The sequence below is a fragment of the Oncorhynchus mykiss genome, chromosome 25 (assembly GCF_013265735.2).
Source record: "Oncorhynchus mykiss isolate Arlee chromosome 25, USDA_OmykA_1.1, whole genome shotgun sequence".
Taxonomy (NCBI): Eukaryota; Metazoa; Chordata; class Actinopteri; order Salmoniformes; family Salmonidae; genus Oncorhynchus; species Oncorhynchus mykiss.
This window is the reverse complement of record NC_048589.1, coordinates 73,685-212,279: the sequence shown is the minus strand read 5'-3', so window position 1 is coordinate 212,279 and position 138,595 is coordinate 73,685. Positions and strand designations below refer to the sequence as shown.

Here is a 138,595-nt window from a genome sequence, read left to right as displayed (position 1 = left end):
TAGATTTTGGGAAATTCACTTTTTTGCTCACAGCTCACACTTTTTTGCTCACAGAATAAAATCAAAAGTTGCAGATTTCCTAGTGACTTCCAAAGCAAGTGTCATGTGCATGACAATAATTACAAAAGAAACTCCTTAAACTCTCAGAATGTGCATTAGTACCACCCCTTTTACAAAAGATCTGTAGAATATACTACTGCATTGCCAAAGGAGTATAAAATGTAACTGTATTTTGTAACACGTTCTGTGAATGTTTTTCCCTTTTTTAATGATGTCATATTACATAAGATTTTCCAAAGCTGTGACAGCTTTTTGAGACAGAGGTACACTACATGACCAACATTTTGTGGACACCTGCTCGTTGAACGTCTCATTCCAAAATCAAGGGCATTAATATGGAGTTGGTCCCCCCTTTGCTGCTATGAACATCCTCCACTCTTCTGGGAAGGCTTTCCACTAGATGTTGGAACATTGCTGCAGGGACTTGCTTCCACAGCCACAAGATGTTGGGCAATTCATCGCAAATGTGTTCTATGGAGTTGAGTTCAGGGCTCTGTGCAGGCCCGTTTAAGTTCTTCGCCACTGATCTTGACAAACCATCTTGTAGCGGTATTTATTAGAGAGGGGTAAAGAAAGATTTTGTTCGGGCGCCAGGCAGGTATTAACCATGCCGAAAGGAAAAGAGTAGAATAGAGAGTACCACTACCAGACCCACACACATCAGCAGAAGAGACTGCCTAGAGGGTAGCCTGTTTACCAGATAGCCAGTGGAGAGAAAAAAGAATACACACCATATAAAACCCACATCACAGCACAGAGGTAACCCAAACAAGAATACCTCATACAATAATAGTAATACTAATAATGGCAGAACAATTCAACAGCAACTTCATACAAGAACGAACCCAGTCATCAACATAGGATTTGCAATAATCTATTATTTTCTAGTGGATGAGTGCAGAGGGTATGAATGTGGGGGGTGTTCATCGACACAACAAAGGCCTTAAAAATGTCCACAGTCTTCTCGGCCACATGTCATTAGTACACCTCAATACAGTTCACATAACAATACACAACTTGCAAGCAACCTCCCTTTTAACTAAAATGTCCAAATACTTCTGGCAGGGCAATAATAGTCCAGCTCTAATGAACTTCAATGAGAAGTGCATTGGAAAAATAGAGAGTCTGTTGCAGGGTAAAGCACTGGAACGATAGAGGGAAGAGAAAAAGAGAAAGAGAACAAGAGAGATCTTAGCTGTGGTCTTCAGGCGTGCAGGTGTACTGTCTGACTGTCCGATGGTTTGTTGGTTTGTATGTTAAAGCTTCGCAACAATGTTGCTACTAATCCATGCGATCCATAACGGGCGTGGTCCCAAACGAAAACAACCACGACCTAGAGCGATTACACCGATGATTGAGTTAAACACTCTATAAACTACACACGCTGAAAACAAACAAAACTTCTGCAGCACAGCACACACAATCAAACTGTCGCGCCACCAAAGAGCTCCTCCCCAAAGAGCTGAATGACCTCTCTTCATTTCCTCCTTCCTTACTGCTCATGCACTCTTAAAGTGGCAGTGCACGGTGAAGGCTCCGTGCAGATTTCGCCACACTCCTCCCCCCATGAAAAAACAATGCCTGTAGAAACAGAGAGGATGCAGGCTTTGACAGGTTCATGTTCCTGCTACACAAAACCAGGGAAGTCCTCATCAGAGTCCTCCACGAAGAGGTCCTGCAGGTGTTGCTTTTGCCTGCGATCCGGCTCTTCTGCCGTAGGGTAGCAGGGCTTTAGGTCAACAACATGCACTGTCCTGACATCTTCACCAGTGTCCTCCAAACAGACCAAGTAGTTCACTGGTCCCAACTGCTGCACTACACGGTATGGACCTTTCCATCTCGAAGCTAGCTTGGCAGTGAACTTCTTAGATGCCTTTGACAGATGATGTGAACGTACCCAGACACGAGACTGGGGTGGAAAACACACGTCTCGTCTATGTTTGTCATAATTTCTCAGCTGTCGTTGTTTGGCTTTGGTTTTGCTGGCCTCCACTCTGGCTAGCAAGGTGGTGTTGTACGGCATCAAACGCTAGGCAGTCAGGTGAAACATTAGAACTTTGCAAGACCCTGTCCATCGGACCTTTTAGTGGTCTTCCCAGGTGGAGTTCGGCGGGAGTGACCCCAGAAGTCTCCTGCACGGCAGAGTTCAGTGCAAAGCGAAATTCTGGAAGATGCTGATCCCACCTTGTGTGCTGATCCCCCACGAATGAAGCAATCATCCCCTTCAGGGTTCGGTTTACCCTCTCCGTCAGGTTGGTCTGAGGATGGTAGGCTGTGGTCAGCTTGGCAATTACACCCCAGTAGGTACAGAGCTCTTTGTATATTCCTGATATGAACTGCGGACCTCGGTCAGAGAGGATTTGGTCGGGAATTCCGAATCTGGTAAAAACCTCCCTTCGCAGAATTAGAGCAATGGCTGATGCAGTGGCTTTGCGGAGGGGAAACAACTCCACCCAATGTGTGTAGTAGTCCACTACCACCAATAAAAATTCATTCCATGTCCCCCGGCTGGGAGGAAAAGGTCCCATGAGGTGAATTCCCAACATTTCATTTGGATGGTTCACCACGGTCTGCTGCATTTTCCCGGCAGGTCTGCCAATGTCTGGTTTATATTTCTGGCAGACTTCACACTGCTGTACAAACTTCCGGGTATCAACCCACATGCCTGGCCAGTAAACCACCTCTTGTAGTCTTCGATAAGTTTTAAAAACTCCAAGATGGCCACTCATGGGATTGGCATGATAAACTTGGATTATCTGGTCACACAATGTAGAGGGAATGAAGACGCGATAATGGGTGCTGTGTATTCCATCTCCTCTTGGAGTTTTTCGATACACTTTATCCTGAATTATGCTATACTTATCATTGAAGCGACTCTTGGAGTCTTCTTCAGACAGACTCTTGTGGATCGCCATGATGGCAGCATCCTTCTGCTGTGCTCTCCATACACTCTCATCATCCAGAGGAAAGGAATCATCCAGACATTTAGCGGTAGTATAAGTACTGCACAAGGGAGGACAAACATTGGCAGTCTCTGTAATCCGAGAAAGGGCATCTGGTACAACGTTCAGTTTTCCTTTGCGATACTCAATGATGAAGTCAAACTTCTGCAGTCTGATAGACCAGCGATTAAGACGGCTGTTGGTCTTGCCTGATGCCAGAACCCACTGCAGAGCAGCATGGTCTGTGACAACGGTGAAGATCTTTGCCTCCAAGTAGTAGCTCCATTTCTCCTAAGCCCAGACCACAGCGAGGCACTCCCTTTCAGTCGTTGAATAATTCCTCTCGGCTGAATTAAGGGTGCGACTTGCATAGGCAAGAACTTCTTCTGTTCCAAGTCCTGTTTGTTGAGCCAAGACTGCTCCAAGTCCTGTTTGACTTGCATCCGTGTACACAATGAAATGAGCATTCAGGTTAGTATGTCCAAGCACTGGAGGAGTAATTAGACTGTTTTTGAGTATGGACATAGTTGGCGTTCCAACACTCCAGCCAACACATGGTGATCTTAGACTTGGGTGTGGCTGCTGGACCATGGAAACCAATTTCATGAAACTCCCGACGAACAGTTCTTGTGCTGACGTTTCTTCCATGGGCAGTTTGGAACTCTGTAGTGAGTGTTGCAACCGAGGACACAGAACGGTGGTCCCATTCTGTGAGCTTGTGTGGCTGAGCTGTTGTTGATCCTAGATGTTTCCACTTCACAATAACAGCACTTACAGTTGACTGGGGCAGGTCTAGCAGCGCAGATCTTTGACGAACTGACTTGCTGGAAAGGTGGCATCCTATGACGGTACGACGTTGAAAGTCACTGAACTCTTCAGTAAGGCCAATCTACTGCCAATATTTGTCTATGGAGATTGCATGACTGTGCTCGATTTTATACACCTGTCAGCAACAGGTGTGGCTGAAATAGCTGAAATCCACAAGTTAGAAGGGGTGTCCACATACTTTTGTATATAAAGTGTACATACATTGCCTTCAGAAAGTATTCACACCCCTTTACTTTTACCACATTGTATTGCGTTACAGCCCGAATACAAAAAAAAGAAATGTAGATTTGTCACTGGTACTCCATAATGTCAAAGTGGAATAATGTTTTTTGAAATTTTAACAAATTAATTTTTTAAATGAAGCTGAAACGTCTTGAGTCAATAAGTAGTCAACTCCTTTGTTGTGGCAAGCCTAAAGAAGTCCAGGACTAAACATTTGCTTAACTAGTCATATAAGTTGCATGGACTCACTGTGTGCAATAATAGTGTTTAAAAATAACATGTTATGTCTCATCTCTGTACCCCACATGTACAATTATCTGTAAGTTCCCTCAGTTGATCAGTGAATTTCATCCACAGATTCAACCACAAAGACCAGGGAGGTTTTCCAATGCCTCGCAAAGAAGGGCACCGGGTGGGTAAAAAAAAAAAAAAGCAGACATTTAATATTCCTTTGAGCATGGTGAAGTTATTAATTCCACTTTGAATGGTGCATCAATACACCCAGTCACTAAAGATACAGGCGTTATTCCTAACTCAGTTGCCTGAAAGGAAGATTTTTGTTTTTAAATGTGGCAAAACACACTTTTTGTCAAGAAAACAAAGTGTTATGTTTGGGGAAAATCCAATACAACACATACAGTTGAAGTTGGAAGTTTACATACACTTAGGCTGGAGTCATTAAAACTTGTTTTTCAACTACTCCACACATTTCTTGTAAACAAACTACAGTTTTGGCAAGTCGGTTAGGACATCTACTTTGTGCATGACACAAGTAAGCTTTCCAACAATTGTTTACAGACATATTATTTCACTGTATCACAATTATAGTGGGTCAGAAGTTTACATACACTAAGTTGACCGTGCCTTTTAAGAGCTTAGAAAATTCCAGAAAATCTCATGGCTTTAGAAGCTTCTGATAGGTTAATTGACATAATTTGAGTCAATTGGAGGTGTACATGTGGATGTATTTCAAGGCCTACCTTCAAACTCAGGGCCTCTTTGCTTGACATCAAAAGAAATCAGCCAAGACCTCAGAAAAAAGTTGTAGACCACAAGTCTGGTTCATTCTTGGGAGCAATGTCCAAAAGCCTGAAGGTACCACGTTCATCTGTACAAACAATAGTACGCAATTATAAACACCATGGGAACACACAGCCGCCCTACCTACGTGTTCTGTCTCCTAGAGATGAACGTACTTTGGTGCGAAAAGTACAAATCAATTCCGGAACAGCAGCAAATGACCTTGTGACGATGCTGGAGGAAACAGGTACAAAAGTATCTATATCCACATTAAAAACGAGTCCTATATCGACATAACCTGAAAGACCGGTCAGCAAGGAAGAAGCCACTGCTCCAAAACAGCCATAAAAAAGCCAGACTACGGTTTTGCAACTGCACATGGGGACAAAGAGAAAATTAGAAATGTCCTCTGGTCTGATGAAACAAAAATAGAACTGTTTGGCCATAATGACCATCATTATGTTTGGAGGAAAAAGGGGGACGCTTGCAAGCCGAAGAACACCATCCCAACCATGAAGCACAGGGGTAGCAGCATCATATTGTGGGGGTGCTTTGCTGCAGGAGGGACTGGTGCACTTTACTAAACAGATGGCATCACGAGGAAGGAAAATTGTGGATATATTGAAGCAACATCTCAAGACATAAGTCGGGAAGTTAAAGATTGGTCACAAATGGCTCTTCCAAATTAACAATGACCCCAAGCATACTTCCAAAGTTGTAGCAAAATGGCTTAAGGACAACAAAGTCAAGGTATTGGAGTGGCCATCCAAAAGCCCTGACCACAATTTGTGGGCAGCACTGAAAAAGCGTGTGCGAGCAAGGAGGCCTACAGACCTGACTCAGTTACACCAACTATGTCAGGAGGAATGGGCCAAAATTCACCCAACTTATTGTGGGAAGCTTGTGGAAGGCTACCCAAAATGTTTGACCAAAGTTAAACAATTTAAAGGCAATGCTACTGAATACTAATTGAGTGTATGTAAACTTCTGACCCACTGGGTATGTGATGAAATAAATAAAAGCTGAAATAAATCACTCTCTCTACTATTATTCTGACATTTCACATTCTTAAAATAAAGTGGTGATCCTAGCTGACCTAAGACAGGGACTTTTTACTAGGATTAAATGTCAGGAATTGTGAAAAACTGAGTTTAAATGTATTTGGCTTCAGTGTAACTTCTGACTTCAACTGTAACTGAGTACCACTCCATATTTTCAAGCATAGTGGTGGCTGCATCATGTTATGGATATGCTTGTAATCTCTAAGGACTGGGACATTTTTCAGGATAAAACAAAACAGAATGAAGCTAAGCACAGGCGAACACCTGGTTCAGTCTGCTTTTCACCAGACACTGGGAAATTAATTTACATTTCAGCAGGACAATAACCTAAAATACAAGGCCAAATATACACTGGAGCTGCTTATTACCAAGAAGACAGAGTTGCTTACCAATGAGTGTCCGAGTCACAGTTTTGACTTAAATCTACGGCAAGACCTTAAAATGGTTGTTTAGCAATGATCAACAACCAATTTGATAGCTTGATGAATTTTGAAAATAATAAAAGGGCAAATGTTGCACAGTTGCAGGTGTGGAAAGCTCACAGCTTAAATCGCTGCCAAACGTGCTTCTACAAAGTACTGACTCACAGGTGTGAGGACTTATGTAAATTATTTTTGTATTTAATTTGCAAACACTTCTAAAACACTTTCACTTTGTCATTATAGGGTATTGTGTGTTGATGAGTGAGAAACAAAAATCAGTTTAACCCATTTTGAGTTCAAGCTGTAACAAAATGTGGAATAAGTCAAGGGGAACCAATACTTTCTGAAGGCACTGTAGATGCAATGCATATTGTATATACATGTGTCCCAGCACTTACAATAATGTATGGGAACAAGAACAAGCATAGTGAAAGTGTGTTTCATGTTTATCTTACCTTTGACACAAATGTTAAATCTTTCACCAAGCACTTATAAAATATATCTGCACAAATATCAGTAACAATAGAAGTAATAGAATCATATACTTTTTTTTGAACAAAGAAAAGTGTTAAATGTAAAATGCTAACCACATTAATAAAAAAATACTTTCACCGACCATCCGTTCCTTTTCTGGTTAGCATGGCATTAACAATGATTGGTAGTCAAAACAAATAACATGAAAACTTTTAATAGGTGTCACACAGAAAAAGGTCCCATTGTTTTATCTTCAAACCTACTTGTGGCACATAGAATAGCGTTGCTGTTGATAAGAGCCTCATTATATTTGTAGTTGACAGCTCCTTTTCTGACTTCTGCACATTTTGTGATTCCTTTTGGTGTTTCCTTCCTGGAGATGAGTGCATTTAATATGTTACATTTCCTACATCAAAACACACTACATGACCAAAAGTATGTGGACACCTACTCAAACATCTCATTCCAATATCATAGGCATTAATATGGAGTTGGTCCACCCTTTGCTGCTATAACAGCCTCCACTTTTCTGGGAAGGATTTCCACTAGTTGTTGAAATATTGCTGTGGGGAGCGATTAGGCCTGGCTCGCAGTCGGTGTTCCAATTCATCCCAAAGTTGTTGGATGGGGTTGAGGTCAGGGCTCTGTGCAGACCAGTCAAGTTCTTCCACACCAATCTTGACAAATCATCTGAATGGACCTTGCTTTGCGCACGGGGCATTGTCTTGCTGAAACAGGAAAGGGCCTTCCCCAAACTGTTGCCACAAAGTTGGAAGCACAGAATCGTCTAGAATGTCATTGTATGCTTGGTGTGTTAAGATTTCCCTTCACTGGACTAAGGGGTCGAGCCCAAACTATGAAAAATAGCCCCAGACCATTATTCCTCAACCACAAAACTTTACAGTTGGCACTATGCATTCAGGATTCTGCTGGCATCCGCTAAAGCCAGATCTGTCCATCAGACTGCCAGATGGTGAAGCTTGATTCATCACTCCAGAGAATGTATTTCCTCTGCTCCAGAGTCCAATGGCGGCGAGCTTTACACCACTCCAGCCGATGCTTGGCATTGCAACATGGTGATCTTAGGCTTGTGTGTGGCTGCTGGGCCATGGAAAACCATTTCATGAAGCTCCCAAAACAGTCCTAGTGCTGACGTTGCTTCCAGAGGCAGTTTGTAACTTGGACAGACGATTTTTACACTCTACGCGCTTCAGAGGTCCCGTTCTGTGAGCTTGTGTGGCCTACCACTTCACAACAGCAGCACTTACAGTTGACCGAACAAATTTTTTCTACTTTAGAAATATCCCTTATTCCTTAAATTATCAAACTTCCACTAGTGTAATGATAATAAAGGCCACCCTCAAACCTCTCTGTATTTTGTTCCGTTCTAGTAGTTACAAAACTAATTAAAATCAGTGCAAAGTTCTCAAAGGGGAGTCTACACTGAACAAAAATATAGATATAACAAATATTTTAAATAAGACTTGACTGAATTACAGTTCATAAAGGAAATCAGTCAATTGAAATACATTTTATGCCCTAATCTATGGATTTCATAACTGGCAATACAGATGTGCATCTGATGGTCACAGATATATTTTATTTATTTTTTTAGTTTAGGGGCGTGGATCCGAAAACCAGTCAGTACTGGTGTGACCATTTGCTTCTCCTTCACAGAGTTGATCAAGCTGTTGAATGTTGTCCCACTCCTCATCAATGGCTGTGAGAAGTTGCTCGATATTGGCCTGAACACGCTGTCGTTCACAAAGATCAAGAGCATACGAAAATAGTCAATGCGTGACATGTCTGGTATGGAAGAACTTGGACATTTTCAGCTTCCAGGAATTGTTTGCAGATCCTTGCGGCATGGAGCCGTGCAATATCATGCTGAAAAATGAGGTGATGGCGGCCGAAAAATGGCATCATCACGGTATCTCTGTGGATTCAAATTGCCATCGATGAAATGCAATTGTGTTCGTTGACTGTAGCTTATGCCTGCCCATACCCCCACCACGGGGCAAGCTGTTCACAACATTGACATCAGCAAACCGCTTGCCCACACAACACCATACGTTTGCCATCTGCCCGGTACAGTTGAAACCAGGATTGATCAGTGAAGAGCACCGAGCTGTCTGTCTAAACTACTGGCACACAGCTCGGACACCCATGTATATACCACAAGAGGTCTCTTCACAGTCCCCAAGTCCAGAACAGACTATGGGAGGCACACAGTACTACATAGAGCCATAACTACATGGAACTCTATTCCACATCAACTGACGCAAGCAGTACAATTTCATTTAAATGTTTATTTTATTTTTTTAAATGACCTTATGGAACAGCGGGGACTGTGAAGCAACACAAACATTGGCACAGACAAATGCATACACACGATAACATAGTGTGTTGTGAAATATGTGAATGTATTGTAATGTTTTTAAAATTGTATAAACTGCCTTAATTTTGCTGGACCCAGGAAGAGTAGCTGCTGCTTTGGCAGCTAATGGGGATCCATAATAAATACTTCTCCAGTGGCCATCAAAAGTGAGCATTTTCCCACTGAAGTCGGTTACGACACCGAACTGCAATCAAGACCCCGGTGAGGACAAGCAGCACGCAAATGAGCTTCCCTGAGTCCGTTTCTGCAGAAATTATTTGGTTGTGCAAACCACAGTTTCATCAATCCGGGACGATCAGACGATCCTGCAGGTGAAGATGCTGGATGTGGTGCTGTGCTGGTGTGGTTACACATGGTCTGCGGTTCTGAGGCCGGTTGGATGCACTGCCAAATTCTCTAAAATGTCGTCGGAGGCAGCTTATGGTAGAAAAATTAACATTCAAATATTTTGCAACAGCTCTGGTGGACATTCCTGCAGTCAGCATGCCAATTGTACACTACCTCAAAACTTGAGATATCTGTGGCATTGTGTGACAAAACTGCACATTTAAAGTGGCCTTTTATTGTCCCCAGCACATGGTGCACCTGTGTAAAGATCATGCGGTTTAATCAGCTTCTTGATATTCCACACCTGTCAGGTGGATGGATTATCTTGGCAAAGAGAAATGCTCACCAACAGGGATGTAAAACAAATGTGAACACAACAGAGAAATAAGCCTTTTGTGCACAAGGAACATTTTCCGTTGATCTTTTATTTCAGTTCATGAAACCAACACTTTACATGTTGCGTTTACATTTTTGTTCAGTAAATTAAAAATACTTTGGATGAAAGCAAATCCTTAGATACCCACATTCTTGGACTTAAAGGGATAGTTTACACTAATTTCATTTTGGTTAATCTTTTTCTTACCTTGAATGCAGTCTGAGCCTGGACTGACTGCAAAAACCACACCTACGATGACCGAGACCACCTTCTGAACGGAAGACAAGCCACACCAAAATATGTGATAGTGTGTAGGTAGGTCAAGAACATAGTTTGACTTTAGCAACTGTAGTACCCTTTGACAATGCACATATTCCAAATCATAAAGGCTAATGTAGATGAAGGACATGATTTTGGTGTGCAATTTTTAGACAATGGATAGTGGGCACAATGGAACACCGCTGTTTTTGTGTAATTCAGTAAACTTTAGCCTGTGACAGCTTGTGGCAGTCACTCCTGGCCCATGGACAACTTGCAAGGTAAGAAACAGGAATGATAAAAGTTGTTGGGTGAACTATCCTTTTAAACACAAGCATAATATGAATGGTTTCATCAACTAAGCCAAGCTCGAAGTCCAGAAAAACAGCCTAACGTATATGAGCGAGAGAAGACAAATTATAAAAAAATATTTTACAAAATTCCAGAAAAGGACAGAGCCACTGTCCAAAACTGCACCACACCCTTTCCATTTCTGTATTTGAATAGTTCCACCATCTAGGCCATGTGTATGATAACCAAAAATAAAATAAACTTGCAGTGCTTTGCAGGGTGAAAAGCAGCTCCAGGCTCTGGTGACAATATAGCTCTGTGATGCAGGTTTCTTAGCAGCATAAATAATGTGGGCTATACTACAGTTCCACTGGGAGAGCTGGCTTGGTTTTGGGATGACAAACCCTGGAAAGAAAAAGGAGATTTGCATTGGGGAAAGGTCACAAAGCATCAAATTCAGCACACCCATCTTCCTGCCTTCAAAATGGCCAGTGCACAGCAGTTAGCTAGTGGATGACGCAGTGAATGTAATGCATTAATATATAACGCTGTTTGGCAAATAAACAGGTCCTCTCATAAAGAATCTGAGAGTGTTGTGGGTGAGCGTAAAGATGACTTGCTTATTTATGCTGCGGTGCCCTGTGGGATGGTAATGCTCCAATATGTTTGTTTTAATATGGAGCCGATGCATACAAATATACTCAATTGGGATCAATGTCTTCTTTCCACTGATAAGGAGGGCTACCTAAGGGCACTTACTTATCCACCAGGTGACTTGATTGTACTTGACATACGAGATTCTTACAATTATTGATTTCTTTGAAAATGTATTGGCTTTGCATGGGGTGGCAGATGAACACAAACCACTCCCCTACTGATTTATTTGGAAAGTGAAGCTAGAATGTTTCATTTGGCTCTATACTCCAGCATTTTGGATTTGAGATCAAATGTTTTATATGAGGCTACAGTACAGCATGTCACATTTTATTTGAGGGTATTTTCATATTTGTTTTTACCATTTAGAAATGAATGCACTTCATGTATCCAGCACACCCATTTTAAGGTGTAATAAGTATTAAGACAAATTCACTTAAATTTAGTCAAGTTTAGTATTTTGTGCCATATTCCTAGAACACAGTGACTACATCAAGCTTGAATTTTTTTTAAAGTATTGGATGCATTTGCAGTTAGGTTTTGGTTGTGTTTCAGATTATGTTGAATGGTAAAAAATGTAGTGTCATTTTGGAGTCACTTACAGTAAATAAGAATAGAATATGTTCTGAACACTTCTACATTTGGGGCTTCCGAGTGGAGCAGCTGTCTAAGGCACTTGCATCTCAGTGCTAGAGGCATAACTACTGCCCCTGGTTCGATTCCAGGCTGTATCACAACCGGCCGTGATTGGGAGTCCCATAGGGCGCACAATTGGCCCTGCATCGTCCGGGGTTAGGGTTTGGCCGGGGTAGGCCGCCATTGTAAATAAGAATTTGTTCTCAACCGACCTGCCTAGTTAAATAAAGGTCAAATAAAAAATAAAATACATAAAATGTGGATGCTAAAATGATTACAGACAATCATGAATGAATCATGAATAATGATGAGTGATTAAGTTAGATGCAAAGATCATGCCCCAAAAACATGCTCACCTGTCACCATTACCAATAACAGGAGAGGTTAGCATTTTTGGGGGGGAATGACATTTATGCCTCCAACTTTCTCACTCATCATTATTCACAATATATTCATGATTATCCACATTAATGTAGAAGTATTCTTATTTAAAATAAAACTGACAAAATGACTACACATTATTTACCATTCATTTCTATTAGGCAAGCAAAATCCAAAACAAACTACAAATGCATCCAACAGGTTTGTAGAGTCATAAGCTTGATGGAGTCATTGAGTGCTAGAAATATGTGACCAACTACTATACTTTTGACAAATTTTAATACACTAAGTGAATATGTCCAAATACTTGACACCTTAAAAGTTGGGTGACTAGATACATAAATGCTTTAATTTCTAAATGGTAAAATAGATATGCATGAAAACACCCTCAAATAAAAGGTGACATTCTGTACAAAAACATTTGATCTCAAATAAAAAATGCTGAGTATAGATCCAAATTAAACATTTTAGATTCACTGTCCAAATAAATATGTAGGGAAGTGTACATACAGACAGTTTGAGATGTAACATACTGCAAGTGCAAGAGATTCCCATACTCATCTACAGTAGGTAATGTTGTCACAATGCTGTCTAAAATGTCCACAATAATACTAACTTTTCTAAATGGATCCTTGCATTTTAGACTACAAAGAAATGCACAGGAATTTAGCAGAGCTTAATTTCTATTCAAAGAACTTACCACTTTGCCAGGCCTTGCCCATGTGCAAATAAATCCCTCCTGACAAGCTGTCACTATACAGTCTTCAAGAAATATTAAGACAGTCAGTCTCTCATGTGCTATTTTTTTACAGATGAGGGGCTCTAGTAAGGGTATGTCTTCCATGCGGGGACAGAGCAGCGTACCCAGTGTCTTTGCAGGGTCTGTTTTGGTTTTGGTGAGCATGTTGAGCTTGTCACTGCTCTTGCTGCTAATGTGGCCCATGCTGTGGTTCCATTTGTGGTCCTTCTCGTGGTGCCGCTCTTTGCGATCGTGAATGGAGTGTGTGGCAAACTTGCTTACGCCTGCGGCAATAGTGTTGTCCATGACGCTACTCTTGCTGTTGGCGGTCATAGCTGCAGAGTGCGGTAAGCTGTTGGAGCGTGGCAGGGGAGTAGGGAGGGGGTTACCAGGGGTGTTGGTGCCGTTAGTGCTAGGGTTAATACTCTCTATGCCACCACCTACCCCGCCTCCCACAGCCACGTCCCCTCCCGCCGGGGGGCTGGTAGCATTCATCACATTGGTGTGCGTTCTTGTCCGGGAAAGCGGGAGGTGGGGGAAAAGGATATCTTCTGTGAGGTCCCACAAGCAGAGTTGAGTGTCCTGGCCCACTGAACCAAACCTGTATGTGACCTGTACCGGCCGACTGTCCGTGGAGTTGCGCTTAGAGAGTCGGGACTGCGAGCTGTTGGCCCGGTCGCGACCGAAGTGGATCTGGTCCTGGAAGTCCTCGTCACTGCCGCTGAACTCCATAGGGTCCGCATCCTCCACACTAGTTGTGTAATGGTCAAACGCCACCACACTCACCCACGACTTGTGTCCGTGACCGCGTGCAATAACCCGGCAGTCCACAAACGACCACACGGTCACCAGATCATCCTCGCCCCCCGTGACAATGTACTTTCCGTCTGGACTCCAGCACACACACAGCAGACCCCCAAAGTAGCTTTTCATGGTCCCGTGCAGCTCCACCGCATCAAAGTTGAAGACCCGAAGGAAGCCGTCCTGGCTCACACACGCCAGGAACTTCCCGTCAGGTGAGAAAGAAAACTCGTTAAGGGCTCCCTCGCCCACCGTCCATTTGAGCAAGGGGTTGCGCGTGGACTTGCTCTTACAAGTGTGCACTGAGTAGTTCTCACCCTGTTTGAGCAACAGGTAGTGAGGTGCCGTGGTGCCACACGTGTGCTCCATGTTGTACAAGTACATGTTTCCACTGGAATGAGTGACTAGGAACAGACTCTCCGAGCCTGGCACCCATTTTACACAAGTTACTCTGGATTTGTCTATTAGTCTCTGGGGAAAGCAGTTTGGGATAGAAAGTGAGGAGGGAGAGAAGGCACAAATGTTACATTTCAATTGTAAGCAACAATCGCATTCATTGCGTTATATGTCAAAAACATAACATTTGAGGCTAGTTCCAATGTAATTTCCATCTCTTTTTTGCTTTTTTGCTTTTTCTTTCTTTTTTTTTTTTTTACTTTCAGTCCCGACTTACTTCCTCATTGAAGAGCTTGCTGGTCTCCTTCTTGATTGGGTCGATGAGCTGCACTTGGCCAGCCGAGAAGCCCACCAACAGGGAGACGCTCTCCGCCGTGGCCGTGAGGTGGTTGAAGTCGTGACATGTGGGCTGTGTTCCTTTGTATATCCTCTTGTCGATAGGTTTGCTCAGATCAGCAGCCTGAAAGATAAGCATACAAGATAAGTGAGTTAATTGAAAAAAAGGGGGCTATCCCTAAGTTTTCGCCTAAAATTACATACTAAATCTAAATGCCTGTAGCTCAGGCCCTGAAGCAAGGATATGCATATGCTTGGTACCATTTGAAAGGAAACACTTTGAAGTTTGTGGAAATTGGATGTAGGATAATATAACAATAGATCTGGTAGACAAATAAAGAAAAAAAACAACCAGCTTTTTTCTACAAAGAAAAAAACTACCACCATCTCTGAAATGCAAGAGAAAGGTCCCAGTGCTAGCCGTCACTCTGGTTGTAATTCCGATAGTGTCCACAAGATGGCAGAATATCGTCAAAACTGTATACTTGGACTTTGATTTAGCTTTTCCAGTATTAGTAGACATATTATAAGTTCAACATTTGCAAAACAATCCGTTTTCATAACTTCATAACTCTGAATATCCTGTCGCACAATGTTAGCAGAAACATTTTACGACAGATACAGGGTTCCCGGATACTCCCATAAAGCCCACCCTGATTGGTGCTTATTTGACAAAGTTAGTCGTTCAAGTGAAGACCACTCATCAGTGTGCCATGAAGGCATCGCCCTCTGACCAAATATGGTGTTGTTAGGATATACTACACCACTAATGATATAATGAAGTCTGGTTACGTTCTAGGATCTCTGAGGAATACTTACGAATGTGATTTGACTAGTTGAAACAACATTTAGAGTTAGATTTTCACAGATTCCTTTCTTTGCAAATTGAATGAGTGGAAATACAAAATCGATCGTGCATGCTATATGAACCTATTTAGGATATGAAAATTGATTTTATCTAAAAAAATGACACTTCATGTTATGTCTGGGACCCTTTGGATAATAAATCAGAGCAAGATTTCAGAATGTAAGTACACATTTCACCTTCAGAGGTGAATTTATCAAACCTATCGCGGTGAAAAAAGTGTTTTGTTAGGAGCTCTCCTCAAACAATAGTATGGCATTTTTTCGCAGTAATAGCTACTGTAAATTGGACAGTGCAGTTAAATTAACAAGAATTTAAGCTTTCAGCCGATATAAAAGACACATATGTACCGACATTTGTTGTTTCTCTAAAATCTGCGATTGTGACAAGGCACTACAAGGCACTGTAAACTGCATGATTTACAACTGTCCCGTTGCGCCGATCCCTAAGAAGTTTGCATATCCTCTTGTCAATTGGTTTGCTCAGGTCAGCAGCCTGAAAGATAAGCATACAATAAAAGTGAGTTAACTTCTTATGGATGAGGGGCAGTATTGAGTAGCTTGGATGAATAAGGTGCCCAGAGTAAACTGCCTGCTACTCAGGCCCAGAAGCTAAGATATGCATATTATTAGTAGATTTGGACAGAAAACACTCTGGAGTTTCTAAAACTGTTTGAATGATGTCTGGGTATAACATTACTCATATGGCAGGCAAAAACCTGAGAGAAAATCCAACCAGGAAGTGGGAAATCTAAGGTTTGTATGTTAAGTCTTTGCCTATCCAATATACAGTGGAAATTTGGTCTGATTGCACTTCCTAAGGCTTCCACTAATGTCAGTCTTTAGAACCTTGTTTCAGGCTTCTACTGTGAGAAAAATAACTGTTTCAATCAGGTGTCTAGCAGAATGCCATGAGCTCAGTCAGGCGTGCGCCCGTGAGAGCGAACTGTGTTCCATTGCATTTCGAAAGACAAAGGAATTGTCCGGTTGAAACATTATTGAATGTTAATTATGTTAAAAACATCCTAAAGATTGATTCTATACATCGTTTGACATGTTTCTACGAACTGTAATATAACTTTGACTGTCTGGACTAAGTGTGCCTGCGCCTCATGAATTTGGATTTGTGAACTAAACGCGCAAACAAAAAAGAGGTATTTGGACATAAATGGACTTTATCGAACAAAACAAACATTTATTGTAGGAACTGGGATTCCTGGGAGTGCATTCTGATGAAGATCATCAAAAGGTAGTGAATATTTATAATGCTATTTCTGACTTCTGTTGACTCCACAACATGGTGGGTATCTGTATGGCTTGTTTTGGTCTCTGAGAGCTGTACTCAGATTATTGCATGGTGTGCTTTTTCCGTAAAGCTTTTTTGAAATCTGACACAGCGGTTGATTTAATGAGAAGTATATCTTTAAATCCATGTATAACACTTGTATTTTCATCAACATTTGTGATGAGTATTTCTGTAAATTGATGTGGCTCTAGGCCTCCCGGGTGGCACAGTGGTTAAGGGCGCTGTACTGCAGTGAACTCAAAATAGGGTTACAGTAACAAGACTTACAATCAGATAACTTTGACGCATCCAAACCCCAATTTTTTTTGTCATATTGAGACAATCAGACCAGGGAATGCAACTCTAGCCTCTTAGGTTTGTGTTTTATTCTAAATGCCCCATGGGCACAGTTAACGAACAAGCACTACAACAGTCACACTAGTTAATGGTTCACTCCATCGACAGAGTGGAAAGATTTGAAGTGGTTAGAAGGCCATTTCTCATGTTTCCAGTCTGCTCAGCTGTTGTGGCATAGGCCTATTCCAACCATAGGCATATAGTATATCTTAGTGTGTTAATGTCAGAAAAGTACAACCTTTGGTAGTTATGCACCTTAAGGGTTTGAGTGAATAATGTAGATGTTTAGATCTGTTTACACACTTGAAAGAAATGACTACAGATTTTTTTTGCTAGGCCACACTGAGGAAATAAGGATCAAGCACCTGTAGCCCTGCATTATCAACCTGTCATGTCCACAACTACAGAGTGACACTAAGATGCCTCTCTCTGAAAGAACTCTAGGCAGAACTTCCTACTTGACCATCAGTGTAACCACACTGATACATCAAAGTCAATGCAAAACCTTGCCAAGTAGCTTAACTCCATGAGTCAAAGGTTTTTATGACCCACCGACTCGTTACTCAAATGCTTGAATGTAAAAATTGGTGGTTGTATTTGATTAACGTTTTATTAAAAAGTATGGATTTCAGCAAACAAATAAAGGCACGCAACAGAAGGAAAACATACAGTGGGGCAAAAAAGTATTTAGTCAGCCACCAATTGTGCAAGTTCTCCCACTTAAAAATATGAGAGGCCTGTAAATGTTCATCACTTCAACTATGAAAGACAAAATGAGAAAAAAATCCAGAAAATCACATTGTAGGATTTTTTATGAATTTATTTGGTGGAAATAAGTATTTGGTCACCTACAAACAAGCAAGATTTCTGGCTCTTACAGACCTGTAACTTATTTTAGGAGCTCCTCTGTCCTCCACCTGTTACCTGTATTAATGGCACCTGTTTGAACTTATTATCAGTATGAAAGACACCTGTCCACAACCTCAAACAGTCACACTCCAAACTTCACTATGGCCAAGACCAAAGAGCTGTCAAAGGACACCAGAAACAAAATTGTAGACTGCACCAGGCTGGGAAGACTGAATCTGCAATAGGTAAGCAGCTTGGTTTGAAGAAATCAACTGTGGGAGCAATTATTAGGAAATGGAAGACATACAAGACCACTGATAATCTCCCTCGATCTGGGGCTCCACGCAAGATCTCACCCCGTGGGGTCAAAATTATCACAAGAACAGTGAGCAAAATCCCAGAACCACACGACCTAGTGAATGACCTGCAGAGAGCTGGGACCAAAGTAACAAAGCCTACCATCAGTAACACACTACGCCGCCAGGGACTCAAATCCTGCAGTGCCAGACGTGTCCCCCTGCTTAAGCCAGTACATGTCCAGGCCCGTCTGAAGTTTGCTAGAGAGCATATGGATGATCCAGAAGAAGATTGGGAGAATGTCATATGGTCAGATTAAACCAAAATATAACTTTTTGGTAAAAACTCAACTCGTTGTGGTTGGAGGACAAAGAATGCTGAGTTGCATCCAAAGAACACCTTACCTACTGTGAAGCATGGGGGTGGAAACATCATGCTTTGGGGCTGTTTTTCTGCAAAGGGACCAGGACGACTGATCCGTGTAAAGGAAAGAATGAATGAGGCCATGTATCGTGAGATTTTGAGTGAAAACCTCCTTCCATCAGCAAGGGCATTGAAGATGAAACGTGGCTGGGTCTTTCAGCATGACAATGATCCCAAACACACTACCCGGGAAACGAAGGAGTGGTTTCGTAAGAAGCATTTCAAGGTCCTGGAGTGGCCTAGCCAGTCTCCAGATCTCTACCCCATAGAAAATCTTTGGAGGGAGTTGACAGCCCCAAAACATCACTGCTCTAGAGGAGATCTGCATGGAGGAATGGGCCAAAATACCAGCAACAGTGTGTGAAAACCTTGTGAAGACTTACAGAAAACATTTGACCTCTGTCATTGCCAACAAAGGGTATATAACAAAGTATTGGGATACACTTTTGTTTTTGACCAAATACTTAATTTTCCACCATAATTTGCAAATAAATTCATTAAAAATCCCACAATGTGATTTTCTGGATTTTTTTTTCCTCATTTTGTCTGTCAAGTGGGAGAACTTGCACAATTGGTGGCTGACTAAATACTTTTTTCCCCCACTGTAGGTACACACGTTTTTAAATTATAGCGACTCGAATGAGTTGGGGTTCATTTAAAAAAAACTCTTAATCAACGCTTAATTTCATGGAGAAATTGAGGTAACAATGCAAAACCATGCACTGGAAATTCAGAGGTAAAGTTGGTTTTATATTCACACATTTGGACTAGATGTCGACCGATTATGATTTTTCAATGCCTATACTGATTATTGGAGGACCAAAAAAGTTGATACCCATTAAATCGGCCAATTTTCTTATTTACTTATTTGTAATAATGACAATTACAACAATACTGAATGAACAATGAACAATTGTTTTAACTTAATATAACACATCACTAAAATAAATGTTGCCTCAAAATAAATAATGACATGTTCAATTTGGTTTAAATAATACAAAAACAAAGTGTTGGAGAAGAAAGTAAAAGTGCAATATGTGCCATGTAAAAAAGCTAACGTTTAAGTTCCTTGCTCAGAACATAAGAACATATGAAAGCTGGTGGTTCCTTTTAACATGAGTCTTCAATATTCCCATGTAAGTAGTTTTAGGTTGTAGTTATTATAGGACTATTTCTCTCTATACCATTTGTATTTCATATACCTTTGACTATTGGATGTTCTTATAGGCACTTTAGTACTGCCAGTATAACAGTATAGCTTCCGTCCCTCTCCTCGCCCCTACCTGGGCTCGACCCAGGAACACATCGACAACAGCCACCCTCGAAGCATTGTTACCCATCGCTCCACAAAAGCTGCGAAATATGGAACCGTTTCGTATTTTATTTAACGGGTGGCACCCATAAGTCTAAATATTCCTGTTACATTGCACAACCTTCAATGTAATGTCATAATTACATAAAATTCTGGAAAATTAGTTCGCAACAAGCCAGGCGGCCCAAACTGTTGCATATACCCTGACTCTGCGTGCAATGAACGCAAGAGAAGTGACAATTTCCCTAGTTTAATATTGCCTGCTAACCTGGTTCTCTTTTAACTAAATATGCAGGTTTAAAAATATGTACTTCTGTGTATTGATTTTAAGAAAAGCATTGATGTTTATGGTAAGGTACATTCATGCAACGATTGTGATTTTTTCGCAAACGCGCTTCTGTTAAATCATCCCCCGTTTGGCGAAGATGGCTTGTCTTTGTTAGGAAGAAATAGTCTTCACACAGTTCGCAACGAGCCAGGCGGCCCAAACTGCTGCATATACCCTGACTCTGTTGCACAGAACGCAAGAGAAGTGACACAATTTCCCTAGTTAAAAGAAATACATGTTAGCTGGCAATATTAACTAAATATGCAGGTTTAAAAATATATACTTGTGTATTGATTTTAAGAAAGGCGTTGATGTTTATGGTTAGATACACATTGGTGCAACGACGGTGCTTTTTTTGCGAATGCGCTTGTTAAATCATCACCCGTTTGGCAAAGTAGGCTATGATTCAATGAGGCACCGCATCGATTATATGCAACAAGCTAGATAAACTAGTAATATCATTAACCATGTGTACTTAACTAGTGATTATGTTAAGATCGATTGTTTTTTATAAGATAAATTTAATGCTAGCTAGCACCTTACCTTGGCTCCTTGCTGCACTCGCATAACAGGTAGTCAGCCTGCCACGCAGTCTCCTCGTGGAGTGCGATGTAATCGGCCATGATTGGTGTCCAAATTTCCGATTAATCGGTCGACCTCTAATTCGGACATTCAACAGACATTAGCCAAAAGCATTTTAAAATGATAAAATCACTAACAAATTAATTGATTGTCACAGAAACATAAAAATAGATATGGTTTATTCTTTAAATGTCTAGCATACTTTTAAAACCTTTGTTTTGAATTTTAAAAATCCAGTTTTGATTTGATGAAAATACATATCTTTAAAATGCAATTTAAAGCTGTAGAAATCAATAACTAATTCACTGTTTGTCACAGAAACATCAAACTAGGTATGATTTATTCGATAAATGGCTAGCATACTTTTACAACCTTTGTTTTGAGGAAACATTACAGTTTTCACTTGATAGAGGTAGAGTCCATCTAGAGGCATGTAGAGGTAGAGTCCATCATGATCGAGGCATGTAGTCCATCTAGAGGTTGTGTGGTCAAAGTTCTAACGAGTCTGTTATACCCTATTAGAAGGGGCCTGGCATAAAATTCTGCATCTTCAGTCATATTAAATTACCATTAAATTACCATTAACAACTACGGGATGAAGGCGTCAGGACTGACTAATAAAGAAGATAGGTGGATGGATCAAGAAGACCAAGTCAGCCGAGAGGATCAACAATGGGCATTGGGTGGAGATAAGGAAAACTAAGTGTGAACCATAACATACACTACCGTTCAAAAGTTTGGGGTCACTTAGAAATGTCTTTGTTTTTGAAAGAAAAGCACGGTTTTTGTCCATTAAAATAACATCAAATTGAACAGAAATACATTGTAGACATTGTTAATGTTGTAAATGACTATTGTAGCTGGAAACAGCTGATTTTCTTTTTAATAGAATATCTACAAAGGCGTGCAGAGGCCCATTTATCAGCAACCATCACTCCTGTGTTCCAATGGCAAGTTGTGTTAGCTAATCCAAGTTTATAATTTTAAAGGGCTAATTGATCATAAGAAAACCTTTTGTAATTATGTTAGCACAGCTGAGAACTGTTGTTCTGATTAAAGAAGCATTAAAACTGTCCTTCTTCTATAGTATCTGGAGCATCAGCATTTGTGGGTTCGATTACAGACGCAAAATGGCCAGAAACAAAGAACCTTCTTCTGAAACTCATCAGTCTATTCTTGTTCTGAGAAATGAAGGCTATTCCATGCGAGAAATTGTACGAGATTGTACGAGATCTTCAGTTTCTTGGCAATTTCTCACATGGAATTGCTTTCATTTCTCAGAACAAGAATAGACTGATGAGTGGTATGTGGTCAGTCATAGAACATCCTTATATACATGTGAATTTGCAAGTTATTGTGCAAATTAATTCTCAACAATACCTTGTTGACTCCATCATTGTTGTAAAAGGAGTTATTTAGTGTAGGTAACTTTACACCTCAATACTTTGCTTAGCCTAGCTAGCTCGCCTATGTCACAACAGAAGCTGAGCATCCGTGCACTGTAGCTACGTCATGACCCAAGCAATTAAATTTAAGTACAGTGGAGGTCACATTAATTGCCAATATTGGGATTCTTGTCAAATGTCCAGCATGGTCCGTAGATAGCTGTTACCGGTTAACTGACTGTCAGATTAGAGTGAGTTTGCTGGCTAGCTCGAGGTGCATAACGTTACCACAACACTTACTTAGATTGGTGGTGCTAGCTAGGACACAGTAACGTTACTGTGCATTTGTCATACACCAGGCAAACTGGACAACACTGACCTGTTGTCATCAATTAAGACATACAAATTATAAATAAAACTGATAGTATAATGTTTAGCTACCTTTCTAACGCCTTTGTAGATGTAGAAGTACAGCTCCCGGCCCACATTGAAACAAATTCGGTCGCCGTTGCCAGACTGGTCATTGACGTTGACAAATGAAACTTTGACAGGGTTCGAACCCTGGGAATTGAAAGGCACCCTATTGGGGCGGCTATATTCGGAATGAGTGAGGAGTTTATAGACGCCTTCCCGTGTAGTGAATTGAGTTTTAATTTCGTTAATCTCCTTCCCTCCTCCCTCCGCCGCCATCTTTGAATTACATTCATCCTTCCTCGAGTCCGGATTTTACACATGGAACGTGCGCATGCCCGTTCATAGGTAAAAGTAGTGTCGACTCGCGCATGTAGACCTATACGAATGTAGGACAGGAGAAGAAGAAACCACCTCAAACACGTGATACGTTCTAACACTGACAGCCCACATATTTCCCACCTTGGTAAAATACACGTTCTTCTTCGGTGGAGTTTAACGGCTGTTGGCATCCAATATGTTGTATTATCGCCCTAATTGAAATATAGTATACATCCATTACACTTTGTGATACAACATGTGAAAAGGGGAAACGGGAAAATAAAAAATGAAATATATTTTGACATACCCTACCAACTAACCCTACACTCATTAAAACCCACCACCTTATTCTACTACTTTAACCCTATCCAATCCTACCCCTGGTCAACAACCTGCGAGGACGGGACACTATACCACCCAACACACCCTGTAACTCTTCTGAAGTTAAATCTCGTACCCCCAAATACTTCTCTGCTGCCACCACATCTATTTTCTGTGACCTACGTTCCATCTCTGCAGTACAGTTGATAACCATTGCAATGAACACTAAGAAACCAACTTTTAAAAAACATATACACTACATGACTAAAAGTATGTGGACACCTGCTCGTTGAACATCTCATTCCAAATCATGGGTTTTAATATGGAGGTGGTCCCCCCTTTGCTACAATAAAAGCCTCAACTCTTCTAGGAAGGCTTCCAGTGATGACATCCCCAGGGGTCCGTGCTGATTGTACGGAGATTAAATGGCGCCCCTTGAGAAGGCAAGAATAAGATATATGTCAGGAGAAGTCCAGGGTGGAATATGGAGGAGGAATAGAGGGGAAAAAGAAAGGCTTAAGGTTTAAGAGAGAAAGAGGGTGAGCTTGAGTCGGTTAAAAATTGCAACCAAAAAGGGGATGGTCTGCTGAAGAATGGTAGAAAGTGTAAGCAGAATTAGCTGAAGAGGATAAATGGAAGTGAATGAGGTCGATGTATCAGAGGTGGTAGGTGTGGTGAAGTTCTGAGTCCAAGTCTTGCACCGAGGGTCAGGATAAAGATGAGTCTGTGACAGTAGCAGTGAAGCTTTTGGAAAAAGTGGACCTTTGCCTTTTGGCTGATCTATTTGTGGTTTCAGGGTTTGTGAAACAGAGTTGGGTGCTGTGGAATTGGTGAGGGTAACCAGAAGTGGTTTTGTGATAATTGTTTGTTTCTGCTGGTCAGAGGGAGAAGGCTCGTTAAACGAATGGGGGCAAGAAATGTGAATTGTTTTGCTCTCAAGAAAAGGGTGCCATTGAAAGGAGTGATTACTGGAGTAGCAGTAAATGTAAACGTTGAACAACTGAAGGGGAAGATCCCGGTGTTTGTGATGCTCGTTGTTTGGTGAGGGCGGCGTGAGTGGTGAAACAGAAATTATTGTCTGTTCTTTTGAGTTTTGATGTTGAGTCTTTGCCCAACAAAGTTATGTTAGGATATGTAAGTTATCCGGTACGAGCTTTTGTGCTAAATACATCATGTTGTTACAGGTGTCAAGCTTGTGGGCATGTGGCAGCAGTGTGTAGGAGGGAGATTCCTTAGGTGTGAGAAGTGTGCAGAACGGCATGAGACAAAGGAATGTGTAGCATTGGGGAAAGTAGTGGTATGGGTTAATTGTAGGGGTGCCCATGGAGCGAGAGAGACAGGTTGAGGTTTCCAGGGTTACAGTAGTGTAAATTTTGTCATATGCTGAGGCAGTCAAGAAAGTAGAGGAAGATGGGTCAAGGGGAGGGATCCTGAGAGGATTGGTGTGAGTATACCTGTACCAGTACAGAAGGATAAACCAACATGTGATATATGTTTCAGTAAGATTGGATTTTTAGCATTTATAATAATGGTTATCAACTGTACTGCGGGGATGGAACATAAGTCACAGAAAATGGAGGTTGTGGTGGCAGCTGCAGAAAGGTATTTGGGCGTGTGAGACTTGACATCAGAAGAGTTACAGGAGTAAGTGGTGGTGTCCCATCCTTCCAGGTTGTTTGCTTGAACAAATAAATACTCTACCATCTAACACTATACGAACAATTTTTTTTAAATAATACAAAAATAACACCACCCTACTCCACTATTTTAATCTATTTTGTCCTACCTCAGGCCAAGTATAAGGGAGTTGTACTTCAGTCTAGTAGGTGGCGGCAATGCCACATTTATTGGATGCCAACCACCATTAAACCTCATTGAAGAAGGAAGGCTTTTCACTAGATGTTGAAACAGTTTTTACTGTGGGGTATTGTGTGTAGATTGATGAGGAAAAAAACAATTTAATACATTTTAGAATAAGGCACTAACGTAACAAAATGTGGAAAAAGTCAAGGTGTCTGAATGCATCCCGAAAGCACTGTATGTCCTCTCAGACTATTGGTCTAGAGTAGGACTAGCTAGGGTTAAATAGTGGAAAGGGTGTTTTTTTAAAGGGCTAATAGGTGGTAGGGTCATTTCCATTTTCACTTTATTATTGTATCAAATAATATGTTGGTAGGCTGTGAATGGCCTCACACACCTAAAAGTTGGATGCGATCTGCCAACCAAATCCCAAAGAAGAGCTCTTCAGAGAAATCTCCTGACAGTCCCGTCTCTCTCAGGTGACTCTTCAAATGGAAGTTCGGTTCTCCACGAGCAGAGACAGCACAAGGGTGTGGCCACAGGAAGAGGCAGTGCGTCGTCACCCCCCCCCCCCCCCCCCCCCCCCCCCATACGGTATCACTGTCTTTCTTGTAGAACAAATTGATATAAATCAATCTATTGGAGAACATTGATGTAGAAGTTATTCACATTTACAAGGATAACATCTCTCTGAGTCCAGTATGAATGCAAGTATGCACTTTCACTCTTTTCAAAATAATTTGAAGAGCTTCATTCTCACACATGTGAGGAATAGCATTCCATATTAATTTGTATTGCTGGTTTATATTTTGGTGTAGTGATATTTTGGGGGATGAATAAATAATGCATTTGCAAGTTCTATTGAATGGTAGTTATGGAATAAATATGTGGTAGAAGGATGTGCTTTAGACTAATATTAAATAATAAAGTGACTCGATTTGAGTATTCTGTAAGTCCTTGAGAATAAAGCATCCACAATCTTTCTGAATTTCCTGTAAACACAGCACATTCTGCTATGTGGCTCTCCATCTGTTCTGACAATGACAGACAGCTCCCCTCATACACCCCTCCATGAATGTAGAGGATCATCTGTACATATGAAAGGATTCGACAATTGTATTAATTACACCAGGGTGAACATTCCACATTACATCAAGGGGCTAGGGTTCATTTGGAATTCAGCCCAAGAGCAGAGGAACGGTGAATCAAATATCACAGTTACAAAGTAAAGGGCTCAGGTTTAGCCATAGTTTGGTTAGACATTCTATCTGTATAAGTAAGCAGCAATATGGTTGCCTCACTTTTAAAAGGAGACTAGTAATATGGTAATTGTGCACAGGCTCTTCTGTGCCCAATTATGAGTCATGCATTTTGAAAAGGTCACACATTAAGACTAAAATCATGGAACAGTCTCATTTTAAAAATACATTTTGAAATGTATGCAGCAGTCTATGACCAATAGTAATTTAATAACTAGCAACCACATTTTAAATCATTGACACTGTCATTAACCAACATCTTTACACCATCGTAAAAATATACAGAATCCTTCTCCTAACTTGTTCCAACTTCCCTTTTCCATACACAAACCAGCTGACCCATTTTCCATGGGCCTCCTTTTTTTTCCATACACAAGACAACTGACCACATTACTCAGACTTCCTTGACCACTTCCCAATTACTATGGATGTTAAATGCAGATTTTGTTCCAACTACAGTTACTTGAATAAAGTGTTTCATATCGACATTACCCATACAAACTGTTTCATAAGAGTACTATACTACAAATAAATTATTAATAGGAATGATTTATTAATAGGAATTCTCTAGGCTTCTGGTGACACTACTCTGTGCAGAGCACTGCCACGCCACACTCGTAAAAGTTGTGAGGGTCTTCCTTGGTGGCGATGTCAAAGTCTACGGTGAAGATGAGATCGGCTCGGGTGAAGTTCAAATATACAGGCAGAGTGACCTGTGGGATTGAGAGATATACAAGTGTGATATGTCATTAAGACAGTACAATTTGTATGGTATTTGAACAATATAGACTAGGAATAGCTCCCAACTTAATTGTATGTATTTGACTGACTTCCTATGAGCCATCTATTTATTGGATACATTCTAAGGGAATGTGAGGTTGGTATTATATGTGGAGAAAGTTGATATTTGTAATCTGGCAATAGCCCGGAGGGGATAAATAAAGTTTTGTATTGAATTTAATCCAATGAAAGCATAGAGCTCAATCGCTTAACATTTGTACATTCGTGTACAGTGCAGTATTTATGTTGTTATGAGCCGTACCATGTGCCTCTTCTCAGCGCTCAACTGCGTCACCCAGCGCAGCTGAGTCAGTGGCAGCTCAGTGGAGATGTAGTTGGAGAGAGAGAGCTTGTTGTTGCCGTGGCTCCCTGCAGCTTCAGACCTGTCAGGAAGAAAGAGGGGTATGTTAAGATCACTTAGGTTGATCATAAACATTAGATAAACAATAGGGGTTGGTTTAAACACATATTTTTTCTTCCAGTCAGTAGACATTGACTCAGAAGTTATTTGAGTATTAAGGTGGTGTTCTCATTATCAAAGCACTCCTCAGTGAGGCTAAGTGTATCATCACAGCCAACCAAATAACACTCTTTCAATTGAGTTTCCATTATGAAATGTTTTTTTGATCCAGGACTAGCCTTAATATGGGTCCAAGACACCAAGGAAAATCTGCACCAAAGCACAACTATATCAAAAAGTAGCTTTAGTGTTCCGCTGGGGTTGTGGTAATTCTTCCTCTCTGGTGAGAATACCTAGTGCCCTGACTCGTACTGTAAATAGAGAGACTGATGAGTGGACCTTTGATGCCCAAGCTGCAGACGTCGAATGCGGCCTCCTGTGTGGTGGTGACGTTGACCTCCAGACACAGCTCCTCCAGGGACCAGCTGTTGTCCTGGGCCACATACTGACGGATGGCCGTGATGTAGGCCTCAGGGACACACAGGCTGCCCAGGCACACATGGATGTTCTGGACAGAAGAGGCATGAATTCAGAGTGGGTGGAGTCCAATACCTAGTCCAATGTCTCAAGTTCCTGGTCAACTATGGTATCAAGCCATGGCAAATCCACCATGTGGTATTAAAGGGATAACTTCTAGAGTGGCTTTGTTCTTAATCGTAAAACTGAACAACTGTTCATTGACTTCTTTAGAGTAGTTCAAGTCATTCAGAGTTGAATGAATTGTGAGGTTGTTGGTGAATGGAAAAATGCGGAGTCAGGCGCAGGATCAGATAGTAATAATAAGAGTAATAGAGTAATAATCCAAATTTACTCAAAATATAAGTACCGGTAATGTTCCAACAAGGAAAAACACAATCTTCCAGAGCACAAAAGAACGAACCCACATGACAAACAATAACGCACAAAACAGAGAGGGAAGTCAGAGGGTTAAGTAAGGAACATTAATTAATAGAATGGAAACCAGGTGTGTATGAATAAGACAAAACAAAATGAAACTGAAACATGGATCGGTGGTGACTAGAAGGCCGGTGACATTGACCACCGAACGCCGCCCGAACAAGGAGAGGGACCAACTTCGGCAGAAGTCGTGACATGAATAATATCCAAATGTGATGCGAACATTAGCAATATGCTAACCTGACGAATTAGGCAAACAGGGTGTCTATCAACTGTGAGAAATCATTAATGGAGTCATTTTAACATTTTAAGGTAACACCAAATCCACGAAGATCTTCCTTTGACAGGAATCTATCCCTTTAATATAGAAGTCAGATGAATGTACCTTGAGCTCCTTAGCGCCCTCGCTGGCAGCTCCCTGGGAGATGGCCTGCAGCTGCTTGACGTGCTCGCTGAAGTCGGCCACCCACTGGATGACAGTCATGGAGGCAGGCACGGTGTAGTGGCACCAACTATGAGGCAGGATACCCGGAGGAGACATGCTACATGTTAGCATTGGGAATCCTTCTTGACACTCTATATAACCATATTGACTTGAAATAGTCTATATGTTACCATATTAAATGTCACACATTGTGACTGTACAACCACATTGGGGTATAACTGGAAAAGGTACATTTCCAGAAGAAAATGTGCTCTTGCTTCACCTATAAAAGCGTTTCATAGTAGTGGAAGAAGTGTAGGAGTTTGATGAGGGTTGATGAGGGTCCGCAGGTCGTTGGTTTGCTTCTTGCCCTCGCACACCTGCACCACATCAGTCAGATCTTGGCGCACCTCCTGAAGCATGTGGGTGCCCATCTTCACCTCGCGCTCAAAGAAGCAGAACAGGGGATCTTGTGTGTGGCATTCTTTTCACCTGTACAGTCCTTGAAAAGAAACCCACACCCTGAGTGTTTGTGAATTGCATTATCAGAAGTCAGATCCGTATAAGAGTTTCATTCACATGAAATCAGGTTCAGGATAGACTCATCATTTAATGCAAAGATCCTTAAGAGAAGGCAGTTTGAGTCCGTGTGCGCAAGTGTACCCTAAAACTTAAATGAATAGCCCAGGCCTTTATTTGCTTAAATCACTGTACACAACAGGTGCTTATTAGAGACAGGCTTCTATTTGAGACTGGTGTCCATTTCCTTAACACAGATAGCTTTTGCTCATTTGCATAGTTAATTGTTCAATTTCCAGCATTTTAATAAATTTTTGTCACGACCATCGTATGAAAAATTGGACCAAGGTGCAGCGTGAGTAGAGTTCCACATTTTATTGATAGTGAAACTTCCAAAAACAACAAAGATATAACGATCATGAAATACATGCTTTTGCACACAATGTACAGTGCCTTGCGAAAGTATTCGGCCCCCTTGAACTTTGCGACCTTTTGCCACATTTCAGGCTTCAAACATAAAGATATAAAACTGTATTTTTTTGTGAAGAATCAACAACAAGTGGGACACAATCATGAAGTGGAACGACATTTATTGGATATTTCAAACTTTTTTAATAAATCAAAAACTGAAAAATTGGGCGTGCAAAATTATTCAGCCCCCTTAAGTTAATACTTTGTAGCGCCACCTTTTGCTGCGATTACAGCTGTAAGTCGCTTGGGGTATGTCTCTATCAGTTTTGCACATCGAGAGACTGACATTTTTCCCCATTCCTCCTTGCAAAACAGCTCGAGCTCAGCGAGGTTGGATGGAGAGCATTTGTGAACAGCAGTTTTCAGTTCTTTCCACAGATTCTCGATTGGATTCAGGTCTGGACTTTGACTTGGCCATTCTAACACCTGGATATGTTTATTTTTGAACCATTCCATTGTAGATTTTGCTTTATGTTTTGGATCATTGTCTTGTTGGAAGACAAATCTCCGTCCCAGTCTCAGGTCTTTTGCAGACTCCATCAGGTTTTCTTCCAGAATGGTCCTGTATTTGGCTCCATCCATCTTCCCATCAATTTGAACCATCTTCCCTGTCCCTGCTGAAGAAAAGCAGGCCCAAACCATGATGCTGCCACCACCATGTTTGACAGTGGGGATGGTGTGTTCAGGGTGATGGGCTGTGTTGCTTTTACGCCAAACATAACGTTTTGCATTGTTGCCAAAAAGTTAAATGTTGGTTTCATCTGACCAGAGCACCTTCTTCCACATGTTTGGTGTGTCTCCCAGGTGGCTTGTGGCAAACTTTAACCGACACTTTTTATGGATATCTTTAAGAAATGGCTTTCTTCTTGCCACTCTTCCATAAAGGCCAGATTTGTGCAATATACGACTGATTGTTGTCCTATGGACAGAGTCTCCCACCTCAGCTGTAGATCTCTGCAGTTCATCCAGAGTGATCATGGGCCTCTTGGCTGCATCTCTGATCAGTCTTCTCCTTGTATGAGCTGAAAGTTTAGAGGGACGGCCAGGTCTTGGTAGATTTGCAGTGGTCTGATACTCCTTCCATTTCAATATTATCGCTTGCACAGTGCTCCTTGGGATGTTTAAAGCTTGGGAAATCTTTTTGTATCCAAATCCGGCTTTAAACTTCTTCACAACAGTATCTCGGACCTGCCTGGTGTGTTCCTTGTTCTTCATGATGCTCTCTGCGCTTTTAACGGACCTCTGAGACTATCACAGTGCAGGTGCATTTATACGGAGACTTGATTACACACAGGTGGATTGTATTTATCATCATTAGTCATTTAGGTCAACATTGGATCATTCAGAGATCCTCACTTAACTTCTGGAGAGAGAATGCTGCACTGAAAGTACAGGGGCTGAATAATTCTGCACGCCCAATTTTTCAGTTTTTGATTTGTTAAAAAAGTTTGAAATATCCAATAAATGTCGTTCCACTTCATGATTGTGTCCCACTTGTTGTTGATTCTTCACAAAAAAATACAGTTTTATATCTTTATGTTTGAAGCCTGAAATGTGGCAAAAGGTCGCAAAGTTCAAGGGGGCCGAATACTTTCGCAAGGCACTGTATATAGACTATTTTTTTCAACTGTGTTATTGACTTGTTTATTGTTTACTCCATGTGTCATGTACTGTCATGTTGTGTCTTGTTTCTGTCCTTTCCCTTCACCCTGTCTCCCTCTGCTGGTCGTTGTTAGGTTACCTTTTCTCCCCCTCTTTTCCCCAGCTGTGCCTTGTCTCCTCCTAACTACCTCGTCACCCCTTTTCCCACCTGTTCCCTTTTTCCCTCTGATTAGTCCTCTATATCTCTCTCTGTTTCTGCTCCTGTCTTTGTCGGATTCTTGTTTGTGTTGTTCATGCCTGAACCAGACTATCGTCATGTTTGCTGCAACCTTGTCCTGTCCTGTCGGAACCTGCCGGTCCATCTGAGCCTACGTTTTGTTTTGTTATTAAAGAAGCTCTGTTTACGTTAATTCGCTTTTGGGTCCTCATTCACGCACCGTAACAGAAGAATCCGACCAAGAATGGACCCAGCGACTTCGGATCCTCTCCACTCAGCCGTCGAGATCCAGGGAGCGATGCTAGGCAGACACAAGCAGGAATTGTCTGCTGCTCGGCATGCCGTTGAGACCCTGGCCACCCAAGTCTCCAACCTCACAGAACAGGTTCACCATCTCCGCCTCGATCCACCGGCCACTTCCAGGGCTTTCGAATCTCCGGAGCCCAGAATCAATAACCCGCCGTGTTACTCTGGGGAGCCCACTGAATGCCGCTCGTTCCTCACCCAGTGTGATATTGTGTTTTCTCTCCAGCCCAACACTTACTCCAGGAGCACTGCTCGTGTCGCCTACGTCATATCTCTCCTTACTGGACGGGCTCGTGAGTGGGGCACGGCAATCTGGGAGGCAAGGGCTGAGTGTACTAACCAGTATCAGGACTTTAAGGAGGAGATGATACGGGTTTTTGATCGATCTGTTTTTGGGGAGGAGGCTTCCAGGGCCCTGTCTTCCCTATGTCAGGGTAATCGATCCATAACAGACTACTCTATTGAGTTTCGCACTCTTGCTGCCTCCAGTGGCTGGAACGAGCCGGCTTTGCTCGCTCGTTTTCTGGAGGGTCTCCGCGCAGAGGTAAAGGATGAGATTCTCTCCCGGGAGGTTCCTTCCAGCGTGGATTCCTTGATTGAACTCGCTATTCGCATTGAGCGACGGGTTGATCTTCGTCACCGAGCTCGTGGAAAGGAGCTCGCGTTCTCCGTTGCCCCCCTCTCCGCATCACTACCATCTTCCTCTGCCGGCTCGGGTGCTGAGCCTATGCAGCTGGGAGGTATCCGCATCTCGACTAAGGAGAGGGAACGGAGAATCACCAACCGCCTCTGTCTCTATTGCGGTTCTGCTGGTCATTTTGTCACTTCATGTCCAGTAAAAGCCAGAGCTCATCAGTAAGCGGAGGGCTACTGGTGAGCGCTACTACTCCTGTCTCTCCTTCAAGATCCTGCACTACCTTGTCGGTCCATCTACGCTGGACCGGTTCGTCAGCTTCCTGCAGTGCCTTAATAGACTCTGGGGCGGAGGGCTGTTTTATGGACGAGACCTGGGCTCGGGAACATGACATTCCTCTCAGACAGTTAAGGGAGTCCACGGCCTTGTTCGCCCTGGATGGTAGTCCTCTCCCCAGGATTCAGCGTGAGACGCTACCTTTAACCCTCACTGTTTCTGGTAATCATAGCGAAACCATTTCTTTTTTAATTTTTCGTTCACCTTTTACACCTGTTGTTTTGGGCCATCCCTGGCTAGTTTGTCATAATCCTTCCATTAATTGGTCTAGTAATTCTATCCTCTCCTGGAACGTCTCTTGTCATGTGAAATGTTTAATGTCTGCTATCCCTCCTGTTTCCTCTGTCTCTTCTTCACAGGAGGAGCCTGGTGATTTGACAGGGGTGCCGGAGGAATATCACGATCTGCGCACGGTGTTCAGTCGGTCCAGGGCCACCTCTCTTCCTCCACACCGGTCGTATGATTGTAGTATTGATCTCCTTCCGGGAACCACTCCCCCCCGGGGTAGACTATACTCTCTGTCGGCTCCCGAACGTAAGGCTCTCGAAGATTATTTGTCTGTAGCTCTTGCCGGCGGTACCATAGTCCCCTCCTCCTCTCCCGCCGGAGCGGGGTTTTTTTTTGTTAAGAAGAAGGACGGGTCCCTGCGCCCCTGCATAGATTATCGAGGGCTGAATGACATAACAGTGAAGAATCGTTATCCGCTTCCTCTTATGTCTTCAGCCTTCGAGATCCTGCAGGGAGCCAGGTTTTTCACTAAGTTGGACCTTCGTAACGCTTACCATCTCGTGCGCATCAGGGAGGGGGACGAGTGGAAGACGGCGTTTAACACTCCGTTAGGGCACTTTGAATACCGGGTTCTTCCTTTCGGCCTCGCTAACGCTCCAGCTGTCTTTCAGGCATTAGTCAATGATGTCCTGAGAGACATGCTGAACATCTTTGTTTTCGTTTACCTTGACGATATCCTGATTTTTTCACCGTCACTCCAGATTCATGTTCAGCACGTTCGACGTGTCCTCCAGCGCCTTTTAGAGAATTGTCTTTTTGTGAAGGCTGAGAAGTGCTCTTTTCATGCCTCCTTCGTCACATTTCTCGGTTCTGTTATTTCCGCTGAAGGCATTAAGATGGATCCCGCTAAGGTCCAAGCTGTCATTGATTGGCCCGTCCCTGAGTCACGCGTCGAGTTGCAGCGCTTTCTCGGCTTCGCGAACTTCTATCGTCGTTTCATCCGTAATTTCGGTCAGGTGGCAGCCCCTCTCACAGCCCTTACTTCTGTCAAGACGTGCTTTAAGTGGTCCGTTTCCGCCCAGGGAGCTTTTGATCTCCTCAAGAATCGTTTTACATCCGCACCTATCCTTGTTACACCTGACGTCTCTAGACAGTTCATTGTCGAGGTTGACGCGTCAGAGGTGGGCGTGGGAGCCATTCTTTCTCAGCGCTCCTTCTCTGACGACAAGGTCCACCCTTGCGCGTATTTTTCTCATCGCCTGTCGCCGTCGGAACGTGACTATGATGTGGGAAACCGCGAACTGCTCGCCATCCGCTTAGCCCTAGGCGAATGGCGACAGTGGTTGGAGGGGGCGACCGTTCCTTTTGTCGTTTGGACTGACCATAGGAACCTTGAGTACATCCGTTCTGCCAAACGACTTAATGCGCGTCAGGCGCGCTGGGCGCTGTTTTTCGCTCGTTTCGAGTTCGTGATTTCTTATCGTCCGGGCTCTAAGAACACCAAGCCTGATGCTTTATCTCGTCTCTTCAGTTCTTCAGTAGCCTCCACTGACCCCGAGGGGATTCTCCCTGAGGGGCGTGTTGTCGGGTTGACTGTCTGGGGAATTGAGAGGCAGGTAAAGCAAGCACTCACTCAAACTCCGTCGCCGCGCGCTTGTCCCAGGAACCTTCTTTTCGTTCCCGTTCCTACTCGTCTGGCCGTTCTTCAGTGGGCTCACTCTGCCAAGTTAGCCGGCCACCCTGGCGTTCGGGGTACGCTTGCTTCCATTCGCCAGCGCTTTTGGTGGCCCACCCGGGAGCATGACACGCGTCGCTTCGTGGCTGCTTGTTCGGTCTGCGCGCAGACTAAGTCCGGTAACTCTCCTCCTGCCGGCCGTCTCAGGCCGCTTCCCATTCCCTCTCGACCGTGGTCTCACATCGCCTTAGATTTTGTCACCGGACTGCCTTTGTCAGCGGGGAAGACTGTTATTCTTACGGTTGTCGACAGGTTCTCTAAGGCGGCTCATTTTATTCCCCTTGCTAAGCTTCCTTCTGCTAAAGAGACGGCACAAATCATCATCGAGAATGTTTTCAGAATTCATGGCCTTCCGTCAGACGTCGTTTCGGACAGAGGTCCGCAATTCACGTCTCAATTTTGGAGGGAGTTTTGCCGTTTGATTGGGGCTTCCGTCAGTCTCTCTTCCGGCTTTCACCCCCAGTCTAACGGTCAAGCAGAACGGGCCAATCAGACTATTGGTCGCATCTTACGCAGTCTTTCTTTTCGCAACCCTGCGTCTTGGTCAGAACAGCTCCCCTGGGCAGAATACGCCCACAACTCGCTTCCTTCGTCTGCGACCGGGCTATCTCCTTTTCAGAGTAGCCTCGGGTACCAGCCTCCGCTGTTCTCATCTCAGTTCGCCGAGTCCAGCGTCCCCTCCGCTCAGGCTTTTGTCCAACGTTGCGAGCGCACCTGGAAGAGGGTCAGGTCTGCACTTTGCCGTTATAGGGCGCAGACTGTGAGGGCTGCTAATAAGCGTAGAACTAAGAGTCCTAGATATTGTCGCGGTCAGAGAGTTTGGCTCTCCACTCAGAACCTTCCCCTTAAGACCACTTCTCGCAAGTTGACCCCGCGGTTCATTGGTCCGTTCCGTATTTCTCAGGTCATTAATCCTGTCGCAGTTCGACTTCTTCTTCCGCGATACCTTCGTCGCGTCCACCCGGTCTTCCATGTCTCCTGTATCAAGCCCGTTCTTCGCGCCCCCGCTCGTCTTCCCCCCCCCCCCCCATCCTTGTCGAGGGCGCACCCATCTACAGGGTCCGTAGGATTTTGGACATGCGTCCTCGGGGCCGTGGTCATCAGTACCTAGTAGATTGGGAGGGGTACGGTCCTGAGGAGAGGAGTTGGGTTCCCTCTCGGGACGTGCTGGACCGTGCGCTGATCGATGATTTCCTCCGTTGCCGCCAGGTTTCCTCCTCGAGTGCGCCAGGAGGCGCTCGGTGAGTGGGGGGGTACTGTCAAATACTGTCATGTTGTGTCTTGTTTCTGTCCTTTCCCTTCACCCTGTCTCCCTCTGCTGGTCGTTGTTAGGTTACCTTTTCTCCCCCTCTTTTCCCCAGCTGTGCCTTGTCTCCTCCTAACTACCTCGTCACCCCTTTTCCCACCTGTTCCCTTTTTCCCTCTGATTAGTCCTCTATATCTCTCTCTGTTTCTGCTCCTGTCTTTGTCGGATTCTTGTTTGTGTTGTTCATGCCTGAACCAGACTAACACCATGTGTAACTCTGTGTTGTCTGTTCACATTGCTATGCTTTATCTTGGCCAGGTCGCAGTTGTAAATGAGAACTTGTTCTCAACTAGCCTACCTGGTTAAATAAAGGTGAAATAAATAAAATAAAATAATTAAACGTAGCACACACATCGGCACTCAAACAAACGAATATCCCACATCGCAGGTGGAAAAAGGACACATTAAGTATGATCCCCAATTAGAGGTAATGAATATCACCTGCCTCCAATTGGGAACCATACCCACACAACAACATAGAAATATAATACCTAGAAATCCCTCTAGTGACAATTTCTTCATTTCCTGCGCTAATGTGTTATCTACATACCATGTCGCGTTTCTTTTTCCTTTAGTATGCCTCTATTTCGTAAAAATAAAAAGTTGTGATTAAATCATTCAGAAATTACTCACATTTTTTCAATGTAAAAAAAATAGAACAAACCTAAAACTATTCACGGTAATCAATTAATTTAGACCCAGCGTTTATTTGAAACAGGCATATATTTGCTGAAATGTGTGCTGTTGCCTGGCTAGTTAGAGGGACAGGCGGCTATTTGAGACTGCGTTTACCTGAAGTGTTACGGTATGTACATACGTACGTGTGAAATATAAGTAATATAAGGAAATAGAAGTGGCAAAATACCATAAGAACACTCTTCCAACCTCAACCCATCAGATCCCACAGATGCTGCTCAAACCAGATGAGACATTACTGGGACGTTACCTGGATATTCTCCACCATACGCTTGAGGTGGTTGACCACCTGTGGGATGAGCGTCAGCCAATTGGTGGCAGTGGTGCGCAGCGTGCGCATCCAGGTGGGCTGGGCCTCGGTTGAGGTGGACACCTTGCGGTTGCGCTTCGTCTCCTTCTCGTAGGTCAGGTCATCCTCATTCTCCAGCATTTGCATTTTCAGCATCTTACCCATCATGTCAGTGCCTGAGCAGCCCAACAAGGGGAACCGGAAAGGAGAAGGGAGGGGGGTTAGGGAGGAGACAAGCCCGTGGAAGGAAGAGGAGTAGGAGTGAGGGGAGAAGAAATTAACGATGGACTTGACCAATGCCTTGCATTGTAAAAAAGACAAAGCCTTGCATTCTCATACACATGTTAATAAGGGGTGGTTGTGCTTCAAAATTAGCGGTTACAATAAGTCAAGAAGACATGACAAAAACAAGGACACGGACACAAAGTCAAGAGTAAACAGGAGACCAATATAAAAAGTGAAGGGCTCTGGGAAAATCATAGTAACTCAAAGTGATGAAGTGATGGAGGCATGAAGTCGTACATGAAAAAGGTTTCCAAGGCTCTGTGAGAGAAATCAATGTATTCAAATGGGAAAAGAGGGATGGATGGAGGGATGGATGCATCAATGGCTGGGAGTTGGAACCGGAAGCTAAGCAAGACACGAATTTGAAATGTAGCTGCTGGAGGGTGAGAACACCCCCATTCACATGGCTACAGCTACCACCACACAGGGCTTGTGTTATAACACTGGAACTGATAGGAGGAAAAGGAAAGAGTGAGCCACCAATGCCATTGCATCCAAGTTAACGGGAGCAATGTGAGAATATGTTCTGCATCAATGGTAGTCTTCTATAGGATTTAAAATTAAAATAAGATGTGTTAGAACATATGTAGAGCTATTAGAGAAATGGAGAAACTGGGAGATGAGCTCCTGTAGCTATCCTCGCTGCTGACAAAGGATCCCACAGACAAACCCGGACACGCTCCTTGAGTTCAGCTGCAGACGGGGACAACCAGCAGAACCCAATAGCATACCCTGAGTGGTGAGCAGGACCTTCTCAACGTTGCTAGGCAGGCCCAGCCAGGACGGGTACTGGGTGTCCGGCAGCAGTCCGGAGTTCATGAACTCCTCACGTCTGGAAGAAAAGACACAGAACAGCAGAGTGTCAATGAGACAGTATGGAGGAAGTTAGAAAATCCCCTTCTGAAGGAGATTCCTAAATGTGTTTCCTAAATGTTTGCATTTCAGAAGTTGTACTTCTAAAAAATATAAAGGTGTCCTAATGAATTTCTTTGACATTTACATACGTTTTGCTGAGAAGGATTGGTCACAATATATTGGAAACCATGTTTCATGTTTTTTTTGCATGTACTGTATCAAAAAATGCAGCTTTCAGTTGCCAATGAAATCAAACTAAACTAAATGAACACCACTACCTCCCATCCACCTTGAACTCTGAGTCGAAGCTGCCCGTGGTGAAGATGCGGTCCAGGAAGGTGTTGAGCAGCCGCTGGTCAAACTCATTGTCGATGTGGCCGCTGTAGATGGATTGAGCCATTAGGGTCTTCAGGGTCACCCAGGGGATCTTCTCTGGGGAGATGTTCTGACGGCCCTAGGGTTGTGGAGGAAGAGGAGAATAGAAGGTTACCACCATAGAAATACATACAGTCTGGGCTTTAAAGTGTGATCAATTTGGTCGCATATGCAAAGTTTTATTCTAGGAGCACCATGCGACTAGAAATAAAATCTCCCAGATAATAATTGTTGTAATAAGGCTGTTGTTTCAGAGAGCCCTAGAAAGAAAAGCATCATGGTTGCACCATTCCTACAGCGAAAACAGCCTGCTTCTAGCCCAACCAGGTCATAGGATCTGACCCATATTACCGGCGCGAAATTTGTATCTTCAGGTAGCGGAACGCCGGGACCACATTTTACATTCATAACATAAACCTTGTTGTGGGCCGTTCTAATACTACTCACGCATCGTTACCCAGTTGTTTACTTTGTTCAGTCATGTTACCTAATTGGCTAACTTTCTAACAACCTGGAAACATTACCAGCATAATCAAAAGGGATGGCTTCTTCAGGAGATCAATGATCATAACAATGAATGAATGACAGATCCCTTGCATGTCTTCATCACAAACCTGACTTTTTTAAAGAGAATGTATAATAAACTAATGTCTCCACAACGTTACATATTACACTGAACATAAATATAAATGCAACATGTAAATTGTTGGTCCCATGTCTCATGAGTTGAAATAAAAGATCCCAGAAACTTTCCATATTTCTTACATTTTGTGCACAAATTGGTTTACATACATGTTAGTGAGCATTTCTCATTTGCCAAGATAATCCATCCACTTGACAGGTGTGGCATATCAAGGTGATTAAACAGCACAATCATTACACAGGTGCACCTTGTGCTGAGGACAAAAGGTCAATAAAATGTGCCGTTGTCACACAACAATGACAGATGTCTCAAGTTGAGGGAGCGTGCAATGCTGACTACAAGAATTTCCACCAGAGCTGTTGCCAGAGAATTGAATGTTAATTTCTCTACCATAAGCCGGCCTTACAACCGCAGATCATGTGTAACCATGCCAGCTCAGGACCTCCACATCCGGCTTCTTCCCCTGCGGGATCGTCTGAGACCAGCCACCCGGACAGCTGATGAAACTGTGGGTTTGCACAACCGAAGAATTTGTGCACAAACTGTCAGAAACCATCCCAGGGTCCTCACCAGGGTCACCAGTTTGGCATCGTAAAAGACTTCAATGGCAAATGCTCACCTTTGATGGCCACTAGTACGCTGGAGAAGTGTGCTCTTGAATCACGTTTTGTACCAGACTGATGGCAGACTGTGTGCATGGCATTGTGAGGGTGAGCGATTTGCTGATGTCAACATTGTGAACAGAATGCCCCATAATGGCAGTGGGGTTATGGTATGGGATAGAGGTCGACCGATTAGTCGGAATGGCCGATTAATTAGGTTCGATTTCAAGTTTTCATAACAATCGTAAATCTGTATTTTGGACAACGATTTGGCCGTTTTTTAAATGAATTTTTTATACACCTTTAGGCAAGTCTGTGAATTTATGTTAGATCACCACCAAATTCAAAAACACACACAGCCATTTTTCAAAGCCAAGGATAGAGTCACAAAAGCAGAAATATAGATAAAATGAATTACTAACCTTTGATTATCTCCATCAGATGACACTCATAGGACATCGTGTTATACATGTATTGTGTGTTTTGCTCGATAATATGCATGTATATATATATATATATATATATAGAAAATCTCAGTTTACATTGGCGCGTTAAGTGCAGTAATGTTTTGATTCAAAAACATCTGGTGATTTTGCAGAAATACTCACAATAAACATTGATAAAAGATGCAAGTGTTATTCACAGATTTAAAGATAAACGTATCCTCTGTGCAACCACTGTGTCAGATTTAAAAAAACTTTATTCTATTTCCGTAATCTGAGAATGGCGCTCAGAACCCAAATTAGCCAAAGAAATAGCGACCATTTTGGCATCATCAGAAGCTACAAAAAAACACTATATTCACTTACCTTTGAATATCTTCATCAGAAGGCAGTTCCAGGAATCCCAGTTCGACAATAAATGACTGATTTGTTCCATAAAGTTCCATAAAGCCCATCATTTAGCCACTTGTTGTGTAGTTAACAGCCCAGCATGCAATCCTCCAAAAGCACGAGCAATTTCTCCAGACAAAAACTAAAAAAGTTCCGTTACAGGTCGTAGAAACAAGTCAAATGATGTATGCAATCCATATTTAGGATGTTTTAAACATTAATCAGCAATAAGGTTCCAACCGGAGAATTTCATTGTCTGAAGAAAAGCATTGGAATCGGAGGACACTCTCTCGTGACCGAGGCTTTCTGTCAGACCACTCAGTAGAAGAGCTCTTATGAGCCCATCCTTTATAGTAGAATCATACAACCAGAATCTAAAGACGGTGACATCTTGTGGAAGCCCTGGGAAGTGCATGCACCCCTAAGCTGAACTTCAAATGGCACTGTTTGGAAAATCGAGTTCTCATTTCCTGTTTGGATTTCTTCTCAGGTTTTTGTCTGATTTATGAGTTCTGTTATACTGACATAATTCAAACAGTTTTAGAAACTTCAGAGTGTTTTCTATCCACCAGTAATAATAATATGCATATATTCCCATCTGGGACAGAGTAGGAGGAAGTTTACTCTGGTCACGCTTTTGATCCAAAAGTGAAAATGCTGCCCCCTAGCCCAAACAGGTTTAATCAATACACAGAAGTATATATTTTTAAACCTGCATATTTAGCTAAAGGAAATCCAGGTTAGCAGGCAATATTAACCAGGTGAAATTGTGTCACTTCTCTTGCGTTCATTGCACGCAGAGTCAGGGTATATGCAACAGTTTGGGCCGCCTGGCTCGTTGCGAACTAATTTGCCAGAATTGTATTTTATATTTTTGCTCAGTGTAGTTTATAGGGCACAACATGTGCTTCAAAAGTAGCTCAAATTCAAATAGGCTGTATCTCAATAATTTATTTCAATATCTCAATAATTATATCAATAATTATTATTTCCTGGCGCTCCTACAAAGATAATGCATCCAAGAGGAAATTTCCTGTATTACCAAATCATGAGAGAGCAAACCACACACAAGTCAGAGTTATCATAAAGTCCATCTTTAATTATATGAGCTTCACCATAGCCCTGTGACTCTCAGATCAATTCAGTGTCCATAAATGAATTCTCTGAGTGCTTAACATATTGGCAACTGAGATCCTTTATAGCAAAGACACACATAGCCAGACAGCAGTGGCTCTAAATTATCGTTCAGTTTGGTCTCCTAAACTAAGTTCTTATCTCGTTCTTGGTACCACTTAGAACCAAAAACATTACCTCATCCAATGGCATACATCAAATGCACCCCCTCCTGGACAAGATCACAGAGAGATGTGACTGGCACACAGACATTGTGGAGCCATCTAACTGGTTCCCCATTAACCTTTTGTGACTAGGGGGCAGTATTTTCATTTTTGGAAAAAAAAAACATTCCCGTGGTAAACTGGATATTTTGTCAGGATACGATGCTAGAATATGCATATAATTGACAGCTTAGGATAGAAAACACTCTAAAGTTTCCAAAACTGTAAAAATATTGTCTGTGAGTATAACAGAACTGATGTTGCAGGCGAAAGCCTGAGAAAAATCCAATCCGGAAGTGCCTCTTGTTTTGAAAGCGCTGTGTTCCAATGCATCCCTATTGACCAGTGAATGGGCTATCAACCAGATTACTCTTTCTCCGTATTCCCGAAGGTGTCTACAGCACTGTGACGTAGTTTTACGCATTTATGTTGAATTATACCCGTAAGTGGTCACCTGATGGCTCCCAGGGTGACTCTCACATAAAATACAGAGGTAGCCATTACTCCAATCGGTCCTACTGAAAAACGAATTGTCCCGATGGATATATTATCGAATAGATATTTGAAAAACACCTTGAGGATTGATTATAAACAACGTTTGCCATGTTTCTGTCGATATTATGGAGCTAATTTGGAATATTTTTCGCCGTTTTCGTGACTGCAATTTCCGGGCGATTTATCAGCCTACAAAAATAATATTTTTGGAAAAAAGGAACATTTGCTATCTAACTGGGAGTCAGTCTCGTGAGTGAAAACATCCGAAGCTCATCAAAGGTAAACGATTTAATTTGATTGCTTTTCTGATTTCCGTGACCAAGTTACCTGCTGCTAGGTGGACAAAATGCTATGCTAGGCTATCGATAAACTTACACAAATGCTTGTCTAGCTTTGGCTGTAAAGCATATTTTGTGTCTCAATGTATTTAATTTGTGATTTTCTTTTTTTTTTAAATTTTTTTTTTAATTTGTAACTTTTTCCACATAAGCATGCTTATGAAAATGAATAAAACATATTATTTATAAATGTTACCTAAAGATGTCTGATTCTGCCATGACATTCCCCTCTCAGGGACATGTAATTAATGTTCTGATTCTTTAGAAGGGACATACTCAATATTAAAAAATAAAATTAAAAAATAAAATCCCTTCAATGTCAAATACCTTAGCTTATATGTCAGCTTTCTACCTTCTGAAGCTAAGTTTACAACCTTTATTCTACAAGACAAACTTGCACATGTTTAACCTGTTGCGACGAGCAATCCCGTATGCGGGAGCGTAATTATAGCCTCAAGCTCATTACCATAACACAACGTTAACTATTCATGAAAATCGCAAATGAAATGAAATAAATATATTGGCTCACAAGCTTAGCCTTTTGTTAACAACACTGTCATCTCAGATTTTCAAAAAATGCTTTTCAACCATAGCTACACAAGCATTTGTGTAAGAGTATTGATAGCTAGCATAGCATTAAGCCTAGCATTCAGCAGGCAACATTTTCACAAAAACAAGAAAAGCATTCAAATAAAAATAATTTACCTTTGAAGAACTTCGGATGTTTTCAATGAGGAGACTCTCAGTTAGATAGCAAATGTTCAGTTTTTCCCAAAATATTATTTGTGTAGGAGAAATCGCTCCGTTTTGTTCATCACGTTTGGCTAAAATTCAATCATTACAACGGCAAACTTTTTTTCCAAATTAACTCCATAATATCGACAGAAACATGGCAAACGTTGTTTAGAATCAATCCTCAAGGTGTTTTTCACATATCTATTCGATGATAAATCACTCGTGGCAGTTTGGTTTCTCCTCTGTTCAAAATGGAAAAATGCACGCACCTGGAGATTACGCAATAGTTTCGACGGAGGACACCGAGCGGACACCTGGTAAATGTAGTCTCTTATGGTCAATTTTCCAATGATATGCCTACAAATACGTCACAATGCTGCAAACACCTTGGGGAAACGACAGAAAGTGTAGACTCATTCCTTGAGCATTCACAGCCATAGAAGGAGACATTGGAAGACAGCGCATTCAAAATCTGGCTCACTTCCTGTATGAAATTTCATCTTGGTTTCGCCTGTAGCATTAGTTCTGTGGCACTCACAGACAATATCTTTGCAGTTTTGGAAACGTCAGAGTGTTTTCTTTCCAATTATATGCATAGTCGAGCATCTTTTCGTGACAAAATATCTTGTTTAAAACGGGAACGTTTTTCATCCAAAAATGAAATACTGCCCCCAGAGGTTCAAGAGGTTAATAACACAGAATAATCCATTTGAGGAAAATAAAAACATAGAAATGCTCCCTAAGTTACATGAGAACCAGTATCTAAACATAGGCCTCCTCACAACATATAGCACAGGCATCCCTCTAAGTCTGTAACGGCAGATTTCCTCCTCTTCACTCCGACGGTTCTGGCAGCTCCGGAGTGAAGGGCGATTCTGGCATCGCCTGGCTGACTGACGGCTCTGGCAGATCCTGGCTGACTGACGGCTCTGGCAGATCCTGGTTGACTGGCAGCTCTGGCAGGTCCTGGCTGACTGACGGCTCTGGCAGCTCCTGGCTGACTGGCGGCTCTGGCAGCTCCTGGCTGACTGACCGCTCTGGCAGCTCCTGGCTGACTGACGGCTCAGGACAAACTGGCTGCTCTAGCAGCTCAGGACAGACTGGCGGCTCTAGCAGCTCAGGACAGACTGGCGGCTCTAATAGCTCTGGACAGACGGGAGACTCTAGCAGCTCTGGACAGACGGGAGACTCTAGCAGCTCTGGACAGACGGGAGACTCTAGCAGATCTGGACCGACGGGAGACTCTAGCAGCTCTGGACAGACGGGAGACTCTAGCAGCTCTGGACAGACGGGAGACTCTGGCAGCACTGGAGAGGAGGAAGGCTCTGGCAGCGCTGGACAGGCGGGAGACCCTGTAGGAAGAAGACGGAGAGACAGCCTGGTGCAGGGGGCTGCCACCGGAGGGCTGGTGCGTGGAGGTGGCACTGGATAGACCGTGCAGGCGCACTGGAGCTCTTGAGCACCGAGCCTGCCCAACCTTACCTGGTTGAATGCTCGCCCCTGTAGCCCGACCAGTGCGGCGAGGTTTGGAATAGGCCGCACTGGGCTGTGCTGGCGAACCGTGGACACCATGCGTAAGGCTGGTGCCATTTACGCCGGCCCAAGGAGACGCACTGGAGACCAGATGCGTAGAGCCGGCTTCATGGCACCTGGCTCGATGCCCACTTTAGCCCGGCCGATACGAGGAGCTGGAATGTACCGCACCGGGCTATGCACCCGCACTGTGGACACCATGCACTCCACAGAATAACACGGTGCCTGCCCGGTCCCTCTCGCTCTCCGGTAAGCACGGGAAGTTGGTGCAGGTCTCCTACCTGGGTTCGCCACACTCCCTGTGTACACTCCCCGTGTGCCACCCCCCAAGACATTTTTGGGGCTGCTTCTCGGGCTTCCATTCGCCGGGTCCCCTCTCACACTGCTCCAGAGAATCCCAGGTGGGCACTCTCCCTGGGTCGACCGCCCACCTGTCTATCTCCTCCCAAGTAGTGACACAGTCCAGATCTCGCTCCCATGTCCAGAAATCCTGACATCGCTGCTAATGCTGCCCATTACCACACCTCTTGGTCCTTTTGTGGTGGGTGTATCTGTAACGGCAGATTTGTGTAGCAGGGATCGGATCAAGATGCGGCGTGGTAAGTGTTCATGACAAATTTTAATAAGAAAAGCCTGAACACTATGAAATACAAAACAATAAACGATAACATGAAATAAACCAAACCGAAACAGTACCGTGTGGTGACAAACACAGACACGGAAACAAACACCCACAAACCAACAGTGAAACCCAGGCTACCTAAGTATGATTCTCAATCAGAGACAACTAACGACAACTGCCTCTGATTGAGAACCATACTAGGCCGAAACAAAAACCAAACATAGAAACACAAAACATAGACTGCCCACCCCAACTCATGCCCTGACCATACTAAATAAAGACAAAACAAAGGAAAATAAAGGTCAGAACGTCACAAATTCCTTATGCTCAGGAATAGAGAATAGGTCAGGGAAATCATTCATATTCCAAATCATAATTAACAACCTAACTATTTATCCAACCAAAATTTAGAATGACATTCCTCAGTGATTCAAATTGGTCTTATCACTCAAAGTAAAAACCTCAATGTAACACACATCAATATTAGCAGATTTTAAATTCATTCAGTACAATTATCCCATAATTCTACCATTAACTTTTTAAATCATGATTGTAATACAGATCAGTATCTCAATGCATTCTTAACCTAAATGACTCTAATTTACATGGTGTAGACCTCTGCAATCAACCTGATACCACAAAAGTCTAAAACAATTTTATTGGCACAGTTGACATTCACTGAGGAATGTCATTCTAAATTTTGGTTGGATAAATAGTTGGGTTGTTAATTATGATTTGGAATATGAATGATTTCCCTGACCTATTCTCTATTCCTGAGCATAAGGAATTTGTGACGTTCTGACCTTTATTTTCCTTTGTTTTGTCTTTATTTAGTATGGTCAGGGCATGAGTTGGGGTGGGCAGTCTATGTTTTGTGTTTCTATGTTTGGTTTTTGTTTCGGCCTAGTATGGTTCTCAATCAGAGGCAGTTGTCGTTAGTTGTCTCTGATTGAGAATCATACTTAGGTAGGCACTGATTCTTCTGGCGTCTTTTTCATTCTTCTTCAGATAGCTTTACAGTTCAAAGTGGATGGCCCATGATAATGTCCCAATTTCAATGTCTCATCTTTACCACTCATTATGTCTTGTTAATTCGTCAACCAATATACCAGCATCATAAGAAAAGGCTAGAACAGATCTCTCTCCATGATCACTCCATGTGGACTGTCCTCTCACACTCCAAAGTGAAACATGAAAGAAAAGCAGTTGATAGCTTAGATCTGATACTGTACACCAATTTCTGGCTTGGTTCCTTTCTCTCGGTAGAAGTGGTTCGGAAGGCCTTCTTCAATGCCTTTGTCAATCTTCTTCAGCCAGTTAGAGGGGGTTTTGAGGTACACACACTATTCGGTCCAATTATCTCTTCCATGCATTAAAGTCTGATGTCACTTTTCATGATAACCTCGGAAGAACAGATCAGAACAACAGTTTAGTTCAGTTCATTAACTACATGATAAATTATTACTTTTACTAATTTTTCTTAATACACATATCGAAACATATTTCAAAGAGAATAACACATTCTATTGAAACTATTCTTTAAAATTGGCTTATACTCTCCATCTCACTGTCAACTCCATCGTAGAGCCAAGGATCAAGAATTTAGACCTATACCCCTCTGGAATAGAACAAAACAAACAAACACAACATTACAATACACTCAACAATACAATATACACTCCTTCACATATCACTCAAGGTGTATAACTTTAATTCAAAACCTCAAAAACGGAATCCTCCCCCATTTTTTACACATACAGTGGGGCAAACGAGTATTTAGTCAGCCACCAATTGTGCAAGTTCTTCCACTTAAAAAGATGAGAGGCCTGTAATTTTCATCATAGGTACACTTCAACTATGACAGAAAAAATGAGAAAATCACATTGTAGGATTTTTAATGAATTTATTTGCAAATTATGGTGGAAAATAAGTATTTGGTCACCTACAAACAAGCAAGATTTCTGGCTCTCACAGACCTGTAACTTACTTCTTCTTTAAGCGGCTCCTCTGTCCTGCACCTGTATTAATGGCACCTGTTTGAACTTGTTATCAGTATAAATGACACCTGTCCACAACCTCAAACAGTCACACTCCAAACTCCACTATGGCCAAGACCAAAGAGCTGTCAAAGGACACCAGAAACAAAATTGTAGACCTGCACCAGGCTGGGAAGACTGAATCTGCAATAGGTAAACAGCTTGGTTTGAAGAAATCAACTGTGGGAGCAATTATTAGGAAATGGAAGACATACAAGACCACTGATAATCTCCCTCAATCTGGGGCTCCATGCAAGATCTCACCCCGTGGGGTCAAAATGATCACAAAAACGGTGAGCAAAAATCCCAGAACCACACGGGGGGACCTAGTGAATGACCTGCAGAGAGCTGGGACCAAAGTAAAAGCCTTACCATCAGCAAGGGCATTGAAGATGAAACGTGGCTGGGTCTTTCAGCATGACAATGATCCCAAACACACCGCCCGAGCAATGAAGGAGTGGCTTCGTAAGAAGCATTTCAAGGTCCTGGAGTGGCCTAGCCAGTCTCCAGATCTCAACCCCATAGAAAATCTTTGGAGGGAGTTGAAAGTCCGTGTTGCCCAGCAAAAGCCCCAAAACATCACTGCTCTAGAGGAGATCTGCATGGAGGAATGGGCCAAAATATCAGCAACAGTGTGTGAAAACCTTGTGAAGACTCACAGAAAACATTTGACCTCTGTCATTGCCTGTTGGCAATGACAGAGGTCAAAGGGTATATAACAAAGTATTGAGAAACTTTTGTTATTGACCAAATACTTATTTTCCACCATAATTTGCAAATAAATTCAATAAAAATCCTACAATGTGATTTTCTGGATTTTTTTTTCTCATTTTGTCTGTCATAGTTGAAGTGTACCTATGATGAAAATTACAGGCCTCTCTCATCTTTTTAAGTGGGAGAACTTGCACAATTGGTGGCTGACTAAATACTTTTTTGTCCCACTGTATCTCTCTATGAGAGTAATGTAAAAAACAAAACTAGTACTGAAAAAACAAAAACTAAAAACATTTCTTCTAACCTAATCAAATTAAAATCACTAAACTGAAAAAACTCCACAAAGAAAAATTATTCAACCCATGTGGTCATAGGAAAATAGACTTAAAGCAGCATACCCTTAGTTAAAAGCAATGCCCTCTCCTTCTTCACAGTGGTCCAAATTACAAATATGGCTAAGAACTATAAACTCAAACATATTTACAAATTACACAAATTGTCTTGAAAGCAGTATTACAAATGACCATAAATACATTATCCAAATGGCTTTCCAATGCGGGTGATCAAGCCACAACGGAAGGTCATCAGAGGTCACAGGTCATACAAAACCTTCAAAGAAGTGATTTTTACTATATTAGACAAATTATAAAAATAGACAATAATTTCCTACTTGCTTGTATCCCAGGTTCCCAGAACATTCCTTTATCAAAAGAATTAACGTGTGTAATTACAACTCAGAAAATAAAAACTCATTAAAATTCCATGTGCGTTTAAAAATACCAACAAATAGTCATAACAAATGTTTTGTGTGTGTGTATTTGCAAACCTTAAGGTAAAAACAAAAACTTCCAGGCCCTTATCAATTTGGTAATTTATGGCCTCAATCTCACTCACTCTCCCCAAGATTATAGTCCCAGGAAACATTTCAAAGAGAGACAATGAAACACCCCATTTTCCCAGAAAGACACAAAACACTTTGTTAGTATTCATTACAATACATCGATTCAGAGACTCAAAAGTTAACTATAAACCAAACCTAATGATAATTCCACTGTACCTCAAATCATTAATCATACATTTTAATCAACATCAAAGTATATGTATGCTTAATTGAACATGCTACCCTTAGATACAATTATCCTGATTTCATTACTATCTAAATGTAATACTTTTTCCTCTGTCGCAAATGTAGTACATTTCTCAGCATTAGAAATCAGTAATTTAATCCCAGGCATTTAAAAAAAAAATGTAAACGTGTTCTCCCATGGCTCCTTCAACTCCCCTCCGTCCTGGAAGAAAGAATCCTACACAAACACATCAGAATACAATATTTAATTAAGTTAAATCAACATCTCTCAATCAAAATTGTACTGCCAGAAGTACAGAAAAGAGTGTACCTGAACAACGGTCAAAACAATTTGAGTAATGTTATTGTATATCCAACGTAATGACGCAGTTTTACGTTATTCCACAACAATCTACCTGCCTCTAGCAACTTACCCAGAAAATTAGTAGCCAACACAGCAACTAACTCTCTTTCTATCCTATTCCTTTTTTCCCAGTGGGCAAAAATATATAACCCCTCTCATTTCAACATTTTTCCTTAACTCTTATCGTAAGATTAAAACCAAACTTTATAACTTCCTCTTCTCTTTGCTCTTCACACTTATGAAATGTCCAAGACTTTAAAAAATAACACACACAGCGCCAAAATTATAACATGTGTCAGTCAATCTATAAGAATGAAAAACATTTTGGAAATCACTTTCTATTGCCATTATCTCGCCGCCATGGTTTAGAATTTCTTTAATTTAAATAACTGGCTCCTCTATTGATACAGTAATTTAAATTAGACTCAATTCTCAATACATTATTCCAGCAGATAATTTAGTGAACAGACATCGTCTTGCATCAAAATTCGCTTCGTTATTATTTTAAGTTGAATGAATTAGTCTATCAATTTAACCTAAACAAGCTATTAAAACGTTCAGTTTATATCTTATACAAACACTAGCGACCATAACTTTCCAGGCAAAACATACAAATAGTTTAACTACAATCAAAATCCCAGATTTTAGTTAGCGCATTGGCTGGGAACCAAACTCGGGACTCCAGCTTGGAAGGCAGCTATGCTCACCGCTATACCACCAACACTATGTAAATGACTAAGATTCTCCGCAAAGAAACCCACTTTACAATTAAAATCAAGACACGTCACTATAGGCAATTCCCAGGAAAATAATGGCCCTGGTTTAGATTAGCAATCAAAGAATAAAATCGACATTTATTGACTAGGAAACAGATCTTGCGCCTTTTAATAAAAGTGGATTATGTTTACTTATGCAACGTATTTCAATTACTTTACTACATCACGCAATTATAATTAGTTTGATGGAAAACCTTAAGCTTTGTACGACATTATAAATTACATCGAGATTCCCTCAAATTCACTCTAACTTTATGGAAAACTGTTTATTCTATAAATCCCGCAACTTCTCTCATACTGGGAAGAAAAAATATAACATTATCAGACCTTAAGGGCAGTTTTATTTCAAATGTTGTACCCAGACGGAGATAATCCAATATGCGTTTTATAGTTACATCGTTAGGGTAAGATAACCAAAAGTGAACACACTCTAATCAGTTTCTAGAGCTCAATTTCCCAGATTTTGTAGACTAGTTTAATAGTGCTTAAACCCTCATCTTTATCAAATTCTTTAATTATAGATACCAACTCAAAACCTACCCACGTCTACGAATGGGTGGTTTAAATTGTATCTAATTATATTCTCAGCATTACTTTATCAAATCTCTAGTAATTGATTATACACACATACAATTTATCATAATTTCAAATATTCACAGAATCCATATAAAACGTAAGAAAACTTAGGTACTCACACAGAACTTTAAGGATCACCCACACAGGATTGGTCAGTTGTTCACAGAGAACATCAGAACATACTTGAAAGGTACACACAGAGTCAACCTACCCCGCTCACACAGAGCGACAAATATTACCTAGTGATCCCGTAACAAAATACTCACACAGAGTAACCCAGGGCATACCTGGCTAGCACATTTACAATAATTGGAATTCACCACTTCTGAGGGTCACTTAGATAATCACAGACACACAGAATGTGGTCCTTCTTCCAATAGGGCTTCACCAAGTACCATGTTTCACACAGAACACACAGTCCCCTTGGCCCCTCACCCCCACAGACCGCACCAATCCCCACTGTGATCAATTCAGTGTCAGGACAGCTCTAAGTCACCCGTAACCGGACAGTGGCAGAGTATATTTGAGTCCACAAACTCTCAGATTACTCTCCTCTGACTCGGCCCTGCTTACGCCGCCAAGGTGCCCTCCTTACACAGGAATTCACGCTCAGAGTATATGTAACAGAGGCATATTTTAAAAAACTCGACTTCAAATGTGTGTGGTTCGCTCACCTCCGTTTAAAAAATAAAATTATGTTCGAAATGTGGTATCCACTCGGCTCGCTTCCTCTCAGATCAAAGGTTGGTCCATCTGCTTCGTTCCTGAAGTGTGGTTTCCCTAAGATCCCAAGTTTGAGGGATCCCTCGTGCAGGATTTATTTACCTAGATTGTCAGGAATGGTCACCGAGTGAAGATTCACATCCCTTCCTCGTCGCCAAATGTCGTGGAAATTTCCTGTATTACCAAATCATGAGAGAGCAAACCACACACAAGTCAGAGTTATCATGAAGTCCATCTTTAATTATATGTGCTTCACCATAGCCCTGTGACATTACCTCATCCAATGGCATATATCAAATGTGATCCTGGACAAGATCACAGAGAGACGTGACTGGCACACAGACATTGTGGAGCCACCTAACTGGTTCCCCATTAATCACACCGTCCCCTCACATGGTTTAGGAATAGTTTACAGACACATTCACAGATAAGACTAACCAGACCTCTCCCCTCTCTGGGCCCAAGTAACTTTTTCCACATGAGCATGCTTATGAAAATGAATAAAACATCTTATTTATAAATCTTACCTAAAGAATTCTGATTCTGCCACGACACCTCTCACCATTAGCAATAACAGGGGAGTTTAGCATTTCTGAGGGGGGTATGCTAGACACACAACTTTCTCACTTATAAGTATTCACGATTAATTTAGGATTATCTGTAATCATGGTAGCATCCACATTAATGTTTAGAAACATTCTATTATTTACAATAAAATGTACTCAAATGACAATACATAATTTACCATTCATTTCTATTGGGCACAAAATAATCTGAAACACAACCAAAACAAACTGCAAATGCATCCAACAAGTTTGTGGAGTCATTTTTGTTGTTGTTGTTGTTACCATTTAAGGCCAGGTACCACAGCCTAATAGAGTATTATTATTTTCCCTAGATTGCAGGAAATGGCAGTTACAGGTGTTCAAAAAAAAACTTGAGTCCAAAGGCACTCCCTTGTTAGAAAGTCCTGGATCGAACCCTGAACACAAATTAATTTGGGCAAATACTTTTGGGTTCCCTAAAATGGGGGGACTATGAACAAAACAATGCTGTAATTTCTAAATGGTTCACCCGATATGGATAAAAATACCCTCAAATGAAAGCTTGACAGTCTGCACTTTTACCCCAGTCATTGTATCATTTCATTTTGGACAGCACTGCATATATGTTCTAATTCTATGGTCACTGCACTCTAGGTACACATTTTTTGTTTTTATTTTGTGACCAACAACTTCATTCCCATTTGCAAGAATGTATAAATTGTGTGTGAATTGCATCATCAAAAGTCAGATCCGTATAGGAGTTTCCAATCACATAGAATCATGTTCGTGATGGATTCATCATCTAATACAGAGAATTGCTGCAAACAGAAAGTCTCCTGAGTAGGGCAACTCTCTAAGGCAGTGCATTGCAGTGCTAGGGCTATCACTACAGACCCTGGTTCCATTTCCGTTCGGCCCAATGTCGTCCGAGCTAGGGTAGGGTTTGGCTGGCCTAAGCCGCCATTGTAAATATTAATGTATACTTAACCGACTTGCCTAGTTAAATAAAAGATTTCTGTATTTTTTTTTTTTTTATGTACGTAAGAGACAACAGTGTGGGCGTATTTTATGTGTGTCTATTTTGCGTGTGTGACTGACCTTAGCGGTGTCATCCAGCAGGTGTCCACGGTGTTGCAGGCCGAGCGCAGGTCCGACTCTACGAACTCGTACTTCTTGGACCAGTCCAGCGGTTCGTAACGCAGCCGCTCCTGGATGACGGCGTGGAACCAGGCCAGTAGGAAGTAGAGGCGGGCACGCTCATTGGGAGCCTGAAGAGGTGGTGAGGAAAAGGTTGGTTTAGTAATTCAAAAGGGTCAAAAGAAAACATTCAGTCAAGTTTAGAGGAAGGAGTGTGTGTAAGTGAGAGACCAACACGGAGGTAGAGTGACAGGAGAGATCAGAAAGCTAGAAGGAGAGAATGAGAGAGAGGCAGAGGAAGGCACAGTGAGAGAAAGCCAGAGAGAATCAGTATTCATATGGTTGTGTCACCTTGCACATGTGAGACACAGGGATGCTGTTGAAGGTCCTCAGAATATTGGCCTGACACTGGGAGGAGGCTCAAATACAAAGATACGTACAGCACGTAGCAGGTTCACTGGCACCTGAGATGAATGAGCGAGAGAAAACCCATTTAGATAGTCTAGATAAGTCAGCCACAGTGAGGTAAACAAGCTCAAGGTAAACAAACCAGAATGCTAAGTTATACCTCCTGTAGACATTTGTAATTTAAGTTTTCAATATCTTTAATCTACAACAGAATGAGCTTGAATGTTCAAAATCAGTCACTAGTTTATAGGGGCTCCTGAGTGCCACAGCGGTCTAAGGCACTGCATCTCAGTGCAAGAGGCATCACTACAGTCCCTGGTTCACATCTGGCGGTGATTGGGAGTCCAATAGGACAGCACACAATTGGTTTGGCAAGCATTGTAAATAAGAATTTGGTCTGAACTAACTTGCCTAGTTACATAAAGGACCAAATACACACACATTGAAAAGTTTGGGGTAGCTGGAAATGGCTGCTTTTTAATGGAGTATCTACAGTTGTGGCCAATTTTTTAGAGATTGACACAAATATTAATATCCACCAAGTTTGCTGCTTCAGTGTCTTTATATATTGTTGTCAGATGTTACTAAGGAATACTGAAGTATAATTACAAGCATTTCATAAGTGTCAAAGGCTTTTATTGACAATTACATGAAGTTGATGCAAAGAGTCAATATTTGCCCATATTTGGTATTTTTCAAGACCTCTGAAATCCGCCCTGGCATGCTGTCAATTAACTTCTGGGCCACACTGATGGCAGCCCATTCTTGCATAATCAATGCTTGGAGTTTGTCAGAATTTGTGGGCTTTTGTTTGTCCACCCACCTCTTGAGGTTTGACCACAAGTTCTCAATGGGATTAGGTCTGGGGAGTTTCCTGCCCATGGACCCAAAATATCAATGATTTGTCCCCTGGGCCACTTAGTTATCACTTTTACCTTATGTCAAGGTGCTCCATCATGCTGGAAAAGGTATTGTTTGTCACCAAACTGTTCCTGGATGGTTGGGAGAAGTTGCTCTCGGAGGATGTGTTGGAACTATTCTTTATTCAAGGCTGTGTTCTTAGGCAAAAAAAATCCCTTGGCTAAGAAGCAACCCCACACTTGAATGGTCTCAGGATGCTTTACTGTTGGCATGACACAAGACTGGTATTAGCGCTCAACTTGTCTTCTTCGTACAAGCTTTTTCCAGATGTCCCAAACAATTGGAAAGGGGATTCAGAGAAAATGACTTTACCCCAGTCCTCAGCAGTCCAATCCCTGTACCTTTTGCAGAATATCAGTCTGTCCCTGATGTTTCCCCTGGAGAGAAGTGGCTTCTTTGCTGCCCTTCTTGACACCAGGCCATCCTCCAAAAGTCTTCACCTCACTGTGCATGCAGATGCACTCACACCTGCCTGCTGCCATTCCTGAGCAAGCTCTGTACTGGTGGTGCCTTGATCCCGCAGCTGAATCAACTTTAGGAAACGGTCCTGGTGCTTGCTGGACTTTCTTAGGCCCCCTGAAGCCTTCTTCCCAACAATTTAACCGCTCTATTTGAATTTCCGATAAATGGTTGATTTAGGTGCAATCTTACTGGTAGCAATATCCTTGCCTGTGAAGCCCTTTTTGTGCAAAGCAAAGATGACGACACGTGTTTCCTTACAGGTAACCATGGCTGACAGAGGAAGAACAATGATTCCAAGCACCACCCTCCCTTTGCAGCTTCCAGTCTGTTATTCGAACTCAATCAGCATGACAGAGTGTTCTCCAGCCTTGTCCACGTCAACACTCACACCTGTGTTAATGAGAGAATCACTGACATGTCAGCTGGACCTTTTGTGGCAGGGCTGAAATGCAGTTGAAAGAGGGACTTTGCAATTAATTGCAATTCATCTGATCACTCTTCATAACATTCTGGAGTATATTCAAAATGCCATCATACAAACTGAGGCAGCAGACTTTGTGAAAATTAATATTTGTGTCATTTTCAAAACTTTTGGCCACGACTGTACATAGGCGTACAGAGGACCATTATCAGCAACCATCACTCCTGTGTTCTAATGGCACGTTGTGTTATTAACTAATCCAAGTTTATAATTTTAAAAGGCTAATTGATCATTAGAAAACCCTTTTGCAATTATGTTAGCAAAGCTGAAAACTGTTGTTCTGATTAAAGAGGCAATAAAACTGGCCTTCTTTAGACTAGTTGAGTATCTGGAGCATCAGCATTTGTTTGTTCGATTACAGGTTCAAAATGGCCATAAACAAAGAACTTTCTTCTGAAACTCATCGGTCTATTCTTGTTCTGAGAAATGAAGGCTATTCCATGCGAGACATTGCCAAGAAACTGAAGATCTCGTACAACGCTGTGTTCAACGCTCCCTTCACAGAACAGCGCAAACTGGTTCTAACCAGAATAGAAAGAGTGGGAGACCCCGGTGCACAACTGAGCAAGAGGACAATTACATTTGAGTGTCTAGTTGGAGAAACAGATGCCTCACAAGTCTTCAACTGGCAGCTTCATTAAATAGTACCTGCAAAACACCCGTCTCAAAGTCAACAGTGAAGAGGCGACTCCGGGATGCTGGCCTTCTAGACAGAGTTCCTCTGTCCGGTGTCTGTGTTCTCTTGCCCATCTTAATCTTTTATTTTTATTAGCCAGTCTGAGATATGGCTTTTTCTTTGCAACTCTGCCTAGAAGACCAGTATCCCGGAGTCTCCTTTTCACTGTTGACGTTTAGAGCCAGTTTGCGCTGTTCTGTGAAGGGAGTAGTATACAGCGTTTTACGAGAATAGACTGACGAGTTTCAGAAGAAAGTTCTTTGTTTCTGGCCATATGCCTATGTAGATATTTACAACATTATGTTCAATAAGATATTATTTTAAATGGAGAAAAAGTGCGTTTCTTTCAAAAACAAGGACATTTCTAAGTGACCCCAAACTTTTGAACGGTAGTGTATTTTGATAAAATATTTTTTTGTTTAAAGATAATGATTAAATACTTCTACCCTGAAACCTAACTATTAGAGATTATAGTTTATGTAGCATGTATAAGGAATAATTAAAGTGTTAAACTTAAGTCCAACTAGGCTCAGAAGAGACCTGTAAGGGAGAGAAATGTGTGTGCCTAAGAAAATACTGAGAACAATTAAACTGTGTTTGACTCGACCTGGCTAGAACTCTGAGAAACTTATGATAGGACAGGGAGTACTTCTCAAGGTTTCCCTAATCTCGGGGAACGGAACCGTCAGCTGGGTAGTGATACACAGTGGTGAGAACTATGGAGAAGGATGCAACTCACCTACTGTTTGTGTGTATGATTGTGCGTAGGATACCTACTGTTTGTGTGAAAGTATGTGCGTAAGTAAGGAGCGAGGTATAAAATGGATGTCTTTGTATAATGGACTTCGGAGTGCTTTCGTGAATATTTTTTTTGTTGACAATTATAAGCTGGGAAATCTGTCCATTTCATTTAAACCAGAACCTTACAAACTCTGGGTTGCAGACTGAGTAGATTAATTGTAGTTTATGAACATTGATAACGGAATTCTCATAACAATTTGGTCCTTTGAGCCGGATTCCAATACCTGTCCCTGTCGTCCAAAGGTAACACGCCAAAAACCGTGCACGGGCAGGTCGTTGACCCGTTAATTCCATAACAGGCCGGTATATATCTAAGGTCGACAGAGACAGTGACGGAATCCAAAAAACATTGCTTTTCCCAGCCTACAAGACGAAGGTCAGTAAATCTTTATTCACAAATTTGGGGGAATATTTTAAGACATCTTGGACTTGATATTCTAAACACCTAGAATTAATCAAGGATAGGAACTTAGTTATTCTAAACAGATTCACCGTGATGGTTTAATACTTTGTGTATTAACGAAATCAATCAGGTCCGCGAAGACCTGAGGTACATGTGAACTACCATAAATAAAAATAGCTTAATAATTGAGGTCTGTGAGAAAAGGCCGAGAGGTTATTAAGAAGGGATATAAAGTAGGTGCTGTGAGATAGGACGGTGATTTGGTGCAAATAGGATAACTTAAATTATGAATTAACATGTGGTAAATTAACCATAGATCCGATTCAAAAGACATGCCTAAATAAAGTCCTAAATTGAGGAGAGGATATAAAATAGGTTTTGTGAGATAGGACTATGCGAATAAAATTGTATGCGAACAAAATAACTCAAATGGTCAATTAACAAGAGTGAATTAACCATAGATCCGATTCAAAAGACAATACTGAAATAAAGTCCAAAAAGGAGGAGAGGTGAGAGATTTGAATTAAACGAAACGAGGTAAACTAATCATACATCCAAATTTCTAGTCATAATAACTACAAGGTTTTAACTAATAATGGGAGGTAAATCCTCAAAGGAGGTCCCGGAATTAACCGGGGATGAGAGGTAAATCTAATGCCCAAAATGGAGAAAGAAGTATGAATTTGAGAAACGTCTAGATGTAGAAAAATGAGAATTAATGATAAAGTAGATACATAAGATGTGTAGATAGTCAAGGGAAACGACAGGTCGAGGGTTATCTAACCTGGCTGTCTGAAGCCCAGAAAAGAAGGTAAGAAGGCAAGTGTAGAGAAAGGGTGAGAGAAAGTTTCAAGAAGGATATCAGTGGTGAAAAAAATGATGTGCGTGTGAGACTTAATAACTTATCAAAAGTCACAATAGTAATTATTTCTAAATTCTGAGTAGGAGATAGAGTGACAAAAGAGGAAAGGAAAAGAGAAGATAAGGGGACATGCAGAGAGAAAGAGAGAATCATCGCCGGAGAAATGCTTGGAACTTTAAATTAGGGCTATTTTCTGGGAATTGTCTCGGTAGTATGTGCCTGATTTTACGACTACAGACAATTATAAATACGGTTATTTGCGAAGAGTCTTTGACATTTCAATAGCTTTGGTGGTCCAGGGGTATAATTCTCACCTACTACGCAGGAGAACTGGGTTCATTTTCCAGCCTATGCACCAATAGACTAAAATCTGGGTTTCTGATTGTAATTCAACTATTGGTATGTTTTGCCTGGAGAGATATGATCGTTAGTGTTTGTTTAAGATATAAACTGAACGTTTTAATAACTTGTTTAGGTTAAATTGAAAGACTAATTCATTCAAAATACTAGCAAGGCGATACCCATGTAATATGTTGTCTGTTGCCTAAATGGTCTGCTGGAATGACTGAATCACAGAAGAGACAGTTACCTAAATCTAATGTAGAGAGGTAATTGTGATAGAGTTGTGCCCACCGAAATGTGTTTTTTATTCTTATGGATTGACTGATGTAGGTTATACATGTTACTTTTAAATCTTGGACATTTCATTAGTGTGAAGCCGGAAGAGAAGGGAAAGTTGTAAAGTTTGGTTTTACGATAGAGGTAAGTTGTTTGAGTAGGGGTTATGTTAAGTTGTTTGAGTAGGGGTTATGTTTTCGCCTACTGGGAAGAGTAGGTGAGTTAGTTTATTTTTGGCTGTAAGGGATTCAGGTCTGAATAGTTAACTTTTACGATTTGTGATAGTTTCTGATTATTGTTTTTTGTTTTAATGTTTAAGTAACAACAGTGAATTTGAGCAGGAAGTTAATGTATTCTAACATTATAAATCTGTTTCCATTATGTGGAACAAAAGCAGATTGACTAAAGGTGCTTTTCCTTAAAGGGAACTATACAGTCATCTCTCATGGAGGACATCTTAAAGGGGTACACACACATGGAATTTTTATTTTCTGAGTTTTAATTAGACACGTGAATTATTTTGATAAGGGAATGTTCTGGGAACCTGGGGTACAAAATGTAGAAAATGTCTGACGGGTTTTCTTTAATTTGTCTAATATAGTAAGAAACATTTCTTTGAAGGGGTGGTGTGACTTTTGACCTCTATGATGGCTTTCCTTTGTGGTCTGATCAGCCTCATGGGAGGGCTATTTGGATAATAAATTTAAGGTAATTTGTAATACTGATTTTAAGGTCATTTGTGTAATTGATAATTATGGAGTTTATAGTTCTTTGACATATTTGTAATTTGAACCAATGAGAAGAAAGATAGGGCATAACCTTTGACTAAGGGTAGACTTCCTTAAGTCTGTCTTCCTATGGCCATAGGGGTACAATAATTTTGTGTTTCAGAGTAGTGATTATCATCTGATTATGTTATTTGAAACTTTGTTTTATCTTTTGACCAATTATTATTATTGAGTATTTTTATACAATACTCTCATGGAGAATTATGGGTTAAACATGGGTTTATAAAAAACTGTCATAAGGTTATTTTGAAACTCCAACTATTTTGGCTTAAGTAATGTTTAGTAATCTAGAAAAGTTTTATTTTCCCTTAGGTAGTCAGATGTTGTTGTATGCAGTGTAATAAATTTAACACAACAAGGATGTGAAATTGATATAATAGTATTATAGTTTATATTTGAATGAGGTTATAAAGTTAGCAAGAATACGTTTTAATAATGGTAGACTTATGTTAAAGAGCAACCAGGCATCCTCTACTGACAGGATGAGGTAAATATCCTTCCAGGATACCTGGGCCAGGTCGATTAGAAAGGCCTGCTCGCTGAAGTGTTTACTGTAAGTTACTGAATTGAGGTGACGGGGCGTCATATTGTGTAATCTTTCTGCCGTGTTTGATTAGTTATCTTTTGATTTCCTTGCGTATTTTCTCCTCACCGTTCCTCGGCCAGTCTGCTCCTCCACAATATTCTCAGAGCAGAGTATGCAGGGGTAGCCAGGCCTGTTGCCCTAGCCCAAGAGTCCTCAAACTTTTTTTGTCCCACGACCCCATTTTGATATGACAATTCTCACGACCCCAATCATGTGAAAAATATTACGAGGTTGGATGACAGTAGGAGCTTGTCCCCCCCCCCCCCCCCCCCCCCTCAAAGATTCCAGTTGTCTTGTACGTACTTAAGTCTGAGATTTCCACGTTCCCATTGGTTTTTAATGCAGCATTAATGCTCAGATGTAGACTGCAGGGTATTTATTCCCTTTGAGTCAAGAACAAATACTCCTACATAATGACCCGTGAATGCATTCGGTCACGTGACAGCTCGACCACCTGATAGATTTCACTTTCCGAAAATTCAACTGAAAATTCAATTCAAACGGATTTGGAAATTAGTCCCAAAGTGCTCTTCCGTGCATTGGAGTTTGGGACACTTACTGATCCTGTTTTATTTTACAAACATGTGTCACGAACCGGCTCAAAGCCCATAACAAAGGGAGACAACGTGTAGATAAGGCATAACAAAATATATATTTATTAACTAAAGCAACTAAGAAAAATATACAATGGTGTGTGTAATCAGTAATCAGTAGTGTAAGTGATTGTTTTGCATGCATGAATGTGATAATGCAGGGTGTTGAAAGGTGCCAAAGCAAACAAACAAAAGGCCACCAAGAACCACAACACAATCTACAAAGGTGTCTGCATGGAGAGAGTCTCCTCCATGAATGTGGAAGAGGTCTAATTTATCCTGGGCGACACCGGGCCCAGGTGTTTCCCATGAAGCTGACGACCCTCTCAACTCCGCCCACCGGCATCCTAATAAGGAAACAAGAACAAAGACAGAATACGGCAGACAGAGTGGGAGGGTCGTCACATTCCCCCCCATAAAACCGGGGACCAACAAGGGCCCCGGAACAACGACACAGCCTCTGCGTCCCAAATTGACACAGCCTCTGCGTCCCAAATTGACACAGCCTCTGCGTCCCAAATTGACACAGCCTCTGCGTCCCAAATTGACACAGCCTCTGCGTCCCAAATTGGTGAGGGGTTATGTGTTCACACCTCCACCTGCCCCAGCGAACCTCCTCCTCCCCAGACCTCAGCAACCTTTGCGCATAGGAAGCAATATTTAAGAGGAAAGAAGAACACAAGACCAGGAGGGAACAGACAGGAAAGATAGAACATGACAACAACAACCAATGGTCAGTCACGTAAGCATTCAGGAACATGGCACAGCGGAGGGAAGGAGGCATGGTTAGCTTTTGAAAGACTCTCCAATAAGATTTTTTTTCCTATGAATCCACTGATTCGGTCACTCATCTGTAGAACGTTTTTGTATTTCCCCTGCATGCTTGCATTCAGTTAGCCAAATATGTCTGTTTTAGGCGAGGAGACGTCTTCTTTTCATTACAAAGAAAGTCAACCAAGTCTGTCTGTTGTTTTTTTTTTACATGAATTGTAAAATGACAGTTCCTCTCTCAATGCAAAGAATCTTTCTAACACGCCCTCTCGATAATCACCAAGCCTTGGTGTGAAATAGAACATTGTCATGCTCGGATACCATATCTCCACAGTTTTGCGAACAGACATGCGCGCAGTGGATGTGGTTTGATGTAGTTTACAATCGAAGTTACCTGCTGCAGTACATCTCAGAGTCCTGTGCTCAGCTATATTGCTGCCAGTTGCTCTCTGTGTATCATAAAATATGTCCATATGGCAGAGGGAGACACAGAAGTCTGCCTGCCATCCCACCATAGATTTCATGGGATTTAATGGTGACATGTCAATATAGCCACGCAGCATAATGAACATCCTGTGCCATTTCATGCTCAGGAATTGTGAGCCACAACAATATGTCCTTGTGCAAAGCATCCAGATATGTAGAGTATAGCGAACAAATGTCAATGTATGGGCATCTAGGCCCTTACATCTAACGTCCATTTGGAGAGCATAAGTTGGGGAGTTGGAGTTGTTCAGTCAGTTTTCCGCTTGATTCAAATCAAATCAAATTTATTTGTCACATGCAGATGTTAATGCGAGTGTAGCGAAATGCTTGTGCTTCTATTTCCGACAATGCAGTAATAACCAACGAGTAATCTAACCTAAGAATTCCAAAACTACTACCTTATACACACAAGTGTAAAGGGATAAAGAATATGCACATTAAGATATATGAATGAGTGATGGTACAGAATGGCATAGGCAGATGCAGTAGATGGTATCGAGTACAGTATATACATATGAGATGAGTAATGTAGGGTATGTAAACAAAGTGGCATATGTCGTGGAAATTTCCTGTATTTACCAAATCATGAGAGCAAACCACACACAAGTCAGAGTTATCATAAAGTCCATCTTTAATTATATGAGCTCCATCACAACCCTGTGACTCTCAGATCAATTCAGTGTCTATAAATGAATTCTTCCTTACACATTGCAACTGAGATCCTTATAGCAAAGACACACATAGCCAGACAGCATTGGCTATAAATTATCGTTCAGCTTTGTCTCCTAAACTATGTTCTCATCTCGCTCTCAGGACCATAAAAAAATCCTCATATCATCAGGCATATATCAAATACACCCCTCCTTGACAAGATCACAGAGACACAGTGACTGGCACACAGACATTGTGGAGCCAAGAGATAATTGATTTAAAAGATATGTTTACATATGAAGACAAGCTTGACCCCTCCCCTCTCTGCGGCCCAAGTAACTTACTCCATGACCGAGAACTGCAACCGGCCAACAGTATTATACAAAAATAGACATTCTGATGAGAAGTAACTCACAAGCATATAATGAAAATAGAACATCTTATCTATGTTACCCAACTAATTCTGATTATTCCCCAACACATAGTTTAAAGTGGCTAGTGATACATGTATTACATAAAGATGCAGTAGATGATATAGAGTACAGTATATACATTTACCTATGAGATGAGTAATGTAGGGTATGTAAATATTATATTAAGTAGCACTGTTTAAAGTGGCTAGTGATATATTTTACATCAATTTCCATCAATTCCCATTATTAAAGTGGCTGGAGTTGAGTCAGTGTGTTGGAAGCAGCCACTCCATGTTAGTGGTGGCTGTTTAACAGTCTGATGGCCTTGAGATAGAAGCTGTTTTTCAGTCTCTCTGTCCCTGCTTTGATGCACCTGTACTGACCTCGCCTTTCTGGGTGATAGCGGGGTGAACAGGCAGTGGCTCGGGTGACTGTTGTCCGTGTTGACCTTTATGACCTTCCTGTGACATCGGGTGGTGTAGGTGTACTGGAGGGCAGCTACTACTACTACATCTATCTCTAGGTACATATGGTGTCACGGGGAATGACACTGGATGGACGAAGCAGGTACGGGGAGTAAACATTTAATAATTAACGGACATAGCACGAGACAGGAACAATATCAAAAACAGAAACTAAGACAAAAGACAATTACAATGAAGCAGCAGGGAACAGAGCTAGGGAACTGACAAATATAGGGGAGGAAATAAACAGGAGATAAGTGAGTCCAGGTGAGTCCAATAATGCTGATGCAAGTGACGAGGGAAGGCATAATTAAAATACTGACTGAACAATGAACACTTATTTGAACATAATATAGTACATAAATAAAATATTTTTAGTCTCAAATAAATAATGAAACTGTTGGAGAAGAAAGTAAAAGTGCAATATGTGCCATGTAAAAAGCTAACGTTTAAGTTCCTTGCTCAGAACATGAGATCATATGAAAGCTGGTGGTTCAATATTCCCAGTTCTTCAATATTCCCAGTTAAGAAGTTTTAGGTTGTAGTTATTATAGGCATTATGACGCATCGACTATTTCTCTCCATTTGTATTTCACCTTTGACTATTGGATTTTTTCAAATTCACTTTAGTATTGCCAGCCTAATCTTAGGAGTTGATAGGCTTGAAGTCATAAACAGATTGTGAATCAAGCATTACTAAGAGCTGCTGGTGTAACGGTTGTCTTCGTCCTCCTCTGACGAGGAGTAGTAAGAAGGATCGGAGGACCAATGCGCTGCGTGGTATGTGTTCATATTTTTTATAAAAAGAACTGAACACTGAACAAAAACAATAAAGTGAAGGAACATAACAACAACCGAGGTTGTTAAGGTTAAATGGAAAAAAACACTAAACAGGAAATAATCCCCCACGAAACACAGGTGGGAAAAGGCTACCTAAGTATGATTCTCAATCAGAGACAAACGACACCTGCCTCTGATTGAGAACCATACCAGGCCAAACACAAAAACACAACATAGAAATAAGAACATAGACTACCCACCCCAACTCACGCCCTGACCAACCTAAAACAAAGACATAACAAAAGAACTAAGGTCAGAACGTGACAGCTGGCAAACACAGTAAAGTTTGAAAGAATGCTTACGAGCCTGCTGCCGCCTACCCCCACTCAGTCAGACTGCTCTATGAAGTATCAAATCATAGACTTAATTATAGTATAATAAACACAGAAATACGAGCCTTTGGTCATTAATATGGTCAATTCCGGAAACTATAATTTTGAAAACAAAACGTTTTTTCTTTCAGTGAAATACGTAACTGTTCCGTATTTTATCGAACGGGTGGCAACCCTAAGTTTAAATATTTATGTTACATTGCACAACCTTCAATATTATATCATAATTACATAAAATTCTGGCAAATTAGTTCGCAACGAGCCAGGCGGCCCAAACTGTTGCATATACCCTGACTCTGCGTGCAATGAATGCAAGAGAAGTGACACGATTTTCCTAGTTAATATTGCCTGCTAACATTAATTTTCTTTAACTAAATATGCAGGTTTAAAAATAATGTACTTCTCTGTATTGATTTTAAGAACGGCATTGATGTTTATGGTTAGGTACATTCGTGCAATGATTGAGCTTTTTTCATGAATGCACTTTTGTTAAATCATCCCCAGTTTGGCGAAGTAGGCTGTGATTTGATGATAAATTAACAGGCACCGCATTGAGTATATGCAACGCAGGACAAGCTAGTTAACCTAGTAATATCATCAACCATGTGTAGTTAACTAGGGATTATGTGAAGATTGATGTTTTTTTTATAAGTTTAATGCTAGTTAGCAACTTACCTTGGCTTCTTGCTGCACTCGCGTAACAGGTGGTCAGCCTGCCACGCAGTTTCCTCATGGAATGCAATATAATCGGCCATAATCGGAGCCCAAAAATGCAGATTACTGATTGTTATGAAAACCGGCCATGCCAATTAATCAGTGGACCTCTAATTCGAACCAATGTCTTAAGTAGTTTAACATGTTATTACTTCAACAAGTTACACGTTTGTCAAAAACTTTATATCAAAGGAATGCTCATAAATAAAACCACCCCCTGGCCAGTTGGGTGAACCCTGCTGTAGTCTTTTGGTAAAACCGTCAGCATTTTATTTGACAGGCAGGTTAGCTAGCTAGCAAATAAGATATTTATTGCCATCTAGTTAGCTAGCTAACGTTACTTGAATCATACTGACCTTTGAGAGTGCTTCTCTCGACGGGAATGGTGTGAATTTGGGGGTCTGAGAGAAACTTCCTCATCTGCTCTTCTCTTCTAGAACGGTTTTCAAGGAGGTCGGAGCCTCGCCGCCATCTTCCAGGAGCAGGGGGACAAGTTTACGAATGTGTTCCTGCAGCACCGCGGCATCAGCAATTGTTTGGACGGCAGGTGACACCTCCATTGTGCCGAAGCTATCGTCGCCCATGCTGCTGTCGAACATTTTCCGAAATGACAAACAACGATCAGCCGTAGACTCAACAGTGAACTAGACGTCAACTAGACGTCAAGTTTTTTATTTTTTATAGTTAATTTTAATTTTTTATTTTTATTAACTTCTCTAGGGTAGGGGGCACTATTTTCACCTCCGTATGAAAAGCGTGCCCAACGTAAACTACCTGCTACTCAGGCCCAGAAGCTAGGATATGCATATAATTGGTAGAAATAATTGATAGATAATTGATAGAAAACACTGTAAAGTTTTCAAAACTGTTCAAAATGACTTGGCAGGCGAAAACCTGAGAAAAGTCCATCCAGGAAGTAGGATAAAAAAAAGTTTTCTATTCAATGCCATTACAGTATCCATCCACTTAGGGCTCAAATTGCACTTCCTATGCCTTCCACTAGATGTCAACAGTCTTTAGAAATTGTTTCAGGCTTGTATTCTGAAAAATGAGGGAGTAAGAGCACTCTGAATGACTGGACCCTACAGTGTCACAGAGCTTTTTCATGCGCAATCCCGAGAGCGCGCCTTTCTTGTTTACCTTTTATAATTGACGATGTTATTGTCCGGTTGAAATATTATCGATTATTTAGGCTAAAAACAACCTTAGGATTGATTTTAAAGATAATTTGACATGTTTCTACTAACCTTACAGATACAATTTGGATTTTTCGTCTGCCTGTTGTGATTGCGTTTGAGCCTGTGGATTACTGAAGAAAACACACTAACAAAACGGAGGTTTTTGGATATAAAGAGAGACTTTATCGAACATAACGAACATGTATTGAGTAAATTAATATCTTCTGAATGCAACCATATGAAGATCATCAAAGGTAAGTGATTAATTTTATCTCTATTTCTGACTTGTGTAACTCTTCTACTTGGCTGGTTTCTGTTTGTAATGATTTGACTGCTGGGCGCTATTCTCAGATAATCGCATGGTATGCTTTCACATAAAGCCTTTTTGAAATCTGACACCGTGGTTGGATTAATAAGAAGTTTATCTTTAAACCCATGTATAACACTTGTATGCTTCATTAATTTTTATAATGAGTATTTCTGTTTTTGAATTTGGAGCTCTGCAATTTCACTGAATGTTGGCCAGGTGGGACGCTACCGTCCCACATACCCTAGTGAGGTTTAACAACAAATCAATACAGGAAGTATAGATGGGAACACAAGTATATATGAATAATATACAATGGACAATTGGGCTAGGTGGTACAATATCACATTACACAAGGACCTTGAGGGACATACATAGAATTTATAAGTGTAACAGATTTTTGTTAGTAGAGTACTTAATTGTCTTAAAATACCTTACAAAAAGAAATTGAACTGCAAGAAAAAAAATTGTTCTACATTTAAATTTGTGAATGTGAAATTTGGCCCAAAAAATGTTTCAGCTTATTTCTATCGTAGGTAAAGATTCCCAAGCAGTACATCTCTCCACAATAGTGCAATATCTTCATAAATGTGTTCAATTATAAATCTACTGATGTCTTGCTACAGTTTTCTTACATGAATACAATGCCAAAAAAGATGCAACACTGTTTCTGGGTGGCCTGCCGCCCCAAGTATGTTTGGCACATGCATTATCTTTCAATTAAACTATTTTAGACAGGTTTATGGCACCTACTAAATGAAATGTCTGTCTGTCTGTCTGTCTGTCTGTCTCTCCTATTGAGCCGACAAGGTGAGGATTACAACAGTGCAGTAATGGTCAATCAGGTGGAGACTGTGGAGGGACTTAAAAGTCACATGAACGATGTCAATGAATCAAACCTCTGTGGACCAAAGACAATCCACAGAGACGTGTGTAGTGCACAAGACGATACCACTGTATGGGCTACTTTTTGTTACAGTTTTTCTCAGTCGCTTTGGTGCATTTTTCACATCATCCCTAACGTGCAAAATAATAAGTGCATTTCTCAGAACAATTTCTACAAACTGCAATATACAATAGATATGTTTCTAAAGCTAGTCAGTCACTAAAAATCCTTAGTACATCGCTCAAAAGTGAATATTCATGCCAATGATCATGTCAGTGTCATCAGAATGATAAGTTATTGAGTCATTGTTCACGAACAAGGTCTTCAAAATGTTTAGGCATGTTGTCAATGTAACTGTGTACTTTGACAGTATTACCTGATGTAAACTTAGGCTGCAGTTTGGATGACAGTTACTGTATTGAAAATGCACAAGGCTGCACTTCTATGGCATATATCAATTTCAACAGTACTATTTACATATTACTGTATGTGGGTTATTGATTGAAAGAGACTGGACAACCCAAGGGGCACAAAGGAAAAAAAACAAAATTAGAAAGAAACACAGGAGACCACCCCTAAGGCACAACTTTGCCCGCAGCACTGTTGTGCTGTCTCTACACATTCAGACGTTCCTGTCTGTCGGCCCACATATTCTCATCCACATCACACCGGATATTTTCCCTTCCAATGCAACGTGGAAATAATCTTTTGGAATGCCTTATCCATCCTCTGCAGGCGTCTACTGTGATGTTCTCACATGCTGCATCCATTGCAGCCAGCAGGGTCATCTGTGTGTGTGGCTGATGATCGTACACCTTCCACCTCCATGCTGAAAATAACTCCTCAATTGGGTTAAGGAATGGTGAATAAGGTGGGAGGAATTCTATGAGCATCCTCGGGTGGGTCACAAACCATTGCCTTATGATGTTTGATCGATGGAAACTCACATTATCACAAATGACCACATAACTCCTTAGTGAGCGGTATGACGGCTGCGTGGTCCCATGGTGTTTATACTCGCGTATTATTTTTGTACAGATGAACGTGGTACCTTCAGGCGTTTGGAAATTGCTCCCAAGGATGAACCAGACTTGTGTAAGTCTACAATTTGTTTTCTGAGGTCTTGGCTCTTTTCTTTTTTCCCATGTTGTCAAGCAAATATGCACTGAGTTTGAAGGTAGGCCTTGAAATACATCCACATGTACACTTGATTGAAATTATGTCAATTATCCATGTCAATTAGCCTATCAGAAGCTTTTAACCATGACATAATTTTCTGGAATTTTCCAAGTTGTTAAATTAAAGGCACAGTCAACTTAGTGTACGTAAACTTCTGACCCACTGGAATTGGGATACAGTGAATTATCGGTGAAATAGTTAAATAATCGGTCCGTAAACAATTGTTGGGAAAATTACTTGCCACAAAGTAGAGGTCCAAACCGACTTGCCAAAACTATAGTGTGTTAACAATAAATGTGTGGAGTGCTTGAAAAATGACTTTTAATGAATCCAACCTAAATGTATGTAAACTTCCGACTTCAACTGTATACAGTTAAGGGTAGGCAACAACTAATCTGCCACGCTGATACTCAACACGGGGGACCCGCATGGGTGCATGCTTAGTCCCTCCTGTGCTCCCTGTTCAACCATGACTGCGTGGCCAGGACAACAACCTCTCCCTCAACGTGAGCAAGACCAAGGAGATGATTGTGGACTAAGGCTGAACATGCAACCATTCACAGACAGGGCTGTATTGGAGCAGGTCAAGAGTTTCAAGTTCCTTGGTGTCCACATCACCAACAAACTATCATAGTCCAAACACACCAAGACAGTAGTGAAGAGGGCACGACAACACCTTTTCCCCCTCTGGAGACTGAAAAGATTTGGTATGGATCCCAATATCCTCAAAGTTCTACAGCTGCACCATTGAGAGCTTCCTGTGTTACTTTATTTTATAAATATTTTCTGAACTCTATTTCTTGAACTTCATTGTTGGTTAACGGCTTGTAAGTAAGCATTTCACGGTAAGGTTGTATTTGTTGTATTTGGCGCATGTGATGGATACCTGTTGTATTTGGCGCATGTGATGGATTTGATTTCGTTTTTTGCATTATTTGTTTTCTTTTGTCTTTCTCTTTTGTTCATTTTGTTGGTGCATTGGGGATGGGGGTGTGGGGACAGCGGGGGGTCTCGGATGGTTGAGTTGCAGCTCTTGGGAATCTGTGGGGGAGATCTTGGAGCCTGGTGGTTGGGAGCTTGGACCGGTGGCTGACAGGTCTCTGGTTCAAGTCCCCGTTTTTGACCTTGTGGGAGATCTGTCAACATGCCCTTGAGCAGGACATTGACCCTGATTGCTTCTGTGATTGCTTCGCTCTGGATGGGAGGGAGTTTGTTAGATGACTGAATGTGATGTGCAATAGAGCCCCACAGTGGAGGTGTCATAACCATAAAAGCTAGGGGGTTATTAAATTTTTTTAGGTGCACTTCTTTGCGAGGCATTGGAAAAACTCTGATCTTTATGGTTGAATCTGTTTGAAATTCACTGCTCGACCTAACAGATTACTGTATGTGTGGGGTACAGAGAGGAGCTCGTCATTCAAACAGGGTCGGCTCTAGCCTTTTAGCAGCCCTAAATGAGATTTGGCGACAAAAAAAAAAAAAAAAGAGTACATTTCCTACAATTCCACACATTTTGCAATGGGTTGTAGAGAAAATGTTGCAGTTTTAAAGAAAGTTTTCTACAGATTTTGAATTGGGGCCGAGAGAAAACATAGCAATTTTAACACATTTCATCCAATTCTACTCATTTAAATCAAATCAAATGTATTTATATTGCCGTTCTTACATCAGCTTATATCTCAAAGTGCTGTACAGAAACCCAGCCTAAAACCCCACACAGCAAGCAATACAGGTGTAGAAGCACAGTGGCTGTCTCTAGAGAGTTTAAATCAGCAGGTCTTGGACAGGTAGCACGTCCGGTGAACAGGTCAGGGTTCCATAGCCACAGGCAGAACAGCTGAAACTGGAGCAGCAGCATGGCCAGGTGGACTGGGGACAGCAAGGAGTCATCATGCCAGGTAGTCCTAAGGCATGGTCCTCAGGTCCTCCGAGAGAGAGAATTAGAGAGAGCATACTTAAATTCACACAGGACACCAGATAAGACAGGAGAACTACTCCAGATATAACAGACTGACCCTAGCCCCCGGACACAAACTACTGCAGCATAAATACTGGAGGCTGAGACAGGAGGGGTCAGGAGACACTGTGTCCCCATCCGATGATACCCCCGGACAGGGCCAAATAGGCAGGATATAACCCCACCCACTTTTCCAAAGCACAGCCTGCATACCACTAGAGGGATGTCTTCAACCACCAACTTACCATCCTGAAACAAGGCCGAGTATAGCCCACAATTATCTCCGCCACGGCACAACCCAAGGGGGGGCGCCAACCCTGACAAGAAGATCACGTCAGTGACTCAACCCACTCAAGTGACGCACCTCTCCTAGGGACGGTATGGAAGAGCACCAGTAAGCCAGTGACTCAGCCCCTGTAAGAGGCAGAGAATCCCAGTGGAGAGAGGGGAACCGGCCAGGCAGTGACAGCAAGGGCAGTTTGTTGCTCCAGAGCCTTCACACTCCTGGGCCAGACCACACTCAATTATTTAACCTACTGAAGAGATGAGTCTTCAGTAGACTTAAAGGTTGAGACAGAGTCTGCATCTCTCACATGGGTAGGCAGACCTTTCCATAAAAATGGAGCTCTATAGGAGAAAGCCCTGCCTCCAGCTGTTTGCTTAGAAATTCTAGGGACAAATAGGAGGCCTGCGTCTTGTGACCGTAGCGTACGTGTAGGTATGTACTGCAGAACCAAATCGGAAAGATAGGTAGGAGCAAGCCCATGTAATGCTTTGTAGGTTAGCAGTAAAACCTTGAAATCAGCCATTGCCTTAACAGGAAGCCAGTGTAGGGAGGCTCGCAATGGAATAATATGATCAATTTATTTTGGATCTAGTCAGGATTCTAGTAGCTGTATTTAGTACCAACTGAAGTTTATTTACTGCTTTATCCGGGTAACCGGAAAGTAGAGCATTGCAGTAGTCTAACCTGGAAGTGACAAAAGCATGGATACATTTTTCTGCATCATTTTTGGACAGAAAATTTCAGATTTTTGCAATGTTACGTAGATGAAATAAAGCGGTCCTTGAAACAGTCTTTAAATGTTCGTCAAAAGAGAGATCAGGGTCCAAAGTAACGCCGAGGTCCTTCAGTTTTATTTGAGACGACTGTACAACCATCAAGATTAATTGTCAGATTCAACAGAAGATCTCTTTTGGCCATGGGGTGGGGCAGAGACACATTCTTTCACTTCTAAAGCAAATTGTCTGCAGTTCTACACATTTTGCAATGGGGTGGAGAGACATTTTTGAAATTTTATAACAAATTCAACTGTTTTTCCATGACTTATACCATGCTAATGATATCTGAGTGATAGGGACTATCAAAATCAATGGTACACCCTGGAAGTCAGGGCCCCTGGGCACCTCAGTTTTTACAATTTGATAATGCACAGATTTGGTCAAATTAATTCGGATAAATTCCACCACTAAAATTCCATGACAACGATAGAATGACAAACAAATTAAATATGTACTGTAGGATATAGCAGCCTATAGGTAGGTATGGTGGTTTCTTCCCTGTCTTCTATCTCTCTGGAATAACTGTAGGTGTGTGCAGAGGCATGTTGGTCGGAGCATTTTGACCATTTTGAGCAGGCCAAAGCCGACTTAAAACAGCCACAGACAGAACTTTAACAGGGGTTGCTAAAATGGCTGTCCTCAAAAGCAGTTTGTTATGGAGTTGGTACTCATGTACAAGTACGATGCACTTGAACTCGCCGTACTGTCCGAGTCCTTAGCTTACAGAAACGTACCACTGCGTATGCAGACAAACTGATCCACCGAATTAACCTTATCACACCAACCAGATCTAGGATCCAAATTCACTGGGTGTCTCCTTGATGTTCATAAAACTCCACTGACCCCCTCTTGTGCAGAGGAACCCTGAACAATATGTGGCTACGTGGTTATGGTGTTGTCCACCACAATTCGAAGGGCACTCAAATTGCTTAAAATAACCCTCATCAAGATCTGTGTCTGTTGCCTACACCTAATAATCCTACTCATCATCATTACAAATAGAAGATCACATCTCACAACGATGCTTGTTTAGTAAAGTTAGATCAAATCTGAATCAACGTCTCGCAAGTATCACAGGCCGGCTCATAGCCTGTGGCAAAAATGAGGGGACGCAAACAGGTATAGGCCAATTAAAAAAAAAAGATTTATTGTAAACAAAACTATTAACTTTGAACTAAGAAAAATGAATGAGGTGTGGAAGTATCATAATGTAAGGTGTATGTAAAGTGCATGGATGCCTGAATCTGTGTGTGTGAATGACTGAGTGAAAACTATGCAAAACTACAAAAGAACAAACAAAACAGGTTCATACCTGGAGGAGCAGAGAGAGAGAGAGAGAGAAGTGATTAGTGACACAGTTTAAATACTTAGAGCCCAGGTGACTCCAATCACTAACGACCCTCTGCCTGCAGAAGAAACCACCCCTGCACTGCAGAGGAGGAGCCGTGACACAAGATCAGTGATTAATTAGCATATTCCATAACATAACCAAAAATAATAGCATAATAGGCCTATACTATGTTACACCAAAAACACCTCCTCAGTCAATTCTTATCTGAAGCTGAATAGTAAAAAAAAAATCATAACGCGAACGCGGCCAAAACTCAACAGCGCCCACCACTAGATAGGATACAGTATACACTTTGATTAAAACAAAATAGGCCTACAAGAAAGGCTGATGGATAGATATTAAGCAAATCTGGAGTCAGAAATGGTCATTCCAACACTGACAATGAGGTAGGAACTATTCCAAGCTATATGTTCTTCGTTTTGGCACCATACTTCACAGCAATACTTTTTTTTGTAATCTACAGGGGATACAGATGAACCTTTTTATTTGAAAACAGATTTGGTACCATGTACTGTATGTTCTATTCTGTTCTGTTTTATACTATTTCAATTTATTCTGTTCTGTTCTTACCCCTTAAGTACTTACTTATCAAGTAAGGTGAAATTAAATTGACTTTCACTCGTGTGAAACAAACTGCATGGATTCTTCTAGAAGAAGCATAGGAGGGTCCCACTGGGAACACACTGGTTGAATCAACCCCACTGGGCACAGATGTCAATTCAACATCTATTTCACGATGGTTAAACATAATTTCATAGAAATGACGTGACAACAACACACTGACAGTGTTTTTATAGAGCCTAGAGAGAATCAACCAGTGTGTGCCCAGTGGGACGTTATTTTCACGCCATTTCAATGAAATAACGTTGAACCAACGTGGAATAGATGTTGAATTGACGTTTGTGCCCAATTGAGTGTCTTCTTTTTAAGTAAGCAGTTTCTTGGAAGCTGTACAAGTACTCAATGAGCCAGAGAATAGATTACTTTATCTGGGGTTAATTGGGGTGAGGGGAAAGAACAAACTGCCTTTATGAGAGATGTCAGGAATCCTCTATTGCCCTTTAGATTCTCTCTAGGCTCTATAAAAACACTGTCAGTGTGTTTCCCAAATGGAACCCAATTCCCCATTTAGTGCACTAGGGCCATAGGGCTCTGGTCAAAAGTAGTGCACTAACTAGGTAAAAGGGTTCCATTTGGGACAAGTTTCAGTGTTCCTCTGACCCATGCATGCAGAGTCCCTAGAAAACCTAATTAATGTTAAGCTCATGCATTGTAAGTGTGTTTGAATAAATACACTGTCAGTGTGCATTGGTTGACTGTCAGATATTGACTAGACCTAGACAGTCTCGTCTTGCTGTCTACAGTCTATCACTTTGGTCCTAAGGTACTGTAGCATTTATTTAGACTTTAATAAATATATACATACTACCATTCAAAAGTTTGGGGTCACTGAGAAATGTCTTTGTTTTTGAAAGAAAAGCACATTTTTTGTACATTAAAATAACATTAAATTGATCAGATTTACAGTGTAGACATTGTTAATTTTGTAAATGACTGTTGTAGTTGGAAACAGCTGATTAAAAAAAAAAATAATATCTACATAGGCGTACAGAGGCCCATTATCAGCAACCATCACTCCTGTGTTCCAATGGCACGTTGTGTTAGCTAATCCAAGTTTATCATTTTAAAAGGCTAATTGATCATTAGAAAACCCTTTTGCAATTATGTTAGCACAGCTGAAAACTGTTGTCCTGATTAAAGAAGCAACACAACATTCTACACTTACTGTAGATGCAGGTATGGATATTGTTTTTCCTCTCAGACCGCAAAGACATGTTGTTTCTTGATTTGTTTTACAGTAACCCTTAAGAGGAGTTGGGAACAACCCGATCATGTCCGTGCAAGCCAACCCTTTAATATCTTCACACACCTGACATGTTTAGTGCAGTCAAAAAGTCCTGTGTTTTATATACAATACCAGTCAAAGGTTTGGACACACCTACTCGAGGGTTTTTCTTTATTTTTACTATTTTCTACATTGTAGGATAATAATAGAGACAAACTAAGAAATAACACATGTGGAATCATGTAGTAACTAAAAAAAGATTCTTCAAAGTAGCCACCCTTTGCCTTGATAGCTTTGCACACTCTTAGCTTCATGAGGTAATTACCGGGATTGCTTTTCAATTAACCTCTTGGTGTTAGGAGGCAGTATTTACATTTTTGGAGAAAAAAAAAACGTTCCCGTTTTAAACGGGATATTTTGTCTTGAGAAGATGCTAGAATATGCATATATGCAGCTTTGGATAGAAAACCCTCTAACGTTTCCAAAACGTTTCCAAAACTGTAAAGATATTGTCTGTGAGTACAACAGAACTGATGTTGCAGGCGAAAGCCTGAGAACAATCCAATCCGGAAGTGCCCCAGGTTTTGAAAGCGCTCCCTTTATGGCTGTGAATGTACCATCAATGAGCTTACACTTTCTACCTATTCCCCAAGGTGCCTACAGCATTGTGATGCATTTCTGTTGAAGAATAGCCGTATCGGGGCACATTGCGTAAGTGGTCACATGGTGGCTCCGAGAGAGATTCTCACGTAAAGTGCAGAGGTAGCCATTACTCCAATCGGTCCTAGAGAAAAAGGAATTGTCCCAACGGATATATTATCAAATAGATATTAGAAAAACACCTTGAGGATGGATTCCAAACAACGTTTGCCATGTTTCTGTCGATATTATGGAGCTAATTTTGAATATTTTTTGGCGTTGTAGTGACCGCAATTTCCTGGGCAATTTCTCAGCCAAACGTGAAGAACAAACGGAGCTATTTCACCTACAAAAATAATATTTTGGGAAAAAATGAACTTTGGCTGTCTACCTGGGAGTCTCGTGAGTGAAAACATCCGAAGTTCATCAAAGGTAAACGATTTAATTTGATTGCTTTTCTGATTTCCGTGACAAGTTTGCCTGCTGCTAGCAAGGCATAATGCTATGCTAGGCTATGATAAACTTACACAAATGCTTGTCTAGCGTTGGCTGTAAAGCATATTTTTAAAATCTGAGATGACAGGGTGATTAACAAAAGGCTAAGCTGTGTTCCAATATATTTCACTTGTGATTTTTATGAATAGGAAGATTTTCCAGGAAGATTTATGTCCGTTGCGTTATGCTAATTAGTGTAGATTAATAAATCAATCACATTTATTTATAGATCCCTTCTTACATCAGCTGATGTCACAAAGTGCTGTACAGAAACCCATCCTAAAACCCCAAACAGCAAGCAATGCAGGTGTAGAAACATGGTGGCTAGGAAAAACTCCCTAGAAAGGCCAGGACCTAGGAAGAAACCTAGAGAGGAACCAGGCTATGAGGGGTGGCCAGTCCTCTTCTGGCTGTGCTGGGTGGAGATTATAACAGAACATGGCCAAGATGTTCATAGATGACCAGCAGGGTCAAATAATAATAATCACCGTGGTTGTAGAGGGTGCAACAGGTCAGCACCTCAGGAGTAAATGTCAGTTGGCTTTTCGTAGCCGATAATTCAGAGTACCTCTACCGCTCCTGCTGTCTCTAGAGAGTTGAAAACAGCAGGTCTGGGACAGATAGCACGTCCGGTGAACAGGTCAGGGTTCTATAGCAGCAGGCAGAACAATTGAAACTGGAGCAGCAGCACGACCAGGTGGACTGGGGACAACAAGGAGTCATCTGTCCAGGGAGTCTTAAGGCATGGTCCTAGAGCTCAGGTCCTTCGAGAGAGAAAGAAAAAGAGAGAAGGGGAAAAAGAGAATTAGAGAGAGCATACTTAACTTCTTACGGGCAGGTGGGACGGTTGGGTCCCACCTGGCCAACATTCAATAAAATTGCAGAGCGCGAAATTCCAAAATACTTTATTCAAATATTTAACATTCTTGAAGATATGTGTTATACATCAAAATAAAGCTTAACTTCTTGTTAATCCAGCTGTCTTATCAGATTTCAAAAAGGCTTTACGGCGAAAGCAAACCATACGATTATCTGAGGACAGTGCCCCATCATACAAATGCATGACAAACATATTTCAACCAGGGAATTGCGACACGAAAGTCAGAAATAGCGATATAAAAAATGTCTTACCTTTGATCATCTTCTTCTGTTGGCACTCCAAAAGGTCCTAGTTACATCACAAATGGTCCTTTTTTTGATAATGTTCTTCTTTATATCCATAAACTCAGTTTAGCTGGCGCGCTTCAGTCAATAATCCACTCAGTTTCCCTCTGTCAAAATGCATACAAAATTAATCCCAAATGTTACTAATAAACTTTTCCAAACAAGTCTAACAACATTTATAATCAACCCTTAGGTATCCTAATACCCGAATAATCGATCAAATTTAAGACGGAGAATCGTTAACGTCTTTACCGGAGATAAACAAGAAAGAACGCGCTTTACTCCACGAGCTTGGAAACACTACAGCCAAAATGGGAGCCACCTAGAAAAACTACAAATTCTGGGTCATTTAAAAAAAAAAATGCCTGAAACTGAAAAACCAGCCTCTTTCTAAAGACTGTTGACATCTATTGGAAGCCCTAGGAATTGCAATGTGGGAGGACTTGGACTTTTTTTTTTTGGGGGGGGGGTGGTTTGTCCTCAGGGTTTCGCATGCCACATCAGTTCTGTTACACTCACATACATAATTTTAACAGTTTTAGAAACTTTAGAGTGTTTTCTATCCAGATCTACCAATTATATGCATATCCTAGGTGCTGGGCCTGAGTATCAGGCAGTTAGTTTACTTTGCCCCCTACCCCAAAGAAGTTAAATTCACACAGGACACCGGATAAGACAGGCAAAATACTCTGCAGAAAGCCTCACCGGGAGTAAACTACCTGCCCTACAGGACATCTACAGCGCCCGATGTCACAGGAAGGCCAAAAAATCAAGGACAACCGCCACCCAAGCCAATGCCTGTTCACCCTGCTACCGTCCAGAAGTCGAGGTCAGTACAGGTGCATCAAAGCTGAGACCGAGAGACTGAAAAACAGCTTCTATCTCAAGGCCATCAGACTTTTAAACAGCCTTCACTAACACAGAGGCTGCTGCCTACATACAGACTTGAAATCATTGGCCACTTTAATAAATGGATCACTAGTCACTTTAGTGATGCCACTTTAATAATGTTTACATATCTTGCACGACTCATCTCATACGTATATGCTGTATTTTATACCACATCTTGCCTATGCCGCTCTGTCATTGCTTATCCATATATTTATATGTATATATTCTTATTCCATTCCTTTACTTAGATTTGTGTGTATTAGGTAGTTGTTGTGGAATTGTTAGATTACATGTTAGATATTGCTGCACTGTCGGAACTAGAAGCACAAGCATTTTGCTACACTCGCAATAACATCTGCTAACTATGTGTATGTGACCAATAAAATGTGGTTTGATTTGATTATATTGTTGAATAGATGGGGAGAGGTCTGTCTTTGATAAAGCAATGCTCTGCAATCAACAAATCCTGTAAACTCTGATTTTGTAGCATCTTGACTATTTCCCAGTTGTATGGTCAGGTGCGGCAAAAAATTACCTAGAAAAGCTGCAGCTAGCCCAGAACAGAGCACCACGTCTGGCCCTCAAATGTACATGGAGGGGCTAATGTCAATAACATTCATTTCAGTCTCTCCTGTTTCAGAGTTGAGGAGAGATTGACTGCAACAAGGAGGGGAGATTGATGTGCTGAAAGTACCAAATTGTCTGTTCAGCCAGTTAACACACTGCAAAAAAATCCATACATACCTGACAAGACACACAATCAGTGGTCTCTTCACAGTCCCCAAGTCCAGAACAGAGGCTGGGAGATGCACAGTACTGTATAGTGCAGGGGTATTCAGCTCTTATCCTATGAGATTCGGATGGTTTTCTGTTCTTCTACCTCATACTTAATTGCACTCACCTGGTGTACCAGGTCTAAATCAGTTAATGATGAGAAGGGAACAAGGAAAATGCAGTGGAACTGGCTTCGAGGTCCAGAGTTGAGTTCGAGGGGTATAAGAGCAATGACTACATGGAATTCTCTCCACCTCAGGTAACTCAGGCAAGCAATAAAATCACTTATTAAATACCAGATACAACAACACTGCAAGGAACAATGTGGTCTTTGAAGAGACACAAACCACACACTCTAACACACACCCTCTCACACACACAAACCCACACATACATTTATTTGCTGCATTATTTAGCTGCAACATCCTAAACGTGTCTACATGACAATGCACTTGAATGTTTGAGATTAGTGTTATTCATTTATTTATTTTCTCCTTCTTCGTCTTTTTTTTTAAACAGTCATAATGTTCTTTAGTCGTAGTGTTCTTATTTAAATGTTATTGCTGTTCTTGTCCATTAGTGTTCTGTATTTTGTCATGTTCTATGTTTTATGTGGACCCCAGGAAGAATAGCTGCTGTTCTTCAACAGCTAATGGGGATCTGACTAAAAATCATAAAAAGTTATAAATCATATGCTAATTGTAGTTACACAGTCCTATTCTTACCATGTCAGTCTGTGTGTTTTGATTGACAGGTGGCAGATGTATTATTGCTTGGCTGCTGATGAAAGGTCTGCACTTTAACCTTTTTGGCAAGATTAATCATAGCCCATAAAAACACATTGGACTGTCTTTTTCAGATCACATTGAAAGCAGATTATGGCAGGTTTAGGAAGTTAAAACTAAAGACTAAAACAAAGACCTTGAATCATGCCTCGAGTCTAAATAGTTATCCTTTCCATGTCAATGGTCAGTTTGTGTATAATGCCCTGCATGTGAGGTCTCTGCTGCCATCTGTTGGATAAAAAATTAAATTTAGCCACGACTCCTGTCACTTATGTTCAGAGAACGATAGACAGAGTTTACAAAATATTAAGATCACCTTCCTAATATTGAGTTGCACCTTCTTTTGACCACAGAACAGCCTACATTTTGGGGGGCTTGCACTCTGCACTCTACAAGCTGTTGAAAGCATTCCACAGGGATTGTGGCCCATATTGACTCCAATAATTCCCACAGTTGTGTTAAGTTGGCTGGATGTCCTTTGGGTGGTGGACCATTCTTGATACACATGGGAAACTGTTGAGTGTGAAAAACCCAGCAGCGTTTCAGTTCTTGACAAACTGGCACCTACTAACATATCTCGTTCAAAGGCACTTCAATCTTTTGTCTTGCCCATTCACCTTCTGAATTGCATACATATTCAATCCATGTCTCAAGGCTTAAAAATCCTTCTTTAACCTGTCTCCTCCCCTTCATCTACACTGATTTAAGTGGATTTAGTAAGTGACATCAATAAGGGATCATATCTTTCACCTGGATTCACCTGGTCAATCTATGTTATGGAAAGAGCCGGTCAGACCTTCTCATTTTCTAAACCATATAACGCACCTACAAAGAGTTTCCATATTTCACAAGTTAATATCCACTGTCAAACTGTCGATGACGATAACTATTCTGACAGCAGAGCAGGATAAATGATGTCCATATGGTTTACGAGAGAATACAAGTGGAGGAGTGATACTGTTAATAGAGTACAGACATAAACCTGCCCCATCAAAGAGGAAGTTTGTTTCAAAACATGTAATCCCCAAGTCAAGGACACTCCCACTTATCTTTCCTGACCAATAAAAGGAGCCACCAAACTAGCAGAAATTCTAGCAACCTTCTCTGAGTTGCCCTTATAGTTGTCATGTATATGGAATGTATTCATTAGCATTTCTAGGAGAGGACTTGGCCTCCCAGACAGTGAATTCCTAGAGTAAGGTCTTCTTGCTTGATGATTCCTTTCCTCAACTGAACACATGAGCTCTACTTCACATGTAATGGAAGCTACTCAGACAAGCTTTTTTTCCCCAGAGGTCAAATTCAGAATATGAGCTTATCTTGAAGTAAGGAGAGTATTTTATCTCACTTCGGTATCACCCATATAGCCCAGTGATACACTCTGTTTGTGCTTTTGCCAAATGTAAGACATGACAACGAGCTGTTTATACTGTAGACCTAACAACATTATGGGACCAGGCTATTACCATCATGCCCAGAGTTACATACATGCCTTACATTCAGATGGTTATGACATGGTGGGCTGACTCTGTGGTTGCTGTGTGTGGTTTCTCAGTATGGGTGTTTTTCCCCCAATAACTAATGTCAATGTTGAAAGAGGATGGGACATATGATATTTATGCCTCTTTAACATTCTCACTCACCATTATTCACGATTCATTCATGATTATCCGTAATCGTGATAGTATCTGCATTCATTTAGAAGTGTTTAGAAAGATATTCTATTCTTATTTACATTAAAAATTAGTCTAAAATGACACAATACATTATGTACCATTAATTTATATTGGGCACCACATAATCTGAAACAAATTGCAAATGCAGCCAACAAGTTTGTAGAGTCACAAGCTTGATGTAGTCATTGCGTGCTAGGAATATGGGACCAAATACTTAACCTGATTACTTTAATACACATAAGATAATTTGTCTAAGTACTCATGACACCTTCAAATGGGGGGATAAGATACATAAAATGCTTTCATTTCTAAACGGCAAAACAGATATGTATGAAAATACCCTAAAATAAAAGGTGACATTCGGGAATGTCGCCTCATATGAAACATTTGATCTCAAATCCAAATGCTGGAGTATAGAACTTGACATTTGGTTCTATCTTCACTGTCCAAATAAATATATAGGGGAGTGTATGTAATTGTGTGGAGAATACAGTAGATATGTGCATCGATGCATGAGCAAAGAGGGCATTTCCTGCATTTTCTAGTTTCACATCTTTTTTTTCTTTTTTCACTTTCATTTCCTGTTTATATTCTGAGCTACTGTACTGTGCACACTAGTTACCAAACACGATGCAGCAAATGCTAAAATTGTCCTGTCAGTTATTTTAGTCGCTACGCCTAAGATAAATTATGTAAATAAATCCACTGAAGTTGTTATACATGGGTAGTAATACTATAGTAACAATATTGTTTTAGTAAATGCATAGTAATGGACTTCAGTGGTTTTTGCTATTACAAAAGTGGAATAAGGAGCAGTCCATATTCCTCTTGTGTAATTTCCAAAACTGCTCAACATGTAAACACAATGTTCTTAGTGTAATTACAGCTCAGTAGAATTTGTGGGACAAAATCTACATTTTAAAAGGCCATCACACAGGATAACTATTTAGACACAGTAGGCCTATTCCAACAATGATTTAGCACTACTACTGCAAGTGGAATGGTTACAGGGATAGCCTACAGCTTTTGTGATACAATAATACTCACTGATACTACATTATTTTTAGTGTGATATTTTCAGTGTAGTTTATTATTTGATATTTGCCCAGCAAAAGTTGCAGTGTGGTGTCATTTTTGCAGCTTTTGTGTTTTGGTTTGATCACATTACAATAGGTCCATCACATACGTAACTTGTTCCTTTAAATTGAGAATTCTTCCAACCATTAGGCACTTGAGAGTCATGTTCAGTCATATTTAGAATAAAATACAGTGATGAATAAGAGCCAAATGTCCCTGCATGTCCCTCCTCCTGCTCTCCCTCCACCAATAATCCGCCTTTCCCAGCTAACTGCCTACATCAGTTTGTGTGCCTGTGTTCAGCCAACCGACTCACTCCTTACCGCTGACATCACTAACTAGCCAGTTCCCTCCAGCAGCACCAGAGAGCTTCATTTTCTGATCTGCTTTTGTGTTAAAATGGAGGCTGGCTCCTTGCCTTAAGTGGATTGCCTTCCTGGTCGAGTTTAGATGTTGACATGCACTAAAAGCTGGAATCAGGATGGTTGTGGATGCACCTAATTCCAATGGGCCTTTCCAGACAGTGGCTCTTATGCACTTCAGAGGTACGTAGGAATCATTGTTGCCTTTTGTCCTGGGGAAAAGAGAGACAGCATTTCACTAGCTGTTCCCCCCCCCCCCTGATTTGTCACCAAGATGGGAAGATACGGTTTAATTAAGAGTCTTTGTTTCAGAAGGATTGATGTTTGGAAAGGGTTTAATTGTTTCCTTATAAGGGATCGGGGATGTTTTTTGGGGGATGGCATGCAAGCTCCAAGAAAAGAGAGTGTGAAAAGCTGGTTTTACTACCCCCCCCCCCCACACACACACACACACACAGAGCGCAGGGATGTAAAAGGAAGTGAGGTCATAGCCTAGGGAAGGGTTTTGTGTGTTTGTGTGCATGCTTATCTGTGTAAGTGTTTGAGAGAGTTAGAGAGAGGAGGGCGAAAGAAATAGGGAAGGGTAGCCTTTGCCTGTGTTAATTCTGCTTGTCTCTATTTGATCCCGGCTCATGGTTTGTATAACACCCCAGTTCATCTGGGCACAATTTAGCCATAGGGTGTTGTAGACTCTGCTGCAGCAGCCTCTCCCTGCCCTTTTCCTTCTTCCCTCCTTCCTCTTTCCTATGGAGGAGAGGTTGCATCCGCTTAAGAGGGGGAAAGCCTGTTATTACCTTCCCTTGAAAAAACAAACCTTAACTTCATTGGGATAGGGGGCAGCATTGGGAAGTTTGAATATAATTAGTAGATTTGGATAGAAAACACTCTAAAGTTTCCAAAACTGCTAAAATAATGTCTGTGAGTATAACAGAACTCATATGGCAGACAAAAACCTGAGAAAAATCCAACTAGGAAGTGGGAAATCTGAGGTTTGTAGTTTTTTTAAATGATTGCCTATCCAATATCCTGTGTATATGGGGTCAGATTGCACTTCATAAGGCTTCCAGTACATGTCAACAGTCTTTGGAAGTTGTTTCAGGCTTCTATTGTGAAAGGGGAGAGAATAAGAGCTGTTTCAAGAAGTGGTCAGGCTGAAATGGAATGCCATCCGGTGAAGATCATCAAAGGTTAGTGATTAATTTTAATGCTATTTCTGACTTTTGTGACACCTCTCCTTCTTTGGAAAATGGCTGTATGGTTTTCTGTGGCTAGGCGCTGACCTGACATAATCGCATGGTGTGCTTTCGCCGTAAAGCCTTTATGAAATCGGACACAGCGGCTGGATTAACCTCTTGCGACGAGCAAACCCGTATCTGGGAGCGTAATCATAGCCTCAAACACATTAGCATAACGCAACGGACAGAAATACCCCTAGAAACTTTTCCTATTCATGAAAATCGCAAATTAAATAAATATATTCAAACACAAGCTTAGCCTTTTGTTAACAACACTGTCATCTCAGATTTTCAAAAATATGCGTTACAGCCAACGCTAGACAAGCATTTGTGTAAGTTCATCATGGCATAATGCTATGCTAGGCTCTGCTGGCAGCAGGCAACATTTTCACGAAAATAAGAAAAGCAACCAAATTAAATAATTTACCTTTGAAGAACTTCAGATGCTTTCACTCAGTTAGATAGCAAATGTTCCTTTTTTCCCAAAATATTATTTTTGTAGGCGAAATAGCTCCCGTTTCTTCATCATGCATGGCTGAGAAATCGACCCTAAAATGCTACAACTATAACGGCAAACCTTTTTCAAAATTTGCTCCATAATATCGACAGAAACACGGCAAACGCTGTTTAGGATCCATCCTCAAGGTGTTTTTAACAAATATATTCGATAATATATCCGTCGAGGCAGTTGGTTTCTCATAAGAAGCGATTGGAAAAATGGCTACCTCAGTATTTTACGCAAGGTTTTCTGCGGGAGACACCATGTGACCACATGCCATATATGGTCCCTTACAGCCATTCTTCAATGCAAATGCCTAAAAAGACGTCACAATGCTGTAGACACCTTGGGGAAAACGTGGAAAACGTAAGCTCATTCGTAGCTCATTCACAGCCATATAAGGAGTCATTGGCATGAGGCGGTTTAAAAAAATGCGGCACTTCCTGGTTGGATTTTTATCTGGGTTTCGCCTGTAACATCAGTTCTGTGGCACTCACAGACAATATCTTTGCAGTTTTGGAAACGTCAGTGTCTTCTTTCCAAAGCTGTCAATTATATGCATAGTCGAGCATCTTTCGTGACAAAATATCTTGTTTAAAACGGGAACGTTTTTCATCCAAAAATGTAAATAGCGCCCCCTAAATCCAAGAGGTTAACAAGAAGTATATCTTTAATCCTAACAGTATTTCTGAAATCATAGTAGTCACAAACCACAGTTGGGTCACCTGCTACTGTCCTCTTTTCCTCTGGCATACTGTTATGTATAGCTGAGAACTATTTTCTTTCTCTTTCTGTCATCTGGTTGTCAAAGCGAGTGTGAAAAGTCTTGACTGTCACGTTCTGACCTTAGTTTCTTTTTTATGTCTTTGTGTTAGGTTGGTCAGGGCGTGAGCTGGGGTGGGTAGTCAATGTTCTTTTTTTCTATGTTGTTATTTCTATGTGTTTGGCTTAGTATGGTTCTCAATCAGAGGCAGGTGTCGTCCGTTGTCTCTGATTGAGAATCATACTTAGGTAGCCTGTTTTCCCCATTTTGGTTGTGGGTGTTTAATTTTCTGGCGGTTTTCTCTTTGTTGTTATTTTGTGTAGTGTTCAGTTTTTCAATTAAAATATGACGAACACTTACCATGCTGCATTTTGGTCCTCCTCTCCTTCCACCAACGAGAATCGTTACATGGACAAACCCTCCCTCTCTCTCTCCGATGTCACCTCTCCTGGCTCTGAATTGATTTCAACGTCCACAGACCTCGTTTTTTAGTCAGGTCTAGACCAGCCTTGCTTTCAATGCCCATATACGTCTGGACCGGTTTTTCATTTGGGCCAAACATAGATGTCATGGACGTTCTATGTTTCGACAGCATAGTACATTACAGTAGAGCACAGTAAAGAAAAGCAGAGTATGGTTCAGTACAGTCCATTTCATAGCTGACTCCCCATTCTTTCTGCAGACATTTTTTTAAATATTATTTCGGAGCAGATTTTTAGGAGTTAAAAAAAACATGATCACAAAAAAACAAAGGGAGATTTTAACAAAATTCTGTTACCAAACTTTGCATCTGCACAGTTCTTAGTTAAATGTTTTTACAAAATATTCAGCGTATATTGTTAAAAGTAGCCCTTCTGCATAGTTGCATGGTTTGTTAAACTTTGAAATCAATGATTTTAGTTTGGCATACATAGTCTCAGTTCAATTACATAACTGTGGAGTTTCCCTGAGCTATAGGCAAGGCTAGCCAGCACACTGAGTAAATAGTATGCAGATTTGAACTTGTCTGAAAATGTGAGGTCTCTGCCACAACTGTATTCTGTGAAAGCCAAGGGGTGGTGGTGTTGAATAAGATCCATGATGCCCAGGGGTGTTATTGATTTGACTATGAATTTGAACCGTCACACCCCTGCATTGAATTACATTAATTTGTTTTGTGTGAGCTATCACACACTCTCTCTTATCCCCTATGTCCTTGTAAGACGACTGACATATTCTTCTTACATAGCACAAATGGCCGTAGATAGGCCTTAAGTTTATTATTCTGAACGCAAGACACAATGGAAATTGCAGCATAATGTGACATGCTTTACCTATTCAGAGCCCATGGCTTTGTCAGTAACCTGTCCAAATAATACAAAAAAAGCAAATGTCTGTAAGGGGTGCGTAATCGGTGGCAGGGAAGGCAGATGCAGGAGAGCAGAACTTGGTAACAGCCGGAGCAGTTTAACCTCTCTAGGGTAGGGGGCAGCATTCGGAATTTTGGATGAAAAGCATGCCCAAACTAAACTGCCTGCTTCTCGGGCCCAGAAGATGATATGTATATAACTGGATTTGGATAGAAAACACTCTAGTGTTTCCAACACTGTTAAAATAGTGTCTGTGAGTATAACAGAACTGATTTGGCAGGTGAAAACCTGAGAAAAATCCATTCAGGAAGTATTTTTTTGTTTGTTGGTTTTGTAGTTTTCTATTCAATGCCATTACAGTATCCATTGACTTAGGACTCAATTTTCAGTTCCTATGCCTTCCACTACATGTCAACAGTCTTTAGAAATCGTTGCAGGCTTGTATTCTTATAAATGAGGGAGTAAGACCAGTCTGAATGAGTGGACCCTGACATGTCACAGAGCTTTTTCATGCGCAATTATTGAGTAAATGAATGTCTTCTGAGTGTCACCATATGAATATCATCAAAGGTAAGGGATCAATTTTATCTCTATTTCTGAGTTTTGTAACACTTCTGCTTGGCTGGTTACTGTTTGTAATAATTTGTCAACTGGGCTATGTTCTCAAATAATTGTAAGGTATGCTTTCGCCGTAAAGCATTTTTTAAATCTGACACTGTGGTTGGATTCACAAGAAGTTCATCTTTAAACCTATGTAAAATATGAATTTTTATAAATGAGTATTTCTGTATTTGAATTTGGCGCTCTGCAATCTCACTGGATGTTGGCCAGATGGGACGCTAGCGTCCCACATACCCTAGAGAGGTTACTAGCAAAACCCACAGCATAAAAATAACCAGATAATTTGGGTACAAAATCCCGTAGCGCACCAAACAACACGTGCACATGCACTTACAATAAACAATCGCCGAGCGCCGCCTGACCAAGGAGAGGACCCAACTTCAGCGGAAGTTGTGACAATGTCGCTTTAGAGCTCCTTCCTAAACCAGTTTTCTAGGCTGAAATGCCTACTACTCTGTTTATATCCTAAAATAAACAAGCAAAATGTTTGCCTGGAAAGTTTCAGTCACTGGAACTTACAATAGCCCGTACTGAATCAGATTGCGATTTTGGAAGCTATTAAGTGAATATGACCCATGCCAATGAGACTCCCATTTAGTATTGCTATTATATCCATGCAAAGGCGATAATACTTTTCCGGTAAAGCTGCCTCCCATGACCCTATTGTGTGTAAGGGAACACCCCCCTGAAATGTACAAAAATGAATGGGAAGTCATTGGCACTGTACGAACCATATACACGGTGTCCAATACCACTCAATTTGGCGTCATTTCATTCAAAGTTGATTGCAAATGCCATATGGCAAATGCCAAGTGTAACACTGCAAAAATCCAACAGATGGCGAGTGCGCTCCTCCGTGGTTTTTCATATGGCAAATGTAACACAAGTCAAGAATTTTGAAAAACTGAACATTTTTTCAAAAACGTATCACCCCCTTAAGGGAACATTTTGTCATTCGCCATATGGTTAGTGAGAAAGTCCACATTGCAAATGTACGGTCCCTTACTAGACTTCCGACAACTTTTCTAAAATTTGCGGACGACGCCGGGCCGTGCAGCAGGGCCGGATCTTCCAGGACGTCACCAAACGAACTCTCTCGGACATTCGGTTTCCGTTTAATCAAATTTTCACATTTTGGTCATTTTTCCGTTCTCCCGGTCAAACCCACAAGAGGGCGAATGGAATCATATTGCAAATGTACAAAACATCACCAATCACGATGTGGCCTTATCTACTAAACAGGAAAAGTTTTCGAAAACGAAACTTGGTGAGCATAGGTTTGGCATAATGGGCAGTTGGCCCCGAACACGATGGAGTCTAGACCTCAACGGTTTTTGAGTTATTGCCATTTTTCTGGGATTAAAGGTCAAAAATGAAAATAGAGCAATAATTTTTCCGCTTCACGTCAAAGTAAATGAACCTACGGTGTCAATAAAAAAAGAACCAGCCATTTATCTATCGTAATTTAAATCAAATTGGTGCTGTTCAAAAATACTTTTTTTTTTTTAAGTTACAGATCCAGTTGCAGCGTGTTCATATGAATCTTTTTAAAGTGTGCTTCGGAGCTCTGCGAGATTTCTGTGATTTTCTGAAATAACACACACTCACTAAACCCTCCGTAAATAAGTAAGTTCTTAACATAAAGACATAACTCAAAATTATAGAAGTGCCTACCCCAAGGAGGATATGTGTTCACTTTCAGCTTCCTGTGTAAAACGGAAGTGCCTTAAAATCGTGTCATAGGTGCTGTTTTGAAGGGTTAAAAAGGTTTGATCTTTTCAAAACTACATATGTGTTATTAGGCAACCCTCATGAACTGTAAATCAGTAATTTCTCTCAACATATGTCAAAGAAAAGCTCTCTCACACACACACACAGCAAGGATGGAGTGACAAAGTCCGGTGCTTAAAGACACTCAGAGCCTGCAATGGCATTACCATAATCTCTAGGCTGTGCCGAGTTCAACGAGATGTCCCGCTTGACCGTAGCTCGTTCGGTCTAAGCGCAGCGACCATGAGAAAAAGTAGGCCCATAATGAAGCCTGGCCCTAATTTTCATTTGCTTTTAGGTGACAGTGGGATAACCTTTAGGGTGAGAAGCACAATTTGACCTCAGGAACGTTCCTGAGGTCCTCCCAATCTGTGCAAGCCTAACCTTGACCGTGTGGCATTAACGCTTAACAGTTAAAACCTGTTGGGGCTAGGGGGCACAAGGAGTTCCCTAAAGGGAACACCCCCTTCCATTCAGCTGAAAAAAATATTCTTTAGAAATATTTAACTTTCACACATTAACAAGTCCAATACAGCAAATGAAAGATAAACATCTTGTTAATCTACCCATCGTGTCCGATTTTTAAAAATGTTTTACAGCGAAAACACAACATATATTTATGTTAGATGACCAACAAATTCAAAAAGACACACAGCGATTTTTCAGTCACAAAAGCATAAATAAAGATAAAATGAGTATAAAATAACTGATATTGCAGGCGAAATCCTGAGAAAAATCCAATCAGAAAGTTACTCTTATTTTGAAACCTCTGTCTTTCTATGCATCCCTATTGCCCATTGAAAGGGATATCAACCAGATTCCTTTTTCTGTGGCTTCCCTAAAGTGTTTACAGCCTTTAGACGAAGTTTCAGGCCTTTATTTTGAAGAATGAGCGTAAATGACTACATTGCGTCAGTGGCCAGCTGTGGGCTCTCAGAGTGATTCTTTCGTAAAAGATAGAGGTAGTAATTTTTCCTCTCGCTCCTACTGAAAAGCCAATTGTCCCGGTTGATATATTATTGAATAGATTCAGTATTTGAAAAACACCTTGAGGATTGATTATAAAAAACGTTTGCCATGTTTCTGTCGATATTATGGACGGCGTTGTCGTGACCGCTATTTCCGGTGGATTTCTCAACACAACGTGACCAAGAAAATGAGGTATTTTGGGTATAAACATAATCTTTATCGAACAAAATGAATATTTGCTGTCTAACTGGGAGTCTCGTCAGTGAAAACATCCGAAGATCATCAAAGGTAAACGGTTAATTTGATTGCTTTTCTGATTTTTGAGACCAAGCTTCCTGCTGCTAGCTGGACATAATGCTATATTAGGCTATCGATAAACGTACACAAACGCTTGTCTTGCTTTGGCTGTAAAGCATCATTTCAAAATCTGAGATGACAGGGTGATTAACAAAATACTAAGCTGTGTTTCACTATATTTCACTTGTGATTTCATGAATATGAATATTTTCTAGTAATATTTTTTGATCGCTATGCTAATTACTGCAGTTGATGACAATTCTCCCGTATCCGGGATGGGTAGTTCTAAGATTAAGTCCCAGTTGTTGCTAGTAAATTTTCAGTGGACACACCCATGTGTGACTTTCCGAACCCCCTCTTAGAACCCCACCTGTTTCGTTTTGGTTGTTTGTAACTCTTTCTAGTTCTCCCTTCTGTTTAGAGCGACAATTTGGGGTTTCTTGCTGGGGACTGTAACAAAATGGGGCTCGTCCGGGTTCTTGATTCCCAGTAGTATGGTAGTTGCTCAGCTGTGCCCAGACAGTCTATGTCACTGACATCCACCCAGAGGGGTTATAATATTAGTGGAGTCATTTTGAAAGTTGCATAAACACGCAGGCTAATAATAAAAAACATGGACTTCATGTTGAAAGCATTTGTGGAAAACCCTACATGGGAGATACTAGATAAATGTGCGAAGGAGAATCTGCTTATCATTGCAACGCATTTGGGCATCAAAGTTGCACATGCCAATTCAAAAGGAGTAGTCAGAGTTCGTCTATACTGTTTGTGTAGGATGAAATCCTTCCATAGAATGAGGATGATGAAAAGGGTCCTATGGGTTGTAGAGTACACCCATAGATGTGCAACTGTGAGAGGTAGAACTAAAGGCAAAATGGGAACAACAGAAATTTGAGATTGAGCACGAGGAAAGGGAACAGGAATGGGAGCATGCTATTCGATTAAGAGATTTGGAAGAACTCTGAATCTAGTCATGCCATCCTGGACCCTCAATCTTGGTTGGAACTGCAACTTGTAACGCCTTTCATACCTTAAGGGAACATTTTGACATTTGCAGTATGGTTAGTGAGAAAGTCCATATTGCAAATGTACGGTCCCTTACTAGACGTCCGAAAACGTTTGTAAAATTTGCGGTCGGCGTCGGGCCGTGCGGTAGGGCCGGACCTACCGGGAAGTCATCAAATGAACTTTCTCGGACATTCGGTTTCCGTTTTAAAAAATAATCCAATTTTGGTCATTTTTCCGCTGTCCCGGAAAATCCCACAAGAGGGCATAAGCAATATCTCAGTTCTTAACGTAAAGACTTAAAACTCAGGATTCTGTAAAGGCATACCCCAAGGAGGATATGAGTTTATTTATAGCTTCCTGTGCCAACCGGAAGTGCCTTAAATGGTGTCATAGTGGCAGTTTCCAAGGGTTAAAAAGGTCAGATCTTTTCAAAACTTCATATGTGTGATTAGGCAACCAATAAACTGTAAGTCAGTCATTTCTCCCAACAGATGTCAAAGAAAAGCTCTCACACACACACACAGCAAGGATGGAGTGACAAAGTGTGGTGCTTAAAGACACAGAGAGCAGGCAATGGCATTACCATAATCCCTAGGCCGTGCCGAGTTCAACGAGATATCCCGCTTGACCGTAGCTCGCTCAGTCTAAGCGCAGCGACCATTAGAAAAGTAGGCCCAAAATGAAGCCTGCCCCACAACGTCATTTGCTTTTGGGTGACAGCGGCAGAACCGTTAGGTTTAGAAGGACAATTCAACCACAGGAATGTTCCTAAGGTCCTCCCGATCTGTGCAAGCCTAACTTTAACCGTGTGGCATTAACCCTTAACAGTAAAACAGGGTTTTTTGATCTCACAGATTACAATGACATCTCTCCCCATAGGAATACATTGCCTGCTCCCCTAAATTCAACCTAGAGCCTATGTGGGTTAATAATGCCTTATGAACCTGTCTTCAATGCCAATCCATCAGGCCACTATGAGGTCTACCTGTGTTGATTCTAAGCTTCCTGGAGCAACCGGAAGTGGTTAAATTCACCAAAAAGGTATTTTGATGTACATAACCTGCAAATGTGAAAATGACTGCATTCAACCCAGTGTAGATCATTCAATTCTTAATTTAAAGACTTAAAACTCAGGATTCTGTAAGAGGCTACCCCAGTCAAGACATGTGTTTACCTATAGCTTCCTGTGCCAACCGGAAGTGCCTTTAATTGGGTCACAGTGTCTGTTTCGAAGGGTTAAAAAAGTTACATCACTCCAAAACTTCATATGTGGGACTAGGTAACCCTCCTGAACTGTAAATCAGTAATTTCTCCCAACAGATCTCAAAGAAAAGCTCCCTCACACACACACAGGAAGGATGGAGTGACAAAGTGCAGTGCTTAAAGACACAGAGAGCAGGCAAAACTTCATATGTGTGATTAGGCAACCAATAAACTGTAAGTCAGTCATTTCTCCCAACAGATGTCAAAGAAAAGCTCTCACACACACACACAGCAAGGATGGAGTGACAAAGTGCGGTGCTTAAAGACACAGAGAGCAGGCAATGGCATTACCATAATCCCTAGGCTTTGCCGAGTTCAACGAGATATCCCGCTTGACCGTAGCTCGCTCGGTCTAAGTGCAGCGACCATTAGAAAAGTAGGCCCAAAATGAAGCCTGCCCCACAACCTCATTTGCTTTTGGGTGACAGTGAGAGAACCGTTAGGGTGAGAAGCACAATTCGACCTCAGGTACGTTCCTAAGGTCCTCCCGATCTGTGCAAGCCTAGCCTTGACCGTGTGGCATTAACCTTTAACAGTAAAACAGTGTTTTTTGATCTCACAGATTACAATGACTTCTCTCCCCATAGGAATGCATTGCCTGCACCCCTAAATTCAACCTGAAGCCTATATGGGTTATGAATGCCGTATGAACCTGTCTTCGGTACCAGTCCATCAGGCCACTATGAGGTCTACCTGTGTTGATTCTAAGCCTCCTGGACCAACCGGAAGTGGTTGAAATCACCCTAAAAGTGTATATCCATACCCTGCCTGCAGTTTGATAGACATAGTGCATTCAACCCTGTGTAAATCAGTCAGTTCTTAACGTAAAGACTTAAAACTCAGGATTCTGTAAAAGCATACCCCAATGACGATGTGTGTTGACTTATAGCTTCCTGTGCCAACCGGAAGTGCCATAATTGGTGTCTCGGGGGCTGTTTTGAAGGGTTAAAAAAGTCAGATCTGTCCAAAACTTCATATATGTGATTAGGCAACCCCCATGAACTTGCAATGACTTGCAAATGCACGTGCATTTGCAATATGATTCTATAGTGAAAAAACATCACCAAATGGACATGATGAAGTCAACACAACGAGCGATGGAAAGGAGCAACTATCACTGCCCGGCCATCCTGTGTTCATCAATTTTGCAATTCTGCAGGATTTTTGAGCATGTCAAATTTCTTATGGCATTTGGCCCCCAAAAAAGTGACTTTGACTTTTGACTTCCTATGAAATCATATTGCAAATGGACAAATCATGTTCCTTATGCACAAGTTTAAAAAAAAAATTATGATAATAAAATATGACTAAAGTATGTTGATACAGTCCTTATACATGTGTAATTGACACAAAAATCGAAAGAATTTTGAAAAACGGTCCAGAAAGCACTTTTTTAAGGGTGTGTGAAGTTTTGTATAAAATTTTGCTATTTTTGACTTTTGACTTTTGACTTCCTATGAAATCATATTCCAAATGGAGAAAACATATGCCTTATGCACAAGCAAAAAAACAAATATGATAATAAAATATGACTAAAGTATGTTGATACAGTCCTTATACATGTGTAATTGACACAAAAATCGAAATAATTATGAAAAACGGTCCAGAAAGCACATTTTTAACTTCTTGCTTCTACTTGAGACGCAGATGTCTCAAGTAGACACCTGGAAATGCAAATGCGCTACGCTAAATGCTAAATGTACTCGTTAAAACTCAAACGTGCATCAAAATTCACATGCAGGGTTTTGAATTAAAGCTACACTCGTTGTGAACCTAGCCAACAAGTCAGATTTTTAAAATGCTTTTCGGGCGAAAGCATGAGAAGCTATTATCTGATAGCATGCAACACCCCAAAATGCCTGAATGCGATGTAAACAAGATATGGCTTAGCTGGCGCTACACAAAACGCAGAAATAAAATATAAAACATTCATTACCTACACACAAGCTTCTTTCTTGGCACTCCTATATGCCCCATAAACATCACTATTGGGTCTTTTTTTCGTTTAAATCGGTCCATATATACCCAAAATAGCTTTCTATGGAAGCTGTGTCATTCAGAAAAAAACATTGTTTTTAAACGCTGCGTCATTTTTTTAAATTAAAAAAGTTGACGATAAACTTTCACAAAACACTTCGAAATACTTTTGTAATCCAACTTTACGTATTAGTAAACGTTTATAATCTATCAAAATGATTACAGGGCGATGTATATTCAATAGCTCCTCGTCTGCAAATCAATGGCTGCCAATGTGCACATTCAAAACATCCTGGTGGAGACCGGAAGAAACGGACTCCAGTTAGTTGGATTTACCAAGAAAAAACTCCATTGAAAATGACGACAATGGCGACATCGTGTGGAATCTGTAGGAATTGCATGCAGGTCGATAATAAATTTTGTGCCCTTTTAACAACCCATGAAAGTGACGCATGGAAATAATTTTTAGCTTTCAGAGAGCAGTTTTTCTTGCGCTTTTCAATGAAACACACGATCTGTTATAGTCACAGCCGTGATTTAACCCGTTTTAGAAACTTCAGAGTGTTTTCTATCCACACATACTAATCATATGCATATACTATATTCCTGGCATGAGTAGCAGGATGCTGAAAAGTTGCGCGATTTTTAACAGAATGTTCGAAAAAGGAGGGGGTAGAATTAAGTGTGTGAAGTTTTTATAAAATGTTGCTATTTTTGACTTTTGACTTTTGACTTCCTATGAAATCATATTCCAAATGGAGAAAACATATGCCTTATGCACAAGTAAAAAAAAAAAATTATGATAATAAAATATGACTAAAGTATGTTGATACAGTCCTTATACATGTGTAATTGACACAAAAATCGAAAGAATTTTGAAAAACGGTCCAGAAAGCACTTTTTTAAGGGTGTGTGAAGTTTTTATAAAATGTTGCTATTTTTTACTTTTGACTTTTGACTTCCTATTGCAAATGAACAAAACATATGCCTTATGCGCAAGTATTTTTTTATTTTTTTAATGATAATAAAATTGGACAAAAGTGAGAGGTCTAGAACAAGTTTCAGAACTCTAGGTCTGAAGGTTCTTTTTTAGCTCGAACAAAGCTTCCAGCCACTGTCTGTCTCTACGCACCTCCTTCCAAGTTGTGTGTGTGTGTGTGATTGAGTTTTTCTTTGAAATTTTATGGGAAAAATTACTGTTTTACAGTTCATGGGGGTTGCCTAATCACACATATGAAGTTTTGGAAAGATCTGACTTTTTTAACCCTTTGAAACAGCCCCTGTGACATCAATTATGGCACTTCCGGTTGGCACAGGAAGCTATAAGTCAACACACATCCTCATTGGGGTATGCTTTCACAGAATCCTGAGTTTTAAGTCTTTACGTTGAGAACTGACTGATTTACACAGGGTTGAATGCACTATTTCTATCAAACTGCAGGTAGGGTATGGATATACACTTTTAGGGTGATTTTAACCACTTCCGGTTGGTTCAGGAAGCTTAGAATCGACACAGGTAGACCTCATAGTGTCCTGATGGACTGTCATTGAAGACAGGTTCATAAGGCATTCATAACCCACATAGGCTTCAGGTTGACTTTAGAGGGGCAGGCAATGTATTCCTATGGGGAGAGATGTCATTGTAATCTGTGAGATCAAAAAACCCTGTTTTACTGTTAAGGGTTAATGCCACATGGTCAAGGTTAGGCTTGCACGGACCGGGAGGACCTCAGGATCGTACCTGAGGTCGAATTGTGCTTCTCACCCTAACGGTTCTCTCACTGTCACCCAAAAGCAAATGACATTTAGGGCCAGGCTTCATTTTGGGCCTACTTTTTTTCACGGTCGCTGCACTCAGAGCGAGCTACGGTCAAGCGGGGCGTCTCGTTGAACTCGGCACAGTCTGGAGACTATGGTGATGCCATTGGAGGCTCTGTGTGTCTTTAAGCACCGCACTTTGTCACTCCATCCTTGCTGTGTGTGTGTGTGTCTGGTGTGTGTGTGAGAGAGAGCTTTTCTTTGACATCTGTTGGGAGAAATGACTGACCTACAGGTCATGGGGGTTGCCTAATCACACATATGAAGTTTTGAAAAGATCTGACCTTTTTAACCCTTGGAAACTGCCACTATGATACCATTTAAGGCACTTTCGGTTGGCACAGGAAGCTATAAATAAACTCATATCCTGATTGGGGTATGCCTTTACAGAATCCTGAGTTTTAAGTCTTTGCGTTAAGAACTGAGTTATTTACGGAGGGTTTAGTGAGTGTGTTATTTCAGAAAATCATAGAAAATCACAGAAATCTCGCAGAGCTCCGCAGCACACTTTAAAACGATTCGTATGAACACCCTGCAACTGGATCTGTAACTGTTTAAAAAAATATATATATATTTTTGAACATCACCAATTTGTCATTGTACGATTTCTCTTAAATGACGATAGATAAATGGCTGGTTCTTTTTTTATTGACACCGGAGGCTCCTTGACTTTGACGTGAAGCGGAAAAATGATTTCTCTATTTTCATTTTGGACCTTTAATCCCAGAAAAATGGCCATAACTCAAAAACCGTTGAGGCCTAGACGCCATCTTGTTCGGGGCCAACTGCCCATTATGCCAAACCTACGCTCACCAAGTTTCGGATTCAAAATATTTTCCATTTTGGAGATAAAGCCACGTCGTGATTCGTGATGTTTTGTACATTTGCTATATGATTGCTTATGCCCTCTTGTGGGATTTTCCGGGATAGCGGAAAAATGACCAAAATTTGATTATTTTATAAAACGGAAACCGAATGTCAGAGAGAGTTCGTTTGATGACTTCCCGGTAGGTCTGGCCCTGCCACTCGGCCCGATGCCGTCCGCAAATTTTAGAAAAGTTGTCGGACGTCTAGTAAGGGACCGTACATTTGCAATATGGACTTTCTCACTAACCATACGGCGAATGTCAAAATGTTCCCTTAAGGTATGTTATCCTTCTGGTTTATGAGTTGGTCCCAGATGCATACAGACAACTGTTCTGTAAATTATGGAAGACAGAAATACAAAGCCATGTTGAGTTTGCAAGGGAACAAGCATGTATTTTTGATCTGTGGTATGGTTCTCAAGAGGTCAAGGACCTTGAGGATTTAAAGACACATACTTCTCAAGCAGTTGAAGACTTGCCTTCATTAAAGGGTTGCTACCTACATTGATGAGCACAAGTATCTCACTCTTGAGAAAACTGCGGTCTGAGCAGATGAGTTTGTGTTCACACATAATCCTACCTTCACAAACAAAGCACCCAGTAGTTATGCCAATGCGAAAAGCAATCCCGAGAAGACACATCCTACTACAAGGTTTCAGTCTTTTTCTACAGTGCCCAAAGATAAAGATCGGCAGAAAACAACTTTTTTTCCACATCCGCCAGTTTATCATTACTGCTATGAGAAAGGGCACATTGTCTCTGTATCCTAAGATGAAACCGAACAATTTGAGGAAGAAAAAGCTGTTTTTTCTTGTGGGAGCACTCCAGCCCATCAAGTCTCTGGTTGGTTGGGACTGGTGTATCTCCTAAACAAGATTTTGGATCTGATGACTTGAGTCTGATCTTGTTTCTGGTTTGTTGTCGTTGGAGTGAGGCCTAGCTTAGCAGTGAAATTTAGGAAAAATATTTGGCTGGAGGTGATGTTGTGCCAAATCCTGTCGTTTGTAAGGAATCTGATGGGTTACCTGAAAAGTACCCAAGAGTATTCCCAGCGTGCGCCGTTAACATGCTGTCTAAGAAAGTTGCTGGGAGTAAGTCTAGTGTTGAGGAGGATGTTAGCGACCCCACCTTGATCGATCTGTCTGAGACGTTTGTGTGATCCTGAGTTGACCTCTCCTACAAAGATGAGCGAGTTTGAAGGACCACTGAAAGAAGATATGGTCCATACAGTTGACACATCGATGTCTAGGAAGCAGCTGATTGCAAAACAGAGTAAAAAAAAACAGAACACACAAAATAGTCTGTTCTGATGGGGAAATGGCGTTCTAGGGCCATTTCTGGACAAGACGATTGGCCCAGTGTATCTCAAATTGTCTTTCCAGATACAACTTCGACATGACCGTATCTTGTATATTTTCTTCTGGCCTGGTCTGAAACAAGATGTTGTGGCTTACTGTAAATCCTGTTGTGTTTGCCAGGGGGTAAATCGAACCAAGCTGTACCGGTTTCAACTTTGCAGCCTATTGTTGCTTTTGACTAACCTTTCAGCAGGGTTCTGGTGGATTGTGTTTGTCCTTTGCCCAAAGCAAAGAGTGGTAACCAGTTTCTCTTAACCATCATAGGCACTGCCACTCGTTTCCTTGAGGCCATTCCGCTGAGGAAAATCACTGCCCCCAGTATTAAGACCCCTGGTAAAAATCTTTTCAACGTTTGGACCTAGTACCTAGTCTCAACGTGCTCTTGAGAGATTTCATCAGACTGTGAAGTCTATGTTGAGAGCTTACTGCTTTTAGTTTGCCACAAGGGAGGTTGTTCAGGAATCTCTCCGGTTTTAGTCTGTATAAGCTCATGTTTGGACATCATATCAGAGGACATTTGAGCTTGCTGAGGGAGAGGTTGTTGCAGGGCAACAGCTTACCTTGCTTAAACACAAAAGAAATCTGTTGGAGTGCGATAACGCTTTTCGATACAGATTGCACCGCGCCTGTGAATTTGCCAGTGAGAATCTGCAAACAAAAATGAAAGTTTGGTACGGTCGAAAGGACCAAAACCGCTCTTTCGATGTGGGTGACCAAGTCCTGGTTTTGTTACCCATTCTGGGCTCACTGTTGCAAGCTCACTTTTCAAGCCCTTACCCCATAGTGAAAAAAGTTAATCTTGTGACAATTTTAATGTTGTAACAATTTTTGGTTTCTAGCTGGGGAATGTAACATCAGTACGTTAGTATTGTTGACTTTGGGACATGGTGTAGAAGGAGTGTCTATTCTCAGAGTATTTTGTTCCCAGGGTGTGAACCGGAAGGTCTTAAAACTCTATATTGTACATGCAGGAAGGGCTGCCTTTTCAGTTGTGTATTCGACCAATGATGCAGATGACTGACTCCACACATTGTTGGCCCTTGTAATGTTGGGCTCTTTGAATTCTCACTCAGTTCTCCTTATTGACAGGGAACTCACTCTTCTCCCCTCTCCTCTCTCTCTCTCCTCCATTTTTGTGAGATCACTAGAAGAAAAATATTGAGTCCGGTCAAGCGAGAATTTGAATTAGAATTTTGAACAACAATTAAACATTGCATAAAAATGTTATGAGACCTCTCAGGCTTTGGGATCATTTTGGGTCGTTCTATATGAATTCACTTTCTGTCTGCACCCCTTTTAGATTTGAACAAAACCTTCCAAACATGTGTGCCCATGGTAGTGGTCAAAACATTCAGGAGATTTGTTTTGCATACTCCACCCTACCTTGAGTAGGCTGTCATTTCAAATAAAATTTGTTCTTAACTTATTGCCAAGTTAAATAAAAAATTTAAAAAACTAAAAAAACAATTAAGTCATCCATGTCTTCATCTCTGAAAAAGATACATGTTTGAGTTTGATAACATTTCAGAGCTTACAAACAGGTTTGTCAAACTATATTATAATTTTTATTTGGTTACCTTTAATGTCAATGGTCTAAACACGTAAACTCAGATTTCTCTTTTCACATATAGTACTAGTCAAAAGTTTGGACATACAGTGCCTTGCGAAAGTATTCGGCCCCCTTGAACTTTGCGACCTTTTGCCACATTTCAGGCTTCAAACATAAAGATATAAAACTGTATTTTTTTGTGAAGAATCAACAACAAGTGGGACACAATCATGAAGTGGAACGACATTTATTGGATATTTCAAACTTTTGTAACAAATCAAAAACTGAAAAATTGGGCGTGCAAAATTATTCAGCCCCCTTAAGTTAATACTTTGTAGCGCCACCTTTTGCTGCGATTACAGCTGTAAGTCGCTTGGGGTATGTCTCTATCAGTTTTGCACATCGAGAGACTGAAATTTTTCCTCATTCCTCCTTGCAAAACAGCTCGAGCTCAGTGAGGTTGGATGGAGAGCATTTGTGAACAGCAGTTTTCAGTTCTTTCCACAGATTCTCGATTGGATTCAGGTCTGGACTTTGACTTGGCCATTCTAACACCTGGATATGTTTATTTTTGAATCATTCCATTGTAGATTTTGATTTATGTTTTGGATCATTGTCTTGTTGGAAGACAAATCTCCGTCCCAGTCTCAGGTCTTTTGCAGACTCCATCAGGTTTTCTTCCAGAATGGTCCTGTATTTTGCTCCATCCATCTTCCCATCAATTTTAACCATCTTCCCTGTCCCTGCTGAAGAAAAGCAGGCCCAAACCATGATGCTGCCACCACCATGTTTGACAGTGGGGATGGTGTGTTCAGCTGTGTTGCTTTTACGCCAAACATAACATTTTGCATTGTTGCCAAAAAGTTAAATGTTGGTTTCATCTGACCAGAGCACCTTCTTCCACATGTTTGGTGTGTCTCCCAGGTGGCTTGTGGCAAACTTTAACCGACACTTTTTATGGATATCTTTAAGAAATGGCTTTCTTCTTGCCACTTCCATAAAGGCCAGATTTGTGCAATATACGACTGATTGTTGTCCTATGGACAGAGTCTCCCACCTCAGCTGTAGATCTCTGCAGTTCATCCAGAGTGATCATGGGCCTCTTGGCTGCATCTCTGATCAGTCTTCTCCTTGTATGAGCTGAAAGTTTAGAGGGACGGCCAGGTCTTGGTAGATTTGCAGTGGTCTGATACTCCTTCCATTTCAATATTATTGCTTGCACAGTGCTCCTTGGGATGTTTAAAGCTTGGGAAATCTTTTTGTATCCAAATCCGGCTTTAAACTTCTTCACAACAGTATCTCGGACCTGCCTGGTGTGTTCCTTGTTCTTCATGATGCTCTCTGCGCTTTTAACGGACCTCTGAGACTATCACCGTGCAGGTGCATTTATAAGGAGACTTGATTACACACAGGAAGATTGTATTTATCATCATTAGTCATTTAGGTCAACATTGGATCATTCAGAGATCCTCACTGAACTTCTGGAGAGAGTTTGCTGCACTGAAAGTAAAGGGGGCTGAATAATTTTGCACGCCCAATTTTTCAGTTTTTGATTTGTTAAAAAAGTTTGAAATATCCAATAAATGTCGTTCCACTTCATGACTGTGTCCCACTTGTTGTTGATTCTTCACAAAAAAATACAGTTTTATATCTTTATGTTTGAAGCCTGAAATGTGGCAAAAGGTCGCAAAGTTCAAGGGGGCCGAATACTTTCGCAAGGCACTGTAGCTACTCATTCCAGGGTTTTAGTTTATTTTTTTTTTACAATTTTCTACATTGTAGAATAACAGTGAAGACATCAAAATTATGAAATAACACACATGGAATCATGTAGTAACCAAAAAAGTGATTCTTCAAATTAGCCACCCTTTGCCTTGATGACATCTTTGCACACTCTTGGCATTCTCTATACCAGCTTCATGAGGTAGTCACCTGGAATGCATTTCAATTAACAGGTGTGCCTTAAATTAATTTGTGGAATTTCTTTAGGTAATGCGTTTGAGCCAATCACTTGTGTTGTGACAAGGTAGGGGTGGTATACAGAAGATAGCCATATTTGGTAAAACACCAAGTCCATATTATGACAAGAACAGCTCAAATAAGCAAAGGGAAATGACAGTCCATCATTACTTTAGGACATGAAGGTCAGTCAATCCGGAAAATCCCAATAACTTTGAAAGTTTCTTCAATTGCAGACGCAAAAACCATCAAGCACTATGATGAAACTGGCTCTCATGAGGACCGCCACAGGAAAAGAACACCCAGAGTTACCTCTGCTGCAGGGGATAAGTTCATTGGAGTTAACTGCACCTCAGATTATATGCTTTACAGAGTTCAAGTAACAGACACATCTCAACACCAACTGTTCAGAGGAGACTGCGTGAATCAGGTCTTCATAGTCGAATTGCTGCAAAGAAACCACTACTAAAGGACACCAATTGGAAGAAGAGACTTAATTGGGCCAAGAAACACGAGCAATGGACATCAGACTGGTGGAAATCTGTCCTTTGGTCTGATGAGTCCAAATGTGAGATCTTTGGTTCCGATCGCAGTGTCTTTGTGAGACGCAGAGTAGGTGAACAAATTATCTCTGCATGCGTGGTTCCCACCATGAAGCATGAAGGAGGAGGTGTGATGGTGTGGGGGTGCTTTGCTGGTGAAACTGTATGTGATTTATTTAGAATTCACGGCACACTTAACCATCATGGCTACCACAGCATTCTGCAGTGATACGCCATCCCATCTGGTTTGCGCTTAGTCCCACGATCATTGTTTTTTATCAGGACATTGACCCAAAACACATCTCCAGGCTGTGTAAGGGCTATTTGACCAAGGAGGGTGATGGAGTGCTGCATCAGATGACCTGGCTTCTACAATTCTCAACCCAATTTGAGATGGTTTGGGATGAGTTGGACCGCAGGTTGAAGGAAAAGCAGCTAACAAGTGCTCAGCATATGTGGGGACTCCAAGACTGTTGGAAAAGCATTCCTCATGAAGCTGATTGAGAGAATGCCAAGAGTGTGCAAAGCTGTCATCAAGGCTACTTTTGAAGAATCTATTGTATTTTGATTTGTTTAATACTTTTTTGGGTTACTACTTGATTCCACATGTGTTATTTCATAGTTTTGATGTCTTCACTATTACTCTACAATGTATAATTTTGTTTTTAATAAAGAAACTCTTGAATTAGTAGGTGTGTCCAATCTTTTGACTGGTACTGTATGTTGTAGCTTAGACCCTATTTTACAGGGTCTGAGTTGTTTTTGTTATGGCCGCCATCAGTTTAGTCACAGCATTCTCTTGAATACAGGGTAGGTGTAATTTCAATCATAGAAACAGAATTCATAGAATGGACCTATCCCTTCAGACCACTGCAATTTAGCTGGTATGCCACTGACATATGAATTAGTCTAAATTACTCTCAGAAAGATGACCGCCAGTCCACCATCTGTCGAAGGTCAACTTGAATGTGTATTCTGTTATCTAGGCTATTTCTATGATTTCAATAGGTGTCCTATGGGAGATTGACACTTTCCTTTAAAACAATGGATATTCCCACTCAAGTCAACATTCTCTGTGTGGACCTCCAACCATCTTTATGGTGACATTTGAAAGTTAAAATGTACACTTTCAGTTTATTTATTAGGCAATACATGACATGTATTCAGGGGCTCCGAAGTGGCGCAGCGGTCTAAGGCACTATGGGACAAAGAGTCTCATAGGGCATGCAGAATTGGCCTAGCGTTGTCCCGGTTACGGGAGGGTTTGGTCGGGGTAGGCCGTCATTGTTAAAAAAGAATTTGTTCTAAACTGACTTGCCGAGTTAAATATTTGTTTTATTCAAGAGCATGCTGTGTCTCAACAGATGGTGGGCACAACAAACACCTCTGATGTAAAATAATCTAAGCTTCAATATATACAGTGCCTTGCGAAAGTATTCGGCCCCCTTGAACTTTGCGACCTTTTGCCACATTTCAGGCTTCAAACATAAAGATATAAAACTCTATTGTTTTGTGAAGAATCAACAACAAGTGGGACACAATCATGAAGTGGAACGACATTTATTGGATATTTCTAAATTTTTAACATATCAAAAACTGAAAAATTGGGCGTGCAAAATTATTCAGCCCCTTTACTTTCAGTGCAGCAAACTCTCTCCAGAAGTTCAGTGAGGATCTCTGAATGATCCAATGTTGACCTAAATGACTAATGATGATAAATACAATCCACCTGTGTGTAATCAAGTCTCCGTATAAATGCACCTGCACTGTGATAGTCTCAGAGGTCCGTTAAAAGCGCAGAGAGCATCATGAAGAACAAGGAACACACCAGGCAGGTCCGAGATACTGTTGTGAAGAAGTTTAAAGCTGGATTTGGATACAAAAAGATTTCCCAAGCTTTAAACATCCCAAGGAGCACTGTGCAAGCGATAATATTGAAATGGAAGGAGTATCAGACCACTGCAAATCTACCAAGACCTGGCCGTCCCTCTAAACTTTCAGCTCATACAAGGAGAAGACTGATCAGAGATGCAGCCAAGAGGCCCATGATCACTCTGGATGAACTGCAGAGATCTACAGTTGAGGTGGGAGACTCTGTCCATAGGACAACAATCAGTCGTATATTGCACAAATCTGGCCTTTATGGAAGAGTGGCAAGAAGAAAGCCATTTCTTAAAGATATCCATAGAAAGTGTTGTTTAAAGTTTGCCACAAGCCACCTGGGAGACACACCAAACATGTGGAAGAAGGTGCTCTGGTCAGATGAAACCAAAATTGAACTTTTTGGCAATAATGCAAAACGTTATGTTTGGCGTAAAAGCAACACAGCTGAACACACCATCCCCACTGTCAAACATGGTGGTGGCAGCATCATGGTTTGGGCCTGCTTTTCTTCAGCAGGGACAGGGAAGATGGTTAAAATTGATGGGAAGATGGATGGAGCCAAATACAGGACCATTCTGGAAGAAAACCTGATGGAGTCTGCAAAAGACCTGAGACTGGGACGGAGATTTGTCTTCCATCAAGACAATGATCCAAAACATAAAGCAAAATCTACAATGGAATGATTCAAAAATAAACATATCCAGGTGTTAGAATGGCCAAGTCAAAGTCCAGACCTGAATCCAATCGAGAATCTGTGGAAAGAACTGAAAACTGCTGTTCACAAATGCTCTCCATCCAACCTCACTGAGCTTGAGCTGTTTTGCAAGGAGGAATGGGAAATCATTTCAGTCTCTCGATGTGCAAAACTGATAGAGACATACCCCAAGCGACTTACAGCTGTAATTGCATCAAAAGGTGGCGCTACAAAGTATTAACTTAAGGGGGCTGAATAATTTTGCACGCCCAATTTTTCAGTTTTTGATTTGTTAAAAAAGTTTGAAATATCCAATAAATGTCGTTCCACTTCATGATTGTGTCCCACTTGTTGTTGATTCTTCACAAAAAATACAGTTTTATATCTTTATGTTTGAAGCCTGAAATGTGGCAAAAGGTCGTAAAGTTCAAGGGGACCGAATACTTTCGCAAGGCACTGTATGAACAAAAAAACGGATTACATTTTTGCGATAGTTGATTATAAAGGTGAAACTTATTTAAAATTTTAAATAAATTATCAAATAGTTTGGCAACCATGTTTTGTAATCTTTCAAATTATATCAAGCTTAACTATTTACATTTTTCAGTGATGAAGACATGGTTGTCTCATGGCAGTGTGGAGTTTGCAAAATGGGTTAACTTTGATTACCCTAGCTCCTGAATGTTTTGTCATTCAGGTCCAAAAAGTAATGTGCTGACTAGACGTCGACCGATTAATCGGAATGGCCGATTAATTAGGGCTGATTTCACGTTTTCATAACAATCGGAAATCTGTATTTTTGGACACTGATTTGGCCGTTTTTTTTTTTTTCTTTTTTTTTTACACCTTTATTTAATCTTTATTTAACTAGGTAAGTCAGTTAAGAACACATTCTTATTTTCAATGACGGCCTAGGAACGGTGGGTTAACTGCCTTGTTCAGGGGCAGAACAACAGATTTTTACCTTGTCAGCTCATGGATTCAATCTTGCAACCTTACAGTTAACTAGTCCAACGCTCTAACAACCTGCCTCTCATTGCACTCCACGAGGAGCCTGCCTGTTACGCGAATGCAGTAAGAAGCCAAGGTAAGTTGCTAGCTAGCATTAAACTTCTCTTATAAAAAACAATCAATCAATCAATCATAATCACTAGTTAACTACATACGGTTGATGATATTACTAGTTTATCTAGCGTGTCCTGCGTTGCATATAATCGATGCGGTGCATATTCGCGAAAAAGGATTGTCTTTGCTCCAATGTGTACCTAACCATAAACATCAATGCCTTTCTTAAAATCAATACACAGAAGTATATATTTTTAAACCTGCATATTTAGCTAAAAGAAATCCAGGTTAGCAGGCAATATTAACCAGGTTAAATTGTTTCACTTCTCTTGCGTTCATTGCACGCAGAGTCAGGGTATATGCAACAGTTTGGGCCGCCAAATTTGCCAGATTTTTACGTAATTATGACATAACATTGAAGGTTGTGCAATGTAACAGGAATAGTTAGCAGGATGCCACCCGTTAGATAAAATACGGAACGGTTCCGTATTTCGCTGAAAGAATAAACGGCTTGTTTTCGAGATGATAGTTTCCGGATTCTACCGTATTAATGATCAAAGGCTCGTATGTCTGTGTGTTATTATGTTATAATTAAGTCTATGATTTGATAGAGCAGTCTGACTGAGCGATGGTAGGCACCAGCAGGCTCGTAAGCATTCATTCAAACAGCACTTTTGTGCGTTTTGCCAGCAGCTCTTCCTTGTGATTTCAAGCATTACACTGTTTATGGCTTCAAGCCTATCAACTCCCGAGATTAGGCTGGTGTAACCGATGTGAAATGGCTAGCTAATTAGCGCTAATAGCGTTTCAAACTTCACTCGCTCTGAGACTTGGAGTATTTATTCCCCTTGCTCTCTGCATGTGTAACCGGTGCTGTACTGCACCAGTGTAACTCTGCGTTGTGTGTGGTTGATTGAGACTATGGACATGGACTTTGGAGATCAGATAGTTTTAATCAAGCAGAATTCACTCTCTGCATCCTGCATCTGCATCCAAAATAAAATAAAACATATGTAGAGCACATATGTTCCGCGAATCGTCGCCTCTTTCTTTCATAGTGCATCAATATGATTTTTGAATACAAAAATTAATACAGCCTCTCCTTATTATACATAACATATGTTGCATAGATAAAACCACATACCTGCATCCAAAAGAAATCAAAACATTTGTAGAGCACATATGTTCCGCGAATCGTCGCCTCTTTCTACAACAGATGCACAATACAAGGGACTGGGATCATTTGAGGAGCTAGCCATCGTTCACACATACACACGCTAACATCTTAGCTAGCTATTAACACATGTTGAATTCAGAATGTCGATATCATCCTAAAAAGTACAATTACAAGTGCATCTTAAAACTTCTTACGGATAGGCGGGACAGTTGCGTCCCACTTGGGCAAAAAACAGGGAAAATGCAGCGCGGCAAGTTCAAAAAAATTATATAAAAATCTAACTTTCATTAAATCACACATGTAAGATACGCAAGTAAAGCTACACTCGTGAATCCAGCCAACATGTCAGATTTTAACAATTCTGAACGGTTAGTCCTCTGGGTTTTGCCTGCTACATAAGTTCTGTTATACTCACAGACATGATTCAAACAGTTTTAGAAACTTCAGAGTGTTTTCTATCCAAATCTACTAATAATATGCATGTCTTATATTCTTGGCATGAGTAGCAGCAGGAAGTTGAAATTGGGCACGCTTCTTATCCAAAAGTGAAAATGCTGCCCCCTATCCCAAAGATGTTAAAAGAATCAAACTTTTCTGAAGATGACAGAAAAAGCTTGCCTACCTCTCATAGTGCATCAAAATGATTTGAGCACGAGCACGCAGGGCATTAACGTAAGTACACACTCCCTCTCCCAGGATGCAGGCATGCATAATAACAAATCAACATGACATATTAATATATGAACCTGGTGAAATTCACACAGTACTTTAACAACTGTTACACATGGGTAATGCTGCTTTGAGGGTGGCTGTCGATGTGTTCTTGGTTCGAGCCCAGGTCGGGGCGAGGAGAGGGACGGAAGCTATACTGTTACACTGGCAATACTAAAGTGCCTATAAGAACATCCAATAGTCAAAGGTATATGAAATACAAATGGTATAGAGAGAATATTGAAGACTCATGTTAAAAGGAACCACCAGCTTTCATATGTTCTCATGTTCTGAGCAAGGAACTTAAACGTTAGCTTTCTTACATGGCACATATTGCACTTTTACTTTCTTCTCCAACACTTTGTTTTTGCATTATTTAAACAACATTTAACATGTTTCATTATTTATTTGAGGCTATATTGATTGTATGGATGTATTATATTAAAATAAGTGTTCATTCAGTATTGTTGTAATTGTCATTATTACAAATAGATTTGAAAAAAATCGACCGATTAATCGGTGTCGGCTTTTTTTGGTCCTCCAATAATCGGTATCGGCGTTGAAAAATCATAATCGGTCGACCTCTAGTTCTGACCACTTCTAGCATGGGCAAACACGTATAAAAGGTTTTGTTCAAATCAAAAGGGCTGTAGTCAAAAAGTAATTGAAATCATATGGAATGGTGCTACAGGGAACTTGTCTGTTCAGTTGTGGGGGAACTATTCTTTTGACATTGAAGTTAACAGGGTGAAAACGAGTATGTACTTCTGAGTGAGTTTTTTATTTTATTTTTTATATACATGTATATACATCTTTTTCTACTGTATGTTATTTTCCTCCCTGTGCTATACACGCAGTAAACAATCTATATGGGTGGCAGGTAGTCTAGCGGTTAGTGTTCGGCCAGTAACCGAAAGGATGTTTGTTCGAATCCCTGAGCTGACAAGGTGAGAATAGTCTGCCGCCGTGCTCTTGAGCAAGGCACTTTACCCTAATTGCTCCAGGGTCGCTGTTGATAATGTCTGACCCTGACTGTAACCCCCATTCACCAAGGCTGTCTCAGGGGGAATTGGCATAGGACAAATATACATGTGAAATAGGATAAATATAAGCACCCACCAAATTATTATTATTAGAATACTTTCTAGGAGAGAAACTTTCACAACAAAATCTCAATTTTTTATGTAAATGAAATGTTATCAAAGGGTCCAGACCCCCTTTTTTTGTGATTTCACGTTTTAGAGAAACATATCCCAAAAACCAAATCACTTCCTCATCCTTGTTGTGTAGTATTGGGTCCCCAAAAAACATGAACAAAAGCTCAAAAAACACTCAAATACATCCTTTTAGAAACGGTAAAGCTCTCAGTATAGTGACACATTTGTTTAGATGTTGTTAACTTGAAATTGTGTCATTATGAACTGCGACCTTATATTACATTTTGTTGCGACTCTAGCATTTTGCAGGTAACTGACAAAATAATGGAAACACTTGAGGAAATCAGGGATACAAAGTGTATTGAAAGCATGGGGTGCTTCCACACAGGAAGTTCCAGACACTTGTAGAAACTATGCCATTGAAGCTGTTCTGGTGGCTCCTGGTGGCCCAATACCCAACACCCTAGTAAGCCACTATATGTGTTTTCTTTATTTTGGCAGTTACCAGCAGGCTACATGGAAAATGGAACCGCTCGAGTTGCGCAAATGGGAATATAACATTGTGGATAAAGTTCAGAATGACAACTTCATGTGTACGAAATCTAAAGACCTGCATCACTATACTGAGAGCTTTGCCATTTCTAAAAGGACATATTTGGGTGTTTTTGGAGATTTTCTTCATGTTTTTTCAGGGCCCCCATACTACACAATGAGGAAGTGATTTGCTGTTTGGGTAAGTTTCTCTAAAACATGTGAAATCACAAATGTGTCCTGGACCCTTCTATAACATTCAATTTACAGAAAAAAGTATTGAAAATGTTTTTTTCAAAATAATCATTTTATAAAACATTATTTTCTCTCTCCCTCAGACTGTGCTCCGGCAGAGCAGGAGAAGCTGTTTGTGCAGAAGCTGCGCCAATGTTGCGTGCTCTTTGACTTCCTGTCGGACCCACTAAGTGACCTGAAATGGAAGGAGGTGAAGCGTGCGGCGCTGAGCGAGATGGTCGAGTACATCACCCACAACAGGAACGTCATCACAGAGCCCGTCTACCCAGAGGTGGTGCACATGGTGAGTGTCAGCAGACTGACTGGAAGAGAGTAGATGAGCCAGCCTTAAGGCTGGGGTGAATATGGCTGTTTTGAGTTGGACTGGGTAGAGTTGGTGTTATGATCATCTGTGCTACCGCCCAGAATGTGCTACTTTCTAACAATTTAAGCTATCCCTCAGAATGTGCTATTTTTATGTCCCGGGTCCCACTGTTCAAAATGAAAGACTAAGGGTAGCACGCTTTAAAACATGTTTCCAACAGAAAGAATACAATACCATGAGAATCTCCATTGAGGCTAGCACATTCTGAGCTGTCAGGTCAGAATTATTAACCAGATTATTAGCCTTTTACAGGGATTTGCTTTACATTTGAGCTCCACAAATTAAGAAAGAGATAGATAGTGACAACACTAGATGTAACAGATAGGAATGGGGTTAATTTCAATTCAAAAAAGTAAACCAAACTGAATTTCCAATTTTCCTCATTGAGGAGCCATTGATATCACACAGCCATACAAAAACTACAAATCTGAAGCATGAAGCAATTCTCTACATGCGTGACCCATCAAGTTAACCTGACGTGGTTTTTAATGTGATAGCTCATTGTGGCCTAGCATAAGGCTGTCATGGATAAGTGTGTAAACGCAGTGAGCCTTTTCAAGTGTCAAAGCATTTCATTCAGTCCATGATTTTAAAATATTCAAATTGTAATGCTTTACCCCGGCTCCCTACTGTATTCTCGCTTGTCTTTCAGCAGACATCACCCAGATTCACTTCGAAGTGTTTTTCTTTTATACATCAAAGCTTCCACAGTAAGAGGTGAAGCTAATGAGTTGTTATAATCATTTGACATTGAATTAAAAACCTCTGTGAATGAATAAATGTATATTTTCTCTTTTTAAAAGCTACATCTGGACTTGAACTTGTTTACCTAGCTAGCAGCTCTGCAACCAACAGAAATAGCAGTGTTCTATATCCTCAGGCCACTTGCACTGTCCCATGATCTGTCTTGACTGGGAATTGCAGTTATAGCTAGCACCCCACAGGGCAAGTCAGTTGATGTTGGAGACAAATGATAACACACTTGGTTCCAATGAAATATGTACAACTGGTTGAGTTGGCCAAGTACAGTGCCTTGCGAAAGTATTCGCCCCCCTTGAACTTTGCGACCTTTTGCCACATTTCAGGCTTCAAACATAAAGATATAAAACTGTATTTTTTTTGTGAAGAATCAACAACAAGTGGGACACAATCATGAAGTGGAATGACATTTATTGGATATTTCAAACTTTTTTAACAAATCAAAAACTGAAAAATTGGGTGTGCAAAATTATTCAGCCCCCTTAAGTTAATACTTTGTAGCGCCACCTTTTGCTGCGATTACAGCTGTAAGTCGCTTGGGGTATGTCTCTATCAGTTTTGCACATCGAGAGACTGACATTTTTTCCCATTCCTCCTTGCAAAACAGCTCGAGCTCAGTGAGGTTGGATGGAGAGCATTTGTGAACAGCAGTTTTCAGTTCTTTCCACAGATTCTTGATTGGATTCAGGTCTGGACTTTGACTTGGCCATTCTAACACATGGATATGTTTATTTTTGTAGATTTTGCTTTATGTTTTGGATCATTGTCTTGTTGGAAGACAAATCTCCGTCCCAGTCTCAGTTCTTTTGCAGACTCCATCAGGTTTTCTTCCAGAATGGTCCTGTATTTGGCTCCATCCATCTTCCCATCAATTTTAACCATCTTCCCTGTCCCTGCTGAAGAAAAGCAGGCCCAAACCATGATGCTGCCACCACCATGTTTGACAGTGGGGATGGTGTGTTCAGCTGTGTTGCTTTTACGCCAAACATAACGTTTTGCATTGTTGCCAAAAAGTTCAATTTTGGTTTCATCTGACCAGAGCACCTTCTTCCACATGTTTGGTGTGTCTCACAGGTGGCTTGTGGCAAACATTAAAACAACACTTTTTATGGATATCTTTAAGAAATGGCTCCAAATCCGGCTTTAAACTTCTTCTATCACATTGCAGGTGCATTCATACGGAGACTTGATTACACACAGGTGGATTGTATTTATCATCATTAGTCATTTAGGTCAACATTGGATCATTCAGAGATCCTCACTGAACTTCTGGAGTTTGCTGCACTGAAAGTAAAGGGGCTGAATAATTTTGCACGCCCAATTTTTCAGTTTTTGATTTGTTAAAGAAGTTTGAAATATCCAATAAATGTCGTTCCCCTTCATGCTTGTGTCCCACTTGTTGTTGATTCTTCACAAAAAAATACAGTTTTATATCTTTATGTTTGAAGCCTGAAATGTGTCAAAAGGTCGCAAAGTTCAAGGGGGCCGAATACTTTCGCAAGGCACTGTAGATACTACTGCCCTGTTTGAAAACTTCAGACATGCGCCCTTCCTTCCTTATCTCCTTGAGGTAAACACAGATCTATAAGTGACTAGATAGAGTGGTAACTTTCTCTCATCCATTACTTTCACCAATTTTATATCTGTGTTTAAGTAAGGTATGAAGGAAGGATCAAGGATGCATTTTAAAGTATTTAAACAGGGCCTATATTTTTTGGACAAAAAAAATCCCAAGGCGATCCTTTTACATTCGATGTAAAATGAAACAACAGCCAGGGAAGCGTTTCGGCTCCATACTGGCCTTCATCAGGGTGATCTACTGAATCTGAGTATACTTTGTTGTGCTTTTCCCACCCTCAGTTTACGGTGAACATGTTCCGAACGTTGCCTCCGTCATCCAACCCCACAGGAGCAGAGTTTGACCCGGAGGAGGACGAGCCTACACTTGAGGCTGCTTGGCCACATCTCCAGGTACCCAGGGCATCTAATAACCTAGCTTACATGGCCCGGGTCGTGTTCATTCGGCACAAAACGGAAGAAAACAGACGGAAACTACCTGGTTTTGTCCTAAACACACATTTTTGTTCATAAAGAGTTTTCTGTTGCATGTCCTAATGAACACACGTCCCTGCTGTTTGAGTAAGATTTAAATGCTGCAAATCGTACATTCTCTGAAGTACAGTGCTGTAAAATGAAAGCATCTAATCAGTTTAGAATTAAAGTCAATTGGACCTTCCCTAACTCTTGGCTCAGACCAAACGAGCACATCTGTTTATTATGGATCATTATTTATTTTATTTATTTATTTCACCTTTATTTAACCAGGTAGGCAAGTTGAGAACAAATTCTCATTTACAATTGCGACATGGCCAAGATAAAGCAAAGCAGTTCGACACATACAAAGACACAGAGTTACACATGGAGTAAAACAAACATACAGTCAATAATACAGTATAAACAAGTCTATATACGATGTGAGCAAATGAGGTGAGATAAGGGAGGTAAAGGCAACAAAAAAAAGGCCATGGTGGCAAAGTAAATACAATATAGCAAGTAAAACACTGGAATGGTAGATTTGCAGTGGAAGAATGTGCAAAGTAGAGATAAAAAATAATGGGGTGCAAAGGAGCAAAATAAACAAATAAATAAATACAGTAGGGAAAGAGGTAGTTGTTTGGGCTAAATTATAGGTGGGCTATGTACAGGTGCAGTAATCTGTGAGCTGCTCTGACAGTTGGTGCTTAAAGCTAGTGAGGGAGATAAGTGTTTCCAGTTTCAGAGATTTTTGTAGTTCATTCCAGTCATTGGCAGCAGAGAACTGGAAGGAGAGGCGGCCAAATAAATAATTGGTTTTGGGGGTGACCAGAGAGATATACCTGGAGCGCGTGCTACAGGTGGTTGATGCTATGGTGACCAGCGAGCTGAGATACCTAGCAGGGTCTTGTAAATGACATGGAGCCAGTGGGTTTGGCAACCCAGTATGAAGCGAGGGCCAGCCAACGAGAGTGTACAGGTCGCAATGGTGGGTAGTATATGGGGCTTTGGTGACAAAACGGATTGCACTGTGATAGACTGCATCCAATTTGTTCAGTAGGGTATTGGAGGCTATTTTGTAAATGACATTGCCGAAGTCGAGGATTGGTAGGATGGTCAGTTTTACAAGGGTATGTTTGGCAGCATGAGTGAAGGATGCTTTGTTGCGAAATAGGAAGCCAATTCTAGATTTAACTTTGGATTGGAGATGTTTGATGTGGGTCTGGAAGGAGAGTTACAGTCTAACCAGACACCTGGGTATTTGTAGTTGTCCACGTATTCTAAGTCAGAGCCGTCCAGAGTAGTGATGTTGGACAGGCGGGCAGGTGCAGGCAGTGATCGGTTGAAGAGCATGCCTTTAGTTTTACTTGTATTTAATTAAGAGCAATTGGATGCCATGGAAGGAGAGTTGTATGGCATTGAAGCTTGCCTGGAGGGTTGTTAACACAGTGTCCAAAGAAGGGCCAGAAGTATACAGAATGGTGTCGTCTGCATAGAGGTGGATCAGAGACTCACCAGCAGCAAGAGCGACATCATTGATGTATACAGAGAAGAGAGTCGGTCCAAGAATTGAACCCTGTGGCACCCCCATAGAGACTGCCAGAGGTCCGGACAGCAGACCCTCCGATTTGACACACTGAACTCTATCAGAGAAGTAGTTGGTGAACCAGGCGAGGCAATCATTTGAGAAACCAAGGCTGTTGAGTCTGCTGATGAGGATGTGGTGATTGACAGAGTCAAAAGCCTTGGCCAGATCAATGAATACGGCTGAACAGTAATGTTTCTTATCGATGGTGGTTAAGATATCGTTTAGGACCTTGAGCGTGGCTGAGGTGCACCCATGACCAGCTCTGAAACCAGATTGCATAGCAGAGAAGGTATGGTGAGATTCTAAATGGTCGGTAATCTGTTTGTTGACTTGGCTTTCGAAGACCTTAGGGGTAGGATAGATGTAGGTCTGTAGCAGTTTGGGTCAAGAGTGTCCCTTTGAAGAGGGGGAAGACCGCAGCTGCTTTCCAATCTTTGGGAATCTCAGAGGGGTGGCAACAATTTCGGCAGATAATTTTAGAAAGAAAGGGTCCAGATTGTCTAGCTCGGCTGATTTGTAGGGGTCTAGATTTTGGGAGAACCAAAGGCTATATCTGTTCCTGGTTCTACATTTCTTGAATGGGGCATGCTTATTTAAGATGGTTAGGAAGGCATTTAAAAAAAATAACCAGGCATCCTCTACTGACGGGATGAGATCAATATCCTTCCAGGATACCCCGGCGAGGTCGATTAGAAAGGCCTGCTCGCTGAAGTGTTTCAGGGAGCGTTTGACAGTGATGAGTGGAGGTCGTTTGACCGCTGACTCATTACGGATGCAGGCAATGAGGCAGTGATCGCTGAGATCTTGGTTGAAGACAGCAGAGGTGTATTTAGAGGGCAAGTTGGTTAGGATGATATCTAATGAGGGTGCCCCTGTTTAAGGCTTTGGGGAGGTACCTGGTAGGTTCATTGATCATTTGTGTGAGATTGAGGGCATCAAGCTTAGATTGTAGGATGGCTGGGGTGTTAAGCATGTTCCAGTGTAGGTCGCCTAGCAGCATGAGCTTTGAAGATAGATGGGGGGCAATCAGTTCACATACGGTGTCCAGATCACAGCTGGGGGCAGAGGGTGGTCTATAGCAGGCGGCAACGGTGAGAGACTTGTTTTTAGAGAGGTGGATTTTTAAAAGTAGAAGTTCAAATTGTTTGGGTACAGACCTGGATAGTAGGACAGAACTCTGCAGGCTATCTTTGCAGTAGATTGCAACACCGCCCCCTTTGGCAGCTCTATCTTGTCTGAAAATTTTGTAGTTCGGGATTCAAATTTCAGAATTTTTGGTTGTCTTCCTAAGCCAGGATTCAGACACAGCTAGAACATCCGGGTTGGCAGAGTGTGCTAAAGCAGTGAATAGAACAAACTTAGGGAGGAGGCTTCTAATGTTAACATGCATGAAACCAAGGCTATTACGGTTACAGAAGTCATCAAAAGAGAGCGCCTTGGGAATAGGAGTGGAGCTAGGCACTGCAGGGCCTGGATTCACCTCTACATCGCCAGAAGAACAGAGGAGGAGTAGGATAAGAGTACGGCTAAAAGCAATAAGAATTGGTCGTCTAGAACGTCTGGAACAGAGAGTAAAAGGAGGTTTCTAGGGGCGATAAAATAGCTTCAAGGTATAATGTACAGACATAGGTATGGTAGGATGTGAATACAGTGGAGGTAAACCTAGGTATTGAGTGATGATGAGAGAGATATTGTCTCTAGAAACATAATTTAAACCAGGAGATGTCATCGCATGTGTGGGTGGTGGAACTAATAGGTTGGATAAGGTATAGTGAGCAGGACTAGAGGCTCTACAGTGAAATAAGCCAATAGACAGCAATGGACAAGGCATATTAAGGAGAGGCATGCTTAGTCGAGTGATCAAAAGGGTCCAGTGAGTAGTGAGGTTGGTTGGGGTCACTGTGATTTAGACAGCTAGCCGGGCCACCGGTAGCAAGCTAGCATAGGATGGAGGTCTGTTATTAGCCACCTTGTGCGTTTCCGTTGGTAGGATTAGTGGGGTTGTGGTAGAGGGGATGAATCCAATTCGCAATTATTTTTTTATTATGATAGGATTTGCATTGGGGAATTACTGTGATTTTACAAAACATTTTTGTAAGGAAAGATTATGACTAGCATTTTGCCCATGATCTTTCTTTATATGCATTCAGCAAATTAGTTATTTGTAAAAGGTTTTCTTTCTTTACAGCTCGTCTACAAATTTTTCCTTCGGTTTTTAGAATCTCCTGACTTTCAACCGAACATAGCAAAGAAGTACATCGACCAAAAATTTGTGATGCAGGTAAGAGCTTATAGAAACATGGATACTCGCACATTGTTGAATGCTCACACAGTTTTATTGTGATGGCAAGGGCATTTCTTTCTTTAAGTGTAAAGTCTTGTCTTTGGTTTTGTGGAGTCTGATGGGAGTGATGTCATGTGTCCACAGCTTTTAGACCTGTTTGACAGTGAGGACCCACGGGAGAGGGACTTCCTCAAAACCACTCTCCACAGGATCTATGGGAAATTCCTGGGACTACGGGCCTACATCAGAAAACACATCAATAATATATTTTATAGGTGAGTTTAATTTCAGCCGATTTGTTTAATCTTAGATATTTTAACACATCAAATTGATTGCTGAAGATTCAATGGTGAATTTGGTTGTTTAGTTTTATAACTACTAAGAAATGTATGTTTTTAGCTGCGTAACTAAATAAAATGGCTCTCTGTTTTTAACAGGTTTATCTATGAGACTGAGCACCATAATGGAATAGCAGAATTACTGGAGATACTCGGAAGGTACACTCTAACCTGTTTACGATATTGGTTCCCAATTGGGAATCAACCCTCCCACGTGCAGCTGAAACGGTGGCGCATGGAACGCAAAACTATTCTTAAAAATATTTAACCTCCACACATTAACAAGTCCAATAGCTCAAATGAAAGATAAACATCTTGTTCATTTAGCCAGCAAGTCAGATTTCTAAAATGTTTTACGGCGAAAACATAGCACATATATATGTAAAACCACCACCAGACACAGCTCATTTCAATAGCCAAAACATGCAATCAACAAACGCAGGATTAAAAAATAAATCGCTCACTAACCTTTTGAAAATCTTCATCAGATGACAGTAATATGACATATTACACAGTACATATTTTTTTTTTTCAATAATATGCCATTTATATCCATAAATGTCCATTTACAGTGAGTTCACCTTCAGAAATTACTCAAAAATGCCCGCAGGAAATCTATGTAGCGCGGCAAGATAACGTAAATAGACATCATAAACTTTGACTAAATATACATGTTCTACATATAGTTAGAAAGATACACTGCTTCTTTATGCAACCGCTGTGTTAGATTTATTTTTAACGTTACAGAAATCGCACACTATTCCATATTGTGAGACAGCGCTCAGTTCCAAGCTACATTTCCACGTAATGTTGGAGTCAACAGAAACACAGATTTAAGCATAAATATTCCCTTACCTTCGATGGTCTTCGTTCAGAATGTTCTGGAAGGCTTCATACTTACCCAATACATCGTTTGGTTTCAAGTCTTGCGTCTTTGTATTAGCTACTGCTAATAACATCAGCTGAAATGCACCCAAAACGTCCTCTGGTCCGGATAAGTTGCGCATCAAAACTTCAAAATTACACATTATATGTCGACTAAACAGGTCAAACTAAGTGCAGAAGCAAGCTTTATGATGTTTTAGACGTGCAAAACAAACTTCAATTCAATCGGCCATCGTCTGCCCTTCTCTTCAGTGCTGGAAACAAAGGAATGGCTGTGACCAATTCGCGCCCATACGCACAGCCTATTCTCTCGTGGCACGCACTAATTTCACTCCCATAGGGTCAATTCTCGCGCGATTTGAACGGTTTGAAGCTCTAATGAAAGAGGACATCTAGCGGAAGAGATAGAAAGTGTCCGCAGAATCATAGCTGGTTGGGAAGGGTGGGGGCCATGACGTCAAAGTTGCTCCAACTTTCATGGCCACAAAAACTAGTTTGGAAGAATGCCTGCCCTGTGAGTTCTGCTATACTTACAGACATAATTCCAACGGTTTTAGAATCTTTAGAGTGTTTTCTATCCAATAATAATTTTTATTTGCATATATTAACAATTTTTGACAGATTTTTTTTCCAGTTTACTAGGGGTACCCAATCTCTCCAAAGGGGGCGTATGTCTGCCATATCCTCAATTAAGCTCTAATCCAGTGTGTCTTGCAGTGGAGTTAGAATAGTTATTTTTGACTGTTATCCAGTCTCATGATGTCTTCTCGACTGCAGATAGGATCTCTAACCATTCATGGTCAGCTGTTGTTTATCCTTTATCCCTTTCATTTTCTGTTACTATTTTTAGTTCAGTTGAATTATTTGTTACTCTGTCCATTCACAGTATAATCAATGGGTTTGCCTTACCACTAAAAGAGGAGCACAAGATTTTCCTGTTAAAGGTCCTGTTGCCTTTGCACAAAGTCAAATCACTTAGTGTCTACCATCCACAGGTAAGCCCTTCTTTTTTTCGTGTTTAATGTCATGTTTATTAGGCACATAAGGTAAGAAAACAGACTGAAACAGGGAGGGACTACCTTTACTTGTCCAAACGTGTGTTTTCATTTTCCTGTGAAAGACATTTTAAAACGTTTTCCATTGTGTGGCCCTAATCAACATGACACAGTTCTGATGATTGTTCTGCTATCAGCCATGCTGCTCTGGGCTCGGTTCAGGAGGGTGAGAAGTTACAGAACGTTCAGATAGAAATGCATTGTGTAGAACAGACACGATTCTCTGTCGTCAAGAATAGGGAGTTGTTTCAACTCTCTTCAATAAATTTCGATCTGCAACTTTCTGATTTTTTCCCTTTTTTTCCCTGCTTAATACTCCTATGGAAATGTATAGAAATCTATGGAAATGGCTGAGTATAGCCCTAGTTATGGCCAGTTGGCACACAGTGGTGTTGTTTCCAGTTGGGTCAGGCCTGTTCAGGCAGTGAGTGGGGGAGGTGAGAGCAGTATCCTGGCTGCTACAAGTTAGCTGTAATCCGATACCTGGCATTCACAAGCCTGAGTTACTATGTCGACAAAGGTCCTTTCCTTGTCAGGGGCCTCTTGCTCTCTCTCGCTCTCTGGGCCGGTATGTGTCTCTTTCCCTGTATGACTGCTGTCAGCCAAGTGGGTCCCTTGAGCTGGTGGAACAGTTCTTAGTCTGCTCTGTGGGCCATTGCATAGCATAGTAACTCAATTAGAGCTTGATCTATGTGTTAGCATCTGTTTTGCCCCAGCCTAATGCAAAATGAGGAAACATTCCTTATAGTAATTGTCATTGCAGTGCAGAACATTGCAGTTATATCGCCGTTATACTGCTAGTATTACTGCGTCGAAAGTATTAGTTACTACAATGATTTGTTTTCGGACTATTTTTGGTGTAAATGTCAAAACAATAAGATTGTGTCTTCACTAATTGAATCATCACTAATTATGTAATATATTGTGTTTTTATTCCACCTAGCTGGCATACTGTGTTGTGCAATTTCTAGAGAAGGACAGCACTCTCACTGAACCAGTAAGTCATGTGAAATTTCTCCTCACATTTCCTTGTGAATCGCTTGTTTATAGTACTTGACCTGAGGCTGTGTCACGTTCTGACCATAGTTCTTTTGTGCTTTCTTTGTTTTAGTGTTGGTCAGGACGTGAGCTGAGTGGGCATTCTCTGTTGTGTGTCTAGTTTTCCCATTTCTATGTTTGCCTGATATGGTTCTTAATCAGAGGCAGGTGTTAGTCATTGTCTCTGATTGGGAACCATATTTAGGTAGCCTATTTTGTGTTGGGTTTTGTGGGTGGTTGTTTTCTGTCTTTGTGTCTATGCACCAGATAGGACTGTTTCGTTTTTTTTACATTTGTTGTTTTGGTATTTTGTAGTGTTCACATTTATGGTCTTTATTAAACATGTTGAACTCTAACCACGCTGCACTTTGGTCCGATCCTTCGTCCACAGAAGAAAGCCGTTACAGAACCACCCACCAAACAAGGACCAAGCAGCAGCAGGAGAGGCAGCAATATTGAGAGATGAACTTGGGAGGAAATCCTAGACGGGAGAGGACCCTGGGCACAGCCAGGGGAATATCGCCGCCCCAAGGCAGAGCTGGAGGCAGCGAAGGAGGAGAGGCGCTGGTATGAGGAGGCAGCATGGCGGCGCGGATGGAAGCCCGAGAGTCACCCCCAAAAATGTATTGGGGAGGGGGCACACAGGGAGTATGGCGAAGCCAGGTAGGAGACCTGCGCCAACTTCCTGTGCTTACCGGAGAGCGAGAGGGACCGGGCAGGCACCGTGTTATGCTGTGGAGCGCACGGTGTCCCCAGTGCGGGTGCATAGCTCGGTGCGGTACATAACAGCTCCTCGTATCGGCCGGGCTAGAGTGGGCATCGAGCCAGGTGCCATGAAAACGGCTCTACGCATCTTGTCTCCAGTGCGTCTCCTTGGGCCGGCATACATTGCACCAGCCTTACGCATGGTGTCCCCGGTTCGCCAGCACAGCCCAGTGCGGGCTATTCCACCTCGCCTCACTGGCAGGGAGACCGGGAGCATTCAACCAGGTAAGGTTGGGCAGGATCGGTGCTCAAGAGCTCCAGTGCGCCTGCACGGTCCGGTCTATCCAGTGCCACCTACACGCACCAGCCCTCCGATGGCAGCCTGTGCATGTCCAGAGCCCTGTACTCCCTGTTCCTCCTCCCCGCACTCGCCCTGAGGTGCGTGTCCTCAGCCCAGTACCACAAGTGCCGGCACCATGCACCAGGCCTACAGTGCGCCTCGTCTGTCCGGAGCCGCCAGAGTCTCCCGCCTGTCCGGAGCCGCCAGAGTCTCCCGCCTGTCCGGAGCCGCCAGAGTCTCCCGCCTGTCCGGAGCCGCCAGGGTCTCCCGCCTGTCCGGAGCCGCCAGGGTCTCCCGCCTGTCCGGAGCCGCCAGGGTCTCCCGCCTGTCCGGAGCCGCCAGGGTCTCCCGCCTGTCCGGAGCCGCCAGGGTCTCCCGCCTGTCCGGAGCCGCCAGGGTCTCCCGCCTGTCCGGAGCCGCCAGGGTCTCCCGCCTGTCCGGAGCCGCCAGGTTCTCCCGCCTGTCCGGAGCCGCCAGGGTCTCCCGCCTGTCCGGAGCCGCCAGGGTCTCCCGCCTGTCCGGAGCCGCCAGGGTCTCCCGCCTGTCCGGAGCCGCCAGGGTCTCCCGCCTGTCCGGAGCCGCCAGGGTCTCCCGCCTGTCCGGAGCCGCCAGGGTCTCCCGCCTGTCCGGAGCCGCCAGGGTCTCCCGCCTGTCCGGAGCCGCCAGGGTCTCCCGCCTGTCCGGAGCCGCCAGAGTCTCCCGCCTCTCCGGAGCCGCCAGAGTGTCCCGCCTGTCCGGAGCCGCCCCTCAGTCCAGAGCCGGCCCTCAGTCCGGAGCCGCCCCTCAGTCCGGAGCCGCCCCTCAGTCCAGTGGGGCCACTTAGTAGGGTTGACAATCCTAGGTCGGCAGCGAGGGTCGCCGTTACTAGGAGGAGACTAAAGCGGACAAAGACTATGGTGGAGTGGGGTCCACGTCCTGCGCCAGAGCCGCCACCGCAGACAGATGCCCACCCAGACCCTCCCCTATAGGTTCAGGTTTCGCGGCTGAAGTCCGCACCATGGGAGGGGGGGGGGGGGTAATGTCACGTTCTGACCATAGTTATTTTGTGTTTTCTTTGTTTTAGTGTTGGCCAGGACGTGAGCTGAGTGGGCATTCTCTGTTGTGTGTCTAGTTTTCCCATTTCTATGTTTGGCCTGATATGGTTCTCAATCAGAGGCAGGTGTTAGTCATTGTCTTTGATTGGGAACCATATTTAGGTAGCCTGTTTTGTGTTGGGTTTTGTGGGTGGTTGTCTTCTATCTTTGTGTCTATGCACCAGATAGGACTGTTTCGGTTTTTCACATTTGTTGTTTTGGTATTTTGTAGTGTTCACGTTTATGGTCTTTATTAAACATGTTGAACTCTAACCACGCTGCGCTTTGGTCCGATCCTTCGTCCACAGAAGAAAGCCGTTACAGGCTGAAGTTGTATTGCTTGTTCCTTCTGTGTTGTATTGCATCATCTCAGAAGGTATTGCTATTGCAATGCATATCAACCAATTTATCAAAATTGATCGGTTTTGATAAAAAGTGTAAATGCTCATTACAAGTTTATAAATAATTTACTAATTTATTATTCGCATATACACTATAAAAAAAGGTAATATTAAAGTAAATGCTTATTCATGGAAGTCATTATAAAGTGTTGCTAACTAATATATTGGTCAATATCCACTCCACTCACTGATCATTGTCTTCCCAGGTGGTAATGGCCCTTCTCAAATACTGGCCAAAGACTCACAGCCCCAAAGAGGTGATGTTCCTCAATGAGCTGGAGGAGATTCTGGATGTCATTGAGCCGTCTGAGTTCGTCAAAATCATGGAGCCACTCTTCAGGCAGCTGGCAAAGTGTGTGTCCAGCCTGCACTTCCAGGTGACTGACCCTCTGACCCCATGCCCCACAGGAACCCTGTTATTGGTGCCATTTGATCTTTAGAGTCATTATAATCTTGTGGGAAAGTAAAATTCAGTAGTGAAATGCTTTTATTTGGTTCCGAGAACTAAGCAGTCCATTACAATGGAAACAAAACAAGAACCAGGAATTTAAGGGTTATGCCTGGATCAGACTTGTAGTAGAGAACTGATATACAGTCAGGTCCATAATTATTGGCACCCTTGATAAAAATAATAGGCTCAAAAAAATTGGGAAATTATATTATTTTATAATACAATTGCAAAGAGAAATACATTTTGTTTAACAAGTAATAAAAAATTATCTCAAAAAGGTAAGGGTCAAAATTATTTGCACCCCTGTTTTCAATACTCTATCACCCTACCATGCGAGGATAACGACACTGAGCCTATTTCTAAAATGTTTTATGTGATTGGAGAACAATTTGGGAGGGATTTTAGACCATTCTTCCATAAAGAATCGTTCCAGATCCTTGATATCCTTTGTTTGCTCTTTTGGACTGCCCTATTCAGTTCAAACCATAGGTTTTCAAGGTATCAAGTACAGAGACTTGAACCCAAAGTGGTCAATGAACTATTTATTTGTGAATTTTGATGAGTGCTTGGGGTTATTGTCTTGTTGGAAGATCAACTTGCGGCTAAGATCCCTCCCAATGAGTTGTCCATTCTCATAAAACATTTCAGAAAATGGCTGTGTCATTATCCTCACACGGGTGGTTGCTGAAGTATTGAAAACAGGGGTGCCAATACTTTTGAACCCTGTCTTTTAGAGACTGTTTGTATTACCTGTTAATAAACAAATTATTTCTCTGAGCATTGCATAGTTTTTTGAGAATGCAATATACATCAGCATTTGTATTTATTTTATACAGTCTTTTTCGCTCATCTTTTATCAAGGGTGCCCATAATTATAGGCTTGAGGGAAGGATGTGACATGTTAATTTTGTCACCTTTTTGTTTCATCTTTCAAGACTACTCATCAGTAGTACTCTTATTGCCCCTCTAATGCTCCTGCAATTTATGGGATAGGTCACTCAAAATACATATTAATTTCCTTATCCTGAAAGCAGTCTATGGACAAGAAGAGGGTGTCCCTTACCCTTCTGATGCCCTACAGTATATGGCTTCCCCTTCCGTTATCATATTGAGTGAGATGTCCTGACCGATGGTGCTGTATGCTTGTGGTCACTGTGCAGGTAGCAGAGAGAGCTCTGTACTACTGGAACAATGAGTACATCATGAGTCTAATCAGTGACAATGCAGCCAAAATCCTGCCCATCATGTTCCCGGCACTCTACCGTAACTCCAAGACCCACTGGAACAAGTAAGTAGCCCCTCCAAGTGGGCCGCGTTCATTGGGCACCAAACGAAAGATGACAAACTGAAATAGGGAGGGACTAATAAATGCAACTTTTTCATTGCAAAACATGTTCTGCTTTGTGGCCTATTCAGAATGCCCCATTGGTCACTTACTTCCATTTCTCAGGACATGCAGTGTCAGCCAGACCTGGGTTCAAATGTTATTTGTTTTCTTTCAAAAATGTTGATTGAGCTTGCCTGGTGCAATGGAACCAATATAATAGTCCCAAAAGTGCGCACCCATCTGGCACTCCAGGCAGGCTCAATCAAACGTTCAGTTTTGAAAAATTTCCAATAATCCATATTAGAACCCAGGCCCCTAGGAAATGTATAGAATTTAGCTGAATTGGAAAGACATTGCCCCTTCAATGTCAACACCTTACCAAACAGTTTTATGTGGAATGAGAGTTATTTAACTTAAGCTGCTCTGAAAGTGCAGTGTTGAGTCAACATTAGTACAGACCTACTTTACTCATTCCCCTGAATCAAATTTTGGTTTGGGATGGAGGACAGGGCTGCCTTTTAAGACATGACGGTAGACTGACTCAATTCTGTGTGTGCGTGCGTGTGTGCAGGACCATCCATGGCCTCATCTACAACGCTCTCAAGCTCTTCATGGAGATGAACCAGAAGCTGTTTGATGACTGCACACAGCAGTTCAGAGCAGAGAAAAATAAGTATGTAAACAATATCATTTGAGATGAGCATAATTATCTGAAGTCTTGAATTGTAGCTAAGACTATGAATTATGATGTAATATTATCATTTACATTTGTACATGGCAAATGCTGACTAAAGATTGTAATGTAGACTATTGCAATCTAGAAGCTTCAGAAAGGAGCTTTAGTGTTTTTAACAGGAAACCAGTGTAGCGAGGCTAGCACTAGAGTAATATGATACATTTTTTTGGTTCTAGTCAAGATTCTAGCAATTGTGTTTAGCACTAACTGAAGCTTATTTAGCCCTTTATCTGGGTAGCCGGAAAGTAGAGCATTGCAGTAGTCTAACCTAGAAGTAACAAAAGCATGGATACATTTTTCTGCATCATTTTTGGACAGAAAATTTCAGATTTTTGCAATGTTACGTAGATGGAAAAAAGCTGTCCTTGAAATAGTCTTGATGTGTTCGTCAAAAGAGAGATCAGCGTCCAGAGTCACGCCAAGGTCCTTCAGTTTTATTTGAGACGACTGTACAACCATCAAGATTAGTTGTCAGATTCAACAGAAGATCTCTTTGTTTCTTGGGAACTAGATCTAGCATCTCTGTTTTGTCCGAGTTTAAAAGTAGAACATTTGCCGCCATCCACTTCCTTTTGTCTGAAACACAGGTTTCCAGGGAGGGCAATTTTGGGGCTTCACCATGTTTCATCGAAATGTACAGCTGTGTGTCGTCTGCATAGCAGTGAAAGTAAACATTATGTTTCCGAATGACATCACCAAGAGGTAAAATATATAGTGAAAACAATAGTGGTCCTAAAATGGAGCCTGAGTAACACCAACATTTACAGTTGATTTGTCAGAGGACAAACTATCCACAGACCAATTTGGGTTTCCAATCTCTCCAAAATTATGTGGTGATCGATGGTATCAAAAGCAGCACTAAGGTCTAGGAGCACGAGGACAGATGCAGAGCCTCGGTCTGCTGCCATTAAAAGGACATTTACCAGCTTCACAAGTGCAGTCTCAGTGCTATGATGGGGTTTAAAACCAGACTGAAGCATTTTGTATACATTGTCTTCAGGAAGCCAGTGATTTGCCCCCGCAACAGCTTTTTCAAAAAAATTTGAGAGGAATGGGAGATTCGATATAGGCCGATTTTTAGTTTTTTTTTTTTTTTCTGGGTCAAGGTTTGGCTTTTTCAAGAGGCTTTACTACTGCCACTTTTGATGAGTTTGGTACACATCTGGTGGATAGACAGCCATTTATTATGTTCAACATAGGAGGGCCAAACACAGGAAGCACCTCTTTCAGTAGTTTAGTTGGAATAGGGTCCAGTACACAGCTTGAAGGTTTAGAGGCCATGATTATTTTAATCAATGTGTCAAGATATATAATATTAAGAAACTTGAAAGTTCTGCTTGCTGAGATTGACATTTCTTGAAGTTTCAGTATACCGTGCAACACAGCTATAGATTGATTCAATGTTTAGACTATTTTAATGATGACTATAGATTATGATTCAATATTCTCATTCAGATTTTCATACCCTAAGCGACTTATAGGTAACTGCCAAAATAATGGAAACACTTGAGTAAATGAGGGATACAATGTATATTGAAAGCAGGTGCTTCCACACAGTTCTGGTTCCTGAGTTAATTACGTAATTAGCATCAATCATGCTTAGGATCTTGTATAAAAATGCTGGGCAATCCAATATTTTGACTACCATGGCTAAGCCCCAGGGGAGAAGACTGCCCCCTCTCATTGAAGCCATGGAAGTTCAAGGCGCAGTACTGTTAGCAGAAAACAGGATCCCCCCCCAGTATAATTATTATAAATTATAAATGTCAATTTTTGTTTAATTAAACCATTTTGAATTACAATCATGGTACCAATAATTGCTTCTAATAGACCAGATATATGTTCTTCAACCAATTTTATTTGAAAGTCACACATTAATTTTGTTCCTAATTGCAGCCTGCAGCCTTCAATTTGAGTTAATCAATGAGAGGGGGCGGCACTGAGCTAGCATGCAACAGAACTTCCTTGAGTAGCTCAAACTGCGCATGTTATGTTTTCATGAGGCACCATCTTAACTGGCTTCAATGCGATATTGAGTCTTAAAATTAATAGTGTCACGTGATTGATGGATTTGTCCACTCTTTTTACAGACATTGCTATAGAATGATAATGACCCCATCCACAGGGCACGAGTGGTCACTGAATTGTTTGATGAGCATAAAAACGATGTAAGCCATTTGCCATGGGCGTGTCAGTCATCAGATCTCAACCTAATTGAACAAAACAAATTATGGAATTTCTCATGGAAGAATGCGTTCCATACGCTTGTAGAATCTATGCCAACGTGCATTGAAGCTGTTCTGGCTCGCCTGGCCCAACACCCTATTAAGACACTTTTATGTTGGCATTTCCTTTATTTTGGCAGTTACTTGTAGATTGTAATGGCACATTTTATTTAACCTTTATTTAACTAGGCAAGTTAATTAAGAAAAAAATCTTATTCCAATGACGGCCTACCCTGGCCAAACCCAGACGATGCTGGGACAATTGTGCGCCCACCCTATGGGACTCCCAATCACAGCCGGATGTGATACAGCCTGGATTCGAACCAGGGACTGTAGTGATGCCTCTTGCCTTAGAATGTTGGTTCACTCGGGATCCTCCTGTTGATGACTATAGATTATTATTATTTTTAAAATATATATTTTGGGTAACAGACATGTACAATGTGGACCCAGAGGATATCACTTGAAAGTATTAATTAAAACACTTGTTTCCAAAGTGGTCCTCGACGGTAAAAACAACACAATGATTAAAAGGTAAGACACAATTACAAACAACCATAAATACATTAATTTATATTGACATCCTTAAAGTGGCACTTTTCCCTAACCTTAAAAATCAACCATATTAATTGCACATCATACCGATCCTTCAAATAAATACACCTGACCAGCAGTAGGGGGCACAAGGGGCAGTGGAGTGGTTTCTCTTACTTAGACAACCTTTTCCAAATGTAAAACCTTTTAAAGCCATTTGTAATTTTTCTTTGCTTGATCTCTACTCCATAGACAAATGCCTGCATAGAAAAACGTGCTCCTCACAGTACTGTTTACTCTTGGGATTTTACAAGACATAACACTAGATGATGATGTTGACGTTTTGTCTGTTTCGTCCTATAGAGAAAAGGCCAAGTCAAAAGAGAGGGAAGAGGCCTGGCTCAAGATTGAGAACCTTGCCAAATCCAATCCACATGTGAGTGAGGGACACATCTGCACTAAGACTCACAACTGCATTGTTTGTGTGTGCCATCTAAAGAGCTGAAGTTGTTTTATTTTCTTTCTGTACCCCCTGAGGACTGTTCTGGTATGCTGTGCAGAGCATGACCAGTTGTTATACTCATGCACTGCAAGTGATTGGTTGGGTGCCATAGCCAATGAGTTCAACCTATCTACTAAATTGCATTCCCAATATCTTGTTTTATTCTAGGTAGTGTGGTAATGTTGATATTGGATCAGAGTCCTAGTGAAAGGTAAAATTATATTTTATGATATCTACTTAATCACGGTACTAACGTACATCTTTTAGATTTAGAGGCTTCAACTGAATGATCAATGTCTGTACGTCGTCCATTTAAATTATAACCAAATCACAAGCAATGACTCCAGCATCAGAGTTTCAACCCTTCTGCTTATCTAACCTCTGATTCCATATTTCTTTGCATGCAACAAGTTCCCATTGTTTTTGTCTTTACTTTGTGTTATATTAGTTTCTTATGTGTGTTGATTCCACTGTCCTCAATGGACCAGTAGAAATGGAGTCTGATGGTCTATTAACCTCTGAAGAAGTTCACAGGTTAAAAAAGACAGTAACGGAAGAATCCACTCAGGTAAATGTTGACTTCTTTATCTACCAATGCTGGTCCAGGATCAGGTTCCCTCCGTACCTGTAGTCTCATTCATTATGATCTAAATGGATCCTAGATCCTCTCCTACTCTGATACATTTTATGAATATGGGCCCTGACCTCTCTTCAAAATGGGCATAGCTCCTATAGAGAAGGAATGACAAGTCAAACTATGGACTGAACACTGGAATCAAGTACATTTGTTATTGTCTGTTATGTACAGTATCTACTGGATCTGCCTTGCATGTGTTTTTAAATGGCATGGGGGTAGTCCTGGTAGCTTATCACTAACATTTCATCAACTATTTTCTCACCTTCCTGTTTGGTGTTTCTTCTTTGAAACTTGGATTAGTTCATTTAAGATGATGCATGGTTAGCATTTTTTTGTCAATTGAGAAAGTTTAGCATGAATTTGATGTGAACAAGGAAGTGGTACTTGTGGCAAACTTGGTAGTGCTTAACCCAAGGGAAATAATGCAGTTACACAAGCTAACTATTTTATTCCTTTGGAGCTAACTGTCACCTCTAACCCTCCCCAGTTACAACAGAGAGACCAGAGAAAAGACCGTCCTCTGGTGCATCGGATCTCCCTCAGGACATCTACACCGCAAAAGCCTTGGAGACCCATCGTCGCGCCGATGACATGATCACCACCCACAATGGGCTCTAGGTCTGCCCCTCCTCTCTCTTCTCTTCTGTCCAGTCCCCTAAAGGAGTACCCTCGCCCCTTCACACCCCACCTCCCAACCCACACAGCACATTCAGAATACTGGCCCGGTTTCCCTATCTCGCCAGTACACTGCCCCACCTCCCTCGGATTTCTGCTTTCTCTGGTGTTTATTTTGGGGGGAGGGTTGGGGCCGCAACTCTTTTAGCTGTCGGTCCTGCGGAGTCATTGTTTTCCTTATTGTTTCCGCTGAATTGTGCATAAAACAGTATATCGGCTCATCCCTCCCTGCTCTTATTGTATGAATGAAAATGGGGACGTTTCGTTCCACCTGCGACATGACAAGCTCATGTGAAATGCACAACAAACGTAGAGAGCAGAAACTGAATGAGGGAGACTTCTTTTCTTCTTCTGTCTTCTGTTTTCTGTCAAGGGGAAACAACCAAAAACAGATGGTTAGATGGAGGGGTAGGACTGTTGGATCGACTTTCCTGACTTTATTTTTTATCCCAGGGACATCTGCCAGTGCCATGACGGATGTTTTGACAATTGTTTTTAATAAGCTGAAGAGCAACAGGGCTGTCTAAAGTGACTGATCCATCTGTTCTGATGAAGTCACATTGTGACAGGGATTGAGAGAGGGAGGAAGTGATGTTCTCTGTGGACACTAGACTCTTTACACTCTACAGTTTGTGCCATATAAAAGTTGTATTTTGTCTTATTTCCTTTCTCATACCCATCTGTTGAATTCCATCTGCAATATGTGAGCTGGAAATTTCACAGTGAAATTATTGACAGAAATATTGACAGTTCAAACAATGGTTTATTTCATATAGAGAAACACATTGGGTGGTTGTTAGTTTCAACCCTGTTTGTCATACTCAAAGCCCCTCTTAGACATTTCAACATCTGTAGCCAGTTTTTACTGGAATCACAATATGACACCTTACCTGGGGGTATCACATAATGAGTAGTTATTTGGGATGCAAGATGATTTGTAGATCAGTGTTTCTGCACAGCCTGACTGCAATCTAGTCCATCTTAAATGCATACCCCACTGGGCACACACTGGTTGAATCAATGTTTCCATGTAATTTCAATGAAATTAAGTTGAACCAATGTGGAATAGACATTGAGTTGATGATCCAGGCTTCAGCAGTCCTGGAGCTACTTGCTAGTCAAGCATTGACCTCCATTCGTTTCAGAGGTACCCATGATATCACTGGTCGTGTTCATCTCGCACCCCCCCCCCCCCCCCCCCCCAGCATGCTCACTATTCCCCCTGTCGTTTTTTAAATTTTTACCACCACCCTCTTATCCAGATGTGCTTCTCTGTGGAGCTGAATGGACTAAGCAAAGAACAAAACAAATTATTCACTTCCATAAGACATCCTTTTCGAAGACATCGGAGTGCTTTTTATCATGAGGAGAAATATGAAAGAATTTTTGGCCCCAATGAGGAGAATAGCAACACTGTTTGGATGGGAAAACCATTTCATGTGACGGTTAAATGGCCATATGTGTCCATTGCCAATAATATATAGTAGAGACCGAGCGGTGATTCCAGACCTGAATAACTCTTGGAAGTAGATGAATCGTGTAGTTGTTAAGAAAAAGTATATTGAACTACCTAAAAAGCACTTCCTGTAAACTTGAAAGATGTGACATGTTTGTGTATATTCAAATGAAGCTCTGTATCCCGTTGAGTATATATGTACAGTCTATTCTGCTTTCTCAAGTCAGGAAGCTGTCAAATCCAGGAGTGTTTTGGACATTAACATTTACAAGTGGATCGTCTCTTGAACCATTGTTTGAACTTTTGTGTTGTCCCTGGTAACTTATAGCCTGGATGCTAGTTTTAGCATTGTTGCTGCCAATGGAAATGGCCAATGCTAAAACAGACAGATCGAGGCTTGGCAACTGTATTATTCATATTTGCTTGAATGGAAAAGGTGTACATTTATACAAACAATGTTAAACATGTATTTTTTTTCCCCTGGAAGAATGGCACTCACCAAAACAATTTCTATCCTAAAATAATATATTTGCTTTTTATTTAACGGTATTGGTTTAAGATATTTTATCAGTTTGCATTTTGTTTTTGATCGAACTGTCGTTTTTGTGTAGACCCATCGATAAATGACTCGTAAAACAAGTTAGACGGGGAAAAAAATGTTGGAGACTGTTTTTCTAAATTCTTTGCTTGACCGCAGCATCTTTGCAGGATTTTAGTTGAACATGTACTTTACAAAATATAATAACTTGACAAGTGTCCTTTTGTATGTGACCTGTACTATATGGCTTCATTTAATATTGTGTACATATGATTTACTTTGTTTTATGTAGCGTTATAGATCTAGATTTTGTACAAAATGGTCCTCTGTACAGAATAAAACATCAATAGCAATGACAAGAAGTCAATGTGGCACATACATTCTTTTCCTCTTTCACTTGTAACTTTGCATTATTAAATATGTCATAATTGTATCTGTTTGAACTCTTCAAGGTTTGTTCCCTATTCAAAATGTCTTTGACCAGATTTCAGTCCATAGCCTTTGAGCTTTTCTCACAGTTTCAAGTGGTGTACATCTATATTGAATGAATAAAGAGAATATTTGATTTTATATTTTCAACCATACATCAATTCTGGAGTCATATTACTTAACGGGAAGTCTCAACGTGGACAGTTGTTAGGAGTTTTGACAGTTTAAGTATGATTGACCTGAAATAAAAAGGGTTAGCAAAACTACTATATAATATAGTAAGTAGTATACTGTAAGTTAGTCTAAACTTTTTTTGCAGTGTGCGGACAGCACTTCTGTCACTGCTTTTATAGAACTAACCATGATAAAATGTCTCTCAAATCAATCTAGAGTACATACTCATATTCTTAATAGACTGTCCAATAGAGAGTGAAATGTTGTGAAATGTAATGATCCTTTTTTTGTCGTACTGTTGAGCTGAGCATACTACTGAAATCATTGTAGGTAACTTTATTGACCACGAGGACTCTAAATAACCTATTTGGGGTCTGACTGAAAGAAAATGACTTGATTCAGTGTAACTGAACAGTCTTCCTCTTCTGATGAGGAATAGGATGGATCAGAACAATGCGCAGCATGGTAAGTGTTCATGTTATTTTATTAAACTGAACACAAAAATAATAAAGGAGAAAACACGACAAAAACGAAACAGTTCTGTAAGGTGCAACAAAAACACTAAACAGAAAATAACTACCCACAACCCATAGTGGGAAAACAGGCTGCCTAAGTATGGTTCTCAATCAGAGACAACGATTGACAGCTGCCTCTGATTGGGAACCATACCAGGCCAAAACCAGAAATACAAAACATAGAACAAAAACATAGAATGCCACCCCAACTCACGCCCTGACCAAACTAAAATAGAGACATAAAAAAGGAACTAAGGTCAGGACGTGACATTCAGGCAAACTACAATGTAGTAGCCACCACCGCCTGATCAAAGTGAAAGGAGGGTTAATTTTTTTGTCAATTTTTTTGTCCATTTTAAAATAACATCAAATTGATCGAACTTCTACTTTTAAAAATCTATCTCCATAAGTCCCTCACTGTTGCCGCTTGTTATAGACCCCCCCCCCAGGTCCCAGATGTGCCCTGGACACCATATGTGAATTGATTGCCCCCCATCTATCTTCAGAGTTTGTACTGTTAGGTGACCTAAACTTGGATATGCATAATTAACACCCCGGCCATACTACAATCTAAGTTAGATGTAGTAATCTCACACAAATGATCAAGTAACCTACCAGGTACAACCCCAAATCCATAAAAATGGGAACCCTCATAGATACCAACTTGACCTCTAAATACACCTCTGCTGTTTTAAACCAGGATCTCAGCAATCACTGCCTCATTGCCTGCGTCTGTTTATGGGTCCGCGGTCAAACGTCCACCCCTCATCACTGTCAAACGCTCCCTAAAACACTTCTACAAGCAGGCCATCCTAATTGACCTTGCTCGGGTAACCTGGAAGGATATTGACCTTGTCCCGTCAGTAGAGGATGCCTGGTTGTTCCTTAAAAGTGCTTTCCTCATCTTAAATCAGCATGCCCCTTTCAAAAAAATTTAGAACTAAGAACAGATATACAGTGGGGCAAAAAAGTATTTAGTCAGCCACCAATTGTGCAAGTTCTCCCACTTAAAAAGATAAGAGAGGCCTGTAATTTGCATCATAGGTACACTTCAGTTGAACTGTACTGCGCTCCCAGAGCTCTAACTGTCCCTCCTCTTTATCTCGCTCTCTGAGAAGGGCAGTTTTTCTGTTGATTTTAAGAATGAGCAGTTTCGCCACAAGACTTTAAAGATGTGTTTACTCTTTTGATATTTCAGATGGGTTGTACGATTTCATTTCAAGTGTTGTTACAGTGTGTACAGTACTTTTATCTTTGATCTTGTTATTTGGACACCAGCATGTGAACTCAGATTGAGCTTTCCCTAACTGAATATCCAAGGCAAACTTCAGTCTTTTCTTGTTGTTTTATTTTCCTCTCCAGTCCTCCAACGGCTGTATAAATTCAAAAGAACATCAACACAAACTCTGCCTTTGCATTAAAGAAAGCAAACAAGTAGAAGAAACACAGACACACTATTCCCCAGACCCCATGTTAGCGGGTTCGCAAACACCATTGCTGTCACGTTCTGACCTTTATTTCCTTTGTTTTGTATTTATTTAGTATGGTCAGGGCGTGAGTTGGGTGGGCAGTCTATGTTTGTTTTTCTATGTTTTGGGGTATTTCTATGTTTCGGCCTAGTATGGTTCTCAATCAGAGGCAGGTGTCATTAGTTGTCTCTGATTGAGAATCATACTTAGGTAGCCTGGGTTTCACTGTGTGTTTGTGGGTGATTGTTCCTGTCTCTGTATTTTGCACCAGCTAGGGCTGTTTTTGGTTTTCCACGTTTATTGTTTTGTAGTGTTCATGTTTATCTGTGGTCACTGCCCAAAAAGCTTCGCAACGGTTATGGGACTGACCCAACACAGGAGGCACCAACACATCGAAGTCTACTGTCGTGAGAAGGAGGGGAAAGTGCCAGCTGGAAAAAAAGGGGAAGAGTGTGAAAGCAGACCTCGAGAAGAAGGAGGAGAGAGAGATTAAGAGGCTGCTGGAAGAGCTGGTTGGGGTAAGGAGTGTGAACAGGCGAATAGCGGAAAGCCTGGGAACCGGGAAAACTAGAGAGCAGGTGAGGCAGGCAAGACGTAAAATGAGACGGGATGAGATGCGGAAGGACATAACCAAGGAAGCATGCGACAGAGGGGATCTAGTCTGTATGCTGTCCAAGCTGGGGAGACCATTAACACCCCAAAATGCCGTTCGGAGAATCCTCCGTGAGAGACTAATTGGGGATGCTACCAAAGATGGTGTCCTGACTGGGGATGTCCGATTGTCCCTAAGGGGAGTGGAGCAAAGCCCAGCTTTGCTCAATACGTCCGCTCTGGAACTGCAGCGGTTGTTGAGTGAGGGACGAAGGACCCGGAACCCGAAAAACCCGCCGAGCGGACACAAGACTGCATTACCAAGTGAAAGAAAAACGATTGAGAAACAGACTGAGTACGGAGTAGTACAAAGAATCAAGCTAGGTTGAGCAAAATCATTCTGGATGGTGATGCAAGTGGGGCAAAAGTCGCCCCATCACTCGAGATTGCTTCGGCTTTTAAGAGGCGGTGGGAGGTGACGGAGAACTACTATGGTCTTGGACAGTTCAGTTCGGTGGAAAAGGCGGTGAACGGCAAATTTGAGTCCCTGGTCTCGGCAGCCGAGGTATGTGAAAACCTAGGGGCAATCAAGAATGGAACAGCAGCTGGGCCAGATGGGGTAACCAAAGCGGCAATACTTAAGTGGGACCCCACTGGTGCGAAACTGTCCGCGACCTTCTCCATATGGTTGACGGCGGGCACCCTGCCTGGGCCCTTCAAGGAGTGCAGAACTACCCTGATACCCAAGTCCAGTGACCCGAGGGTGCTCACCCAGGTGGCTGGGTGGAGACCGCTTACTATCGGGTCGGTGGTCTTGAGGCTATACTCTCGTATCCTGACACACAGGCTGGCGCGGGCGTGCCCCATTAGCCCACGACAGAGAGGATTCATATCCTCGCCAGGGTGTTCGGAAAACCTGATGATCTTGGATGGATTAATCAGGCAGAGTTGGGCGAGAAGCGAGAGGCTGGCCGTGGTGTTAGTGGACTTTGCGCGTGCATTTGACTCAGTGAGTCATGTGCACATCTTGGATGTGCTCAGGCAGAGAGGGCTTGACGAACATATCATTGGAGTCGTAGGTGACTCGTACACCAATGTAACGACCACAATAACAGTCAGTGGAGAGTTGTCCCCTCCCATTGACGTGAGGGTCGGTGTCAAGCAGGGGGACCCGATGTCTCCACTGCTCTTTAACGTGGCACTGGATCCAATGATTGAAACACTTGAACGATGCGGCCAGGGGTACCGGTTGGATGATCAACAGATCACGACCCTGGCTTTTGCCGATGATTTGGTCTTGGTGAGCGGCTCTTGGGGTGGTATGGCGCACAACATTCTGATTCTGGAAGAATTTTGTCGACTGACTGGGCTGAGGATTCAGCCCAAGAAGTGTCACGGTTTTCTCATCCAGAAGACCTGGAGGGCGCGATCGGTGAACCTCTGTGAACCCTGGATAATGTGTGGAGAGAAAATGCACATGGTCGGGCCGGAGGAGTCGGTGGCGTACCTGGGCATGATGGTGAGTCCGTGGCATGGCATTATGGAACCAGAACCTGTCGAACGATTCTGTAACTGGATAAGTTCGATTGGGTGGTCACCGCTGAAGCCTTCACAGAAGGTGAGAATGTTGGTTGTCTATGCGGTGCCGAGGATGGTTTATCGGGCTGATCATTGCGGGCTGGGGACGAAAGTACTATCGGTACTAGACGGGATGATCAGGAAAGCAGTGAAAGAGTGGCTCCATCTTCCAGTGTGTACCTGTAACGGGCTGCTTTACTCGAGAAACCAAGACGGTGGGCTTGGTGTGACAAAGCTAGCACGTGTAATCCCGTCCACCCAGGCTAGAAGGGTCTACCGCCTATGGCATTCAGAAGATGTCGTTATGCGGTTAGTCACCCGCAGGACGGTGGAAGCGAAAGAGTATCTCGGGATGTGGTTGAGAGCCGGTGGGAAAGAGGCGAGTCTGCCACCCCTCGAAGGGGTGATGGGAGGGGCTGGACAGGGTACAGAACCCACTGGCACGATGAAGCCAAAAAGCCCAGCCTCACCCAGTTGGAGGCAGGAAGAGTTCCTGAAATGGCAGAACCTAACATCACAAGGAGTTGGGGTGCAAGTCTTTGGCAGAGACAGAAACAGCAATCACTGGTTGGCAAATCCGGAAACGTGGGGATTCAGACAGCGCCACTATATTGCAGGTCTCCAGTTAAGGGCGAATGTATACCCGACTCGCGAGGCGTTGAATAGGGATTTACCAAAAGCTTGTCGTCACTGTCTATCGGGGACTGAATCCTGCTCGCATATTCTCGGACAGTGTCCTGCAGTGAAGGATAGTCGCATTGCGCGGCATCAC

At 41.5% G+C, this 138,595-nt stretch overlaps 2 protein-coding genes, 2 non-coding genes and 1 pseudogene across 18 annotated transcripts; 1 reads left to right on the top strand and 4 right to left on the bottom strand.

The window, feature by feature from the left end:
- Window positions 1-10,159: 10,159 nt before the first annotated feature.
- LOC110505201 (WD repeat-containing protein 20) lies at window positions 10,160-23,096 on the bottom strand. The gene is made up of 4 exons (XM_021584268.2): window positions 22,746-23,096; window positions 14,564-14,746; window positions 13,051-14,361; window positions 10,160-11,084 (listed from the first exon to the last, which is right to left on the bottom strand). Exons 1-4 carry the CDS (start codon window positions 22,992-22,994, stop codon window positions 11,034-11,036), a joined length of 1,794 nt encoding a protein of 597 aa, XP_021439943.2. The 5' UTR covers window positions 22,995-23,096; the 3' UTR covers window positions 10,160-11,033.
- Window positions 23,097-27,000: 3,904 nt separating this feature from the next.
- LOC110504167 lies at window positions 27,001-66,775 on the bottom strand (annotated as a pseudogene).
- LOC118944382 lies at window positions 29,520-29,591 on the bottom strand. Its single transcript, XR_005039608.1, has one exon. It is a non-coding gene; the product is annotated as a small nucleolar RNA SNORD50 (small nucleolar RNA).
- LOC118944383 lies at window positions 53,504-53,576 on the bottom strand. The gene has a single exon (XR_005039609.1). It is a non-coding gene; the product is annotated as a small nucleolar RNA SNORD50 (small nucleolar RNA).
- Window positions 66,776-83,766: 16,991 nt separating the features above from the next.
- On the top strand, window positions 83,767-133,651 carry LOC110505199 (serine/threonine-protein phosphatase 2A 56 kDa regulatory subunit gamma isoform). 15 transcript variants are annotated; one of them, XR_005039468.1, is made up of 17 exons: window positions 83,767-83,988; window positions 84,905-84,992; window positions 111,206-111,405; window positions 114,106-114,216; window positions 118,056-118,148; window positions 118,296-118,426; window positions 118,589-118,648; window positions 120,261-120,369; window positions 121,373-121,426; window positions 124,193-124,363; window positions 125,598-125,725; window positions 126,336-126,437; window positions 129,223-129,259; window positions 129,623-129,695; window positions 129,930-129,972; window positions 130,289-130,329; window positions 130,886-133,651. XR_005039468.1 is itself a non-coding variant. In XM_036962321.1 (16 exons), the coding sequence occupies exons 1-14, from the start codon at window positions 83,935-83,937 to the stop codon at window positions 129,964-129,966; spliced, it is 1,407 nt and encodes a 468-aa protein (XP_036818216.1). In that variant the 5' UTR covers window positions 83,767-83,934; the 3' UTR covers window positions 129,967-129,972; window positions 130,296-130,329; window positions 130,886-130,992. The 15 variants fall into 15 exon arrangements, 10 of the variants coding, with proteins under 10 accessions (XP_036818216.1, XP_036818215.1, XP_036818212.1 ...); XR_005039465.1 differs by lacking the exon at window positions 129,223-129,259; XR_005039466.1 differs by lacking the exon at window positions 129,223-129,259 and having other exon boundaries at window positions 130,296-130,329; window positions 130,886-130,953.
- Window positions 133,652-138,595: the final 4,944 nt, after the last annotated feature.

Excerpts from the sequence above, each read along its gene's own strand:
- LOC110505201 (XM_021584268.2), bottom strand. The coding sequence starts at position 22,994 with ATGGCGGCGGAGGGAGGAGGGAAGGAGATTAACGAAATTAAAACTCAA. Across the intron at positions 14,362-14,563 it reads GCAAGCTCTTCAATGAGGAA|AGACTAATAGACAAATCCAG; the intron begins GTAAGTCGGGAC and ends TGCTTTCCCCAG. Across the intron at positions 11,085-13,050 it reads GGGCAAGGCCTGGCAAAGTG|GGTTTGTCATCCCAAAACCA; the intron begins GTAAGTTCTTTG and ends TTTTCTTTCCAG.
- LOC110505199 (XM_036962317.1), top strand. The coding sequence starts at position 83,935 with ATGCACCTAATTCCAATGGGCCTTTCCAGACAGTGGCTCTTATGCACT. Across the intron at positions 121,427-124,192 it reads ACAGCACTCTCACTGAACCA|GTGGTAATGGCCCTTCTCAA; the intron begins GTAAGTCATGTG and ends TTGTCTTCCCAG. Across the intron at positions 126,438-129,622 it reads TTCAGAGCAGAGAAAAATAA|AGAAAAGGCCAAGTCAAAAG; the intron begins GTATGTAAACAA and ends TTCGTCCTATAG.